Source organism: Aquila chrysaetos, chromosome 7 (genome assembly GCF_900496995.4).
Source record: "Aquila chrysaetos chrysaetos chromosome 7, bAquChr1.4, whole genome shotgun sequence".
NCBI lineage: Eukaryota > Metazoa > Chordata > Aves > Accipitriformes > Accipitridae > Aquila > Aquila chrysaetos.
Genome location: NC_044010.1, coordinates 22,764,640 through 22,908,818, shown reverse-complemented (window position 1 = coordinate 22,908,818; position 144,179 = coordinate 22,764,640). Strand labels below are relative to the sequence as shown.

The window sequence follows — 144,179 nt, the reverse complement described above, 5'->3', positions numbered from 1 at the left end:
CACCTCACCAATTAAACTGCTGTGAGCAAAACCTGTACGTAAAAGCAGCTTCTTGTCCACATCTGAACAAGAGCTGGATTTCAGCAAATTCTTTTCCTCTTGAGCTGTGCTATATAATTTTAACAGGGTTTATTGATGTAGCAAAGTTGGTAATTATCACCCAGTTTTGAAGATAGTTGCAGGACAAACAGTGTCCCCCTTCCAGTTTGTTCAAATGAACTGGCTTGTCTGAAAACCTAACTGTGACAGTTACAAGTGGACCAAAGCCTAAAATGTTTCTGGAATAGAACCTTGAACGGTGTAAAGAAGCACAGTACCTCCCTTGTCTACAGCAGACTTACACATACTCGCATCTGCACAGGATCTGCTTTGTTGCTAATGTGGATGGTGAAATTCTTTGGGGGAAAAAATCAGGTTACCAGTTAAACAGCACAAACGTGCTGCTGGGCAAAAGCTAGAGACTGTGGTTAAGTTAGAAATATTTTAAAATGTCACCTCGTTGGTGTTTTATTAAAAGGTCATCTGGCATGTTAGATAATGGGTGATTTCTAAAGGCAGTATGTGGAGATGAAATGGATAGTGGACATAGACTTGTTCATGGTATGGAACATGCTCACCTAAAGTGTTATCTTATTTTCCTGGATGGAAACATTATAGTATTTGTGAAATGAATATTCTCCCCAGGTTTTTATAATCTTCTGTAAATTTGCCCAGGTGAATTCCTAATCAAGCTTTTTATGATAAATAAGTGGTTTTCTTGGCCTGCTCAGGAAAGACAAGATGCCAAAAGTATCCCTGTCAGAGTTGTAGATCTGCACCTTTTCAAACCAGCAGCCCAGGTATCTACACTAGACTGACAAAAGATTTCTGAACTGTTCAGAGGCTGATGGTGATCTTAAAAAGTGACTGCCTGAGCTACTTTCTTGTTTCAATTTCTGTAATAAGTTTCTGATTTTAATTTGGCAGAAGGATAAAATTCAGTACACTGATGGAGCATGTCTAAGACTCTTGACACAGACATCTTCTTTATCTCCCTCAGTTTTGGAGTTGTTAATTTCCTCCTCAGAATTACAAGCCCTCCTTCCAGAAGGGGTCTTGAAAAAGGCAATAAGTGTTATCAAAGATTTACCTGAAGAATAATATACTATTCTGGCCTTAATTAGAGAATGGGCATCAGTTTAGTTCTCTTCAGATGAAGCATTTCTTCCATCCTTACTTAAGAATGGGAATAAAATCGCTGTTTCATCTCCCTCGTGGTATTGTGATATATAAGACATCTCGAAGGAAATTTACATCAGCCTGTTATGACTTTATACCTCCCCCATCAAATAGTGGCCTTGAGCATGGAACAGAGACCTGAGGGAAATATGACAGAGAAGGAAGAGAGCCAAGCAATTAATAATATTTATAATACTTCCTACATGCAATAACCTATGATAAGGTTAGTTCCTTTTTTTTCTTCATTGTATCTTTGTATGAAAGTTGCTGCATGAAGTCAGTACAAATATGTGTCTGAAAGAAGTATGGAAAAGACTCCTTTTTTCAGTGTGTGTGTTCTGATTAGAAGTTTAAGGGTGTTTCTGGAGTATAGGAAGAAATAAAATCAATTTAATTTATACTGTACACTATGAATACCCAGGGAATCCTTGTGCTCAGGATTCTAGGTCTTGCATAGCTATTAGTACACAACAGAAAACTTGGGTATTTTACTGACAGCAGGCACATTTGCTTAAATAAGCTCAAAGAATTGAAAGAGAGATATAATTACTACAAAATTTATGTATGACAAAAAGAACTGTGTGAAAAAATATTTTTTGTGTTTGTTCAGGTGTAATTTGCTCAGGTGTAATTAGTGCATTACCAGACCATCACATACATAATACTGAAGGAAAGAGATTGTAGGAAAAGCAAGAAGGATCACTTGAGAAGAACATGCACAATGGATAGTGCCTTACTCTTTACTTGATTTAAAGGAGGTGCTACTTGGCATAGTGAGGCCAGACACTGGCTTAGAGGACATAGCTGCTGATGTAAAAAGTCAACATGTCAAGTTACAGTACTAAGTAGAGCTGATTTTACGGTGGGCTTTTCACACAGGTGAGATTACCTAGTTTTTAATTACTGCAGACAGAACGTCTTAACATAGATTCACTGGAGGACATATCAGTTGTCATTTTGTTGGTTTCAGTAAGTGCTCCTAGGTCCCAGTTGTTGCTGTCTGTGAAACATGCATTGTAAATCTTATCCTATGTGAATATCCTTGGTTATTGATTCTTCTGTGAACTTGGCAGCCTTGTCAATAAAGTGGAAAAAAAAAATAAAAGAAAATCAGTGTCCTTGCCTTATGCAGTAAGCTGAACAGTTCTTGGGAAAGAGTCCAGTACAGGCACAGTAGCACGGTTAATTAAAGCAGTAACATCGTTAGTATACTAATTCAGTAGTCTGTTGATGTTGGGTCCATGTATATCAGAAAGACATTGCAATTGTTGCCCTTCTGTTGCTTGGTTTATATTTTTCTGGAATTATGTACAAGCTGGGGTAAAAATAGGAATGCTAAACCAATACCTGAATTAAAAGCCATATAATTTTTAGGGAAGACTTTTTGTACTGTCAGAAAGAGCACAATATTATGAGGTTATTTGGGCACTACAAACCTGAGGAAGCTGTTCTGAGAAGGCTCAGGTATGGGTTTGGACTTCTGTCAAGGAGCCATTGGGATCCATAACAGGGCAGAGGATTTTGAAAACTCTTGTTCTCCTGGATCCACACAGTGTATGGGTCAGGCTTCTCTCTAGTCTGACACTGCACCCTGGTTTATTACTTTACATTGTAATTCCAACAGGGCAGTGCCATGCCTGACTGAATGCTCTCGTCTGTTGCAAACTGGGAACGTTATGGAGGAAAAGATTTTATTTCCCCTCCCCCCCTTCATTCAGATTTCATTAGTTAATTGGATGCACGAGATACTGCACAGAGCTACAGAACAATGCTGAACCTCTGCTCCCGTCTCTGTCCTAATCTGTATGGAGCAAGATTCTCCCAGTGTTTCTACTCAGAGGTTGCAGAAAAAAAATATGGTGCTGACTGAGAAACATGACACTCCTTTTTGAACACTATTAAAAATTGGAATAATGAAAATTTCAACACCTCACCCACTGCTAGGGTAAATAAAATGTCATGCACTGTCTCACACTAAGTAAGTTTAAGAGAAGAATTTGAACTGTAATGTGTACATTAAAAAAAATGTGCCCTCACATGCATACACTGACTGTGCTGAAAGACTCACAACCGAATTAGAATGAATTTTGGCCCCCTTTAAATCACAGTAGAACTTAAGACACTGCCTGCAAGAATTCAAAGCAGTGCAATCAGAAAATTGCTATCTTACTTGGGTTTGGAAAAGTGAACCATCAAGACTGTAGCCTCATGTTTGTGATCCATGACTTAATAAGCATTTTATCACTCAGGACAGTATTGTTGTGGTTCGTCCATGGAGAACATAAAAATAGCTATTGACACTGTAAACCTAGCATGAGCTCGCCTTACTGCGTCAAGAATTTATATTCATTGCAGGCTTATGGAGGGAAATGAACTTTTGGATTTTCTCATGAAAATGTTGGAAAAATACCAATTAAAGCAAAATCCTAAGTGCATTGGCACTTTACCTTTCAGGACTGAGACTGACTTAGGAGTTCTGCTGATCTGGAAACAAAGAAGCACCCAGAGCCTCTTGAAGAGACTAGTAGCGTGCTGTCTGAAGTAGTGATCCATGCCAATGAGAACTGACAGAGTAACGCCTTTATTTGACCTTTATTTTAGGTTTCTCAGAGGTGCTATCCAGCCCCATACACCTCATAGGCTATCCTCAGAACAGGCCCTCTGAGTCCTGATATCTTGCATATGGATACAGGGACATGCAAGAACTACCCCTGCCTTGGTCAGGGATTTGCCCCATGTTTTCTTTACATCAAAAAGCAACAGCTGAGAACACTTTTCATATTTATTTCTCTTCAGAGGATCTCTGCTGCTTAGAAATTCATGTTACTTCCCTCGCAGAGAAGCAGCCGTTACTGCTTATTACTCCTTACTAGTAATGGAAACCTGATGGGGCAGCTCTGTAAGAAAATGTATTTCCTAGCTGTTCTTTATATACGTATTTCCACTGGAAAGCCTCCAGTGTTTGGGACTGACCCTGCCTGACATTAAAGTGTTTCTGATGAAACTAAGTAGTGTGAAGCAAACGTTTTACAAGGTATTTGTCTAAGTTTTCTACTTACTTATTTTGGTTACGCTTTAGAGGTCACCTTTTGGAGTCAAAGTGCAGAGCTGCGGCAGGACAGCAGAGGGAGATAGTGCTCAAAGGAGGAAGAAAGGCATAGGCTTCCTCCACGGCACCCATCACCAGTAATAACCCAGTGAATAATGTTCAGACCAGTAGTAGCTCTCCATTAGAAGAAATAATAACTACATGCAAATTAATCTGATCTCCTGTGGATGAACACTGGTGTGGATAAGTGGCAGCACGTTGCCTCCCTGCACTTCTCTGCTGGCCAACAGCCACAGTGGCCTCCTGAAACGACCCTGGTAACTTTGCTGGTTGTCCTGGCAATAAGCCAGTCGCCTTGTTGGTGATTCCTCTCAGGTAGTGACCTTGCAGGGTTACAGAAGCATGCTGTACTGACTCTATTAAGGCATGACCTTTATTGAGAGTGTGTTTAGTGCATGTGTTGGGTCTATAATTAAAATGCTAAAATATGGTTCCAGGAGAAAGTTTAACAGATTATTATCTTTCCTGCACAGAAGGAAGAGAGTGCTAGGACATATCTGTTTAAAGTGACTGTGCAACTGACATTTTGATGTTCCATATTTATAGTATTCTCCACCAGTAACTTGCATATTAAGGGCTAGATTATACCAGCCCTGCCCCAGAACAAGATCAGAGACTGAACCTTAGTCACGACCACTCTGTCTGGCCACCTAGCCTTCCTCCTCCCCTGCTTGCCGTGGCTGGGGTGGCATTTTGATCAGGATAACATCAAAGCCTTATACTTCCATGCTGGCCTATTCGCCCGTGGCAGTGCAGCTCTTAGCCCCTGCTTTTCAGGTAAGCCAGAGAAGGATCGATAATGTCTCATCTGAAACACAAGCTCTAGTTATTACTCATCTGCTCCAATACGAATTGCATTGGGGCATGTTGTTAATGATGTGAAGACCGCCCCCTGCTCCCTCCCACTGCAGCATCTGACACTGTTGGGAGTAGTAAGCTCTTGCGTTTGTCAGCAGAACAAATTTGAGTCTCGCTGAAGAATTTGTTCTGTTTTGCTTTTTGCCTTTTTTAGCTTCCTTATGGAGATTTTCAGAAAAAAAAGTAAAATCAAAGAGCTCCTGTAAGTTTTAATCCAAGTGCAATTACAGACTGCCAGTCAACTGACTGGTCAGAAGGGGGCTGTGGCAGGGTACTGATGGTGCAAAATGTCCAACTGTCTTTCTGAAGCTGTCTTTGTTGGTGGCAGCTCTAATGACTTTTAGCCCATGGGCATCCCCACCGCGGGCCACGGAGCGGGAGCCCTGTGCTGCAGTGTTGGCATGTGTGCTGCCATGCTTGGTGCAAGGGGGACACGGGACTTAGGAAGGTTTTACTGAGGATTACAAAGTCCTGGTGGGGATGGACACCACTGGCGCCAAGGTAAGAGCTGCCCCTGGTACTCGTGTTACCAAAACTTTAAAAGTCAGAGTGCTAGACATAAAAAATGCAACCGGCTTTGGCAGTTGCCTAACAATCCCTCGGCAATGCTTTTTTTTTCCTTTTTTTTCCCCAGTCAGATAAACATTGCAAAAGCAGTCTTGCCCTATTGTATTGTCATAGCTTTTGGTATAAAATATCCATTTGATAATAAGTTACGCCCCGTGCTAGGATCCTGCTGTCAGGGCCCTGGCGGTGTTCCCTCGCGGGGGCTCAAGGCCAGCTCAGAGCATGCCGCAGCGGGCAGGCCCGTTCCCCTGGGGCCATGGGGAGCGTGGCCAGGCAGCCTTGCGCTGCGAGCAGGGCAGCAGGGCGTGGGGAGGGCTTTCAGCTGAGCGTGGACCAGGCCTGACCTCCAGCCTGGACGCATCCCTGCCCCGGCCCCGTCCAGCCCGAGGGGCTGCCTTCTCAGCTGAGCCTGGGGCCTGTGGTGGTGCCTCGGGGTGGCTGGGCTGCGGCCAACCCTGGCTACCGCCCCGTGCCTGGTCGAGCTGGCCTGGCGGAGCTGCGGGATGGAGCTGGTTGGCCTCAGAGGGAGGGCACTGCACTGCCCTGACAGCCCTGCCCCCCCGGCCCCCCCCCAGATGCACTGCGCCCTGAGAGTGAGCTCAGGCACTTTCAGCCCCTGAGCCGGCCCTGCGGGGCCTGGGGCCTGGGGCCTGGGGCCTGGGCTGTGCGTGACCTTCCCCCCCGCCGCGGGCTGTGTGCCGTGGGGGCCCCAAGGCTCCGGAGCTGCCCTGGCTCCCAGGAGGAGCTCCGCGGGTGGTGGGACGAGGCCGCCCTAGCTCCAAGCTGGCCCTGAGCCCTGGTGGGGGACAGGGCGATACCCTCAGGCCCCTGCCACGCACGACAGGACAGCTCCCCAAATTATGAACGCCTTCGTAAGTTTGGGCTTTCCCAGGTTTTCCATGAGCTTAAATATTTGGGTTTAACGAATCCAATGTACCTGGCCGAAGCCAAGTCAGAACCTGTGGCAGGCTCAGACCCATAAACCTTATAAGCTTATCAGGAAAGTCAGTAATGAAAAAAAAAATTGAGTCAAATAAAAAAATACTTCTTTTTATTCCCTTGCCGTGTGGAGCTTCTGACAACATGCATTTGTTGTCCTCTGTCATCTTCCTTTGATACTGTTACTCAAGCATCAGCTTAACTGGAGCTGTGGCGGTTGGGGGAATCTCTGGCTTGCAGCATGATGTCCAGCTGGGCTCAGGGTGGCAAGTCAGAGCCAAAAAATGTTAATTTACAAGCAGATTCCTTTAGGAAACAGCCGCGGGGGGAGTCTTTTAATGAACACTATATTTTTGCCCTGTTTCTCTTTCTCACTTGGAAAAAAGTGTTTTCAGGTATAAAGTTCCTAATCCCTGAGCAAAAGTGTATTGCACCAATGTTCAGTCTCAAATGACTAGCCCTCTGCCTCGTGCTTTGGGAAACACTGGGCCCTGTCCGGAAAGGCTACAAAAGGGATTTTGTTCCTTGGATGAATCTCCAGAATTTTAGACCTATGCCACCAGCAGCACAGGGTTCTTCTGCCGGGTTGTTGGTTATGAGAACAAATAAAAAAAAAAAAAAAATAAAGGGAACAACACCCTTATGTACCGGTGAGTTGCATCATCACTAAGATGCTAGTCAAAGTATCTTTGAAACATTTTCTGACTGTTTCAGGTTTAGCATAGTTCATGCAATTTTTAACCAGAAAGGACATTTTAAAATTTGAAGACTGCTTTTGACTTTAACACCCAATTTGATTGTAAATTTTAAATTCTTACTAAAATGAGATACTAAGTCTTCAGTGATTTCACCAGAAGAACAAATTTTCTTCCCTGTTTTCTCACAGAATGTGTCTGCACTGGCTGGAAAGAAAAATGTGGAAGATAAGTTAGAAACTAGGTGGCAATAAGGCAGCAATTAGGGAGCAATAAGATACGACTTTAATAGCTAAATTGCTAAATGCTGTGGTTATTATATACTCCTCAACATTAGTAAGAGCTCCACCTTCCTATGCCTCTGACATACTTTGGTTTATTAAAACTTCAGAAAGTGAGTTTCTACTAGGAATTTTTGCATGTATTTCTACAGCAGAAAAAACCAGCTGACCTCTGTTTAAAAATCAAATTGACTTACAGTTGAGAAAGGTTTAATACTCCAATCTTTCGTTGAATAATACTGGATCATTTATCTTTGTTGAAATCTTATCTCTATCTGTTGGGGTTTTTTTAGTGGAAATATTTATTTGAAGAGGTCAGTAAGGGCATTATTGGGAGCTGTCGGGAAAGGTTGTTTTAGTGGGGCTCCTGCTTTGGTTAACAACCTTTAGATGCGAATGCTTGTCTGAACACACAACTTCTGGGAGTTCATTCAGCCCTGGATAATTATTCAATGGGACACATCTGGTTCTTACAGAGTCAGCACTCCCACCAACTTCACTGGGATTAATACCACAGGATTCAGCCCCACATGAGCTAAATAAAGAAGCAGCTGTTTTGCTGAGGCAGACAACAATCATTGACAAAATAAATCCACTGAAGGAAGGAAAAAAATACTACTGCAGCATTATGTTAACCTTTGGGAAACTACTGTAAGGTATTTAGCCATTGCAAATGAGGGAGACCTTCAGAAGCAGCTAAGATACGTGGGACACACAGAATTCCTTGGGTATTTTTATCATTTAGTGGTGGGTGGTTGTGTTTTGGGGTTTTTTTGGGGGGTGGGGTGGGTTTTTTTAATGTATCTAAGTAAGCAGGGATTTGTCTGCTTTATTTTCATATTTTTGCTGGTGTGACCTGTGTTTCATTTGGTGTTTGTTGGGACAACTTTCTCCAAGGACAGCTATATCCAAAAAAAGTAAAAAAAAGTGAGGAAGAGAGAGAATACTTTTAGATCATAGGACAAGGAACAGGAGTGAAAGCTTCTCTAATGTCAAAAGGAATGTGAAAACATGCTTGGCTCTACAGCTGAGATATTACATCTGAAGAAAAATGTAAAAGTGATGCATGCTTCAGAATATTACTTTTCATTGGAAACAGTGTTGTTGAATAGAGCTGAGGTCACTGAATCACGAATGGTAGAGGTAAATTAAAGGTTTCTTACAGACTATACCAATACCATACCATACCATCCATTAAAAAACCCTGGAATTGCAGAAGACAGCAGGGCTATAAAGGAGTGTTTCAAGACAACTGGTAATTTCAAAGATGACTACGGAGGAAAAAAGATGAAGAACAATTCAGAGGAGAAATAGTTCTAGATGGGTGAAGAGAGCATCTGCTGGGTGCAAACAGTCTGGGAAGAGGAAATAGAGGTTATTGAAAATACGGATAAAGTGAAAGAAACTGAAGCTCATATGTTGAAGAAGCTCATGAAGGAAGAAAATACATGTGAAAATTTACAGCAGCTCATGGTACTTGATGGGGGAGGGGGGAAGACATGGGAGCAGGGAGAAAGATGAGCCTTGAGTGTGAGGAAAGCTGACAGTGGCCTAAAGCATGCCTGGCAAAGCTGAAAGCTAGTGCTGGAGAGGGCTTTCAGTGAGAAATGGAACTGCTGAGGGCAGGATGAGAAGGGAAGGATGCAGATTATAGAACAAACCAGGGGTGAGGCTAATGGAAGGAGCCAGGGGAAATAAGATAAAATGATAAAGGGATTTGGAGAAGAAAAAGATTATCTGAAAAGTCAGAAAATGTGGGAGAGCTTTAAGGAGATAGTGTCCTTAATTTTCATCCTACAACCCTGCAGCAAGTATTACAAAGGGGACATACCAGAAATCTTTATTCATTGGTAATCTCTAGCTGTCATAATAGCCCCTTGGAAGTTTTTGCAGACTCTGAGATACACTGACATGAAAAAACCTCAACATAGCTTCAAGAGATCCTAAAACTGCTCTAGCTCAATGAGGAGTCTTCACCTGCAGCTTGGGGTCTGGAGCTCAGCTTTGTATTTTGGTTTCTCCAAGCAGCTCCTGGTTGTATAACCTGTTAATCCAGTGATCCTCTTCCCTGAACAATATCACCAAAGGTGATGCTGGAGGGAAAGAAACCAAGGCACTACTTTGAGAAGTGAGTTTCAGTAACTGCTGCCAGACCTATGGACAGTGGGCTCACCATCTCTTGATGTTTTAGTGCTTTTCTGGCAGTTATGTGAATATGTAATTGAGGGGGGGTGGTGGGGTCAGGGCTTAAGACATGGATAGCTTAATGACCATGAGTAGTTATCTGGCCTAAATAGGGGGTTCCTTCCTCAGCGTAATGGCTCTTTCTGGCTTCACCATTTATGAACATGAAGGTCTAGTCCTCTGGTACCTGTGGCTTCTTTGGGCCTACAGGTTTGTAGGACAAGCTGTTTTCAGAGACTCCAAGTGATGGATTATTCTCCCAAGAGAGTTAGATAAAAGTCCTGTCTCTCATAGTGATGTTTATTAGGAGGTTTTATGCATCTTAAATGAGAAGGAAGGGCATCAAGTGTTGCAGGTGAAATACATCTTGAGCTCAGCTGACTGCAGCTGGCAGCATTTTGTAGTTTTGAGCCCAGGCTGCTGTGTGCTCTTCAGGTGGCAACAGTGCTGTGCGTCTGAATGATATATGCTGGCAGATAGTGTCAGTAGGCACGATGGGAAGGGGGCATCTATTTCATGAATGTTGTGTGTGCCATACTCTCTGGGAAGTGAAAGAAAGTCCTGCAAGGAGCACTGATGCTATGAGTGAGTGACTTACATGTATTTATCAGCTGTCCAGAGATACAGAGACATGGCAAGGTGAGTCATGATTTTCAGAGTATGCCACAGTTTGGGTATATTGAGATATCCACAGAGCTCAAGGCCTCAAATTAAATATGTAGGACTCAAAGGATCCTTTTTCTCCTAGGTTCTAGGTGAATCTAAATGCTTCCACACACAGAGCTGCCATCAGTCAGGAGGGCTAGTTATAGAGCAAAAGGAGAAAAAGGAAGGACAAACAGCTGGTTATGGCTATTTAGAATATGCTTGTGCAGTATGCAACTCCTTTTCCATACCCTTTTTTGGGGGGGAAAAAAAAAAAGAAAGTCTGTAACTAAAGTCACATCAGAAGTCTGACTCAGAGAGCCTAATCATGTAACCTTCACTTACCCTGGTGAATAATTCAGTGGGATTGTGTATGTGAGTTAACAAATTCTTCATGCAAGTAGAGGAAGAAAAAAGGGAGAGAAGTAGAACTGGAGATAGGTCCTTGGCTGGTGTAAATCACATAACTCAGTTGAAGTCAGTGAGAGATACCTATTTGCACTGGTTGCAAATCTGACAACATTTCTGAAGAACATAGGAGATAAAAACATTAAACAAGAAGAAAACATGTGGTTGTGGTTATGGCATGTACCTCACTGGCAGTGGATGGACAGAAGAGAGAGCTGGATGGGTAATTATTCATGAATAATGTAAATTATGGATGTGTCTGCTCATTTCTTCATAAACTGTCTGTAGAAGAGGTTGCAGTTTTCTCAACTGTTCCTTACTTTAAATTATTTGTCAAAATTTTCCAGCAAAAAAATCACCTTTAACTCATCTGCAAGGAGCATAGTAGAAGACTTCGGAATGGGTGTGTGGGTCTTTTGGGGTCTGTGAATTGTCTTTCCTTCTCTCACATTGACTTCACAGGGATTAGGTCACCAGCATGAATGATGGATGCACATCAAAAAATTAGGATTTAATAGCCATGAGATACACCTGCTTTTTGATTTTCATAGAAACAGATACAGTTCCAGTGGGAAATGTCAGGTCCTGAAAGGCAAAAGTTTTTTCAAGAGGGCTCTGATAGCCCTTGTCCCACCTGGGTTCACTGAAGTGTTAATGAAGCAAGGAGGGACAGAAGAATGTTCTTGTCTCTCTAAGAGAGGTGGTTCTCAATAACCAGCTTTTAGTGCCAGAACCACTTTTACTGCAGTCAGTGGTATTTGCTGAGATCAATAGTAAATTCAGAGGCACAGAAAGGATTGTGTCATTGCTAGTTTTCCATCTCACTTTAATATATGGAACTGAGCCACTTCAAATGGTCTGGGGCTGGTTTTCACCCACTGAAGTTACAGGTAAACCAAGTTGCTGACATAGATTTGATACATGTTCCCAAACTGGGAGCATCTTTAAAAGTCTGCATGTGGCATGTTTACAGCACTGAAGCCTCTGGTTGTAGCAGGTCAGAGCCTTCCCTTTCAACAAAACCAGCTAAATCTAGAGGGTATAATAAAAGCACTGGCAGTTTCTTTGAGCCAAAAGAGGGTAGTTTAAAACTGCTTAAAATTTGTAGCGTATGCTTATCAGCCCTACTCCCACATGGAATTCACTGTGTCTCATTATAATATTTCTAGTTCTGTCCTGTCTAGCTAGTTACGTCAGCAGGGAAAACACCATGTGAGGCGGCACTGGAACATGTTGTAATGTTGACCAGGAACAGAAACACAGGCACTCTGTGCCTCTGGAAAGTGATGACCTGATATTTTTCCACTGTGAAATTATTGGTTAAACATATAAATGAAAGATTTATAACACCTTTATTTGAATTCTTACGGCTTTTACCATCACAAGTGGGGATGATGTCACAAATGATGCAGCTACCAAATGTGTTTTGACAAACCAGCCTTTAACAAGTGAAGATTAATGAGCTATTCCAGAACTGAGCTTTTATATGTGCTGTTTATACAAAAGGAGTATTAAAATGAATAAAATGGGCTGTCTGCCAAAGTACTGATGACATACAGAATATTGAAATAAATAGCTGATGATGCAAAAAAATGCTGAGAGAGAAGTTTATTCAAGCAGTGCATCATTACGTGCTTGTATCATTGCTTTGGAACTGTTGTCATGCCTCTTCTCAGCTGCCTATACACTCTCCATGACTGATTCTTGCCACTGTTACTCTGGGGCTGTTAGTCCTGACTCCAGTGTATATACAAGATAAGAGGAGTTTTTCTGTCATGGTAACAGAATATTAATTGAGAACAACAACTTCTGTATGTTTTAATTGTGAAAAGAATAATATGTTCACCCACCTGAGTACTTAATAATTACTTTCTAAATGTCTTCAGCAGGACTCATTCCCAAGATGCCTGCTGTAGCCTAGCATTGGGAAGTATCTCTAAAATTAATATTAAAATAATTACTTCAAAAAACCTCCACACCATAATAAACCAATAAAGAAAACATAAAACATGAAAACCTCAACATTTGTATATCTTCTACCCAAAGATCTCAAAACCCTTGCTAAATGTGGTCATTCTAAACATCCTTCATTTGTATTTTTAGATACTTCATTTTCTTTGAATGCTAAGCAGGAGAATTGTTCAGATTCACTACTGTGTTTATATTGCAACAGATACTTAAGCATCACTATCCTCTGATCTGTATATATTTTTTTTCTCCTTCCAACACAGAAATTCCTGTACTTTGGAGGTTAATAGTTGCTACTATTGAAAAATATTCAGCATAATCTCAGGACAGCTTGGAACACGACATGAGATAGAAATCCACTGTTGGTGAAATAAGGATATAGTGAGGTGATATACAGTTACATGAGCAGGGATTCTCTAAGGATATTTTGATGAAGTCCTCTATTGCTGTGAAAAGCTGCAAAAGATTATTAATTATCTCAAGTGGTCAGAATGTTTTGCGTGGTCAGAAATAGGATAAAAATAACACACAACATTTTTATTTTAACAGTGTGCTAGTATGGAAACATGCTTTGTATTACAGTGCCATCCTTATTGGAATAGATCAGAAGTCTATTGATCTATTGATTCTGCTACAAGCGAGTGAACTACAAACATATGGGGAACAGTGCACCCATCACTCTGAGCTTGAGAAGCAAGGTTTTATGATGCTCTTGAATATACTTAAAAGTAAGAACAGGAGCTTTCTGAGGGGAAACAATCACAGTTCTCCATAGAGACTGGAGGGTGTGTGATAATAAGAATGTCCTCAGAATAAGAAGGGAAAGCCGGAAAGGGGAATCACATTCTTGTTGGTGTGGTATTTTCCTAATCACATGCTCTTAATGAAAATTATGTGGCAGGGTCACTGAAAATCAGGCTAACCATATGGCAAGCATAGTGGTTGCTTCGTAATGCACGGGCTTGCTAAGGATTAGAAATCTATTAGAGAACAGATTTAGAATTCCATTGAAGAAAGTAATGAACTGCATTTCAGTGGAGAGAAAGTAATCTCAGATAAGCAGAAAGCACAGTCAGTTTGACAGCGTGTTGAAGAGGTTCAAGAGGTGAAGTAAAAGTCATGCAAAACCACTGAGGAGATACACTGAGGTGAAGTTCTTTTATTTGTTTATTGTGCTGTAGATTTCTTGAGGAAGAGTTCTGCAGATGAAGTGCATGCAAGATCAGACCTACTAAAATCAACTCTCAAAATTCTGAACACACAGGGCTAAAGAAGTACTTAGCTAAGAAGCGGATAAAAGTCTCAAAGATCCTTCAAATAAAAAATAAGAAGCTAGTGAATTATGTTGTTTCTAAATGTTCAGTAAACTATCAGTAGATCAAAATTATACCTGAAGTGACTCCACAGGGTACACAGAATCTATAAAAATAGATTAGGAGATATTTTAAATCTCCAAAATCTGAAAGGAGAACAAGAAGCATATCCATAACTTTTATTTTACAAACAGAATCCAAAACCCTAGAAGGCATCACTCCCCAGCTATAGAATGAGCTGTTAACAAACTAGTCACTCTGTCTGGATTTCCTCATTTATTTGAATATGACACCTATGCTCCCAGTGAAACTGCATAAATATGTTTTTTAGAAACAAAAAGCAGTACCACAGAAATCCGTATGCAAAGTGTGTTGCTTCAGTATCACTACCAGGCTGCCCTGGATTCCAGACTTGATGTGTCATAAGAATTTATTCTCTCTGCATAGCATGTATATTGGGCCTAAATTAGCTGTCGGCATAGGTAGATACTTCATGAGTAGTGAATTTTTACCTTTTGTTTCTCTGTGCTATGGGAAGCATTAAAATCTATGATGTGATGGGGCATAGTTTGCTTTCCTCTCTGCCCACCTATTAGCAGATAAAAAAATGAGCCATTTCTGAGTGTGCCTTTGTTTCTGCCATTTCAGAGTTCATGGTGAATACAGAAAACTGAGAAAGGCAAAGTATTTTGAGACATAATCTGCTGTCAAGTTGAGTAGCATCTTAATTAAGATGCCCTTCCATTAGTAGACCTACACTGGGAAAAGACAGAGAGGCTCTGCAGAGAGTAGGGGGATGTCAGACTTCTGTCTGTACCAGCCAACAGGCAGTTATTAGCTCACAAACTGTCTGACTTGGGATTCAGAGGTCTTAGGGTCAATGTTTGGCTCTGATTTCTGTGTCACCTCACACAAATAATTTAATCATTACACATTCCTGTTCTGCATCAATAGAATTGATCTGAAGTGTGGAATTTCTCCGCGCTGGAGAACACATGGTAAGAAAGTACTTATTCTCAAGATACTGAGGTCAGTGTCACCCACAGGCCTTCTTGCTTGATCTTTTTCCCCATCGTTTCTTACAGGCAATAGCAGATAACTTCTCATCCACTCCCAGGCTTTTTTCTGGCTTGGGGGGGAGGTGCATTTTGGGGAGGGGGGTGTGGGTCCGGTTTGTTGGTTGGGGTTTTTTGACTTGTACATTGAAGCGTTTTCTTTCCATTCTCTTTTACCATTAGTTCTTTCAATGTGTCCTCTAAGTGCATGGTCTGCCCCACTAAGCTGCAACTCGGAATCACTTTCAGTGTTCAACTTCCTGCACTTGTGCTTATACACTGCAGTGTTTCCATGGATGCTGCTTCTCCATGCCTGTCTACCCCCACTGCAAAAGAATTTCTCTTCTATCTCCATTCTACAGTCTTCCTGACTAAACAGTTTTTCTCTTCCAGTTCAGCTGAACCCCATGCCTACAACCTCAGTCACATTTTTCCCACCTTGCAACCCCTTTTGAAAACTTCTACACCCCTACTCTTGACTTCTGTGCACGTGTTGACAGCAATTTATTCCAGTGAAAACTCTATATGCCTTTCTCCCATGAGATGACCATTTGACCTCCCTGCCCTATCCCAGATTGCCTTACAGTGATTGTAATTGTTCTGCAAGTGTCATCTTCTCCCCTGATTCAGGTGCAAGTTCCTGAGTCGTGCTCCTTGTCTAATCACCTCCAGTTGCCTCAATACCATCCTATTTTTTCCTCAGTCTGTCTTGTATCTGTGTATTTTCCCTCCTTTAGCCTGTCCTTTTACTATGCTCGAGCTTTTCTCTTCACAGTACAATCATACTTCAGTCCTTCAATACAAATTGTATATGTACCCTTAGCTTCATGTGCCTTTACAAGTATGCTCTCCATTTTTTTCTCTTCTTCATTTCTGTGTAATTGGAAGTACTGTTTAGAACACTGAAGATCTACTTTTCCAGTTATATCCTCACTTTTCTTCCCCTCTTGCTCCATCAGACCTCTCCCACTGGACTTACTAAAACCTTTTCTCTAGGAAGTGCCCAGCACTGTTACTCAGGGTTCATTCTTCTTGACACATCAATTACATTCATATCAAGTGTCAAACATATCAAACCTTTCTCATGATGGCCTTCATTCTTGGGCAATGATCCCAATAAATATCTGGAAAATTATCATGTTTATTTGCCTTAAAACTCTCCTTGTCAATGAAGGCATTGGTGATCCAACTCCCTTCTGTCACGCTGATCAGCACTGTTTCACATTTTTCCTTGTGTAGATCCATGTTAATTATTAATGTCTCTCATATTGTTCTTGTGTCAGTAACTGTCTTTTACTCCAGATCTGTGTAGCCTATAGCCCAGTCAGGCCTTGCTCCATAATTGCCACTTTAAGTATGTGGTGGTTTGACCCTGGCTGGATGCCAGGTGCCCACCAAAGGCGCTCTATCACTACCCCTCCTCAGCTGGACAGGGGAGAGAAAATATAATGAAAGGCTTGTGCGTCGAGATAAGGACAGGGAGAGATCACACACCAATTAGTCATGGGCAAAACAGACTCGGCTTGGGGAAATTAGTTTAATTTATTGTCAATCAAATCAGAGTAGTATAATGAGAAATAAAACCAAATCTTAAAAACACCTTCCCCCACCCCTCTCTTCTTCCTGTGTTTAACCTTACTTCTGAATCCTCTACCTCCTCCCATGAGTGGTGCAGGGGGACAGGGAATGGGGGTTGGGGTCAGTTCATCACACATTGTTTCTGCCGCTCCTTCCTCCTCAGGGGCAGGACTCCTCACTCTTCTCCTGCTCCAGCGTGGGATCCCTCCCACGGGAGGCAGTCCTCCACAAACTTCTCCAGTGTGGTTCCTTCCCATGGGCTGCAGTTCTTCACAAACTGCTCCAGTGTGGGTCCCTTCCACAGGGTGCAGTCCTTCAGGCACAGCGTGGGTCCCCCACAGGGTCACAAGTCCTGCCAGAAAACCTGCTCCAGTGTGGGCTCCTCTCTCCACAGGGCCACAGGTCCTGCCAGGAGCCTGCTCCAGCGCGGGCTTCCCATGGGGTCACAGCCTCCTTCGGGCACCCACCTGCTCTGGCGAGGGGTCCTCCACAGGCTGCAGGTGGGTATCTGCTCCACCGTGGACCTCTATGGGCTGCAGGGGGACAGCCTGCCTCACCATGGTCTTCACCACGGGCTGCAGGAGAATCTCTGCTCTGGCACCTGGAGCATCTCCTCCCCCTCCTTCTTCATCAACCTGGATGTCTGCAGGGTTGGTTCTCTCACATTTTCTCACTCCTCTCTCTGGCTGAAGTTGCCCTTTTGCAGGTTTTTTTCCCCCCTTCTTAAATTATCCCAGAGGCACTACCACCATTGCTGATGCGCTCGGCCTTGGCCAGTGGTAGGTCCGTCTTAGAGCCGGCTGGCATTGGCTCTGTTGGACATAGGGGAAGCTTCCAGCAGCTTCTCACAGAAGCCACCCTTGTAGCCCCCCCGCTACCAAAACCTTGCCATGCAAACCCAATACAAAGTACTACAGGAATAATAATATTAATAGTAGACAGAATCCTATTGACTTTCAGTGCTGTAATCAGCACCTTCAAAAATGCTTATAAATAATACAGAGAAATTATTGGCAGGGAGGTCACACGTTTCCTAGGTTGTTTAAAAAAACACAAAACAAAGTTAAAGTCCTCTTAATGAGCATGGTTTGAGTCTGATTTTCTTGGATTAAATCAGATTAACCCACTAAACATCATTCATAGCTTCAGATCCTGATTCAGTTATTTCTTTTTCTGAAGCTAAAAGATGTTTAAGTCCTTCTTGTATTGATTCAGCCTTTTTCACCACTGTGACAAACAAGGATTGAAGAGAACAGTTTGGCAAAGAAGGAGTTAGAGGGCAGGTTGCAGCTACCTGATCTGAGTGTTCAATCAGAAGGATAATCAGCTATGGTGAGCTGACTCTCCTTTTTATATTAATAGAAGGGGTTGTGGGCTGAACTGTTAAAAATGGAGGAGTCTTTCAAAAGAGGACTCCCAAGAGACAAGGATAAAAATGAGGGTTTCTCTGGAGTGTGGCCAAATATTTTACTGTGAATATTGGATTATGCAAGCTGTTTTTTCTGTGTGGCAGCGGAACAATCAGGACCTCCCTTACATTAACATTTTTTCTGCTGTTGCATAAAGCTAATAACACTTGTATATCTCTCAAAAGGTATTTAAGTCTTGCATGTATGTGCAGCATCCTCTCCATCCTTGCTTTGAAGGGCTTCTTGGAACGTGCTCCACACTTCATCTAGTTTTTCACTACATCATTAAGAAAAAGTGCTCTTTCTGTCTGGCCCAGTAAAACCATTACCAAAACAGGGTTCTTAACTATATTTCTCATGCAGCTTCTTCCCTGAACCTTGCCAACTCCTAATTGGTCTTGGATACTCCCCGTTCCTTATGCAGCCATCTCCTGTTCTTTTCAGTGGTTGGTGTCTCTAGCAGTTTGTCAACAGAAGCTGTTTATTTCCCAGCTCTCAAATACTTTGCCTTTCTTAACAAGGTAGTCTCATAGACTATCTTAACATGAGCGTCAAGTTCAAATGTGATCAACTCTTCGTCAAACTTCTAATTTGCAAAACCTGACCCATTATGTTTGTATTTGTGGAGTTAATCTTCTATGTCTCCCTATTATCATCTATGTGTGTATTCAGCGTACATTTTTGCTCTCTAAGGTACAGCAGAACACAAATTTAGGGATGACTGGTGTGTTTGCATGGTTATTTCCGCTTTCTTCTTTATAGCTATTATTGTGTATTGATTATCAGAACATAATGGTGATGGAGTTTTGGTAAATTAAAAATTTCTCTGTAGACCCAGATCTCAGTGTGAGTAGAAAACACAGGGGATATCGCCCTTGTAACAAGTGAAAGTCAGGGAGAAATTCTTCCTTGAAAGGTTTCCACTATCAAATCTCCCAAAACATATTTGCCTTGCATTTTGCCAGGCAGTCAAATTTTCCCTTCCCCAAATTTTTCTGAAGCTCATGCGAGAGTCACAGGGAAACTCAAAGGACTTGAAGTTAACCTCACCTAGGGGGCTTAAATATCCCTCCTGGCCTTTCATATCCATCTGGTTTTGCTTTCAGGAAGGGTACAGGCCAAAGAAATCTTCTTTTGTAAGAAAGGACTGATACATTTGTACCCTTACACGTGCATTCTTCTGGTGGCCTGCATTTCCCACATACTCTTTGTTCCCTCAGTATAGGGAAGTTGTAGCTTTCAGCATGCTTCACTGCCAGCCAGACGCCTCCAATAAAGGCTTTGCCTTATCCATACATCCTTCAAAAATACAGGTTTTGAGCTAAATGGCAAAAGGATAATCACAGTCGTATAAGTAGTCACTAAAAAAACCCTTGAATTTCTACAAAGCATTTTCTGCAGAGAAGGCTGTGACTCAAGGTTTGTAGTATTTCTTGGTATGAAATTTTTGAAATTTTTAAAGTCACATAAACATGAAGTGGTGCAAATGTGAAGACCTGACAGAAGGAAGGATGCCATTTCTGTGCAAAGCATCTTGCTACTAAGACAGGACTATCTGGGGATTTACAGTTCTTCATACACTGAAAATGCACTTCAGTCTCTAATATCCATTGTTGGGTCTCCATCTCTAATGAACAGTACCTTCAGGCAATATTTAATTGGGTAATACAGTAATTTTGTGATCAAGATATAAATTCATTACAGACTAGATTGCAACTGACAAACTCATTTCACCTATGACCTAAACTGAATATGAACTCAACTCTTCTCAGGTAGGAAGCTGATGTATAAAATCATTTTCAACTCATTGCCAGGGGATTTAGAGTGCACGTTTTTAGTGGTTTAATCTGGGATTTAAACCTGAAGCCAGTTACTTGAAGAGCTGGCCAAAACCAAGATATACAGATAAAGCATATATTTTTTCAAAATGGGATCACTTCACAGGACTTTAGTGTTACCAAAATAGTGCTTTGGATGGGGAAAGACAAAATGCTTTATTTTTCTTTTAGCATTGGAATACATGGATGTAATATTTATCAGAAATATGTCTATATGCTATGTTATTGACTATACATTAAAATTACAAAAGCTGAATAAATGTTACAGTGCTGCCAACAATTTTGGTTTTGTATGTTTCACTGATGATGACAAATTTGGCACGGTTTTAAAAGATACTTTCCATAAAATGGAATACAGACAGCCCTAATGGCAGATGTTGGTCAATATTTTTTTAAAACAGACCCCTAAAAATTTGCCACAAGTGGAGAGTCCAGCTGGAAGGGAAGAGAATGGCTATCTCAGACATTTTAATATGTTGGAATTGAGCAAAGCAAAAACTACATTTATGCTGTGCAATTAATAACTTTTAATAATCATTAAAAGTCTGTCTTCTCAACAGAAATGAAGGACTTGCTAGCTTCATGCCTGGGTGAACAAAGACCTTTCAAGAACATTTCACTACTATTCTGTAAGTTTATTGTCTTAATAGATATCCCATTGACCACTGTTTGCTTTACATTTTTTCACTACATATTTAAAAATGACATATATTTGAATACTTACCATTATATGGTCAGTGGAGCTATTCATTTAATAGGTCAAATAATCATTATATTTCACTAGGATGCTGGGGTTTAATTCATTTAACATTTTAATCTTCCATCAGTTTTTCCTTTAAGAGGATTTCAGTGCATATACAGGATTTGTATAAATCTGTGCAATAAATTTATTCTTCTAACAGTTTTATTCTTTCATCAGAAATTCATTTAAATGGATTCTACTATATATCACATTCCCTGCCAGTGTGGCTTTAGGTCAGGCTGTAATTGATGCAAAAGCAATGAGGTATTAAAAGAGAAAGGAAATATCTGAAATTGGAAAGGGTTCAAAAAGTGTGCCATTGTAAGGCCATGACATTCTTCAGATATGATGGGGGTGGGGGATGGACCACTAATAAACCATTTTGGTCCAAAGCCTGGTATAGTTGCTAATTTCAAGTTTTACTAAAATCAGAATCAGTGCTAAGAGGATGGTTGCCTTTGAAGCTTGAAGGGGCATATCAACTCAAGGATCACCTATCAGGGTATAAACATGTTCCTCTATATTGTGATAAATAAGTCTAGAATTATCAAAACAGAAAAAATGTAGAGAAAATGCTTTCTTCTTTTTCAGTTTGTTCATGCAATGCATTTGACATACTCAGCTTTTTTGTTTTGACGATGTAGGTTGCTCTGTTGGTATGGGATATGCAGAGCAGTAACTGTAAGACATGCCTTTTTCCAAGCTTTGAGGTAGATTGGTAATAACAAAGAATAACAGAAAAAAATGAAGCTAAAACTAGTAAGGGTTTTCATGTATGTGTGCATGAACAGAGAGAAAGGAAGTACAGGAAAAAGGAGAATGGATGTGGATGACATAAATATGCTAAGATTTCCTACATACAGGAAGATAGTAGGAAAAATTTAATTTCTAAATTTCTACATGTCATCTACTACCATTTAATATGTGCAGCATAAGGATATACTTTTTTAAATGTTAAGCAAAGTTAATTTAACTGTGACCTTTTGATGAGATAGCTAAGGTGTTTCACTGCAGAGCTGGATATGTGAGTTCATACCTTGTTCCAGATTCAGCCCCAAAGCTGTCTATTGCTAACCTTACTGACAATAGCTTCTTGGTCATGTGCATGGGGAAGTCAAAGTCAAACAGAAATGCAGCTTGCTTATATGATACCTTCAATGCTATTTGCTGCGACAGCTGGTGTAACTTTACTCCTCTGGAAACAAAGCGTCCAGGATATATGGGGTAGCCTATGGACCTCTAATAGTATTGGTGCATTCAAACAGTTAACTTGCATGCCCTCAAAATAAATAGAAGAAAATAATGTTTTAAAACTGACAATACACAGAAAATAAAAAAAATAAAATAAAATTTTTTAAAAGATTGCAAAATAGCTGAGGAAAATTAAGAAAACCTGAGGAAATGTGCTGGGGGCTAGAGTCTATAATATTTGTGTGTGTGTGTAAGAAAGACTACGTGTCTTTATGCAGTCAAATAGTGTCATTAATTTTAAATTTCCAATAAAACCAATTTATTATTACATCTCTATTTTTTTAAGGAATAATATAAACATGGATCCTTTGTTTTATTTTAAATGTATAGCCCATACAGTATATCCTTCTCAATTTAAAAATTGTTCTTTTGCTAGAGTTGCCAATGGCTGGAAGGAAGTTTGGAATATAAGTAGGGTTTCAGTTCTGATGAGGAATGGTTGATTAGATCAATGAAGAAAGATACAATGAAGGGTCTGTTGAACATGTACTGTGCTTCTTATTTTAATTCAGCAAATAATTAGCTATAAAAATCAATGATTTACATGTAAAACAAAAATGGAATCTTAGTTGGCAATTACAGTAGTTACACATAATTTTCTTTGTTTTTCATAGAGACTTTTTAGATGGTGTTGTGTAGAGTAAGAGATAGAAAGCAGTCCTGGAGGAAAGCCCAGCCCAAGCCTAAGCTTAGGGGAGAGGTTAGGAGAGAGGCAAAGTTCAGTGCTGGAGTAGGGCTGCAAAGTGGATGCCAAGGAAAGTGGCGGGCTACAGAATGAGTATTCTACTGAACAATTTTTCACCTGGACTATGGCTGGGGATCCTTCAGTAAGGCTCATCCCACCCCTTGTGTTGAAGCCACAGTTAGGTGAGAGAGAAACCCAAGAGCTCCCATGGGAGCAGGGTGGGAAAAGGGCTCCCAAAAGAAGGGGTGGGCTGCAGAAAGACTTCTTTCCTGACTGCACTTTCATATGGATGGTGCCTGGGAGTCCTGATCTAAGGCTGAGCCCTCTATGATGGTGAGCATTAGGGTTAGAAGAGAGCCAAAATCTAGAGCTGCTTTTGGACTGGAGCAGCAAAGGACTAGCAAAGAAGTAGCAGGCTACAAAAAGACTAATTCCCTGACAACTTTTTCATCTAGGTCCTGCCCGGGGGTCCTTGCCTGAGGCTCAGCCAAGGTCAAGACATAGGGTTGGGGATAGATAGGGTGAGAATTAGGAGGGAGAGAAAGCCTAGAGCTCCTATAGGAATGGGACTGGAAAGGGTCTGCCAAGGTAAATGGTAGGCTACAGAAAGGTTTCTCCCCTGAATGTTTTTTCATTAGGGCTGTTCCTGGGGGGTCAAGGGGTAAGATTCAGACCCTGCTTAGTGTTGGAGATAGTTTGAGTCAGGAGAGATACAAAGCCCACTTTTCTTTGGACTGTGTCTGCAAAGGGGCTTCCAAGGGAACTGGTAGGTTATGAAAAGATTATTACCCTGACAACTTTATCATCCAGGCCATGCCGGTGAATCCTGGTGTAAGGCCAAACTCTCTGTGATGCTTAGAATTAGGGTTAGGCTTACGGGAGATAAAGTGCGGAGCTCTTGTTGGAGTTGGCTGGAAAGACACTGTCAAGAGAAGATGTGGGCTACAAAAATATTACTTGCCTGACAACTTTTTCATCTGGACCATGCCTGAGAGTCCTGGGGTAAGGCCAAGCTCTCTGTGACGGTTATTGTCAGGGTGAGGAGAGAGACAAAGCCTGGCGCTCCAGATAGAGTGGGGTTGGAAACGGTCTGCCAGTCAAAGTGGTGGGCTAGAAAAGTATTACTCTACTTAACTTTTTTTTAATTTGGGCTTTGCCCAGGGGCATGAGGCAAGCCTGAACTTTCTAAAATGAACTTTCCCAGTAGTTAGTGCTGGGAGAGAGACAAAGGCTAGTGGGGTTGCAAAGTAGGTGCCAAGGCATGTGGTGGGCTACAAAAACCTTACTCCCCTGACTTTTTAGTTCTGTCCATGACCAGAGTTGCCACATCAGTGCTGAGCAAAGGCCAGCCCTTAAGGTTAAGGTTAGCATTAGGACAGAGAGAAAGCCTAGGACTCTTGTTGGAGTCAAACCACAAAGGGCCTGCCAAAGGGGGTGGTGGGCTATAAGAATATTAACCTCCTGACTTTTTTATCTGGCCATGCACGGGGCCATCCTTAACTAAGGTTCAGCAAAGGCCAAGTAATAAGGTTGAGGTTAGGGTTGGGTTTGAGGTTAGGGTTGGGTTTAAGGTTAGGGTTGAGTTTAGAGAGAAAGCCTAGAGCACTTGTTGGAGTGGATGTGCAAAAGCTATACCAGGGAATGAGGTAGGCTACAAAAAAATTTCTACCCTGATTACTTTTTAATCTGTAACATGTCTGGGGGTCTTGGGGTTGTGCCAAGCTAAGGCCAAGCTAAACAGTTGGGGTAATGTTTAGTTTTAGAGAGAGGCAGAATCTTGATCTCCTGTTGCAAAGTGGCTGGAAAGGAGCTACCAAGGGCAGGGGTGAGTGAGCACCATGATGCTGACTAGCTTTTGGGTTAGGATTAGGAGAGTGACAAAGCATTGAGCTTTCATTGAAGTGTGACTGCAAAGAGAATGCTGAAGGTGGGATTAGGCTGCTACATTTTTCTCTCTTGACACCATTTTCATCTGGGCCATGGCTGGTATCCTGCATTAAGGCTTAGCTCATCCTTCACTTTAGAGTTAGGGTTAAAGTTAGGAGAGACACAAAGCCTATATGCCCCATTGCAGTATGGCTGCAGAGAAGTTGCTAAGGGAAGGGTTAGGTTGCCAAAATATTTCTTTTCTGGGCCACTGCTGTTCATCCTTAGCTGAAGCTTAGGCCATATCCACCATTAGGATTAACTTTATAATTAGGCAAAGGGTTAGGAAAGAGACAAATCTTGGGACTCTGGGTGAAGTGAGGTTGCATGGGGGCTGCCAAGGGAAGGGGTAGGCTACAATAAGATTTCTTCTGTAATAACCCCAGCCATGGCTGGGGTTCCCAGGCTATGGCTCAGAGCACAACACATTTTAGGCTTATGGTTAAAAGTACAGTGAAGATTAGGTTTAGTGTTAGGAGAGAGACAATGCCTAGATCTCCAGCTGTAGTGGGGCTGCAAAAATGCTGGCAAGAGGAACGTTATCCTGCAGAACAATTTCTCTCCTGGCAGTTTTTTTATCTGGGTGATGGCTTCTGAGTGTGGGCCAAGTATCAGCCCATCCCGGTTGTTAGGGTTAAGGTTAGGAGAGAGGAAGTTTGGACTTTCTTCACTTAACCCGGTAATCAGTTTTTCATTTTCCTTTCTAAGAGAGCTCTGTATTTATAGGATATCCTTCCATCATACTTGAAGTTACACCCTTAGGCTGGTGTGATGGCCTGTATGTCAGGTAGTTCCTTCAGCTTGCTGCAGTCAATTTACTTTTGACAACCAAGAAATTTGATTTTTATAATGAGGTGTAAATCACAGGAAAGGGTTGTCTATAATGGACTTCAGCAGAGTTAGGAGCAAGAGTGCAGTAGTTCATATCAACAGGATTTTATAATAGAGAGCTGCACAGTAAAGGACATACTCTTCATGGAGAACGAGAATTTAGAGAAATTTGGGACAGCTAGGTAATAGTTACACAGCTTGGAGGTTTAAAAGCTGTTGTTGTCTTGTTATGGTCCATTGCTGTTCTGGTGTGGTACTTGGTTTGATATATAAGAATACCACTAAGCCAGGAGGCTGGCTGAAAACAGAAAGATGGGGTGAAGTGCAGCATGCATGAAACAGCTGCAGTATGTCTCACTGCTCAGTACACTGAGCTGCATGTTTGTTAAATTGAATTATACCTTTAAATTAATTCAATTGAATGTGAGGTGAATGAATTATAATAATACTCGGTGAGGCTATAAATATGGCTTGATAGAACCTACCACCACAAATAGGAAAAGCCTATAAAAATGTATTTGCATGTTTACATATCACTCCCCTGTGGCAGATTAGCAAGCAGAAAAAGAAGTCTAAAACCACAGGGGGAAGGTTTAAATAGGATGATGCAGACATTAGTGACTGATTAACAGTAATTTCACAAAGGTGGAGGGTAAGCTGCTCATTTTGCAGAATCTCACAAATGTGTTTTGAACGATTAACTAAATTTGCTCCGCAAAAGTTTAATTAAGGCCGCCAGTGATTAACCACAATTATTTAACTCAGTGTATAGACTAGCTATACACGCTATGTGGAAAGCACAGCATTAACCAACATGAAGGTGCTCAACGGTTCTTGGGTCTGTCTGGGGTAGCTACCCCTTTGACACCTCATCTCCGAAGAACAAGGGGAGTCATACAGAGAACATTACACAGTTCTCCTGAAAGCCTGCTGGAAGCCTCTGGCAGAGTCTTCTTAACAGAGTGCATATACATATACAGTGTACATACGCAGCCAGCTCTGTGGGCCAATGCATGAGTGAATAGGGTCAAATCCCTGTCGCCTTTGGTGAAATGATGGATGCTGCTTTCAACACTCTTGACATTTCTACAAAGCTGCAAAAAACAGATTGGGGCTTATGTCTGCAAGTGAACTCAAGGCAGGGAATGAATGGAGCTCTCTTGTATCCTTCTTTGCTCCTGCTTCCTCTAACACCCTGATCCTTCCCTTCTTTCTTGTTCCTGTTGTTCTTTATGAGCCTGAATGTAATCTGTCTCTGTCTGGTTACACTAATATTTTCAAATGCTGCTTACTGTCTTTTACAGGTAATACTATTTTGGCACAGTTGGACACACTCATGAGAACAAGTGACAACTCTGTAATTTAATTGCTTTTTTCCTTGTCAAGGGGAGAAAAAAAGACTAGTACCCTTAATAATAACTTATGATTAGAGCTGATTAGGAAATAAGTATTTCCTGGAAAGCATTTTGAGAGGGAGCACAAATTTTCCCTTAAAAAAAGAAGAAAGAATTCTTTTCATAGTTTTATCAAAACCTTCTTACCTGTCATTTTACTCTACTGTTAAACATTCTCCCAGCTTTTCATGTCATACATTCTGGTTTCACAAAGAGACTCTGGTTGTCTGTATCCCAAGCTCCAGCAAAGAGGTGTTGATTGTCAGATAATGGTAGGCCAGGTAAATCTCTCTGATGGCTGTTGAATGCAGCTCCTCCTTCTAAACAGTTCCATGAATGTTATTAAAAACTTAGCAGGAAATGTGGTACACTTGCATAGTAGACATAGGGACACATAAGTTAAACACTGTTTATTATTAATGTTATTTACTATTAAGAAGACCCCTACATCCCAGTCAGGATTTCTGTGGCTTCACAAGACTTGGCAAAGATGTCTTATGGAAACAGATCCTCCTGTGACTGAACACCCTGCTGCTTTTATGCCTGATTCACGCAGTTTACTTATGTTCCATCTATTGGCTTGATGTTCCACAATATATTTTGAAAATACTTTGAATACTTAATATTTTGGATATACTTAGTATTTTATTTACATCCCTCCTATATTATAGTGTTTACAGAGTCATAGTGTTATTCAAGCAGTAACTTTGCATGTCTGAGAAATCCCAGCATTACTTCATTAGCAGTTTATATGAATGCTCAGTTCCAAAATATCTCAGTTAGTTACCTTGTTTACAAAGATTTCCAACCTAACACATAAATTCACTAAAAGGCTAACTTTACTGTTCCGTTAAGAAAACCATGTGTCTTGCTCTATATTTGTATCTAAGGTCGAAACTTAACTTCTACTATACCAAGTATAGTATTTCTATTCTTTTATCAGCAAGTTATAAAAACTAGCTAAGTTTTAGCTAGCCATTTCAAAAGCCTGCTTGCTTTCTGTTTGTATACTTCTAAATCATTATTGCATACAGCAGTACAATAAACAACACATAGTCAAGTAGTATCATAGCCACAAAAAGTAAAAAAAAATAAAAAGTCAGGAATGGAAACCATGAATTATCTTTGGATCAGCTTATTAAGAGTGTTCATATCAGTCTGCTTACATGGTTTGTTTGTCCTAATAGCACTTTGAATATTCATAAATAATTAGTTCATCTTCTTCTATCAGTGTCTTAAATAAAGGACTAATGATGTCAGGACAGCTTGCTTTGGCATTTATGAAACATGCTGTGATCTCCCTGTAACTGATTGTAGAGGTAGCTGGAGGAACATATTTTTAGACTGCTTCATTTTCTGTTATCAGAAAATATGTCAACCTTAGATGGAAGGCTTTAGCAGTTTCCCTGCTTCAAGGAGGCCTCTACAATGTGTCATGCCCTTGAGAAGCATCTGTTGTTTAATTTTATGAAATGATGTTCAGGTTAAACTGCAGAAGAGTAGCTAGGTCCTCCTCCTCCTCCTCCTTTTTTTGTTTCCCCCTCCTGTTCTTCAGAGTCCCCGGGGGCGCACGGGAACCGAATGCTGTCTCTGGGGAGCAGGCCTGTGCGGGAGGCAGAGCCCTGCAGCTGCCGTCCGGGTTCCTGGGGAGGTGCTGGGGCAGGGGTGAGGAGGGAAGCAGGGGGGAGGCAGGCCTTTGCCAGCAGTTCCTCCTGTTCTCTGACCTTCTCCGGCTCAAGCTAACTCATTCTCTTGCCTCCTGGGGCACCAGCTTTGATGTGAGCTTTCCTTTTCTCCCAGAGGCAGGGTTTAGACCCCCTCCCTGCTTCTCCTACATGATCCCTTGGATTACTGTCAATATTGATAATATCACACTAGGTACCCAAAGGGGCAAACTTAAAACCACACGAACACCTTGTATTCAGGTATTTCTGTTTTTTCAAGAGCTTTCTGAAACTTCCATCTTTACAGTAGCATAGCTGTGCCACTTCACTATTCTTTCAACAATATGCAACTATAATTTAGCCACGATGGCTAGTTTTCCATCACTACCAAGCTGTCTTCAACTCGATGTGTCACTTCTCCCGCTGGTGAGCACAAATCCACATTTGCCTACTAGGTGCTCTTTGCCCACCACCCACCCCACACTGCACTGGAGGAGCAGATGCATTGGGTAGGGTGGTAAAGATGAAGCCTGTTCCTTAGCAATCCTGGCAGCCGGTGTGTGGCAATGAAGACCTAGAGAAAATAAAATGAAGAGGAGGAGTTTCTTATTGGCATACACAGTGTGAAGCAGCTGTGTTTCAATGTCAGCAGGCTATCCTCTGCAGACCTGGGTTACCTGCCCCGCCCCCGCCCGAAAAATCCACAGACCCTTTTTCTCCATCCTGATTTCAGAAGGTTCAACTCAGGTTTGACAATTCAGTAGTCTTAGAAGCAATTGTCAAGTCTCAGAGAAAGTGCTGGATTGCCGTAATCTGTCTGTGAGGTGACAGCCGTTTGCTTAGCTGGGTTTAGGTCATCAGATGTGATGCGCTATATTCTTCAAGTTAGTCCCAGGACATAAGATAGGTAAGTAAGTGAGATGTCATTTTGACATTCAAAGAAACAAAGTGTTACAGAGGAACTTTTTCTCTGTCAGAGTGTTTTGATGATTTGTGGCTGTCCGTCTTAGATGCCGTACTGTGGGTGCAGATTCTTCAAAGTATCTGCTGCTTCCTGTAAGTATAATCTCAGTTTTGTGAGGGTTTAACATTAACCAGCTGTTCCACAACCATATGGTGACCTGAGCAACACACTGGACTGACTGGATTTCTGTGGTATTATTGAATGTAGGTTTTTATGTGGATGCAGAAAAATGCAAGGTAGAGAAGTTTATTAAATCAGTCTCTCTCTCTCTCTGTATTCACTTCTACTCTTGGAGCAGCTGCTTACACTCAGCCTCTGAAATGAGTCAGTCAATTTACTTCAATAGATACTAAATCAGTCCCTTTATCCATAATGATTAGACAGCAGCAAAATGCACATCTGATAAAATGTGGAGAAATCCAATGCAAAACTTAAGCTTCCCTCACAGAGGAAGAAATGAGCCCTAACTGTGACTGAACAGGTTAATGGCAAAACTGTACCAAGTAAATTCATTCTGCAATATGAAAGCAGAATCAAAGACATTAGGCATAGGCAATAGCATATTTTAGGTACAATAGAAAGAGTGCCTCAAGCTATATTTGTCAGCAAGGATGTCTTGTATAAGGAATGTCTTATAATTAACAAAAGATTACAATTGAGTTAAATCTTAACACTTTGCATTCTGTAAACAAAGTGATTAGTTTGGCTTAATTCTGTGTTCCAAACAGTCTTTAGGAAAGGTCTACTTCACTGAAAACTACCATCCGTCTCTTAAATTCAACAGTTTTATTTGACCTGGCTTCCTTAAACATTTTACTTTTTTTACAAAGATTAAAAAAATAGACTGTGGAGTAAAATTATCTCAGCTTTGAAAATATGAAGTTGCATCTGAAGCAGTGCTTCAGTATGTAGTAATCTACTATGGTAGCTCTAAAGCACAGATGGGAGAGTATAGAAAGAGGATTAAACTCCTTTCCATATCCTAAACTTTATCAGGGATAACACAGAAAACTGTGTCATTCATTACTGCCTGGGGAGTTCTTAAGTGTTAACAATTTACCTAGCTGATACATTAGAAAAGCTAGGAAGTATTTTTTTTTCATTAGCAATAACAGACTGCAACTAAAATGAAAGTCAAAGTTGCATTGCAGGAGTTTTATTCACATGCTAAACAGAGGAAATTAATTGCTTCACCTGGAAATATTGATCATAGTACATCTAAGCCAAAATTTAAGTGCATGGACCCAAGAAATGCACTGCTGAAAAACTTATTTTCCTGAATCTTCATTTCTAAAAAGGCTATTTTTGCTGTGTTACAAATAAAGAATAATGAGACACTATTTGTGATACTTTGTCATACGAGGTTTGTGTTCATACACTGTGCTTCACATCTCAAAACCAAAATGTTTTAGGATTAAGTTCAGAACCTATTAAAATCAAAAGAAATACCCTCATTAACATTTAGCAGACTTTGGATCAGGCCTATCCAAAGATTCAGCTGATAATACCAATACATGCAAGAGATTACAACCAAAGTCTCATTATCCCTTGTAATTATGTGCCCCTCATGTTTGTTTTCACTTGTATGCTTTGGTATTTTTTCTAGACACTTCTGCTTAAGCTGTGCACTTAGATTTAGCAGAGCTTTATGACTGCATTAGTTTTTCAATGATTTCTGGGTTTCTATAAATCCAGAGTTATAATGCTCAAGTGGCAAGTTTACTGTGATTTTCTGTAAAACAGATGATGTCCCAGAGTTCTTGTTCAGTTTGTAAATAAACCCATTAATATAACATGGATTTTAGTAAGAAAGAGAGCAGCAGATCTATACTTGCAGGTTTTCTAGATGTTATTTTAAACCAGTTTATGGAATTGAATATTTATATATACACATATACTTCTCCGCATCAAGAGTATACATTTCATCCTGAAAGTGGTAAGTTGATTTAAAAATTTTCCATAAGATTTCTCTGTCAAATTCAGCAGGACTTCTGTGTGAAAGCCTGGACCTCTCATAGACAGCTGCACTGAATCTCTCTGTTATGTGGTACTTTTGTCTCAGTTTCCACTGCAAATGTTTGCTACGGATCTGTTTCTCATCTCCTAGCTTTTGTTCTATTCATCTTTGCTCCCACTGGCTTTTTGTAGGCTGGACTCTAGCTTATCTTCCGCTACTAGGATTCATATAAAATCAGCAGGTAACATGCAAGGATACCTTTTGAAAATGGGAAAACATCTCTGGAGTACTTAAGACCACATGAGCAGACATGCTGCTCAGTATACTGAGATGTTTGGACAAGAACAGATGAGTATCCCATCTCCAACAGTGACTGAAATTGTTATTAGTCATATTGAGAAAAATAATTCCAGCCCTCGTATTGTGCTTTTTCTTTTTGACTACCTAATCCCTTAATAATATATTATGCCTCAGTTGCTGTATGTGAGATAAATAGTATGTTGTCTTTAAGTGTAAACTAACACCCAGCAAAGCTATGGCTGGGGCTAAAACCACTCGTAGTAGCAGTAGGAGTTTCCAGTTCCGGGCTAGGACATAGCTGGAATTTATCCTCTCCTATTCAGTTTTCACATAGTATCATCATTTTCTCCTAAATACGATTCCCTGTATCCACTCAATCCGACTGGTTTTTACAGCAAAGCGCTGTTGACAAAACGGTCTGACTTCCCTGTGGTTAATGCTACACACAGCAGCAAGCTACTAGTAATCAGCTCATTGCATTTGGCTTTCCCGCTGCCTTTATGAAATGGTTCCTTCCTCACCCTGACAGTTTCTCTCCTGTAAGTTCCCAGAGACTGGAGGAAGGAGGTAAGCAGTGAGCAGAGGGAGCTGACAGAGTAAGATGCATGCCATCCTTTGTCCCTCCAGAGGTCATGCATTAGAAATAATAAAGAAAATTAGAGACTGGCAACTGTCCTACATATACTGCACAGTTTACAAACTAGCTGGAGAATTAAACTGTTTCCAGCTTCGTTCTGAGGACAAGCAAGTATCTTCATTGGGTGCTCAGGACAGAAGTCTACAACTCTGGAGTGCAGTTCAGATTTCTGTCTTCTGCAAACTTCTTGCCTGAGCACCTATAGCCAGTCCTCCAAAATATTTTATTTTACTTGCTGCAACAATTTTCTTTTCTGCTCCAGTGAACTAAATGAATATTTAATGTTTATTGAAGCTGGGCCTGGGGAATCCAATTGTATTCCCTGTCAAGTGACTGGTCTAGCAACCAGGCCAGAGAATCATGTGCAAACATATGCACCACCTGCCACCACCCCCACTCCTTAGCTCAATCAGTATACAATTAGTCTGTATAAAGTAGAGCAGCCAATTCATGATTCTGGAGAAGGAGAAAGTGTCTCACCTGGTGAGTGAAGAAATCACACAGGAAAGGAAAACAGAAACCGCGAAGAGAATTTGAACCCTAATTCCCATAATGAGAAAGGATGCTGCAATTGCTGGGCTGCAATCACTGGGCTTCAGTTACCGGCTGCTGGGTAGGAGGCAGCAGGAAGGGCAAGTCCTATCCACTCCTTTACCCTTATTCTCTACAAAATTACACATTCATGTTATGATTTAACTTAAATGTAGGGTAGCTGTCTAGCTGCTCTATAGGGTCAGGAATTCTGCAGTATCTGGATTTCTTCACAGACAGACTTTACATTTCTAAGTATGTTTAAGCACCTGAAGAATGAGGGAGCAACTTAAACTACAGATGTGAAAATCAGCATTTTGGGTTCAGACATCCCATCAGCGGTGACCGCTAGATGGCATGTATATGATTGTGCTTTTTAGGGATCCAGACAATAGGCTCAGCTGTGTGATAACATGGGGATAATACCACTTTTCCTGTCATAGGGATGTTCAAAGGATAACTGTGCTAAAGATTGTTATGTTTTAGATCTGATAATAATGGTACCATGTGAGTGCCTACAATGAAGGTGGGAATGTATGTCTGGCAGAGCCATTTTTGAAGTCTTACTTACTGAAGACACTCTACTGGATAAAACTCCTTCTAGCAGTTTGTGACACTAAACCAATATGTGTGCGATTCACTAAGCTATTCCTGATGGACGTTTAGAGCTTATTCGTGGACCTTACTTTCTGCATACAGCAGTGTTTTCTTTTGTGTGTTATTAGGGTAACAGGTTGTTGAACCACATCTGGATTCAATAGAGTAAATCTTGGCTGTTCCATGGTTATCCAGGATAAAAAGGTCATCTATTCTGTTGAATCCTACTTTGAAGAATTTGAGAGAAATAAGAGTGAAAAAAAGGGAGAGTAACAGGAGGGTGGGTCGGCCTTTGATGTACAGCTCTTTGAACTGTAACTGTATCTGTTGTCTGTACCCTTTTTGCAGATCTTGGGATGCCAGTCGTCTTCAAGAACTGTCCTGATTGTTCCTTTTTCTCATAAGTCAAAAGAAATTAGGCTGTCTGGGTAGAAGTTCCTATGCAAATACAGAAATACTGCTGTGCAGTTTCCCCTCTGTCTCCCCTCTCAATCCATCTACATTCATTAGGATATTAATTCTCCTGTTGAAAGACTCTGCTCTTCCTAAAGCAGAACAACACTGAAATTTCCTCAGCAGTGGGTTGGTTGGGTTTTTTCCCTCTCTACTGTTTTTTTCATGTATGTTCCAGTTTTTAAGTTATCCATTATAGGCTTTTGGTTAGTTGCCTGAGGTAATCATGTTCTGCTAAATCAGGCAGGGGGGCGAGAAAGGTTACCTACTCAACCTTTAATAAAGTTTCAGGAACTGCCAACTCCAAGCATCTTGTTTTTCGAGGATGGATTTAAATGAGTGATAATATCCAGTTACTAGCTCTGAGACAGTTTGGCAGTCTGAGGTACCATGAGGACTCATCTACAGCAAGCAAGGCTGTTCTCCACAGAAATGAATATGTGCTGGTATGCTGCCAAGGTTATTCTAGGGCTGCAGATGGCACCTACAGTTCCCACTTGTATAAGCCTGCGTTTAATGCGACTGGTGTAGACAGCGTGCAGCTGATGCAATTTTTTACTGGCATGTGACAATCAAATTTAAATTTTGTCTTCCCTAAATATTGTAGAACACACTGATATACTATGTGTTGTTCCTGCAACATGTCCTGACAGCAGTGTACAGACTTCTTCCCCTTAACATCAGCCTCTTTGCATATTTGATTACCTTAATAAAAGCCAGTAACAGTGGGTACAGATGAGGCAGATTTTGCAGGTACATAAAGGCATGAGTTCCAATAGGGCATGAGGAATGCCACTTTTTTTAAAGGGGCCCTAAGAGGCAAATACAGTTCGTCTCTCACATGGCATGGTATGTTTGCAGAAGTGAAGGAAAGTGCTATAACACATGAAGAGGCAGTAAGACAGTATAGCAGGGTCATGGATAGTCAAAAACGAGGACACTACAAGCTGGAGGCTCTGCAATCACATGCACAGGGATGTAAACAGCTCCAACTGCCACTGCGGCAGTTGATGTATCCTTGCCTCTAAAAAATAACACTGTCGCAAAAATTAGCTACACGGGTGTAACTGTTTGGTGACACTGGCATAACTCAGATGAAAAATACGAAGCTTTGCTAATATCTACCAACGAAGGGTCTATCCAGAGTAACTTCCAAAGAATATAGAGGATCTGTCCAAACAGCGTGGAGCTGTTAAGCTATGTAAAACAGTAAGGTGGGAAGAAGTGCTCTGTTTAGCCCCATGTATTTCTTGCTGCAGCATGAACTATTTTATGTGATTGATTCCAGCTTATGGCTATATTTGCAGCCCTAAAGTGTTTAGACCATTGTCTTTTAAGCAAATCCAGCACTTCCTGGATGCGTTGGTACTCACACTTCAGATCTGGTCCAGAACATTAGGTTTTATCACTGTATTTTACTAAGTACAGATTGAAACCTAAGTTGCAGAGTGTTAGAGAAGAGCTTTATATAACACAACAGCAACTGTATAGCCTTTAATGTATAACTGATATGGATTGCTGGTCTTCTCTGGTTGTATAAAGGAGTTGCTTTTTTATCAGGAAGATGGTTTTGAAAAGCCACTGAGTCCAACTTAGAATTAGTGTGGTCAAAATGTCATGCTTGTACAGCAGAATTTATTTGGAATGATTTGTAAAAGAACAGGCTATGGTCAGCAGGTACATATCTAAATCAGCTAAGGATCCATGAGATATATGAAAACTGAACGGGGAATTTCTGAGTCCCTAATTTTGATTTCCAAAAAGGTGAGACTCACACAAACCTGATAAGAAAATTAAAACATAAGCCAGGAGCTCACCAATGTAATTGTTAGGTGTTAGTTTTTCTATTCGGAATGCTGCTGTGGCTTCGCTGTCTTCCAGTGAGTTACTCCTGATTTGTATGAGAGTGAGAACAGAGACAGGACCCAAGAGTCTCACTGTAGACTCCTGAAGGACAGAAGAATATTTTAAATCTGGTCTTGTGTCTACAAATATAGGCAGATGCAAGTCTGAATTGGCTGGCTGGGAACCAGCTCCAGCCCAGAAAACTGCAGGTAAGATGGTGGTGTGGACAAAATAGTACATTCTGCTCAGAGGCTACTCAACTAGGTTGGGGGGGCCGTGTGGGCCAGCTGGCTCTTTTTGTTTCACTTGGAGCCTGGTGCTGTCAGCAGCCATCTGTGGGTATCTCCCGGAGGTAAGGCGGTGCATGGGAACAGGATTGGGTGCCTATGGCCACAGGCAGTGTGCGCAAGTTATGTTAGAAAGACTGTCCTCAGGCTGTATCCAACTTAACTTATAAATTGGTAGAGGAACTCTGAATTAAGAAGTGCCAGAAGTGCTCTGATCAATAGATGGATTCCTTTTGGCTTCATTTAGCTTTGGATCAGGCTCTCAAGCAAGAAATAGATGATTAAAGTCCTTAACGTGAATTCTCATAGGCAAAAGTGGAGAGGCAATCTTTCTTGCAGAGTGGATTGGAAAACCTCTGCTGGCCTTTTGAAGTTCTGTTCTTAAATGCTCACATAAGGGCTGGGTGGCTACAAGCTTAGAGGGCAGCGTTGATTGTTTGGACTTGTTTCAGGCAGGGTGTGCTTAATAAGACTGTCATTTTCATATTAAAAAAAAGCCATCAAAGTAAAAGAGAAGTGGGGTGATGGGAAGCTAAATGTTTGCAAAACAGGCTGGTCCTTTGAATGTCCCAATCCATTACATAACAAAAATGCATGAACTGTGTGATTAAGAATACTAAGCAGTAAGTACAGAAATCAATTCTGTTTAGTGAGGATTCAAATCCCCTTGAGGCTTTAAAATGTTTTTTAAAGTCTAAGGATGTGGGGGTGGGGGTGGGGGTGGGGTGGGGTGACATCTTTTCTATAAATGCATAGAATTACTAAGCACAGGGGATTTATTTAACCAGGAAACTTACATTATTGAGATTAGACATCTCGTTTTCAAGGTGCTCCTGGAAGATAATGACTCCTATACCCATAATTCACTGTAGACATCAGTTTTGTCTGATAATACATAAATTGGCCTGACGATAGAAGTTAGCGGTTTTCACTCTAAATTGCAGTATAGTACTAGATAGCAATAAAGAATGTGTGGGCCAGATTCATTGAGTTTCAGTAAAATTATAGAGCAGAGGGTTTGCCCCTCCCATTTAGGAAATACACATTTCCTCTCTAGAACAGAGATGCAGTTTTTCCTTTGATTAAAGTATAACTGCTCGGAAAAAAAATGTAAATCTTCTGGGGCAAGGGAAGAACAATGTGATTATTTATCTTAGAAGGAATGTTAGCTTCAAGGCATGGCTGAATGTTACAATGAATTGTATGGGAAACACCACGTGCTTTTATGATGTTGTGCTTAAACGTGATCAGTTAGCAGGAGAAGGTGCATGAAATTCTGATTGTGCTGAATTTGATGGGAATTTTGCCAGTCACTTTAATAGGCACCGACCTTCCCTGGGATTCTGGAAATTGTGAAAGCATTTCACTTCCCTGTTTGATTTTGAGTTATAGAATATTGGCTCTTCATGTCTTTATTTGCTTGATTTTCTGGGCTGAAGTAAATGTTATGGCTATTTATGCTAAGCGAGCTTAAAATAATCTTTAACTGAGCTAAACTCTATTGCAAATCCTTGGTGCAAATGTGTAAAAGCTGCTGTGTTGAATTGATCATTGCATCTGTAAAACTGTCTTTTAAAAGGAGGAATGGAATACTGCAATTTGGCAGGGGTAAGGGCAGTTGTGAAGCTTTTTCCTTACCAATTTTTAATTAGCTGCTGAATGTGAAAGGAGGAAATAAAGAAGCTGTCTCTAAATTGAAGGAGATTCTAAAAGGAAAAAAAAAAATCAATAACGTTTAAAGAATCAGATTTTTAGTTAGTACTTCATGGGTCCTTTCCAAACTATTAAGTAGATGTAATTTACAGCCAATGATTGGAACATTTGATTCAGGAATATCAAATGTTAGTAGCTCTACCTTAGAGACACTATCGTGTTTGTGGTCTGAAACAGAGCTTTAGACCATTTGGAGTATCTTCAGGGGATGTTCATGATAGAAAATGTTAAACTTGTTTAATAATAGCAGTTTCCTAGGTTCAGACAGTGGCTTCTCATAGAGCACTCGGTCATGAGTTGTGGGTCAACAAGGAAAGCGTTCTGCACAGAACTGCTTTGTCATCTGCCTATTGTAAGTGAACAGAAGGAGGTGAAATGAGGCAGGGGTTTTATCCAGTGTGCCACCTACATGCTTGCCTTCACATGTTAGAGAATATGTGGTGTATTGAGTAGGGACTTGCTGAAAGTAGACACACAGTCTCTTTCCAAAGAAATGGGAGAGCCAAGAGGAAGCCTCTAACTGACTTGATTTCTGAATCTCCCCTTTCCACCAGGACAGCCTGTGACCATAGTAGCAACGCACTATTTTTAACTTAAGCTGATGATAAAGTAATAATTCAGCCTTTTATGTGGAGTGAATAGAGAAATGTGACCACTTAGCATATGATTAGTTATATGTTTAATATTCATACCATATCAGGCAGTAGCATTGTTGCTCTTAGTTTTAAATCTGTATGAAGATGCTCAGATGACAAATAGATGATGATCAAAGGAGAAGTAGATATGCATTTTCATTAAGGATAGATATGGTGCGTGAGGAAAAAAAGAAGGGAGAAGAAAACAGGGGTAAATATTAGTAACAGATTTACTTAAATGTGTCCAGGTTAACAACTACTAATACCTGGAGTGGTATTAGCCTGGAGCCAAGGTTGAATTGTGAGTACCTGAATCATGGCTTGACCTTAACTGCTTGTATGCCAGGCTAGATTATGGGTTACTACTTACTGTGAATGCACAGCTGAAATCCTGAAATCCTGAAAAGGCCAAGGATGTCTAGAGATCTCAGCTATGAAATCTATTCATTGTGCAGGAATAGAAACCTCAATGTATGAAAGCCTCGATTTGTGGGCATTTTTTCTTTTTTAATGTGTTTGAACTACTTGCAAGGATGTAAAGCCCAAGCATGTAGAAATCATGTAGCAGTGAAGAAGGAGAATTAAATGCTAACAGTAGTGCAAGATCAGAGCTGGGAAGGGAAGGTTCAAGTGTTTTCTGTTTGGTAAAACTGATTTCTGTACCCTCATTTTGGTGTGGGTTTGGTGTTCTGGTATGCTACTGCTGCTGTAAATTGCTCTATTTATACCAGGTAAAAATGTACATAGATGTCACACATTGATGTTACCTTAAAATTTGTTCTACTTAGTTACTGTTTTTTAAATTCTTTTCAAAGCTCAAATTCTTTACACAGACAGCTGTGGTATCAAGTGGCATTAAGAATATATTTTGTTTATATTATTCATCCTGATCAATCAATCATAAGCTCTGGCATCTTAATTTATTTACTAGAGTAGCTGTTTCCTCACAGTTTGTAATTTATCCATTAGTCTAGGACTGGAACCTGATGGGTAATGTCATCTATACTTTAGGCCTATCAACAAACTTGACCCTTAGAGATGGCTATATCAGTGAATTAGTAGAGGTCTAAAATGTTACCTTTTCATAAGAGGAGTCTTAACACTGTAAGTACTCAAAAACATGTAAAAACAAATTTGCAGTCTTTAATCTTAAGGTCTTAGTGGCTTGCTTCCAGAATATCTGCAGCAGTGCTTTGGGATGCCACTTGAAGTCTTCACTAAAGGCTATGCCTTGTAAAGTTATTAGCCCAGCAGAATGGAAATCAGAAGGGGTTAAATTTCTCTGTTTCTCAAGTGGGATATTTGAACTGAATATTTTAAACCTGACTTGAATAACTTTCACCCAGTACTGTCACCATAATGCCTTTGGTATAGATATATGCAGAGAGCTGATACAGCTGGAAACAAAAGGATGAATGCACCAGGATATGAAATGAGAGCAATTGAATGCTGGAGGTCTGCCTTTTGGAGAATGAAGGAAGTCAAACAAGCCATGTGGGACATGTACTCAGGAGGCATGTCCACAGAGTCTAAACCAGTATGACTCCCAGTTTCAATCTCTAGCTCTGTATTTGCAAAAAGCCTGCCTCTGGTTTTCATATTTTACTTCAATGGAATAGTGCCTAGCTCATGAGATTTCAAGCCTGATGTGATGAATTGCACCTGTCCAAATGGTGAAGCAGGAACAACTGAAACAAGAGTTGGCCCAATGCCCTCGAAAGTTTCCAGATGAGCATTTATCTCTCTTCACAAAAGGTTGTCTTGTACAGCTCTGCATTTTTGCCTTCCTACATAGTTGCTTGCCATATATGTGTATGTCTGTAAATGTAGATACAGGCTGCTTTTTATCTTTTAATTTGTTGTTCTTCTTAAATTATTCTCTTTTCTGCATGTCTACAAATATAAGCAAAACAAAAACTGAATAGCTCAGCATGAAATCTGTGCTTTCTTAGCTACTCTTACCTTGAGGATCAGTGGTATAAAATTAAGAAACTTCCTCCTAAAGGTTTCACAGTAAATATGCATAGAACCCCCCCCTCAAAAGCCACAACCCAAAATCAAGAGATTAAATCAGTCTGAATGAAAAACACATCCCCCAAGTTACTTAGGTATTGGTTCCTTATTATATCTTGTCATTTTACTAGCTCTTCAGTCTTTCTGGAATTTTCCAGACAGCTATGACTGTAAATAGGCATTAAAAAAAAAAAAAAAAAAGTAATTCTCCATAGCTGGGACAGGGAGGTTTTGACCATTACTTTCATAGTACTTTGCTTATGAGGTTTGTGCTGTTATTTCAGTTTTTCCAGCTGAAGAACCTGAGACACAGGAAGGATAAGAACTTGCTCCCTCATGAGGGGGCTAGCAAGTAAGCCACAAAGCAAATGCAACCCCATCTGCAGCAAGCTAGGCCTCTCAGATGTCTATTTTTGTATAATCACATTAGGAAAGTGTCACTAGGTGGTAATTGACAAAATCTGTTAGTGTTCCTCAGGTTTGTAGGAGGAGTAAATGAGAAGTGTCTTGTTAATTGGCTTCTAAACCATAACATTTTTCATGAAGCTCTTCATAGCCAACCCTACTTTTCTAATACGTTAAACCAATCTGAAATTATAACTGAAAAGGAGGCCAGGGAAAAGCCTTCAAAAAAGACGTTTATATACTTCACAGTAAATAGGAAAAGTACGAACTAAAGATCTTTTATTTTTCCACCACCTGTGAGGGTGGTGAGGCACTGGAACAGGTTGCCCAGAGAAGCTGTGGATGTCCCATCCCTGGAAGTGTTCAAGGCCAGGTTGGATGGGGCTTTGAGCAACCTGGTCTAGTGGAAGGTGTCCCTGGACAGGGGGACATGGCAGGGGGGGGTTGGAACTAGATGATCTTTAAGGTCCCTTCCAACCCAAACCATTCTATGATTCTATGATTTAAAATCTTGAATCTTATCTGTCCTTTGGTGTTTGTCGGTGTGCCTTTGTGTGAGCCTTGTTTGGGTTTTGTTCAGGGTAGAAACTAACTTATGTTAAAATGTATTTATCCTGCCAAAATATGGACATTTCAAATTCACTGGGGCACAGGGTCAAATGCAAAATTACTAGAATAAACTGAAATAGACAGAAGTACGAGCAATGAAAGAGATGCTTGACATTTACAAATATGAAGCTCTGGGCCAAAAGAAAGGAAATCAAGATCTTGGTCACAAAGTGACACTACCTGTCCATTTGTGGTGAATTTCAGCTTATCTCTTTGGTACCAACTGCTGCTTGTTCATGTAACCAAATATCATAGCATTCACATAAGAGCTATGGGAAATTAATTGTGGGTTAGGGGGCAGTATTATTCCAAACCCAGTCTAATTTCAGGTATTTCATAACCTGAAACAATTAGACACTCACAGTGCTTTCAGCATTATTTGTTCCTCAGACTCTTCTAGTCCACTACAGGTGATGAAATTTTGTTGATTTATACCAGTTAGTGACAGGCTACTGTTTTTCTTTACAATTTCTTATCCCTCATCTGCCTGTCCATATACACTATGATACCTCTCATTATAACCCATTGATCAGCTTTGAATACTCCCAATTTTTTAATTTCCAGATTTGCCATGTTTTCTAATAGCAAAATTGGTTTAGTCCTAATCTGCACCATCAAGCAGTCAACATGTCAGACACCAGTTTGGTAATTATTCTTTAGTGTACAGACCCAGAGTGTGAGGTTTTTGTTTGGGTTTTTTTGTTTGTTTTTGGTTTTGTTATTTTTTTAATAATTTGACTGTGGCTCACAGGTTTCTTTTCCAAGGTCCCTAAGTAAAATACTTCCATTCAAAATGTAGTCAACAATAATTACTGAATTTTGTAAATTGATTCATCTGTATAGAAAATCAGCATTTTCCAAGAATTTCTGTGTGTCTTGATAATCTGAGTAAACTGAGAAGATTTGCCTTGGAGTTAGCTGTATGTTCCAGTGGTCTTAGGCAGAAAGTTTTATTTCTATTCAATGATATGCTAAGTGGAAACAACAGACTGCAAGAGAGCATTTCCCAAGTCCATCATAATCATTCAGACAATGCTTTTGTTTTGTTGGTAAACATTGTTCTTTAATTCAGAAAACAGTTTGTACTGGCCTGGGGAAGCCTATCTCATTTGATAATGGGCTCTGAATCCAGTGGATTATTGCAGGGATTTTATCTTGCAGTAATCTCCAGGGAGAAATGTACAAACAGCTGGGAGAGCAAGGAGGAGCTGCATTGTGCGGCGGGAGTTTGTGGAGCAGAATTTTGGGGTGCTGGAGTGGATCTCAATACCAACATGAATCTTTTCTGTTTTTCTCTGGTAAGTGTACATACACATGTTTTTATTTAGTGGGTCAATGAGTTGATAAACTGAACTGGTGGGTGTGTTTGGATGGAAAAAAATCAAGGTGTTATATCACAAACTGTGCAAGGGTTGTGTAACAACAGCGAGTCTCTCTAGCATAGACAAAAGAGTTTATGTATGAGAAATTATACATAGCAAAATATGATTCAGTAAAAATAAGATGAAGCAAAAAGCATATAATAAATGTACTGCACACTATCTCTGGCTATTACAAAAACATGCAGATTTAAACATGAGGCATTTGACCCCAACACAGTAGAACACCTCATATGTATGTTAAAATTACTAAATATATGTAAGCTATAATTTGCTTTAAGCTAAGAGGGTTTTGAGGTAATAGTATCTGTTTTCCTTCTTAAGTAGTTTGGGAGAACTGCTAGAACTTTTCAAGCTTTAGTTTTCTATTAGCCAAGCATGAATACATAATCATCAGGGCTGATCCAGTCATATGGCAATATTTACTCACAGTCAGAGGAATTGATTTAAGATGCTCTTCAGGTTTTTTTTTTTTTACTTTCTCTTTTTTTCCCCCCCTCTTTCCTTGCCCCAAGACAACTGGTCAGAATGAACAGGTAAATCAGGATAGGAAATCCATGGAAACTGTTTATGTTTTCAAAGCTTAACCATCTGTCAATACTAATGCTCAGTATTAGTAATGGTAACTAGATGAGTATATTTGCTGTATTTACACAGCACAGTAGATCTGTTTGCCCATTTTTCATCTTTTGTCCAGATGTTTACTATATCTTCCCCAAATGTTTAGAAAGAACAATAAAAATCAATATTCAAATTGCACTGACACAAATTCAAACAGGGGAGCTGCTTTGTGTAAACCATTGTTCCTGATTGCTAATGCTATCTTAGTGCAGAGGACTGGTGTTCTCCAGATCATAAGGATTAAAAGATGTTTTGGAGTATTTAAAGTAAAATGCAGTGGTATTTTAGGATTCTGTCACAAAAGTCACTCATAAAAAATAATTGCCCTGGAATTCAATGACACTTTTGGTCATAGTTTAATGTGAATACCTGTGTATTTGTTCAAAGTTAACAATGGCTTTGTGACACAATCTGTAACATCTTGAAAATACTCATTTCTGAAGTTTGGGACAGAACTGTTCTAACAATATTGTACTGTTCCATCAGGGCAGCTTCTTTCTTTCTATGTTGTTCACTTTTTTAAAAGGTGTTGAGCCTTGTATCAGTTGAGAAATCAGCATTTAGACAAAATGTGAGGAAGATTGTGTGGATGAGAGTAGGTCAAGTTGCAGATTCTCCGTTAAACTGGGTATGCAGCAACTGGAGTTTCTGAGAGAGAGATAATGACTGCAGTAATAATGGATGTTTCAGACAAGTGAAAGCTAGTGCCATGATAGTTTCTGTAATGAAATAATTAGTTCTGTTTAAAGATTGCTGTTAAGAAGATGATAACCTCCGTTCTTTACAAGCTTTCCATGTGAGCCATTCTGTCTGCTTTGGTAATCTTTAGAGCACGTAGCAAAACATGTCACAGGTTATCAAGATCTAAAGATAATTCATAGGTCAGTAATGTATTTCATAAAACTCAGAGCTCTGTGCAGTCCTCCCTATGCATGCGGCATGGTGCAGTTGCTTTCCGTAATCAGATTGTCTACCTTGGAAATGAGCTAGTGAGCCAAGTATGTACACTAGCTACTTTTACTCTGTTGGCCTGTGACTGTGAAAAGGCTCGCAACAAAGTGGTTGAACTATCAATATAAGGGTATTTTTCTCTTCAAGAGAGTCGAGTCAGAAATAATGCACAGCAACAAAATAATTAGGCTTTAAAGACAACTTTTAAAGACACTAGAGGACCCAGTTCCTTAGCAGATGCAAATAGCCACTGATGAATAGAAATCACTGCTCATTTACATCAAGTGAACGTCTGGAGTAACTGCTAAACCTGAAACCATATAACAGAAGTTTAGACTACCAGCAGACAGAACAAAAAGAGCTGTCAAAAAAAATAGTATTCTCATGGAAGTATTTTCCTCACTTTGACTGACTGACAAGATTTCAGACTGCAACGAGTGTGTGCTTGTGTGTACATATGCATATATTTTTAAAATACATTGTTTTATAGCTCAGACAATAGTTTTCTACCCTGTAGAGTATAGTTGTTGAAGTAAGCTACAACCTGAGGGAATGACAAGAATATTCTGTTTAAAAACAGAGTAGAACCAAACTTCTGGCTGATCCAAAGTGGTGGAACACTACACTAGTTAAAGGAACATCAGTTTATGCTGTCAGATTTGACTCTCTGTGGGTTTGCTTTCATATCTGTCCATAATACTGAGATGTATTTTTATAATGAGAGACACAGTGTTATGGTGTTATGGGCCAGTCTAGCAAGTGGTGATGTGGAGGCTGAAGACGCTCAAGAATCACAAGATGGTTGTAAAGGCTTTGGAGCCTGGACTGGACTCTGTCTTTCCCAGGGAGGCAGACAGAAATTACTCCAATCTGTTGCCACCTGGGAGCCCTTTGATATCCTAGTATGAGTCTTCCAGCATGGGGTGTTTCCCCAGCAGTACTTTGTGTCCTGAGTTGACTTCAGAATGATTTGGTTTTTCAACTGAGATTAATTTTGCATCAGACTCATTGCCTTGGTCTCAAAGGATTTGCAGGCAAATTAGATTTGCCTTCAAAACCTTGTGTCCCTTTTTCATTTACAAAATGATATAAAGGATAAATGTCCCTTCTTTTGTAGATATTTTATGTTAAAAGGTCAACCTTAGACCCTGAATTTGCAGTGTCTTTTCCGTCTTATGGTGCTTAGCATGTAAGACAATTAAATCAGAACAATACTGTTTGTATTATGGACAATATACAGAGACGTGCCCAAATCAAGCACCGATTCTGTATGATTTACAAGAAATTATGTCACCAAACCATCTGTTTTGATACCCTGCCTAATAAATGGCAGCATCCTACAAATCTGAGAAATAAAAGACACTATTGATCATCAAGTCCTTTGGTTAAGGTAGAATATTTTTCTTACATTATTTTCCTGAATCAATTCTCCAATATCGAGGCTATACACACTGGGGTTATCACCAATTCACCTGCAACACTACCGGTTAAACCTGTCCTGAGTTATTCTGTTTTCTGACAGGGTGTATTTTTACTGGTTTGGCAGCATTTACTCCTGGAAGCAGCAGAAGTGTCTCCTTAGCTGGGGCCATCTTTGACCATGGTTGTACACTTAGCCCAAATAACAGGTTTTTCAGATTTCTTTACAGAAGGGCCAATTAATAAAATACACATGTCCAGGAAGGTGTCCAGGCATTGAGCCTCCCTGGCACACAAGCACCTGTGTCTGTTGTATCAGACCCTCCAAAACAAGGTAGCTGCATGCAACCTGCCTGTCAAGTGTAGTTTTGATGGTGTTTTAACAACTGTGCCAATGAATCATTTGGATGTCTGTTAGTTGACATAAAACAAGCGAGGGCCAGCGTCCTGGTTTCAGCTAGGATAGAGTTAATTGTCTTCCTAGTACAGTGCTGGTACGGTGCTATGTTTTGAGTTCAGTATGTGAAGAATGTTGATAACGCTGATGTTTTCAGTTGTGGCTAAGTAGTGTTTAGTCTAAAGTCAAGGATTTTTCAGCTTCTCATGCCCAGCCAGCGAGAAAGCTGGAGGGGCACAAGAAGTTGGCACAGGACACAGCCAGGGCAGCTGACCCAAACTGGCCAACGGGGTATTCCATACCATGGGACGTCCCATCTAGTATAGGAACTGGGGAGAGTGGGGGTGGGGAATCACCGCTCGGGGACTAGCTGGGTGTCGGTCGGCGGGTGGTGAGCAATTGCACTGCGCATCATTTGTACATTCCAATCCTTTCATTATTGCTGTTGTCATTTTATTAGTGTTATCGTTATCATTATTAGTTTCTTCTTTTCTGTTCTATTAAACCATTCTTATCTCAACACACGAGTTTAACTTCTTTTCCCGATTTTCTCCCCCATCCCACTGCGGGAGGGTGGAGTGAGTGAGCGGCTGCGTGGTGCTTAGTTGCTGGCTGAGGTTAAACCATGACAGGGTGCACCAGTGCAGATGATCATGTTACAGTACCCTGGTTCATTCCTGTCCATCTTGTCATTTACTAAGAGAGATGCAGCCAGGTGTATTTCTGTTTCAAAGAAAAACTGAATTTCAGTAAAGTTTCCATAAAAAAGTGGATGTGAGGAGCATGAAAGACTTCCTTACACAAAGCAATACTTAAAGACCAGATCCTACCTTCTTTGGCAGTGAACAGTGGCATTAGTAATGGAAGTAATGAAGACAGGGAAGAATTTCAGATACTTAAGAGGTGCTGACATCTTGTATATCAGAAACCTGTGTAAGAAGGGCAGTAGAGAAAGGATACAACACTTCTAATCACAGGGTTGCTCAGATCAGTTATTCAAGTTGAGCACTGATCTTGGGGTTTAAGACAAATAAGATCCCTTGCATTTGTCTGTTTCTCTTCCATATGGTAGCTTGCTAACCACCACTTTTGCTAGTAAAACATAAAGTTAAGTATCAAGTGAAAGTGTAATTGTCTTAGTGATTTTCAGTAGCATTGAACTAGTTACATATTTTATTTTGATGGTTGGTTTAAAGATGGGCTGAGAGCACAATGTAAAATATATTACATCTAATGTTGTAAACTGAAACAGCCCTTGGTACTAAAAACTAATCTTTCCATGGTGCGAGACGCAGAGAAAATAAGTATTAATAAAAGTGGTATAATAGAAAAATTATTAATTAGATGGAGCCTCCACATGTTAAAGAAACCATAGAGTAAATAGAAAGAAGCTAATGCTGCTATGGCTATTGGGATGTGATGTTACTTAGAAATGGATTTGACTTAAAAATACTGTTTTAACAATTACCTGAATGTGGAAAGACCATCCTCTAAAGTGTAGCATGAGTAGGAGATCTGAGTGGTTGAGGTTTGTAGTGCTTTCCCTGTAATCATCTTCATATACTCCTTGTTCATTTTAGCTGGATTGCTATCATCCCACCATACACAGGAGTTCACATATAAACACTGAGCTAGTGAATGACCTGACTGCATTACTAAATGCTCCTCTCTCCACCTTATGATCGATCTAGTCTCTGTATGCCATGATATTCATATCATGCAAAGAAAAGAGCTACAGACAATTATTTTCTTCTAGATCTGAACGAGGGTCTTTTCTCCTGTAAAATTCCTGATGCAAAGGGCCTCAAAAGGCTTTCTCATCCCATGTAGGAGAAAGGAAATGTACTAACTACTCCAGCACTAAGTTCATATTTTCTTCTGCTCTCTCATATTGTTCTGTGATCTTTAGTGCTCAGGACTACTAAAAGAGTAGATGTGTGAAATGGAAAACTTTACTGACATTGCATTTTTTGGTATAAAAGTAGACCTAACTTTAAAAAAAAAAAAAAATTAAAAAGGAAGGAAGAAAATTTCAATTTCAGTTAAATACTTTGGGTTGCCCTGAAAGAAAGTTATTTCTTTCAGTATTTCCCTCCTACAAAGTATAAAGCCAGTCAGCAAAGAAAACTTTTGTAAACTGAAGGCATGGTCTCTCTTTGTTGGGTGCTCTCTTTCTCACTCTTTTGTGCTTTCTCATTCACGTTTCCTTTCTTACACTTGCTGTCTTGGCTGTCCTCTCTCACACCCACTCTCTTTTGTGTGTGCTCACTTCTTCTTTGTGCCTTCTCCTACTTGAGCCCGCTCTCTCATGCACCCTCACTCTTTCTTGTTCCCTTGTTCTTTCCCACACCTTTGCCCTTTCTTGAGCCCACCCTTTCTTGCACCCTTGCACTCACTCTTTGTATTGCTCAAGTGCTCTTATTCTCATGCTCTCTTTTTGTTGTCGCTCTTTGTCTTGCAATCTTTCTCAGGTGCTCTTTCTTATGACCCTTCTCAGTCTCTCTCTTTCACTTTCACTCTGACTTTCTATCACTCTTTCTTTCTCTCTAGTTCTCACACACACTGCCTTTCTCATGCTTTAGCTCTTTCTCACATATTTTATTGCACACACTTGCTCTCTTGCATGTGCTCATGCCTTCATGCGCCCACACCTTTTCTCCTGCCCAATGTTTCTCCAACCTTCACACACGCTGTTTCTCACATGTGCTTTATCTCTCTCTCCCTTGCATGCTCACTCTTTCTCTCTCACCTTCTATCTCATTCTCATTCTCTCTCACATGAACTTGCTTTTTCTCCTGTGCTTGCTTTTTCTTGCACATGGTCACAATCTTTCTAATGCCCACTCCTCCTTCTCATTACCTCGCTCTCTTTCTCACACCCCTTCTTGCACCTTTCTCATGCCCGTATGCACTTTCTCACACCACTTTCTTGTTCCTTTGCACCCTTTCTTGTGACTTGGTTCTCACTCTTTATCACACACTCACTTTATTGCACATGCTTTCTTTTTCTCCTGCCATGTCTTTCTTTCCCGCACACTCTTATTCACATGCTGTCTTTCCCTTTCTCCTTCTCTTTTCCTCTCTCTTCCCCTTCTCCCCTTCCCTCTCTCTTCCTTCTTTCCCTCCTTCTATCCCTCTTTCAATTGTCCTTTCTCTAATGAACATGCTCACTCTTTCTCACATGCTGGTGCACCTGCTCCATGTCTCATGCCCTTGCTGTCCTCACAACTTGACACCCTTTCTTGTAACCCTGTGCTCTTTCTCACATACCTGTGCTTGGATTCTTGCAGGAGCTTTTTCTTGCGCTTTCTCGCTTCTTTTGTGCCATGTCTATCTTTTTTCCACACACTATCGATCTCTCTCTCCCTTTCTTGAGTGCTATCTTTCTTGAAAGCTCTCCCCACCCCCGCTCTTTATCTAGCTCTTTCTTTTTCTTGCTCTTGCTCTCTCACACTGTCTCTCATTCTCACAGGCAATCACACTGTCGTGGTTTAACCCCAGCCAGCAACTAAGCACCACGCAGCCGCTCACTCACTTCCCCCTACACCCAGTGGGATGGGGGAGAGAATTGGGAAAAAAAGTAAAACTCATGGGTTGAGATAAGAACAGTCGAATAGAACAGAAAAGAAGAAACTAATAATGATAATGATAACATTAATAAAATGACAATAGTAATAATAAAAGGATTGGAATATACAAGTGATGCACAATGCAGTTGCTCACCACCCACTGACTGATGCCCAGTTAGTCCCTGAGTGGCGATCCCCCCACCCCCGCTCACCCCAGTTTATATACTAGATGTGACGTCACGTGGTACGGAATACCCCTTCGGCCAGTTTGGGTCAGCTGTCCCGGCTGTGTCCCCTCCCAACTTGTGCCCCTCCAGCCTTCTTGCTTGCTGGGCATGAGAAGCTGAAAAATCCTTGACTTTAGACTGAACACTACTTAGCAACAACTGAAAACATCAGTGTGTTATCAACATTCTTCTCATACCAAACTCAAAAACATAGCACTGTACCAGCTACTAGGAAGACAATTAACTCCATCCTAGCTGAAACTATGACACACTCTCATGTGCTTGCTCTTTCTCAGTCATTCTTTCTTGCACCCGCTCCCTTTCTCGCACCCTTAGTCCCTTTCTTATGCCCTTTCTCATGCCCCCACCCTATTTCTTGCAACCTCATGCCCTTTCTTGTGACATTGTTCTTGTGCTTTTTCATATCCTTGCATGCAAATTTTCATGCCACCTCTCTCCTCATGCAATCTCTTTCCAGCACAGTCTCTTTATTCATATGCTCTCTCCCCCTCTTTCTTGAGCGCTTGCTTTCTCACTCGCTCCTTATCTCTCTCTTTCCCTCTCTTCTTTCTCTCTTATGCTCACCTTCTCGTGCCTGCTCCTTTTCTCACATCTTCACATCCCTTCTTGCAGCCTCATGCCCTTTCTCACAACCTAGCACCCTAACAACCTCAAATCCTTTCTTTCAAACTCACATTCATACAAAACTCACAACACATCCTTTCTCACAACCTCATGCTTGCTTTCTCAGGCACACAGCATTTCTTGCACCATGCCCCTCTCTTTCTTTCCACCTCTCTCTCATGCTCTCTATTCCTTGCTTACTCCCTCCTTCCTTTTCTTGCTTGCTCATGCCCTCACTCTCTTTCTACTGTGCCCCCTTTCTTCTATACACTCATGCTTTCTTGTGCACTCACTTTCTAAAGTGCTTTCATTTTCTCTTGCTCTTGCTTTCTCATGTGCTCACTCTTTCTTCTGCACTTGCTTTTTCTCACATATTCACACACACTGCACCCTTGACCCTGCTTTCTCTTGTGTCCACCCTTTCCCCCACCTTCATCCTCAGTCTAGTGCTCTCTCTCTCCATTTCTCCTTCCTGCTTTCCCTCTTCTCTCTTTCTGTCTCCTACTGTCTCCTCTCTCTCCTCCTCCCTGTTTTCATCAGGTGCACTCTTTCCTGTGCATGCTTGCTTTTTCTCATGTGTGCTTGTTCTCATGCCCTCATGTCCTTTCTTTTGACTCTGCAAGATTTCATAGAATCATAGAATCACAGAATCATTTAGGTTGGAAAAGACCCTCAAGATCATCGAGTCCAACTATAAACTTAACACTGCCAAGTCCACCAATAAACGATGTCCCTAAGTAAGTGCCGCACCTATACATCTTTTGAATCCCTCCAGGGATGGTGACTCAACCACTTCCCTGGGCAGCCTGCTCCAGTGCTTGATAACCCTCTCAGTGAAGAAATTTTTCCTAATATCCAATCTAAACCTCCCCTGGTGCAACTTGAGGCCAATTCCTCTCATCCTATCACTTGTTACCTGGGAGAAGAGACCGACCCCCACCTCGCTACAATCTCCTTTCAGGTACTTGTAGAGAGCAATAAGGTGTCCCCTCAACATCCTTTTCTCCAGACTAAACAACCCCAGTTCCCTCAGCTGCTCCTCATAAGACCTGTGCTCTCGAACCTTCACCAGCTTCATTGCTCTTCTTCGGACACACTCTAGTACCTCAGTGTCTTTCTTGTAGTGAGGGGCCCAAAACTGAACACAGTATTCAAGATGCAGCCTCAACAGTGCCGAGTACAGGAGACAATCACTTCCCTAGTCCTGCTGGCTACACAATTTCTGATACAAGCCATTGTGCCCGTTCTTGCAAACTCATGCTTGCTCTTTCTTACCCACTCACCCTAGCTTTCTCGCATGCACTCCCTTGTGCCATCTCTCTACTTCACATACTCTCCCTGTTTCTTGCTCTCTCCCCCCCTTCCTTCGTGCACGCTCTCTTACTCTCTCCCTTTCCCTTTATCTTTCTTCTTTGTGCACCCTTGTTTTTTATTGCAAGTGATCATGTTCTTTCTTGTGGCCACTCTCTCACATCCATGCTTTTCTTCACACCCTATCTTGCACCTTCATGCCCTTTCTTGCGACCTCACTCTCATTCTTCCGCATGCCCTTGCACTCACTCTCTCATGTGCACGTTCTCTCTCCCGTCCACAATCTCTGTTTCTTGCACACATGCTCTCTCTTTCTTGAGTTCTCTCTTTCTCTAACTCCTTTCTCTTCCCTCCTCACTTGTTTTCTCTTTCATTTTCTATATTCTTGTCTCCTCCTCTCTATCGTCCTCTCTTTTTGTCTCTTTGCATCTCTGTCTCTTCTGTTTCTTGCTTTACCCCTCTCTCTCACTCCTTAGCTCTTTCTCTCTGATGTGTGCACACATACTCTCTCATGTACACTTGCTCTTTATCACACATGATTGTGCTTTTCTGTGCTCGCTCACTCTCTTATGCCCTTGCTCTTTCTTGCACCAATGCACCCCTTTTCATGCCCTTGTGCTCTCTCATGGCCATGCCTCCATTCCTGTAATGTTACCCTCTTTCTCGTGACCTTGCACCCTTTCTTGCAACCTTGTCCTTTCTTTCTTATACCCTTGTGCTTTCTCACACCACCTATCTTTCCTAAATAGCTCGTCTTATTAGTGCGCTCTGTCTCCCTCGCAAACCCTACCTCACTCATTCACACTCCCTCATTGTCTGTCTCGCTCTTTCCCCCCTTTCCATCTTATGTCTTCTCTCTCTCCCTCTTTTTCCTCTCCCTCTCATTCTCACGCCAACTTTTTCTTTCTTTCCCTCTCTCCCCTCTAATTCCCCTCTCCTTTTTTGTCTCTCCCTCTTTACCACTCTTTAATGTGCTCACGCTTTAACTCCCTTTCTTATGTCTGTCATTATTATTTTTTGTGCCCTTCCTCGTTCTCACAACCTTGTTCTTTCTTGCATGCTTGCTCTCCCTTGTTTCTTGTGTGCTGGCTCTTTTTCTTGTTCCATCACACTCATCCTTTCTCATGCTTACTCTTTCTCATGCAAACTTTCTCCCTCTCTTTCTTGAGAGCTTTCTTTCTTGGGGGCCCTTTCTCTCTCCCCCCTCTATCTAGTTCTCTTTCTCTCACCTGCAGTTGCTCTTTCTCGCAGTAGATAACATTCTTTCTTGTGCTTGTTCCCTTTCTCTCAACCTGTTCTCTTTCTTGTGTCCCTTTCTGACAACTCCCATTGTCATGACCTCACCCCCTTCCTTGTGACCTCACACCCTTTCTCTCAATCTCATCCTTGTTCTTTCTTATGCTCTCACGCTCATTTTCTCGTGCCTGCTTTCTCTCCTGCCGTACTGTCACTTGGATCTTGGTGTGGTCCCTCTCTCTATCTCTTTTTGAGCTTTATCTCTCCCTCTGCTCTGTATCTCCGTCTTTCTTCCTCTTCCCACTTGTTCTTCCTCATTCTTGCTCTCTTTCAGACACTATCTCTTTCTTGCCACCTCCCTCACACACTCAAACTTTCTTGCGCACTTGCTCTTTCACCCACTTGCTCTCCTTTGCATGACCTCACTCTCTTTATTTCACCCTCATGCCCTTTCTCATGCCCTTGCTCCCTTTCTTGAGACTTCACTGTCACTCATTTTTATGCCCTCATGCTCACTTTCTTGCACTCCCTCTCCCTCTTTCTTGAGAGCTGCCTTTCTCACAGGTGCTCCCTGTCTACCTTGCACACACTCACTATTTCTCACATGCACACTCTTTCTCACAAGTTGTCCTGCTCTTTCTTGTGCTTGCTCCATTTCTCACATCCTCTCTGTCTCATGGCCTTACACCTGCTCTTACACCCTCTCCCCCATTCTCATGACCTCATGCCCTTTCTCACAACCTCACTCTCACTGTTTCTCATGCCCTCATGCTCACTTTCTTGCACACACTTTCTATTTCTTGCAAAATTGCTCTTTCATGCACCATCTTTTCCTCACACACTCTCTCTGTACTATTCATGTGATCTCTCTCTCCTTTCTAATACCATGGTGCCCTTTCCTGCACCCTCACACTCTGTTTTTCTCACTCCCTCATGCTTGCTTTCTCATGCATGCTTTTTCTTCCCCCTCCCATCTTTTTCCAGCACTCTCTCTCTCTTTCTTACATTCTCTCTTCCCCCCTCTTTCTTGCACTTTCTCTTCTTTGTATGTGCACTTTCTTGCACCTTTGCTCATGCATGATTGCACTCGTTTTTTGCACACTCCCTTTTTCAAACACTCGCCCTCTCTCATGCTCTTGCTTTTCTTGTGCTCATGCTTTTCTCTGTGTGCTTGCTTTCTTGTGCCCTCATGCTCTCTTGCTCTCAACCCTGCCCCTTCTTGCACTCACCCTTTCCTGTGTCCTCATGCTCGCTCTTTCTCACATGAGCTTTCTCTTTTTTGGTGAGCATTCTTTCTGACGTCCACTCTCTCCCTCACGTGTACTTTTTCATTCTCCCTCGTGCATTTTCTTTCTCACATGCTCACACTCTTGCATGCAGGCTTCTTTTCTCATGATCTTTCCTTTTCTCATGCCCTTGATTTTTCTCCCATACTTACTTTCTTGTGCCCTCACACCCTTTCTCAAAACCTTGTGCTAGATCCTTTTCACACCCTCATGCTTGCTTTCTCACACATGTATTCTTTCTCAGTCCACCTCTCTCTTTCGCCCTGCATCCCTTCTCTCTCCTTTTTGTGCTGCCTCCCTCTTTATTCCTTGTGCATTACCTTTCTGGAGTGCTCCCACTTTCTTGTGGCCTTGCTTTTTTGGTCCTCTCCTTTTTTGCACACTCATTCTTCCTTGCACATGCTTGCTGTTTCTCATGCAACCACACTCTCACATGCTTAGGTACTTTATCCCACCCTTGTGCCTTCCTTTCTTCTGCTCACCCCTTCTCATGCCTTCACACTCATTGTTTTTCACATGGGCTTTCTTTCTCATCTAATCTGTCACACACACTCTTTCTCTCCCTCATTCTTTAGCACTCTTTCTCACATGCTCTCTCTTTTGATCTTGCCCTCCCTCTTTCTCTTTCACTATTCCTTGCTTTATTTAACTTTTGGGTTTTTTTGCTTTCTCACTCTTTCTCTCTCACCCCCTCTCTCTTTCTGTCTTTTCCCATCATGCTCACACTATTTTCTCATTCACATTCATGCTGACTTTTTCTTGCACACTTGCTCTTTCTGGATATTGGTACACTCTTTCTCATGCCCACTCCTCTTCTCATGTCCTCACTCTCTTTCTCATGCCTAGTCTCTTTGTTGCACCTTCACTTTCTTTTTCACAACCTTGCACCCTTCCTTGCTACCTTGTGACCTTACCTGCAACCATGCACTTGCTCTTTCCCATGCCCTCATGGCTCACTTTCTTCCTCATGCCATCTCTTTCTTGCACCTTTCCACACATTCTCTTTCTTACACACCATTTCCCTCTTTCTTGTGTGCTCTTTCTCACACACTTGTGTGCATGCACTCACTCGTTCTCATGCCTTTGCTCTCTTGCTCACTTTCTTGTTCATGCTCACACTCTTTCTGTGCATCCTCTTTCTTGAATGCCCTCCCTTTCTCACACCCTTTCCCCTTTCCATGTCCTTGCTCTTTTTGGTGCACTCCTTTCTAGTGCCCTCACTCTTTCTCATTCCCCGGCTCTCCTCACGTGCACTTGCTATTTCTCATGCACTTACTCCCTCTCACACACACTCACATGCTTCCTCATGTATTCACACCCTTTCCCATGCCCTTATGCTCACTCTTCCTCAGGCAAGCTTTCTCTTTCTCGCTTGAGATCTTTCTCATGCTGTCTTTCTTGACCTCTCTCACTCTCATTCACTCTCTCTCTCTCAGTTTCTCTCACTTGCTCTCATGCATTCTTTCTCTTCCCTTTCCTATCTTGTATCTTTATTCTCTTCTTCACCTGCTCTCTCTTCTGTGTGCTTGCTCTTCCTGTGCACTTGCTTTTTCTTCTCTCATGTGCACTCCTGCTTTCTCGTGTGCTCCACCTCTTGCATGCATCCTTTCTCATGCCCTCACTCTTTTTCATGTGCTGCCTATTACTCATGCTCTCGCTTTCTCATGTGCACTTGCTCTTTTTCTGCATACTTGCTTTTTCTTATACACCTGCTCTTCCTCACACCCTTGTGCTCCATCTTTCTCACATAAGCTTTCTCTCTTCTTTGAGCTTTCTCACACTCTCCCTCTCTCTTAAGCACTCATTCTCATGTGCTCCCCCTTATGCTCTCACTTTCTCTCTCATTGTCTTCTATCTTTTTCTCTCCCCATCTCTTCCCCCTCTCTCATTCTTGCTCTTCCCTCCCTTCTCTCTTTCACATTGTTTTCCTTCTCTGTCTTCTTTTTCTCTCTCTTTTTTACCCTTCTCCTCTCTCTCCTTTCACCTTGCCCTTGCCCTCTCTTTTCCCTCTTCTTTTCTCCCTCTAACGCTCTCTCTTTCACACAAGCTCTCTTTTATGCTTCCATCTCTAATTAAATACTCTCTTCACCAAAATTTTGTAGTATTCCCTATTGAGGGAGAAGTATATGGTTACATTTTACATTGCAGAATCCTGGAAGTGTGTAACAAGGTTTTAAACTCATCATTTTTGTCTAGAAATGCTCAATCCACAACTTCAGACTGTGAGCCTGAACCATCACTGCTACATGGCAACATACTTACAGTAAGAAAAAATAATATTCTTATGAAAAAACACAGTTGCTGTCAAAACCCAGGCTCAGCTGGCTGTTAGGAGCAAAAGCCACGTGTAGTGTGCTTCATAAGCCATGCACCACTTTCCCAGGAAGCATTAACTCATTAGTTCCTAGAATAAATTCCAGTATATAACTCGAGTATTTTCAAGAGGTTCAACTTGTAATATTTCTCCCACAACATTTATCTTGGCATATCAAGACTCTAGTAGACAGAAGCAAATAAAGATCCATAGATAAACTTTGTGGTTGCAAAAATTAGTCATGTCTTTGAACTGCTGTTCCACCAGTCAATAACATTGCCTGTAAAGCTTTACGTATTAACAATATAACTTCAAATATATGTCTGTGTTTATCTTCTGTACTAGAGGAACAAATGCTTTTAAATAATAATATACCATGTTAATTTCAATGGTGTTGCTCTGCTGTAAGTCACACTGCTATAAATTTGATTTATTCCTTAATTAATGCAGTTAAAAGCAGTAATCAAAATTCATTGGAAAAATATTCAGTGCAGATCAAAGTGGCAACATCTAAAATCTAGGATCATTAGTTAGAGTGTCTTTAGTTTTACCATCTGCTTTCATTTGGCTCTTGAATTATGGAATGGTGGTGTGTATATGTAATCCTGGCTCTTGGAGTTGTGGGATAAATGTGAAAATCTTAGTTTCTGTTACAATGTTTATATTCTTGGTGGTTGGAGAAAAAGAACCCTTACATGTGCATTGTAACATAGAGTTCAAAAATTTGAATGCAAATAGCATTTATTTTTAATTCTATCCGTTCTCATTATTTTGGGGGCCTAAATCATGACTCTCAAATTCTGGGAGCTGGCTGCATTGTTTCGATTTACTTCTAAGGAATAAGGTTACCTTTCTGCATCAAATTAGCTTTTTTCCATAGAGAAGAAGTACTAGGTATAAAACATTTTTATAATTTATATAGGAATTTTAATGGTTTATAGTTTTCATAGTTTTCACAGGAATTTTCATGTAGTGTTCAGGTGGAGATATACACCTGATTTTATGCCTTCTGAGCAGATAATGTTCATTTTTTGCTGTACCCTCAGCTTTACCCGTGTCAATCTGTGGAATCTAAGCCATGATACTGTGAAGTCCAGCATTTGGGTACTTATAATCTATTCCTATATGCTTTTTTAGAGAAAGAATTAAATAAAGGATTTCAAAAGACAGGTGAGGAAAATCACTCTATTTTGTAAATTGCAGAAACTGCTTGCTTTTATAATTACTATTATTTTAATGTGTTTACAAGTGTTCATCTTTGAAAACCTGATTAAATGTATTTTAGGAGGGCTCAATGGACAGCTTGTATGAGCCTGTCCCAGAACATCAAGAACCCAAGGATACAATTACTATTGACAGCCAAGCTAGCACTCCAGTGAGCATGCATGTAAACTGTGGACCACCTGATAGGTCTACATCTTTGGTAAGTAAAATTTAATTGCAAAGTATGCAATGTATTTTGCAAAAAAACTATTACTCTGTATGTGGGCACATGTGTGTTCAGCTGGCTTAACTGCCAGTTTGAACTGTTTAGGCCCTTTAAGGCCACTGTTCAAATCTCTTCTCTGTAGCCAATGACCTGATTTCTGTCCAGTCTTAACAAGCACGCTTGAAAACCAGGTCATGAGTTTCTGTACAGCAGGCAGCAAAGTGAGATTAGTGCGGCTTCACTGTACGAGGGAATTTCTCTTTGCAAGTAATAGCATGTGAAAATGCTGGATACAGATATTAGTAAAGTTTGTCTCTACAGGATATACTATTGATGTCTTTGGTTGTCCTTTTTATTAATAAAAAAGTGTATCTGTAAAGTGTGAGTTGTATGAATTTTGTAACTGATGGCCTCTGGAATAACCTTTACATTTTACAAGACTTCATTAGGCAAACATGTGAAGGAGGTTTTCTTCTAGGTTTTTTTCTTTCTAAATAATGTTACCCTACTTAATCCTTTATTATTGGTATGTTATCGGTATAATATATCATTGAGGCTTTGACAAATACTTTAACATAGTATATTAAATTTCATAATCTTTTTCATTTCATAATCTCTGTTCTTTGCTCCTTCATTTATAATTACTATCTCTACCTATAGCAACATATGATGCAGCCTGGTGAAGGAATAAAGAGAAGGCAGGATGTTCGTTATTCAAAGAAGAGAGACTGCCCTCCCTTCAGAATTATGCCAAGCTTTACCCATGTGCAATCTGGGTTAGGTACCGTGTACCTATGAGACTGGTGGGCCTATGGTATTGCAATATCACAAAGCAGGTTTGCACACAGGACTTGTGTGGAGAAAGTGCTGGAGCTGGTGGGATAGGAGAATGCCTGGGGAACTGTGGCGTGCACTTCTTGAATTCCTAAAGGAATGGAAATAACTTGCTCTTCTCAGACCCTTCTGCTGCAACCATCTTACTCTGTGCATGTCCCTCTTTTCCAGATAATCTCCTTGGTGCTTTATATAATGGCCCTGGTTTTGAGAGCGTAGCAGTGCAGAGATCTGAAGATGATTCCTCATAGCATCAGCACAGATCTATAAGCCTGGGCTTTGAAATGTGCCTACATTATAATTTTACTGCAGTAGGTGGTAGATGCTCTCCTGTGTGACAGGTTTCTCCCCATTATCAGGTTGTGACCTTGTTACTATAAGAATAAGCCACTTCTACACTGTTCCAGCTAAGTGTGTTTAATCACGATTATGAAATATGGCTGTAACCTGATCCTAGCATGCTTGCAGTATTTCAGTTGTGTGAAGCTCTAGCTATTTGACTAGGGCTGGGTTACAAAACTGTATCGAAACATGCCATTCTACTAACAAAGCTGGACATTATAGTTCAGCTCCTACATACACTGTCTTTTTCCCCTTTGCTGTGACTACAAACCAGCTTAATAGTTAATGACAACTACACTAATATTTCCTTGTCCAATAGATGTTTATCTGCTAGGAACAGTATTTAGACAAAGTAAAATGAAAATTAAAAGCAGATTCTTTTTTTGGTTTGCACCCAGCATGTGACATATGACGTCCCAATATACTTTGCAATAGATAACTACTAAAAATTATCCTTTACCTTGTCAAGGAGTGGTAAAGACACATCCATAGCACTGTGCTTTGCTATGGTTTTCACAGTGTGTAAGACTAAGAATTAAAACTACAGTGATCATTTACGTCAGGCTTTTTGTTTCTTGCTTTTTCTTGTTTTGCTCTGTTTTCTGATTTGACAACATTACTTCAGACTCTTAAATATATTAGTATAGAGTTAAGCTTCATAAATATTTTGGCTAAATAAGAGCAATCAACCTATCCAATACAGAATTTTATTTTCATTGAGCCATCTTAGAGAAGCAGATTTGCTACTAGTGTAGGATTAGAAAATCCTGTACATTAATCTGAACAAATTGTAGCAAAACATTTTTCACATTGGTCAGTGCTGTTTTTGTGGGATGGCCCTGCATAGTCCATGAAGATACATGTACAGCAGTGAATAGAAGAATCCAGCACTTTGGTTTCTGCTAACTCTTATCATACATTTCTGTTTTCCTAAAGAGGATATTTTAGTGATGGCACATTTATTCATCACTAAATTTAAATGTCATCATCAGTAAAAGCAATGCTAAATGGGTAAGCAAACTGTTGGCTCACTAGATATTAACAAGAAGCTTCCTAAAACTGGCTATGAGTTTTATTTTGTTCTGTTTGGGAGAATATTCAGCTCGGCACTTAACTAAAAATAACGGCTGGATGCTGTGTCACTGTGCTGGCTGTAGAATCAACATGATTATTTATAAAATGCTCTCTAGAAATGGAAAACAAGATTAGTGATGACGTGTCAGCAGGAAGACCTATGGAAAAATGTCACTAAGGCCAAAGGACTGTGTGTAATCTTATCTGCTATTTCTAGCATGTGAGTTATTAGACCTACACCTTGGATGAAGCCGTTAAGCTTATTAACTGAGCCCATTTGTACTTCTCTCCCATTTTTAATTCCGTCACTTGGTTCCAGACTGCAGGGCGGCCCCCACAGCATGATAAATTCAGAACATTATTGGCTCCCTCAGGCCCTGATTTAGCCATCTATCATTATTCAGTAATGCACATACTTAAGTGCACTGCAAAGTAGGTGTGGGCTCGAGTGTATGTTTAAATGGTTGGCTGAACCATGGCCATGCAGGTTCCAAAGAGCTATTAAATCTCCTGAGGGTGGAGCAGCCTGGCACGGCACATTTCCTCCTTAAGAGGCTTTGCCCCCTTTCTTTTTTCTATACAATGTCAGAAATCAACAGGGCAGGCGTTCAAGGTCTGCTCCCCTCAACTTAAAAAAGGGAGGCTAGGGCTAGCAGAATTTTTTCCTTATACTGCAGCAAGGTAGTTATTTTCTTGCAGTTATCTTGTCTGTTGTGATTTGTCCTAATCATACCTGGGCTGTGACATTCTTCTGGAGACGTGGGAAATATAGGGTATTGTGGTCACTGAAGCTGTGCAGGACATAATTCAGTGAACATACTCTTTGGGCACCTTTTTGGACCATGGTTATTTTTGCTCCTGGCCAAATATCTGTCCAAATGACACATCCTGGATGAAGAAGAATCTCTCTTTCATGTGCAGTGTTCTTCTCCTTCACATAACTTAGAAGACCTGTTTAGTACACGAAATGTTTTGCTTGCGAGGTTCCCCCTCCAGGTTCCTGTGGTATTTCTTGTGCTTGTTATACACACTTGCCTTTTGATTTTAATCCTCTCAGGGAATTGGCCTGTTAACTTTTTCGTTACTTCGTCTGTTGCTTAGCTTCAGTAATATGCTCAGACAGAAAGGAAAAAATAGATTTATGGAGTTGTTTTTGAACCTTATGCATAGCAAAGCTGAATTGGACCTTCTTCAGAAAGAAGTTGGTAGACAACAGTATGTAATGAATCATATGGGTACTCTTTGCCTGTAACTATGCTATTAACTGAGAAAATGAATTTCTACCTCTTGTAGCTTGGTGTTTCAGTCTTCTACCTCATGAGCTGTCTTAAGCTTCTCAAGGAAAGAGTCTTCAGTATTAAAACTATTTTCATATATTTCCTGTCAGATTGCAATCACCAAATATCATGAGATCCACATATTTTTTCAACTGCCGACCGTGATATGATCGACTACCCTGTATATCAGAAAAGTGACAAATAATTCATCAGTCTTTCTAAGTTATTGCCAGGAAAATCACAATCATGATACCTGCTTTAATCTGCAGTGTTATAATTGGCATTTGATTCTGGTGAGGGAAAGAAGAGGGCTAGTTATCTGAAATTATCATTTCCCTGTTTGCAAGACTTAACAGACACAGGAGCTCTAGCTTTCTCAGCCAACTTGTAAACACCAAAGAGACTCATTCAATTATTTAATTCAGAGTTATTTGACAAAAGCAGGGAGGAAAGGACTTTATTAATAATTTCATAATGCTGAGTTTCCACATGTGCAGTTTGTTTCTAGGAAACAGAACGCTCATATTTGGGATAGGGAAGGAACAAATTGTTCTCATAAACAAGGTAATTATGCACTTCAGAAAATGTGGAAGGTAGAGTCTACAATAACCTTAATTTACATTCTAAGATAAAACATGTTTTTAAAACTGCTTAGTTTCTAATTTCAGATTAAAGTTACATACAATTTTAAGAGTAGCCAAATACTGAAAAGATACTTAACAAAAAAAAGAGAAACAAAAGTAATTTATTCTTGTACCCCAATTTAGCTAGCTGATTCAGACATAGCAGAAAGAGATGTGTCGAATAAAAGGTGCCATTTTTAAATAGCCATTTAAACCCACTGTCATATTTCATTGTGGCACTGCATCCCATGATATCCAGTGAACTCACATCAGTATCACCTCAATGTATGATGTCATGCCATACGTGCAATTTTTGCTGGATTTTAAGAAACCGATACTGAAGCATTAGTTTCAAATCGTGGAGCAAAAGATTAAACCTACAATTCTATGTTTCCTGTTCCAAACCAGGTGTTTGGCATGTGAAGATATGAATTAACAGTCTTCCCAGGTATATGGCCACACTGAGGTTTAGAGAGGGCCCTGTCTCCAATTTGTTCCCTGGATCGTATACAGATTCTAACTTACAGTATCTTTTGGTCTCTGACCTCCATGCATAATGCTTCCATTAACAAGCCTCTTTGAAATCGAATATTTGATATTTTTTTAATGAGATGTTGCCACTACCATTTTAAAAGAGCCTTAAAATCACTTTTTCAACTTCTCTGTGTGCCTGTACACCTCATCTAGTAATTTCTTTAGAGCTATTGAAAAGATTTGTCCCAAGACTAAAATGCTGATTGTTTTTTCAGCAAGAAATTTATCTTAAATTGCTTGCAGTATTTCAAAGTAGGTGATAAAATCTGTATACTCCTTTGATTTGCACACAACATCTGTGAACAAATATACACATGCAAAAAAAAAAAATTCTGTGGACTGCATACAATAATTAGCATTCACAAATGTTCAGGTGCTAACAGGACCTCCTACACTCAGTTAAAATAATGTCAGTGCAGTAAAACAGCCTTTTCTTCATGCACTCTCCTGAAGAAGCTTAAAAAAAATCTATGATGGGTTTTACCGAGAGGAGGGGAAAAATATAAAATGCTCAATTATGCACTTACATCATTTTATGTAGTACATGTTTTGGCTTTTCATCATGCAACCTGGATGACATTTTTAAATTACTGTGGTCAGACCCATGCAGATATAGATAGTATTACACAAAGGAAATAAATTAAACATAAGAATATGAGAAATAGGTCCATACACTGAAGTTTTCATATTTATAAAATAATGAATGGCTATTTTTTTTTTTAATGTCTCTTGTTGCAGAGCAGATTGAAGTGACATTCATCATGGACATTTTTATCCCAGTTTCTGCCTTCCAGGCTGGAAGAAATAGATATGAAAGTGATACAGTGCTCTGATATTCTGTCTCAGGAGATATCAAAATAGTATAGGGATCAGAGATCTCTTCTGTCCTAGCATGACATCCTCAGGTTTTCTTAAAGTTAAAATTAACTTCACTTCCCAGGGTAACTGCAACAGCAAAGATGCAGTGAGATGTTTTGGCATTCCTTGCAGAGTGAGGCACCCTTTTGTTCACCCTTTCAACACCCACATAACTTCTCTTCCTTCTCACATCTTGTCAGGGTACATATCATCTGGGCCCTGGGGCCTGTGTGATCTTGCCTTCAGGCCAGTGCTTGATTCTGATTTGGTACCCCTCAGAGCTTTGCCAGGTTGACTTGCACAACTTTCAATTTTACTTGCAGAGTTTCCTGCTCTCTTCCACATTCCTCTGCATGTAATGGGGTCAGAGTCTGAGTCCTTCTGCGTCCCCCAGAAAGCCACATCCCATTGTAACATGTGGGTATTTTATCCTCATAAAATTTAAAAGAATCATACTATGGAAGAAATATGATATTAATTCTTGGGGTAAGAGTATTGTTCTTTGGTTTTTCAAGGGTATTACAGTTGTCAGCTTCTTGGGACCCATGGATATTGAAGCCTCCTAAAATCAGGACACATAACTACAAATATTGTCTGCTGAACTGTCCCCTCCATAGCTTCAGCTGTTGGAAAAAGAAAGACTGGAAATGTTAGTGAATATTAAAAACATGCATCAAAAGTACATCATTCAGTGGCTTTCCAGTGAGGAAAATATTATATTTTGATTAAACATTTTTGATTTTCATAGACTTTTTTTCTCTGTCTTTTTAAAAGGAATTTCCTGACTTTGAGAACACAGTGACCAAAAAAAGAAAGTAAGTTAAGACCAGTTCGAGGTCTACACAGTGTCACTACATTTGTCTGTATCTTTCATCCTTGTTGTTTTATTAATATTTGCCAATGTTGCTTTAATTCTCATAGAGTACATGTATTAATGTTGCAGTTGGAAAGCAAGTAACAAGCTTGTAATGCATTACTAAAGCTCTTTTGCCATGATTTTTTCATATACATAAAGCTTTCTTCCAAAACATCAGAACCAGGACAGCTAAAATCAAATGGCGTTAATCTGAGCTTGGTTTAACCATATGTCTGCTTTTCTGAAAGACTGAAGTGGTAACCTATTTTATAGCATGTTTGCACCATTGACCTGATAATCTCCTGAAGGGTTTTTTGTTTGTGTTTTTAATCCAAGTAGAAAATTAGTTTGAAAAATGATTCAGATAAAGCAGGTCAGACTGTATTTTATCAAGTATATTTGTGACAGCAGCATGCTCTGCATCCATTTGTTAAGACACAATGCTATGGTTTAGGCTAATGATTAATATGTATTAGTAAGCACAGGAATTCTTTTTTGGCTTCATTGCATTACTGAAGTGGTCCCCTTTAGATGAAATCTGAAATCCTGCCTAATGGAATGATAGAGGCAGATCTTACCTGTTTGGCTGTGACAGACATGAAAATCCCTGGACATTGGGGTTTTTTAATTTTATTTTTAGGTGGGATTCCACTAAATTCAGAACATCAATATTACCTATGTCTATTGCTGAGAAATTTCAAAATAGATGAAGACTTCAAAGAAAATCAAGAGCTCCTTTGTCTTAAGTAACAGTTTAAATCTATTTCTGGTCATCTGATAAAAACAGTAGTAACTTATCAACTGCAAACACAGAGATATATGCACTCAGAGCTGTGAGATCTCAGTTATCTGTGACCAGCTAGGGCCCTGTGAAAATGCTCCCAAAACTGCATTAATTAAAGTATAGACATAACTCTATTATTCACTGGTTTCTCATCATTCTTTAACACTTCTAAGGAAGCCAGACTACTGTGTAGGCCTTACCCAAGGTTTACCCTACCAAGCTCTACCAAATATGAGGCAATCACATAGCTGCCTAAGAGTCTCCTGCTTAGATCAGAATGAAGTCTGTCCCAGGAATAGAAATAGTAGTCTATAGCTACAGAGTCAAATCTTACAACGCCAATAAAACTATTCTATTCTAAAACTAATCCTATTCTAAATGAATTATCAGAATTTAGAAGGGTTGTCTAGATCATTTGACTAATCAATATAAAAAATGAGTGAGCTGGATGAAAATAATTTCACTCAACAAGAAAAGATTTTGTAATGAAAATTGTTTTATTGTGAGTGTCCAGCCATCACTATCCTGGCATGATACCCCCACTGATAATTCAGAAATTTTCACATTGGCCTTTTCTGTAGATATGGAGAAAGTGAATGAGGAATTATCATTCTCTTTTTCTTACAATTGGGCAACAAGGAAGCACCAAATGAAATAGAGTAGCAGAAATAAAATAAACAGAAGCATGCCTTGTTTAGACAGTAAGAATTAAATTGTGGAACTCTGGAAACAAAAGAAGTCCAAGTGGTTTCAAGTAGAACTAGTGCTTACAGACCCGTTCCTTAAAAAAACAATAGTTCAGTTGCAACCTCTTGCTCAGGAAACCCTTCAGCACCTACGTGTCCGAAGCTGGGAGATGAATCTCAATTTTTGTGCTCTTTCCCTTCTGCTGATCATTGTCACAGATTAGAGAGTCTCTGGTCTCATCTAGTATAATCTTCTGGCTTCATCCTCTAGCTCATAAATTAATCTCCATAGGGCTTTTTATGGATAAAGTGAAACAAATTAATTTACAAGGTAAATCTTTGTTAATTCAAAGATTTCTTTTTCTTCTGTTAAGTTAGTATATTCTTTAAGTCATCATCTATAAACCATTGACCACAGATGGAAGCATGAGTTAGGACTATTCCTTGATGTAAATGTTCAAAAAGCTCAAGGTTTATTTGGGCAATAAAATGTCACTCAAGTTCGTAGTGATGGCATGTTCATATGTAGCTCTTCGTTTCAATCCATTATTATGTCTCCGAACTTCAGACACTAATTTCTAACAGTTGTAGGACACTTCAGATCATGTCTAAAGAAAAGTATCTCTTATTTTCTTCCTGATGGGCTCCCTGATTCAGTCATGAACTCTCCATTCCAAAAAGAAACTTGAATAACAGATTTTTACAGAATGAAAACTCAGAAGCTTTCAGAGCTTTGTGTGGCATGTGGGAGTAGATGATTGGGTGAATGAGAAAAGCCAAGTAACTCCAATTAAAGCCAGTGGGAATTGCACAGATAAATCCCTGTGCCCTGCTTTGAAGAATTAGTTTGAAAATATCCATATTTGATTAAATGTGCTTTTGTTTTTCATTCTGACTTTCAGCTAATGGTAAATTCTTTTAATTCTTTTAGATCCATCCAGAAGTCCATGTCTGAAAATGAAGCATTTGGTTAGTAACTGCTTAAATAATTTACTGTGTACTTGCTAATCTCACAGAGCCAACTTTAATTAAGGGTCTGATTTGCTTTACAGCTGTTGGAACAAATGCAAAGGAAAGGAAAAAATACAGTTAAGCTATCAATATATTCCCCCCCTCCCCGCTTTCCACAGACACATTTGTAGGTACATATTGAAAACAAACTAGTTAAACATAGATACCAAAAAAAATTAAAGAACCTATTATGGGACTACAAAAGAAATACTCAGCATGGCCAGTATTTATTTTAATCATTTCAATAAAAAATTGAAATATCTCTGATCTAATCAAATTCAGGTCCCTGCCCTTTCCCGTGTTAAACTACTTTGCTTCAGGTTTCACAAACAAGTTCAACAAAGAAGAAATTCAGGGCTTTTTTTCAACCCGTCCTGACACTGCATAATAATATGCAGTCCACAGCTGTGATTCAATGGGTTCGATTTTGTAAATCCTCTGTGGGAAATAATCACCAGTTTCTTAAAAAGTAAAAATTCCTATTTTTTTTCAGTGAGAGTTTCCTGTTAACATTCTACTATTTATTCTTTGGAGTTTGGGTTTAGTTGTTGTATCTAGTCCTTACTGAGTAAAAACATTATTATATCTGCCTGTAACAATGCAGCTATATTTCATAACAATGAGTCTCAGATAGATGAAAGTTCCTGTATGTTAAGACTTCATTCTGTAGCCCTGCACTGGGAAGACATTCATGCAGAACAGTATCATTTGGTCTACAGCATCCAGGCTGTAATGAATACCCAGCACTTGACAGAATCGGCAAGTGCTTTCATAAAGAAAATTTTCTGACGTGGTCAGAGTTAAACCCAACATTAAAAAAAAAACCAACAAAAAAAAAACCAAAAAACAAAACCAGGAAGTGTAAAAACTTAATGGTTATCAATATGCTGTGAAGCATGACCGCTTTGAAGTTCACTGAGGGAACAGGAGAATGGCCATCTTGTTCTCAAAGCCAACCTAGTTTGTCCCATTCAAGCTGAGACAGTACTGGCCTTGGAGCATGTGTGGCGTAGATGTGGGCATCTTTGATGCTATTTCTTGCTAACACACTAGCTTGTTAACTGTAAAATTAAAGAATATTTATATAATTCCTGGAAGCAAAATAAAGGCACAGATGTTCTGTGGGCTCCTAGGTCTTAAAACCAGGGTTAAGATAACAATCATTCTGATCAGGTTTTAACAGTGTTAAATGAGGTATTAGACAGCAGCAAAAGATGATAAAACTTGAAGTCTGCCCACAATACCATCCATCCATCCATCCATCAAATTTCCTGTATTGCAAAATCATCAATTCATTTCCATGTTTGAGCAGATACTACAATGTTCTGCAAGGTTGTTTGATTTGCATTCTAATGCTATTTTTATAGACTTTCCTGTTATTTCACAGGTTTGCTATGAATTCAGGTGACTGCTCTTTATGCTTTTACTTTAGACAGGAAAAATGTGAATGGCACACTTTGGCAGGGTTCCAGGAAGCTGGAGAATGATTCGTACATCAGAAGGCACTGTCAGCTTGAAGGTAATTGCTAAACATATTTCAGCTGATTTTGCATTTTCCACAAAGTATTTAAAAGGGCACCTAGGAAAATTTCTCATTTTTCACCAATAATCTGGCTAAATAATTTGTCAAGTCCTTTTGAGATTTATCTTGTCCTCAAGGGGGAAAAATTAAAAAAAAGTAGTTAAAATAAAGCTTACCTTAAAACTGGGAAGCTAAGAACACACTCTGTGACCAATTCTCTCTAGTCCACAGGCCAAAGAAGACTTCCACTACAGCAAATTGCCATAGTCATGTTGTACAGGGCTTGCCAACCGTAATATGAGCCTGTAATAGGAATCGATGTTCCCATATACTTTATGCTACTCCAGGTATCCAACAGGGAAACAGTATAACTTTTCCCAGAAAAAAACTTGTGAGAGGTGCAAAAGAGAGTTGGCAAAACTTTGTAGGCAACTGTTTTGTCTATTTCCCTTTCTAAACCTGTTTTGACCAACTTTATTGAAACAACCTTACAGCTAATATAAGGGAAGTTGCTACTGACACTGTTTAAGAGTTGACCAGTATAAATTCATTAAAATAACTATGAGAAATAACAAGTAAGCAGTCATCTTGTCTATTTAAAAACAAACTGGACTTCTAAAAAATCAAAATGCTTTGATAATCTGCTTAATGTTGCTTTCAGGAATGGAATTTGTGCTTGTACTTTTTGAAGTCAAGGTAGATCCATTACAGTTGCCTAATCAGACCAAACCATACAAGGTTCAGCAGAAACAGAAACCAAGATATGTGAGACTAAAGTGGATGAGCGTTTTGTTCTCTACTTAAGCCAACAAAGTGGGAAGATAGCTATTGCCATAATAGCAATATCTCCTATATTGCTTTTTTAATTTTAATAATTTAATAATGATTTTAATATCTCCTATACAAATGGTGTAGCTACTATCCATTGTTAGGAGATTCCACTGTTACCTGGGTATGCTGAAGAAAGCAGAGGACAGGGCACCAGCTTTCCCTCTGAATTTCATTCACTTCACCACTTGAAGATGAACTCTTAAATGCTTGGAAAATAGATCTGGAATTGCAATACCTATTGTATTTGCCCATGTATGGGAAAATTGGGTTTCCTGGAACCAGAACCAGAAAGAAGAGATGACAAGAAGAGGTAAAGGAACTCTGCTTTTGTGATGAACTGATGAGGGGAAAAGGGACCTTCAGTGAGTCTCATTGGCGTGCAAGGGATAAGGTTGTAGGGATAGGTGAAAGGAATATTAGGCATTTCTCTCCAGACAAGTCTTACTTTTAACCAAAAACATTTTGGAATGATTCCTCAAACTACTCCAGAGGTTGTCAGTTTGAAGGTGGAAAAAGGCTGAATGAGACAGCAGAACTTTTTGACCTTCCTCCAGAGTCTTTTCTACTCAAGACTTTTTTTACCCTTTTAAATATCCAAAGCATGCAAAAGAACAGTGCACATTTTAAAAGCTGACAAGTGTTATAATTGAAGGGCAGGGGCCCAGAGGGAACAGGAAGCAAAGCTGGCAGCTAAATAGAAATCTCCCTTTCCCCTACTGCAGTAAAATTATTTCAAGGGAAGTCCCCTTCACACAGTGGTGAAAACCATTGCAAGGAGATTTACAGTGTATCACTATTGATCTAGATAATTTGTCACTATTGATCAAACCTTTCTCTTAACAGAGATAATCCTTCAAGGTCTGCAGGTCTATTGCATAATATGAATTTCTGTTAGATGTAATAGGCCATGCGTGGTGGCCAGCATAGACTTCTCTGCTTACTTCAGAGCTGTATTCAGAGACCTGACCCAAATCTCACTGAAATCAATGAAAAGAAGACATCCATTGATGCTGGTAGCCTTTGGATTAGGTTCTTAATGCCTCTGTGTGTATTACCTCTACAAAATTCAGTTTTCCAGACTGATAAGGCAGTAAAAACATATATATCCCACAGACACAATAGTGGGAATACCTGTCTTTGCTCACAAGCCCAAACCCAAATCACCAGTACCACATTTGCCAGCCTAAAAGCATCATTGTTAAAAAAGTTGACTATACAAGTTCACAGTCATTGGGCTTCCATGAAAGAGTATTACGGAGACAAACAGAAAAGAGCTGACACCGCTCAGAGTCAGCAGACATAATTCTCCACTGCTCCACTCCACAGTAAAGTGACTGGTACCCATGGCCAGACTAGGAAGAAAAGAACACTGCAGCTTACATATATCTTTTGCATATTGGGTTTTTTGTTGTTTGATTTTTTTTTACCCAAATACCCTATTCCATATTTCACTGGATTGGAGACCTGATTTAAGCAAGCTTTAAGAGTACTGTGGATGCATGTTATTATGGCTAGCGAAGAGATCATGGTTGGGGGGGACCACTAAGGTTTGCTTTAATAACTTGCTATTGTTCATTTGGTTTTGAACGAAATTATGTTAAAAGCAGTGTCACTGTATGTAGTCTTTCAGGCTAAGGTCATTATATGTTGCCCCATGGTTCTTTGTGATTCAGCTGCAAACAGCTACCAAATAATACTATTTTGGACTAGACTGTAAAAGGACTTGTGGGCACAGGACTGAACACTGCAGGACTTAACTTTTAGAGTAAGCTTACAGAGCACAAGGCTACAGTATGCAGAGATGCCTGCAGGAGATGGAAACAAATTAGCCTGAGGACCAGAAATAACCCAGTTATGTTAATCTGGTGTTGCATAAGCAGTGCTTGACATGAGTTATGCTGCTTCTAGAAGTCCAGCTAGCTCTGTATTTAAATAAACAACTGGATTGTCAGACAACTGCCCCTTAGTAGCTTCAAGGAGATTTGTAGGTGCTTGAGACAACTTAAAATCTGGTCAGTCAGGTTAGATTTTGGAACGTAACATACTTTTTGGAAAAGCTTTTGATTTATTGTAACCATCAAGCCTGTAGGAGAAAGACAATGTCTTATTATCATAGAAGCTCTTACAGAAGCCTCTAAAGGCAAATTCATGCAATAAAATTTTCTGTGACTCATATTTTCTCTTCCTGTTGATGCACATGGCAAATAAAGTAAATTGTTTGATGGAGTTTTCTGTGCAGCTGACTGATGGTTTCAAGGTGGAACTAGGATGTGAAAAGACTCTTGCTCTTTTTTGTCCGATGCCCAGAGTGTAATTTGTGAATTTTAACCCAGTCTTACAACATCCAAGTTGCAAAACTATGAGGAAGATTATTTCTTATTGTGTTACAATTTTTGTTTGGAGAGGATTTTCTTTTAGGAAAAATAACAATCCTAAAAATCTCTCTTGATTGAGAATTTGCTTTAAAAATAACATATGAAAATATATGTGCTAACTTGCCTGTACAGTGGCACTTTAATTGTTTCACTCACATGAGTTTAGGGGCTTTCTTGTCTAGCTTTATACATGTTGTAGTCTCATTTAATTCCAACATAAACATAGGCATTCTGAGGACTGGGATCTTACTTATCTCTTTGAATATAAATTTTCATGATTGTGTTCAAACACTTTTTTTCATGTGATAACTGAAGAATCTCAGTCACTTGGAATTATTCACTGAACTAATCTTTCTTTTTCTGTTGTAGAGAAAACAATGCAATCAGTCTCACCTTTGTAAATCTATATGTTAAGTTAGCTGTCATTTTGCAAAAGGGAGTATTACTGATGTTGTAAGGTATTCCTCAGCAGCAATAAGGATGCCAAGTTAGGATTCATGAGAAAAAAAGACCCAACATGTTCCTACTGGTTTCTAGTAACTTTGCAAAAATAGGATAGCACTTTGTGCTGTGATTAACAGGTATTTTTTGTTCTGGTTTTTCCTGCAGAATAACTGAGTGCCTCTGATATCTATGTTGATGGAATCTAGTCACTAGGGCCTTTCTACAGTACTACAATGGTGTATGCTTTGCCTTAAGATTGGGAGTAAAAGTAGATCTTTCAAAGTAGACTTACTAAAAGTAAACTTTTCAGAGTTGTTTGACCTATTATTGCTCATTGTTCTAATGAAGGTAAATACCCTTCCCATGCAAAGCATTAATTTCTTGAAAGAAATGGGAGGATGTTCATTCTTTGAAAGCAATTTCTAACCTAATCTAAGCTACACAGATCTCAATTGCAAAGATCATTTTTGCCCTTCATTTTTTATATTAATATTCTACACTTTGCTGCTGCAAATTAGCAGGGCAAGAGGAAATGCTTGGTGGGGTTCTGGGTTAGCAAACTGAGACTAAGTACAGATGAAGAAGTAAGCATGAATGAGTTTTCTTTATGTGAGTCAGTTTGCCAATTTGTTCTGTAGTCTTACTTCAAAGCAGTTTGAGATAAAATGCATGCTTAAATGATACAAGATTAACTTCAGAGAGTCAAAATGTCAGTGCAAAACATCAAGTGCAATTCAAATGATATTCCTCAGAAAAACTTAAAACAGGATATTTTAAAGCATGTTTTCTTTTTTTTTTTTGGTCATAATTCACAGAAGATAATATTATTGGTGATGGGATACATATGCTGCAAGGAAAGAAGATAGAGGAAACAACATGCCAGGTGAAAGAACTACTCTTTTTTTTAGAATCTAAAATTTAATTCAATAAAATGCATATTTCTTGCTTCCACTCAGTATTTCCCTAGCCTAACCTTCATACTTAGTATGCCTGTGTGTTTTACAAGTTGAGTTTAAAAGACGACTCTGGTGACTACCTAAGTTGCGCTCCATTTTCATTATGCATATGGGTTTTAATACTTAGAAAACTTTTTCTTTCCCTGAGTGAATACATTTCCATTATATTAATGGTCTGGAATTGTGTCTAGGAAAATCTATATTAAATGTTTGGATCAGTCTTGCGTGATCCATATTGGCATATGTATCCTAATGCTTTCTGAAATTCTATAAACATATACCATATCTCCTCTTCATAATACTACATCAGTTAGCCGACTAGCATGAGCGATTAAGGAATTCTGACCCTTGGGTTTGCATAATAATAATAATAATAACATAAAAGTAGGTAAGAACCCATCAGTGGTGAGCAGCAGAGAGGTGAGGAGAAAGACTTGTAGCTCTGGAATTAGAATGACTGGCATTTGGTTTTTATCTCACTTCCAGTCCAATGTTTGCCCTGATACTATGTTATTTAAAGGGCCAGTTCATGTCTGTTGCAAATCAGCTTAGCTCTGCTGATTTCACATGACATAACAGTTTACCCTGTTTGGGAATCTGACTAAAAGTTTATAACACACACCTACATGTGCGCGTGTGTCTAAATGAGGAATTAATACAATAAATTATTTAAAAGCTGAAAATCTGGTAAATTTTCCTTTACAGAAGGTGAGCATTAAACTTTATAAAAAGCTCCAAGCTGAGTTTCCTCTGCTGTTTCTATACAATGTCAGGAGTCCTTTTGGACGTTTAAGTTAAAAGCAAGAAAAAACTATACAGGCATCACTCTGAAAACTTCTGAGATAAGACAGAGAGCTGTGCAGACCCAGACTTTAGGCAGTGCTCAGCTCCAGTGTAGGGCAGAGATGCGGTCTGGCTTGAAAAGAAGAGTCAAATGATCTGTGTATCAGGGGACAGATGACTGTATTGGAAACTGGTGCCTTGAAAACCAGTATGTTCCAGTTTTCTCCTGCTTTCTCTCAGGGTTTTATCTGTCTCTGTACTGTTAGTTTGTTCCCATGATTACCTCCTCTTCCCGCTGCCAAAAAGTAAGTGAGAAGGAAGAAAAGGAGAAAAGACCTCTTTTCACTTCTGCATCTCTCATTCTCTTTCTCTATTCTCTTCCTCTCGCCTTCTAAGTATTATGAAGACAGGTTATGCTTTGATTTCCCACAGCAGTTCTTCCCTCAGTGTGAGGGATCTCTGGCTCTGTCCCTATCCTGCCATGGCAGCCTCTGGGCTGATTCCTGCTTAACGTCCTGGAGGCCATTCCCCAGATGTGATAGAATAGGGAGGGAAAAGGGGAAGAAGAAATAACAGGGAAGAAAGCCAATGTTTGCTTTATGTATAAGTTTCCTTAAAAACCCTTAAAGCATCTCCCCATGAACACTTTATCCCATTTTAAAAGCAAAGTTCTATTTTTGACTTCTCTAATTTTTTGAAGATGCTAACGAGCTGTAGAGACTTGGATACCTCCAAGCTTTGGTACCAATTTAAGACCTATTGAACTTGCTTTTTAAAATTTCATTTTTTATTACATTATTTTGAGTTTTAGTGATTATTACCTCTGGCCTTCATTATCATCAAGATAACATTGATATAATGCCCTTTTAAGCTTCCAGAATAGTCTGATTATGTCTGTTTTCATTTGCTGTACTGTATTATGCACACAAATAAGGAAATGCTGAGAGAAGAGCATTATGGGGAAGCTCTCACACTTTTTCTGCAAAATCAGCACAAATGAGTGTCCTTATGAAGGCCCTGTATGCTGATGCACACAGCACGGGGAACAAACAGGAAGAATTAGAGGTTTGCATGCAGTTGCAAGGCTGTGATTTCATTAGGATCACAGAAATGCAGTGGGATAGCTCACAAAACTGGAGTGTAAACTGCCATGGATGTCACTCCTATCTTCAAGAGGGCCAGAAAGAAGATCCAGGGAACTACAGGCCAGTCAGTCTTACCTCGATCCCTAGGAAAGTGATGGAGCAAATCCTCCTGGAAACTACTGCCAAACATATGAAGGACAAGAAGGTGATTGGGGTAGTCAGCATGAATTTATGAAATGGAAATCATGCCTGACCAGCCTAAGGGCCTTCTACAATGAAATGAGTAGCTTGGTGGAAGAGGAGAAAACAGTGAATGTTGTTTATCTTGACATTACTAGGGCTTTCAACACTGTCCCCATAACATCCTCATGAACAAACTAATGCAATAGGGACTAGAAAAACGGACAGTGAGCTGGGTTGAAAACAGATTGAACTGCTGCGCTCAAATAATGTGATTAAACACTCAAAGTCCCACTGGCGACCAGTCCCTAGTGGTCTACCCCAGGGGTTGATCCTGGGTCCAGTACTGTTTATCATCTTCCTGGATGATGGGACAGAGTGCACCTTCAGCAAATTTGCAGTCAGTGCAAAAATGAGAGGAGTGGCTGATGCACCAGAGAGTTGTGCTTGCCCGTCTGAAGGCCTTCAACAGACTGAAGATACGGCTAAACAGGAACCTCATGAAGTTCAATAAAAGGAAGTGCAAAGTCCTGAACCTGGGGAGGAACAAACCCTTCCACCAATGCAGGCTAGGGACCAACTGGCTGGAAAGCAGCTTTGCAGAAAAGGTCCTGGGGGTCCTGGTGGACACCAGGTTGACCATGAGCAAGCAATGTGCCCTTGGAGCAAAGAAGGCCAACAACCTCTTAGGCTGCATTAAGCAGAGCATTGCCAACAGGTTGAGGGAGGTGATCCTTCCCCTCTGCTCAGCAGTGGCAAGCTGGCCTACCACATATGGGTGCTGGGTCCAGTTTTAGTCTCTCCAGTACGAGACAAACAAGGAAAATACTGGAATAAATCCAATGAAGGGCCATCAAGATCATTAAGGGACTGGAGCATGTCATACGAGAAGAGGCTGAGAGAGCTGGGAGTGTTCAGCCTGGAGCAAAAAAGGCTCAGGGAGATCTGATACATGTGTACAAACACCTGATGGGGTGAGTAAAGAAGACAGAGTCAGACTCTTCTCAGTGGTGCCCAGTGACAGGACAAGAGGCAACAGGCACAAACTGAAATGCAGGAAATTTCATTTAACTTAAAGAAAGCACTTTTCTACGGTGAGGAGAAGTCAAATACTGGAAGAGGCTTCCCAGAGAGGCTTTGTAAAGTCCATCTTTGGAGTTACTTAAAAGCTGTCAGGACACAGACCTATGCAACTTGCTCTGGTGACCTGCTCTGAGCAGGGAGTTAGACCAGGCAATCCCCAGAGGTGCATTCCTGCCTCAGCTGGTCTGTGTGAGTCTGTGATTCTATGAGACATGGAAGAGCCAAATTTACAAGCAAGAGTAAATAGAACAGATGAACATATTAGGTTTTTCTCACTCTCACTCAAAACAAAAAAAAAAAAAAAAAAAAAAGAAAAAAGAAAGCAAATAAGTTCCCTGAGTGCTTCACAAAAACTAATCCCTCTCCATTTCCTAAATAGATGCTCAATTCATTCCATTCATTCTATAAGTGCTGGAAAATGGGGGCTTGGAACAGAAGTACAGGTTGAGAGACACAGCATAAGCAACACTGTAATAGTTGTACCTTACCATAAAAAATAGCTTTACATTCTGCATTTATTTTTCATACTTTTGTTCTTGTTTGTTCATGTCTAGCAGGGCTCCCTTGATGGCTCAAACCCTTTGTAGCATATTGGGAAGGACATAAAAAATGAAGTAATACAGTCTTTGGTCTAATACATTTTCAAAAATGTTTCATGGCTCATTTCTCACGTAAATTCTTAGGTTGCATTCAGCCTTCAAAGTGTCATTCATATTCATGAAGAAAAAAGGCTAGTGTTCATTACTTTCACTGATAAGCTATAAGCACTGTCAGGCTTGCCCACTAGGGACTGCATCAGTGCCCCAGGGAAAGTGTAGTCTCATGGCATTCCTATCATGAGGACATTGTGACCAAGAAATGGATTATGGGCAGATGATGAAAGTGTATATAGTCTTGTCTTTGCTTCATTCTGCAGATCCTCCCATTTTCTCTGCATTGTTAATCCAATTCAGACTCACACCCTTGGGGCTCAACATCCCAGGCAAAATGAGGCGAACTGAACAAGACCCTTTTTAGAAATGCGTCAGTGACACTTGCTCCTCAGCTGGGGGGTTGCTGCCGAGGAAAGTCTTCTGTGGCTTTCCTTGCTCATTGAGAAAGGAGACCCAAGATCTAGGACAAGACCCAAGCATCCCATGATATAATGCATGGCTCTGCTGCTGTACCACATACACCGTGATGTCTCCGAGATGGTACTGAGTCCCAGATAACTAAGGAAATTAGAACAGCTCAATATCAAACTGATTTCAACAGGTATCAGCTGGTGTATGTCAACCATTGCTTTTATATGCACACAGTACTGGGTTGAAAGACTGCTGAGCTCTCGATCTGTATTCAGTGACGCAATACTAAGAATGTTTATTCATCTTATTTATGTTGGCTTTCCTAATTTTACTTTTCTTACCATCTAGGTGATAAACTATGAGCAGTGGATTCCGCCACGAGTTCACAATACAAGTGTGGCTGGTAACAGAGAAATGGTGAGTTGCCATGAAAATTGTTCATTTTTTTTTCATCAGCAGCTAGCAGCCTGGAAGAACATGCTGTTTTAGTAGGATTTCCTTTGCTGTATGTTGCTTCCCCAAAAGTTGAAAGATCTTTATCCATATCCATGTTATTAATCATGATATCTCTTTCTCTTTTAAAGAATACCTTATTATTGCTCTGTTATTAATCATGATATTTCTTTATCTTTTATAGAACACCTTATGATTGCTCTGTGATTCCCAGGAGAAAATCTGCCTATAATTGTAGCCTGCTTAGTTTGACTCTGCAGTCATTTTTGAGTAGTTGGAGTACCAGACTAAAATAATGGGAATATCTAAAGGTCAGATATGTATGGGCAGGAGCACACAAAAGAAGTTTGTACAGTGCTTGTCTATACATTGCTTGACCATGGCTTTACTGACATTTTTTAACATAAAATTTATCCAAATTCATTGCATTTTACAGAACTAACTCTTTGTATAAATAGAGCAGAAAGTTCTCTATCATCATGTACTATTTTAATATTCAGTATGTGCAGTAAGGGTATTACTGAAACTTTCCAAAAAGTTCTATGGTACAATAATGATAGCACCATTGACACAGTAAACGTATAGTAATTTTCGTCTTCTCACTATTACACTGTACTCTGAATTTAAGTGCATAGGTAATCATGAATAAATCATTGCAGTTCTTTGGGAAAGGCAAGCCAGTTGAGGAAAAATCACAGAGATTAGACTCTGCCATGACTAAATTCTTTATGCTGAGAAGTGACATGCTGTGCAAGTACTTTTATTGAAATTAATGCAGTTATACCCAGGAAAGAGAGTGCTCAACAGGACTGAGATTGCTGGAATCTGACCAACAGTGTTTTACACTTAGCCTCCAAATTGCTTTATTTCTGTCACCAGGTTAATCCTCATAACATCTCAGTGAGCAAAGATTTCTAAGGTGTTTAGAATATCTTAGGTTAAACTGGAAACAGTTTATCAGACACCATTTAGGTCTTTTTTTCTGTAATACATTTTTATAAGTGCATTTTTAAAATGTGTATTTTTTGTCCATAAGTATTCATACACACTTCATGCAAATTATTTGCAGCTAAAGGGCAGCCTGTGATTTATTTTTTTACACAATTCATTTTTATTTGTGGTGTGACATGATTTTTCATGACTAAAACCCGATAAGCAGGTTATATAGCAGAAATAAAGAATGTTCTTCATGAGGGAATTCTTTCCTTATAGAGAACTTTGCTTATAGATTGGGCAAAACACAAGCACAGCTATAATATTCAAGTGAGCAAATGCTCTGACCGTAGAAAATGGCGGGGGGGACACGCAATTTAAAAGTCTTTAAATGTGTTTTAAATGAACAGCTTTTTATGAGTGGAGACTTACTCCTCTGTGCACTGATCTTCAATATTCCCCATAGTTCCCTTTGGAACATCCTTCCCCTTCCACAGAGAAGGAAGGTACTGGAAACTAGCATACTCCAAATTAGTATACGTCACTGGTCCAACCAGTAGCTGAAACCAGAGCATAACATTTAATGGGTTTTTCTCACTTTTACACATGCTTTCACTAAGCTGTGGCTGAGGGTTGCCAGGACAATACAACAAAACTGTGAGACCAGGATGGTCAGTTCACCTGATTGTCTAGTTTCTATATCAAAGGAAGTTTTACCTCTGTTTGGACAGGCAGCTAAACTTCTGGCTTTGAATGCTTAAGTAAATCAAAACAAAATACTGTACATTTAAAAGCTGTCCCATCACTAGCTGATACTGCATGAGCTTTTTCTCCATAAAAGGGGCTTACGGTATTTATTATTTAAGCACTTAGGACATTTCACTAACAATAGACTCTACGAAATGAGTGCTTTAAGGTAAAGAGGATTAGAGTTTGCCATTAATAAAATTATCTGAATAATTATCTTCCATGTATCTTGATGTCTCCATGATGGAAATCCCAGATCATAACTCAAAGTCATCATGTTGCTTTTGTGTCATTACTTATAAGTGAACAAATGATTATTACTACAAGAAATCTTACATCAGAGAAATATTAGCATTTTACACCCACTGTGATTTATTTTGCAAAGCCATCTCACAATGAGAGGCTGAAAAATGACACCTCAGTTTCTCTCTTTAGCTAAGCTAAAACTGCAGTCCTACTATCTAGAATTTGGAAGAGGGGAGAGGGGGCTTGAAATACAAATCAGAACATGAGTAATCTAAGGATGCTTGGATTTGGCCCACAGTGGATGATGAATACTCAGATACAAGCTGTAAAAGGTCTCTAAGTTGACTAGAGCTTTAAGGTGAATTGGCTGAGACCTTATCCTCCAGTGAAGATGCTCAAGAAGACCTAAAGAGTTTTAAACTCAAAAATGCTAGGTTTTATTAGTCTACAAAATAAAATAATTAATTATTCAAATGGCAGACACTGGAAGCACCTAGGTTTTGTCTATATTAGTGACTAGCACAGAGTAATATGTGAGTATCAGCACAGTGGAACAGTTGGTGCTGATGAACTGATGTCCACACTACATGCATTATGGGAGATCTACCTGTGTTCAAATCCTCTCTGTTGGACATTCAATAGTAGCTGGAGTTCATCAGTTGAACTTCTGGAAAGTATCCTTCATCTTAGTTTCATCTGCAATAAATTCAGTTTGTGGCACTTTGAGACCAAAACGCTGCTTACTGGGATAGCTGTGAACTTCAAATCTAATTCACTGATCAAAACTAAAATACTAATGTAGCCACAACTTACAAAAGACACTGAACACATGAAAAGGTGTTTACGTTCAACTCTCTGGCTTCCGCTATGTTCCTGTTGTTGAATCCCAGTTCCCAGGAGAGTCTGCAGACTTCAAGGAATGTAACATGCTGCTGAGAAAAAGGGAGTCTAAACTCAAGTGCTATCCACCATGGGAACTTCTGCATTACTCACTGTGTTTAGCAAGAGGAGGACTCCTAAGGTCCTATCCTTAAGCAAAGAAGTTAGCATAGCTCCATTAGCATGAGTGGAATCGTACTAATTTATATCAGCCATGAAGGAAGCCATTAAAGGTGTATCTAGAGATAGACTACTAATAATAAGGTTTTACATAGCTAGGAATATTTCATCAGAACAGTGCCTGAAAGAATAAAACAGTTTCAGATTTTTTTGTGTGTAACTTTACACACGTGGGTATATGTTTATTTCACTAAGTCATGCTTGGTTCAAGACAATTTCTAATATTCTGTTAGTCCATTGGTCTTACATGAAGAGGATATAGCAGATTCTGTAGGCTATTAAATCCCCATGCCAATTTACAGCTGGACCAAGACAAACTGGTGGTACAAATCATTTGGTACAAACCCATTCAAGGTTTGAAATCGTATGCCTGAATATACAGGGGAACATCTCATCTATTTTCACTTAACTTTCACTAACTCTCTGCTTCAACTTATTATAATTTCAACACAATTGTCTATTGAGACAAAACTAACTAAATGCACATAAAAATGTCCCTTGCCTGAGCAGAGAAATCTTGGACTTCTATTTCTGCTTACAGAAACTCATGTCTTCATAGAAAAATATCCGAACCTTTAGCACTTGACGCACAGCCATCTTTATAAGCAGTTACCTGTCAAGTGAACGGTGGTCTTTTTTTAAATCTGAAATCAACATACACCCTGTTTCTTATCATTGCTACAGGGGTTGGATATACCTTGTAATATGTGAATGGTAGGGCTTCAGACGTGCTTCATGCTAAGACTTTGCAAAAAGCCTTTAACCCCAATGAAAGATGAGGAGTTCAGAATCTCTTGAGACCCATCCCTAAGCAACCCTCCCACTATACATTAGACTGTGCTGGCAAACTCCATGATTACTTTGTCTCAAAGGATTATTGTCATGGTTTAACCCCAGCCAGCAACTAAGCACCACGCAGCCGCTCACTCAGTTCCCCCCACACCCAGTGGGATGGGGGAGAAAATCGGGAAAAGAAGTTAAACTCGTGTGTTGAGATGAGAACGGTTTAATAGAACAGAAAAGAAGAAACTAATAATGATAACGATAACAATAATAAAATGACAACAGCAATAATAAAAGGATTGGAATGTACAAATGATGCGCAGTGCAATTGCTCACCACCTGCCGATCGACACCCAGTTAGTCCCCGAGCGGTGATCCCCCTGGCCCCACTCTCCCCAGTTCCTATACTGGATGTGACGTCCCATGGTATGGAATACCCTGTTGGCCAGTTTGGGTCAGCTGCCCTGGCTGTGTCCTGTGCCAACCTCTTCTGCCCCTCCAGCCTTCTTGCTGGCTGGGCATGAGAAGCTGAAAAATCCTTGACTTTAGACTAAACACTATGTAGCAACAACTGAAAACATCAGTGTGTTAACATTCTTCTCATACCTAACTCAAAAACATAGCACTGTACCAGCTACTTGGAAGACAGTTAACTCTCTCCCAGCTGAAACCAGAACAATTATGCATATGAGGAAGCAGAAAGGATCTATGATGTGTGACCTAATTGTTGGGGACAGTGCAATAAAGTTCTCTGCATTTCTACCTTCTGATATATCAGCGCTAGTACTTAATCCCTTGTAATATCACCAAAGATGCATTGCCACAATAGGCCAAATTCGTTATCAGTGTAAAGAGCTGAACATCCATAGAAGCCAGACAGCATTGTTCCAAAAAGTAGCCATCAGTGAATTAAGGATTTACTAATTTCTAATATAATTACTTCTTTTGGTTTCTAATGAAAAGCAGATATCCTATCTGAAACACAGCATATGACTATGGAAGAGAGGTTATTTTTGTCAGAGTATGAAACTTCTCTCTGAAGCTCACAGAGAAGTTCAGAGTCAGATGGGAAGAGCACTCAAGTGTTTCTGGACTGATTTGCAAGATAGCAGCTGGTTTAACATAAGTGAAAGCATGTGAGATGGCTGCATGTTCACAAAGTTCCTGCTCAAGGAGCCTGTAGTACCCAAACCTTCTCCAGTAGGACGTTGTTGGAATGTACAATAACAGATTTGAATTGTCATTTACATTATTGTCATTTAATCTAGGAAAGGAAATATTGCCTTGAATAAAGGAAGACATCAGTATTTCGAAACACACTCACATACACATTTAAATGCAGTAGCTCACTACATCTGGGATTTCTGTGCACACCTAAAATGATTCTGGTTAATGTGGTGGATGCATATATTAAAATGTTTTCTGGAACTAACCTGGAATTAAGTAATACTGGGGTATTAAAGAAAAGTAATATGTAAACAGCAATATGAACACTGACCTAAGTTTGATGCCTCTTGTGGCTTGCGTTTTTCCTTTTTGTATGTATTTGTCCCAAGCAAGGAAGTGCCTAACTTTTAAAGCATTGTGTAGATGATTAATTATTTGAATCTGAGACTTTCTCATTCTCAAAACAAGCACCATGTTACCCTTAGTTTTTATTCGTAGGGTTTGAATACTTTTAACATCTTTGGGTTTTTGCCAGGGTGCAGAACCAGATGATAAAGTGGAGTCCATGGGAACATTAAAACGATTGCAGAAATTGGTCCGAACCAAAAAAACAAGTACACAAAGCTTGGAGGATGTCAAACATGTTTTGCTCCCCCTCAGTAAGTAAAGCATCATATCAGCATTCTTTCCAACATTTGGCAAATGACACTGGATTGAACATAACTGTAAACAATCCTATCCTGGTCTGTCATTCACCACCCACGATTTTCAAACCCCAACTGAGTTGTTACTGTGATACCACTTTAGTGCTGACTTCCTCATAGTGTGAAAACCTGTTTCCTGTCACACTAGCTTGAGTTTTGTAACAGTATATCTTGCAAGCGGGGATTTTAGCTAAATAGAATTGTATAACAGTGGGGCCTTTGTGCAGGGGATAATTTGGTTTTAGAGTAGTTCCTAGATTTGTATCACATTTCAGATCAGAGAGGCAAAACTCACAAATGCAAAGATAACTTTCAGTGTTAATCCATGAGTCAGTAGCAGCTGGGAGCGCAAGAAGGACTGCGCTATGATAAGCAAGTCAGCCTCTCATCATACCTGATAGCCTAGGGCTATAAATGCAAGAATTCTAAACTGATACTGAGCTCAGGTTATTTTCTGGAGTCTCCTATAGACCACTGATCTGACTGTGCAGAAGTTCTTCATCTGAACTTGTTTTGCCAACATTAATTTAACAGTGCATGCATTTGTTGTACAATGCATTTGTGTATATGGTTATTTTTAAACCAATACTAGCAAAATAAGTTTAAACTTTCCGAGGAACTACTGCTCCAGCGAAATCATTGCTTGCGCTGAAGTACATGAGGAAATTGAGATTTCAGCAACTAGTTTGTAACTACAACATACATACTAGGAGGGGTTGAGAGAGGAATTATCCAGAAAAGCTTTCCAAACTTTTCCAGTATTTAAGCTGAAGTCATGCTTTCTGTAACTATGCAGAAATACGCCATTCAGTTAGCAAATTTTCATGTTCAGTGCAGAACCAGTACAATTTTCCAGGCTTTTGTGGGAACAAATGGAGAATAAATCTTGCTTTTGGCTCAGATGTCTGACCCAGTACAAGATCCTTTCCATCTCCCTAATTATCATTGTTATTTGTTTTTTATGGAGTCCTGGGCTTTTTCATTACATAGAATGCAACAGACAGCATTTAAGAAAAAAAGTGTGCTATTTTCTTTATGAATTGCAACATATTATACCAGAAGTATTTGCATTTTTAAAGATACATTAGAAGATGCTTATCTCTCTGAAGAGGATGAAGAAGCACTAACTTCTTGCATGAAACTGACAAAACCTCAGGAAAAGAAGACCTGGAAAGACAACGTGAGGAGAAAAGAAGAGACTGAGACTAGGGCAGATTTTATTTCTGCATCTCTTGGCCGCTCATACACTTCCAGACTTAATAACTTAGGAACTATTTCAATCCATTCGGAAACCGAATTTCACTTGTGGAGAGACTGGAAGCCTTTTCCTGATAACCAGCTCTGTCCTTGTGACTTCTTGATTTCAAAAATAGAAGAATGGGAAAACTGTACTTGCTCTTCTCATCAGCCACATCTCACATACTCCCTAACTGATATGGATCTACAGTACTCCTGGGTAAGTGGAAGTGGTTTCTTTTCTGCTGATATGCATAAAAATTGGAAACTTTTTGCTCTGATTCAGCATGAAAGAGATGCTATCATCTTCCATGTGGTTATGAAATGCAATAAACCAAATTTAGATTTCAGGTAAATGGATGTGAATGCATTGTTCAGGCTAACACCAGGGGTTCATATAGCTCTAGGTAGTTCAGTTTTAACCATGCAGACATCAGCAGCATTGAGATGGAAGGCTTTAGGCTATTCTGTTTCTCATCAAACACACTGGTTTTTTCATCTGTACATTAAATACTCATCCTTCCAGGCTTATAAAACTTTCTGGAAGTCTGGGATAAGTGAGTAAGGGACAATGAAGCCAGTGGGCTTGGATCAGGCCCCTAGAGGTCACTGCAATACTAGTAAACGTCATTTATTATTATTATTTATTATTATTATTATTTAGTTATTTAGACAAATGTCAGAGGTTGAAGAGGTATTGGTGTTTCTGCCTTCTTGGATCGGCTCAGCTGGTGGAACCTATGTCTGCAATTACCTTTGTGGTAGCAAGAAATTTTTAGGGCCAGATACAAAGGAGCAGAGTTTAATCTTGATCTGAAATTATCTTTCTGGATAGCTACCTGGAGGAGGCTTTTCTATTTTAATTGCTGGCTTTTTTTAAAGGGCTGTTTAAAACTTGAAAAACAAAACCAAGAAAAACTTTAGTTGGTGAGATATAAAAAATATGGACACTGCGATGAGGCTTTTCTCCCTCTCCTCACTGGGCACAGCAGGTCTTCTGGCACTCCACATAGTGGTAAGCACATGGAGGGTGACTGGTTGACTGAAATATATCAGGGAAGTAGTAAAGAGTAGCCTCTTTTCCCTTTATGCCCGTTCCCTCTACAGTGCTCCAGGGACAGAGCTGCTTCTCACTGTGCAATAAGGCCAGCTCCCAGGAAAGTGCATCTGAACCATCTATACCTGCTGAAACCTGCCAGCTGAGTGTTCACATGGAGACCTGAACAACCATAACCTTAGATCAGAGAGTGTCCTGCTGAAAAGAGCATTTTCTGCAACGTGTGCTCATATATCATTAGGAAAGGTCCACACACATAGATGTGTGGGTCAATATAGCAACCATACTTCTGAATACATGGAGGTAGTCATTCAGTTTCTTTTCAATGACACAGTAGCTGACATAACAACAGGCAGTACCTGAAACATGGGATTTATCTAGCTGAATGTAGCTTAGAAGATTTTCCTGGGATCTGACATAGAAAACAGAAAGGCTAAAGCTTTGATTGATGGAACTGTAATTAGAAGAGAGAGAAAGCAAACTACTCCTAAAAAAGGCTGAGAAAGGTACAGAAGTGAAACCCCAGACATCCTCAGCACTGCAAACTCCTAGGGAGAGCCCCTGGAGGCAGACCTTCGGGGCAGAGCGTTGGCAGAAATAGGCTGGGAGCTGTGAACAAAGACTGTGCTCTGCCGGGTGAGTCCTCCTGTCTGCCAGTAAATAGGACTCTGTAGAAACCGAATTGTGTCAGGGATGCTAGGCTCCATCATATGCCTGCTCCTAATGAAAGCAACTTTCAGCATCCCAAGCTAAGGCTGAAGTCCCAGGGCAAAATAGTAATAATAGATGTGTCGGTCAGATTTATGAGAGCATAAGTGTCAATTCAAATCATTTTATTTCATTTTGTCACAAACAGGCTGTTAAGGTTCTCTACCCTGGTGAGATTTGTCCTACCCATGTTACTATTAACTGCCAGCAAGAGGTTTAGTGCTTTTTTTTTCTGCATTATTGTTTATTTTGCCATCTGCTTTCCTGATGGGTGCCCTGACTTTAATGTATCTCTGTGGGCTTAGTGTCTTTAGATTTAGATTACAGGCAATGGCAAGACATCTCATTCTTTGCATTTGCATTCTGCCAACTGGCTCAATTGAATATTATAAAGACTGGATTTTCAGTTTTGCTTTTTAAGAATCAAAAAAGCCGACACTGGTGGTTTTGCTATGATGGGATCAGACACTGGGGATGACGCAGATTTTCTTTCTGATGTTGATTTACTTATAAACCAATATATTCCGTAATACTCTTTTTGGTTCTGTGAGTAAAGTATCATTTCATTTTCTTGGCTTGGCTACTACTCTATTGTCTTTGCTGCAGCATGATGTGGAGGAGATAGCCTGAGATGTACTGCTGAAATGCTAGTTGGTATGCCCTGAATTGAGGCAGACAGGCAAAACTGGTAGAGGCAAGACTAAGATTCAAGACTCTGCTATTCCATCAGCAAACTGTGGCTGATCTTGTTTAGGCAACAGACAAATATCTAGGTTGGACACATATTATCGAGACTCATCTCAGCAACATACACAAAGCTGATTGAGCCTAGCCTGAATTAAAGCTTGAATTACAGATAGTAAATTAAGTAGTGCTCTCCGGTAATCACGAGGAAAAAGACCTGGATCTCTTCATGATAGATTGCTGTTCAGGGAGACAAAATATGAGCGATCCTAATTCCCTTCCTCCAGTTTCTTCCTTTGACACCTTTCTTCCTCCTCAGCACTTTACATGGCCTCCCTTGTGGTGTTTCATATTGGCATTGTTTGTTTCACCTAAAACAATAAAAAGGCTGGCAGAGATCATCCAAGCTGGTCACCTAAACAAGAACTGTGAGCACACACTGCAAATGTTACATCAGTCTTCAGCTAGAACAGGCTCACCAAACTCCTCCAGCTACTCTTCCTTCAGCCTCCCGCAGTTAAGCGCACAATAAACACCTGTGTTAGCTGACTGCCTCCGGCACAGGGACATTGGAGACAACTCAAATCTCATCCATCCTGCCCACCTTCATGTATTATGAAAACATTTTAGAAATCTGTATTTCTGTCCTTTAATTAAATACAGAACTGTGTGCTGTGTTACCATTTTATAGCTACGGTGCCACCGTTAGCAACTTTGTGCAAAATGAACTTAGACATAGGTATTTTTTTTTCTGCATTGTTCGGCTGTTTACAATATAATTAGTGGCTGGTCAAAATTTTGCTAGGGGCAACACAGAGCATTGCTTTTTTTGGTGTGTCAAGATTGCCATGTGAAATTATTGTTACTGATATTCTTCCTAAGAAGATGTAATTTGCAGATAGTTCTTCCTTAGAAAGTAAAGAATATATTTAAGAAAATACTGAATACTTCAGCAAAAAAAGAAAAAAAAATGCCTGGATAAAAAAAACTACTATGCTGCATATTTTCATATTACCACAAATTATATTGGGCATAGAAATTGTAATGTTATGAATCAGCTGAAAGTCAGGCGGAGGATGGAAGAAAAGATTGTCCAGACACCACTTTAACAACCACTTGACCTTAATGTGAAAGGTTATTGGTTTTTATACTTCTTTTTATTCCTCAAGCTTAGCCCTGCAGAAAACAGTTCAGCTGTCTGTTTCAGACTTTTTTCTTTTTTTTTTAAATTGTGGTTACTAGAAGCTTCCCTTCTGTTATTCCTATGCTAAGATCTTCACTACCCTAACAAAGTAGTATACTTGGCAGTGCCATGTCCATATGACTTTTATACAAGCCATTTCTGCCTTCTATTGCTTTTTCTCAATCTGTGCAATTTCATAAGACTTTTGCAACCTCATGTAAGGCATGGAAAATCTAGAGTCAGAAGTTTGGAAAGTACAGGAGCTTGATGGGCTTGACTGGCCCTGAAACAAGCACAGAGTGGAGCACATAGTGGGGTCACAACTGAGGGGTTCTCTTCACAAAAGGGTTCCTAGACTGTCTTGGACAGCCTGAGACAGAGAGAGAAAAGCTGAGTCCCTTTCTCCCTCAATACTTTAACATGCTACTTCACTGGCTGACCCATCCACTCTCCCAATAACTGTGCAATATGGAAGCTGTGTTTATAGGATGACACAGGCATCCTTACAGGAAAGGGAGAGAAGACAACATCTCCTGTTGGAGACAAATCAGCAGAGAGCTACTGGAAGCGCGTTTCTCTTCCTGCAGTATCTTAGAAGCACGGTTAGGTTTAACAGAAGAAGGATTTAGTCATTAATATCATAAGAATATGTATCTGTTGCAACCTGTGTTTGGTATTCAGTGAGAATGAAAAGACGAGGGTCATTTCCCAAGACTAGAGAAGACCTGGGGTTTTGGTGAGGAGAAAATAAAAAACCTAAGGGTGCTGCAGAGCAAGATACCTTTTCTTTCCCATTTTCAGCTTAAGAGGAGAGTAGAAAGATTCAAAGGATTGGTTTCTATCTGATATGAATGCATTACATTGTGGTGGGATGAAAAATAAGTTTGGGGAAACTGCAAGTGACTTTATGCCAAAGCCTGTGTTCATACTCTCTATATTCCTCTCAGGAATGTGTTATGGTCTTATCATGGTTATGTTAGCCCTGCTATTACGGTCATGGTTCTCTGTCATTTCAGTGACTTTGTGACTTTTTGCTTTCCTCCTGGTCTGGCTTGCTTTCTTGCCAGACAAACTATTTCTCAGCATCTCCCTTTGACCCTTCGTAAACATGTCTAGTTTGATGCTCATTTGTTTCTTGAAGAAACACTCTGCTTCTCAGCTCTATTTTGGGGCATTTTCTTGTCCTAACTTTTCCTGACATATTCTCCTTAATAGGTTCTGGTTCCTGCTTGCCCCATAATGGCCTTGCTTCCTTGCTTGCTGTGATTGCTCTTATCCTGCACTCTGTACTGCCTCAGCTGCTCGTGATCATCTCGGTTCTCAAAGACGTGCTGTATACTGCCTTGAGGTTTACACAGGTTACTAGATCTCTTGTGATATCAGTGACTGATCATTGTTCTCTAGGTTAGTGGAGCAGGGAGGAAGAGTATGGACAGCCAGTAATGAACAAACACAACAGAGTGCTCTTCTCTAGCAAAATGTGCTTCAGACCTGAAGACTACATTTGACCATTTGCAGAGTCCAGAAAATGGCTGTGGGAAGATTTCTACTTCATTTCAGCCGGCAGTTTCTCCTGCACACTTGAATGCTGTGGACTTTAATGGACTTTCTGGCTGCTCAATTTTCTTAAGCAATTTGACTGTTTTCTCCATTTTTTTTCTTTCTTGACCTAATGTCTTTCTGTTGAGAGACACCTGAACGTGCCTTAGAAGAGCTTTCTCAATTACATTTTGAATCCTCATTTGGCACAAATATAGCACTGTCATGGTTTAACCCCAGCCAGCAACTAAGCACCACGCAGCCGCTCACTCATTCCCCCCCCACCCAGTGGGATGGGGGAGAAAATCGGGAAAAGAAGGAAAACTCGTGGGTTGAGATGAGAACGGTTTAATAGGACAGAAAAGAAGAAACTAATAATGATAACGATAACACTAATAAAATGACAACAGCAATAATAAAGAGATTGGAATGTACAAATGATGCGCAGTGCAATTGCTCATCACCTGCCGACCAGCACCCAGATAGTCCCCGAGCGGCGATTCCCCGCCCCCACTTCCCAGTTGCTATACTGGATGTGACGTCCCATGGTATGGAATACCCTGTTGGCCAGTTTGGGTCAGCTGCCCTGGCTGTGTCCTGTGCCAACTTCTTGTGCCCCTCCAGCCTTCTCGCTGGCTGGGCTTGAGAAGCTGAAAAATCCTTGACTTTAGTCTAAACACTACTTAGCAACAACTGAAAACATCAGCGTTATCAACTTTTTTCGCATACTGAACTCAAAACATAGCACCGTACCAGCTACTAGGAAGACAGTTAACTCTATCCCAGCTGAAACCAGGACAAGCACTAAAAAGAATGCCTGGAAATCCCCATATTGCTTTTCTGAGACACCAATTTTCAACTGCTCTGGTCACTCTAGCTGCTTCAGTGTCAGTAATAAGTGGTCCTTTTAAAAGCTGTAGGTCTTGCTTGTTCCTATTTCAGTGACAAGGTAGGAAGCCAGATCCTCACCAAGTATAAATCTGTTTTCTACTGATGTTAGGAAGTCCTGCTCAGCTGTACCCAAGCTGAGGACCAAAGTCTTTGCCCAGGGAAGAGATGAAGAGCAGCTGAAAGGGTGGCAGTAAACAAAGCAGTCAAGACCATGATTGATGGGTGTTCAGGTGATAATCTGTGGCTGAGACATGAAAACAGGATTTGTTTTCTAAGACATAAAACTGTCCCCAGCTGCTTTTCTTTCATCTTATCATATCTTCATTTACAAGCCCCCCGACAGTTTTCCTGTTGCTTTTTATAACATTCTAGCTAATTTCACCTTTTACCCTGCTCTCCCCATCAGGCCAGCAGCTCAGCCCTTCACCCTGTGTACTCAGCACCTCTCTTGCAGGGTAAAGAGATAGCTAACCCCCCAACTCCATGCCCCCAGATTGCCGAGTCTTCGAAGATACATAAACTGATAGACAAAAAGGAACAGTGCTACAGCTGAATCTAGCACATGGTTAAATTCAAAAGCACTCACTATTTCCCAGTTCAAACCCTGTCCCAGAAGCTTGTGTAAGCTTATTTTGAATTTTAAGCCTTGTGAAGGTGTGGTGATTGAGAAATGTTTATGCATGTTTGTTGTAGTCAAATGCTGGTGAAATTTGAATAGCTTTGATTTTAAAACTGGGGAAAAGTCAAGATCCATGTCTGAATTTTCAGTGTTTGCTTTTCCTGGAAATACCAAGCAAAATATGGACTCAGCCAAAAAGATACAAATGCTAGTGAACTTAAGAGTATTCATTTTCTTCATGCTTCAGTGTCTGTAGAGTCTTACTTTGTCTCCTGTCACAGGGAGCTTTATTTAAGAAACTATTACATCAGGAAGTTGGTAAATATCGTATGGCTTGCTTCAGTTAAATACAAAAAGTGAGACAAAATCACCTCTTAAAGCGCAAGGCTTCATCTCTCAAGCTTTGTGCTTGGAAGAGAGGAGCCTAGGAGGGTGTCCAGCCTCACTGTAGCTGCACCATTGCACTGTGCTGAGAGCAAATATCTGTCACTGCCACTCTGAATCCTGCAATGATTTTTGCTACTACCTGCATAGTAGTGTGAAAAATTTAGAAATTTAGTGTCTTCATCTGTGCTGACTTTGACCATGCAGTCTCAAAGCAGGTTTTAAAAAATATGAAAAATCTGATGCTGCTGCTCTTCACTATGGTAACTCTTGTCCTATTTTATATTTTTAATACCTTACTAGAATTTTCATAGCTATATAGGGAATTATGTCACACTTTCCATTAATCTTAGAGGTACATATACCTAACTCTACTAAAAAGCTTAACAGTTCCAAACTTTTCCCTCCAAACATTGCTGGACTGTTCTGTAAAGTTGGATTGCTAGTACTTGCTAGTATATATAAGGCAGAATGATAATTAAGTGAATTTATTTGCAGTATGTCCTGGTTAAGATATTTTTAAATATCTTAAAGATATTTTTAAATACCACAACATCCTTAATATGGTTACAGATAACTAGAGACGAACATTTCAATTCATCTCAGCAGATTTCATGTGTTTGCTTTTAACATAGCTGTTAGGCACTGCAGAGCTACAGCTAGAGAAAGAAATGAAAGGTTATTTCGGATTACTGTCATGAATGTAGTATGAAGGGGAATATAATTGCTGAAAGTGCCGGGAAAATTATGCATTTCATATACTTATTCTTTGTAAATGGCATATGAATTCTTAATAAAAAAAAGTAATGCTACCTGCTTCATGAAACATGATTAAGAGTCAAAATATAATTAAACTAACTGCAGTTGTTGATAACAAACTGTCTGATGAAAGGATGACTTCCTGTTAGCATCCTTTAGAATTGCCAGAATAATGCACTTTTGCATACTGAAAGAAATAGATTGTATTGAGGCTAAGGCTTCAGTAAGGAAGCCACAATCTAAGATGACCTAAGGATCCTTACCACCCTTAAGTTACAAGAATACATAGGTGGTAGGTAGCAGTGCATACAACAATGCCTCGTCTTCTTCCCTAGATAATTCAAATGACTTTTCTTTTAGTGAACATTAATTTTCTGGAAGTTCTGAGCTGGCTCAGGAGCTGATTATGTTTGCTTGCTTGTTTTGTGAGTGTAGATTGAGCCAGTTATTCTCTTCCATAAGTCATTTTTGTATGCTTTAAAGTGTTCCTGTAAAGCCTATTTGTGAAATAAGCCTTTCATAAATCAGAAGAAATTAGTTCTGTTTTCATCTCCCTCACACAGAAATGTAGGAAAAGTCACGGGATATCAATGCTCAGCAATGGCATAAATGGAAGAGTGAGGATTTTCAGTGCCAGAAAGGCATTAAGATTTCCAGGGCTGCCGCATTATTATAATGAATGTGTTTCAAAGCCCAGTAAAATAAGTACTTCTGTCATGACATTCTCCAAAAGCAGGGTATGTCTTGCATAATTTCAAACTAGTTTTTAGAAACTGAAAATTTAATTTGAATACTGGGTTTTCATCCCACTTTGAAAAAATAATTGTGGGTAAAATGAACAAGAATAGGGCCTGAAAAATAAGATTGGAAGTGAAACAATGGACACACAGCAGACACACCTCTAATTCTGCTATTTAAATACTTCCAGGTATATGCACAGATCATTAGATAACAAAGACCAGGGCTTTTCAGAAAGAACTGGACAATGATTTGTATCTGAGTATTCTCTTTTATTTTCAAAGGAATTCACCTATGGTAACGAAATTTCTGGACTGACTTTCTGTAGACATTTAATTGATTGAAGAATTTCACCTTCCCTAATACATAAGCAAAGCAAACTGGAAACTTGAACATAACATAATTCTTGCTGGAAGTGTTTACACTCCAATCCATTTGAAGAAATCTGGCTGAATATTTTTTGTGAAAGGACCAAATGAATTAGGTTAAATCACATGAAACTTCTCATTGACTTCTGCCTACAACTTACGTTTGATAGCATACTACAAGAAATGACGACAAACAGCGCGTGGGAAGTGGGAAAATCGAGTTCAGATAGTTTAAGATCATGAGACAGAAACTTTTACAGATATTTTGAGGGTTTCTATATTTAGTTCTGGATTGTGTAGGTGGTTTAATACCTAGATTTCCTTCCTCACAGATCATCCTTGCTTCCACATAACTCCCCTAAAAATTAATCAGCGTGGCAGTACAGCAATACATGTTATGACAGGGGACTAGTGTGTTAGCTGCCGTGCTAGCTCACAAGACAGTTCTTCTTCTCAGATAAATACAGATGGCAGCTCACATTCTACAGCAAGATGTGTACAGGTGGAAAAGGGCAAAATCAGTTAATTCTGGTGACCATTTTAAGATAGGCAGGATATTATTCAGATTTTTCAGCCTGAAAGCCTTGAAGTCAAACTCCCCAAACTTAGCTTGCAGCTGCATTCCCTCAAATTTTCTGCACATCTGACCACAGGGTCAAAACCTGAGGATTATGTGCAGTCAATGATCAACTGCAAAGTGAATAAGTTTTAACATAATTTCTTAACATTTCACTGAACTATAATAACAAAAGAAATCCTTATTCCAGTTCTTCATAGCAGCATAGCTTCCTTAACTCTGTGAATCACGATCCAGTGATTAAGCATGTAGATAATGCAGATTCAATTCCCTGCACTTCTACAGACCTCTTGTGTGATATTAGACAAATCACTTAACTTGTCTGCCTCAGGCTTCATTTGCAAAATAGGGATAGTATGTGATTTTACACATCAGACAATTGTTGCATGAGCAAGAATACACATACCAGCTTGTGCACCAAAAGGGCAGGAGTTCAAACAGTTTATTTGCAGGCTCTGACACATCCGTTCGGATTCATCCTTTGCACTGAGACAGACATTCAGTAGAGAAAAAGTGGTAAATATTGAAGTTGCATCATTAAGACTGCATCACAAAACATACATGCATGGGGGTAAGATTCAGGTATCACAGATAACATTAATTCTGCCTTCCCTTGGCTTTAAAACTTTGTTTTCTTAATGTAATGAGTTTCTGTGTGTGGTACATGAGGGTGCTATTTTTTTAGGGGTTTAGGTATTATTATTTAGGTTTATAGGGGTGTTTGAACCCAAAGATGTTTCAAAGATTTTTGTGAACTTGCATCTCCCAAACAAGAGGAGCATAATATTAACATTTCTCTTCACCAGTTTGTACATATATTAAAAAAATTACTTGCTGTAAACTATCAGGCCTTTATCTAGCTTTCAGAGTTTTGCTGCTCCTGGAGTGAGACTCCTCTCCAGTTTGCTGTCTGTAGCTCAGTAGAACTTTTAGCAGATCATGGATGGAGCCATTGGAGGGAAAAGTTTTGTTGCCTTTTCATCAGCCTCTGCTTTCTGTGGCAGCAGCAAGGTGAAGGAGACAGAAAACACACAGGATAACACATGTGAAAGAAGTAAAAACTATCAGATAAGTGAGAGTACGAGGTAAAAAATATTTCTCTAGAGAAGTGGTATGCAAGGTGTGAATCAAAAGCTCATATACTTTGTGGGGAAGTGAGAGGGGAAGGACTTTGATAATACGATGAAAAAAGATCAAGATTGGTGGAGGGAATCCAGAAGAAAAGCGGGGTATTTGTGAAGAGGCAAAGCATCCATCTCTCTTTCCACAGATCACAGTTTCAGAGACAGCCTCCCCTTTCCATTCCCTTCTCTCCCCAAAGACAAGTTGCTGACATGTAAGTAATTACTTTATACCTACTGAGTACCATGACTGTCCCTGTGAGTGCTTTTAGTCCACAGCCTGAGGTGAAGTATGTTACCTTAAATCCTTAATGAAATAAATTTATGTGACTGTGCTTCACTTCATCTTGTTGATGGACTAAGAGCAAGTTCCTACCCCGTTAGTGAGGCTCAGCTGACCTGGGGCAACTTACTCAGTTGTGACCGTTCAATTCAGCCACAGCCCAAAGCGTCCCATGAATCTCCAAGTAAGGCAAGCAGGGCACTAACAGTGACCAGCACAGGGTGCAGCAATCGCCTGGCCAGTCCTCCTCAGCGAGGAACTCGGTGCCGAACGCCAGCAGGAAAAGTGCCTCCTCTTCTTTATGGGGGAGCTCAGCATGGCTGCAGCTTGCCTACCCTCTGTCACCCACTGGAGCAAGTGGCTGATGGATCAGGGTAGTCACCCACACCTGCCAGACAGACGTGCAGGAGCCAGACCTCCCTGCAGTGAGGTTCAGGCCTGGAAGTGAGCATGGGAGCAAATCGACTGCTCAGGTCTCATTCCCAGTATGTGTGATTTGGCAGGTCTGTTGATGGAGCTAGCCTGAGCCACATCCTGCTTAATTTTGAAGGTATTGCCGTTAATGTTAGCACCTGAATCAAGTGTTGCAACAGATAAGCCCACAGGTCTGGTACAGAGTGTTGTAAGGAAAGAAAATGAAATGTAAGATTGAAACTGATCACCTATCCTTGAAGATGAAGATTTTTTGTGTTTCTGCTGGCTATCAATCAGCTATCATATCAGTTAGATGGGTAGAAAGTAAGTTTTAAAAACAATTACAAATAAAGCCATCTTGTCCCTCTCTGTCACTTCCAAATTATGAACTTCACCGACATGAAACTATGTTCAAGCAGAAAGGAAGAATAGCATTTTCCTCTAGAAGCAAAATGAAATTGAAGCCCTGCAAGTGAATATGTAGTGTACTGTACTTTATTCCTTTCCATGTTAGCATTTGCACGGCAGTACTAACGCTGTGATGACACAGCGACTTAACACTCTGACATTGGTGAAGAAATTCAGCAGGAGGTGTTTACTGGTAAAAGATAGTTCAAACTACAAAGAGTTTCCTGACAGCAGGCTGCACATTAGAGTTAATCAAAATTTACTTCTGTTCATCTTGATTCTAATCAGAGATAGGCTGGCAGACATCATGTACATACCTTGAAAAAATCCCCTGCTGCACTTCCAGTGCTTGTGCATTAAGTTGGTCTTCTAAATGCTGAACGAAGCATGTCATGTTTTGTGTATGAGATTAAAACAGAGAGCCTAAATTTATTTTTATACCAGTTCTCTTTATCAAAAATCTCATATTTGAGCTTTCTGAATAGATGTGCAAGGCAATTGTCACTCTATCTGTAAATGCATTTCTGGGAGTCTGAGCTTCAGCTGGATGACTATGAAACAAGTCATATAAATCTGCAAATAACGTGGTATAAAATGCCTTTGTAGCTTAATAGTAATCTCAGTGTTCACTAACAAAATCCATCGAGATGTTCTAGGCATGAACATCGCGATGTAGCTTTGAGCTACATTTTAACATTCACTCTGAGAAACAGCATGGTGTTCACTTACATGCTTGAACCCACAGCAGCATCGTCCTGCCAGTTACTTTCTGTTATCCATCACAGACAGTAACGTGCATTCTTCTTACAATAAATTGTACAGGAAAACCACCAGTGACGTACATATTTCTGTTCGAAATTATTACACAGATGCTGGATAAGCCTGTGGCTGTGCTTTACAAGATACCAACCTTGCTGACTTTGAGTTTTCCCAACAGGAATACCTAGAAGATATAGATACAACTTTGGCTCTTACTCTTCAAGGTAATAAGAAAGGGATTTGTTCAATAGGTGAAAGCCAATCTCCTTGAGAATCCTTCTGTCACAATAGTATAGATTTTTATTAGTGTTAGTGCTAACCTGACATAGTGTAGGTATGACTGATCTGTTCATCTACTGCTAATGCAGGAGAATGTGTTGGGATCAAAGTTTGAGATAAGTTCTTGGTACTTCATTTTCCCTTTAGGCCAGGCAGTGTTGGGAGCATGCCAAGGACACAGTCTGAGGGCCTGGCAATGAGACACTTTTTCATACTCACAGAGTAGCAACCGCTTTTTGTACCAGACACATCTTTAAATTCAGTAGGAGCTCTGGTAGTGATAGGCTGTCCCTGCCATATTTCTTTGTGACTCCATTGACCTTAGTGGCAAAGGATTAGCATAAGAGAAGGAAGAATCACAAAAATATTTTTTCAGGAAGAGAAGGAAGCCTAACAGTTTGAGAAAGGCTGAATTCACAGTTCCCGGGACTTGGCATAATGAGGGTATTCCTGCTGCTCTGCAACCTGACAGGTGCTTAAACAAGCTTAGACTCTGCTCTGTTGTTGTTCCCACATGCTGTTTCAGTGGATGTGTGGCATTAAAAATTCCCCCAATGTAAATTATTTAGCAGAGATCAAGTTTTTGAAGCTAACTTCAGATTATTAGCTTTGCTGAATAGGCAGTTTCTGCAGGCTTCATAAGAATTATACTTTGTGTGGGATAGGAGTCTTCTTGATATAGTGTCAACCCTCTGCCAAATCAAGGGTGTAAACTTAAAATATTCTTTAATCCCATCTTGTTTCTCAAAGACTCCGAGTTTCTGTAGCTTCTTCTTTTTTTATTCCTGATGAAAAGCACATAGGACCCCATTCAACAGGAAATTAAACACCCTGTTGCATGAAGCCCCTAAGCATTTTGGACAAATTTTCAGTACTAAGTTCTGGATGCTCTCAGTGATGAGTTTGCAGTGAGTGTGGGAGTTTCAAAGATGGGACCTTAAGCAGCCAGCTCCATTCCCCAGCATCGCAATGGAAAATCACAGCCTCAATCTTTGGAGTTAAAATTAAAAGTGAGTGTTTAGTTTAAATAGTTATAAAGACAGCCCAGCCTTACAACATCTGGCTTCTTTCATGGGTTTTTGGCAGGGGAGAGAGGGCTTAACTTCACTTTTTCACACTTCTTCCTTTTAGTTTCCATAGAGTCTTTGCCGTGGTAGATTATGGAGAGATCTCTGCTGAGGAGTAGCAGTGACTGTAACTGTGGCTGGCCCTGGCTCAGATTAGACCAGGAAAGGGAAGTATCTAGCTATGTTCTGGCCCATAATTAATACATATGAGGAAATTGTCTTCTGCTCATGAACATTCCTTGAGGAAATAAAGATTAAATTTGTTAAGTAAATTATTCACTGCAAATTATTCACTCAGCTTCACTCGCTATTCTGAGATTTCTGCAACATCTGAGGGAGCTAGATCATACCAGGAGAGGCAGGGCCGTAAAAGCAGAGGCTGAAGGCATGATTCCTTTCTTGTACAAAATACAAGTCTTATTTTACTTAAAATAAACAGACTAACACACTCTGGGATTGCTTAGCATTAGGGAAAGCAATATACAGCCCCAAGATATGTCTGAGCCTCTGGTTGAACTTGGACCAGATTTGTCTGATGGACAACGAAATATGTGTTTCTAATATGAAAAATGTCTCATTTCATTTTCTTTTTGACAGGTGGCCAGTATGCTAAACCCTTCAATCTACTTTGCACTCTACTTTTTAGTTCTATCAGAATAATCAAGTATTGAAAGGATAAGTTTACACTTGCAGTTCAGACTGGAAGTGATCTCTCCTTTCAGGGCAAGGTAACTGTTGCGCCACTTGATATCATGTGGGAGGGCAGCAAATAAAGCACTTGAATATCCAGGACCATTCATCATGGTCCATTCATTAAAACTGAATAATGATAATAAGCTATAAAGTATGTTGCCTTTTATAAATATAAAGGCAGTGGTAATCATTCTCATGGGGTCATCTTAATTATTTTTAAGTGGATAGCCTTTTTCCCAGTCCGACTTCCCAGAGAGAAGAGTGACATTGCCTTGGTATTTCAGGATGGAGGAGTCAATCCAAGCCCCATAAAATTCACCCTAAAAAACTTCTATTGATTTCACTGAGGTTTGGATCAGGTTCAAAGACCAGCAAGGAAATGGAATAAGTTACCTGCAGTCATGTCCAACAGAAAACTAAGTATGAGAATTTTTCTTTTAATTTTACATAGATGCTCATTCCCCTTTGAAAAATTAGCTTCAAATACAGAGGATATAAGCACTGAGCTTATTATTTTTTTTTTAATTCAAAAGAGCTCCTTTTGTAACATATCGGTTAACTAAATTAAATTAACTTAGTGTTATAAATGTTTGATTTTCTTCACTTTGTTACTTTTTAAAACTAGTGTGGGTCAACCTTCCAAGGGCAAGAGCATAATCAGGTCAGCTTTCAAGCTGCTATAATTTTTCTGATATGTGGATGAGGAAAGGAAATAGATATGGGTGGGTACTATATCTCTTGAAATGGCCTCTTTCTTCCTGTTTAACAATAAATATTCTACAGAAAGGAAGCTCATATATTACTCTTCAGATGAGTTCCCATTTTATTAATCATGAAGATTTTAACAGTGGCCTGAGACAGGAAATCACAGTCTAATGATCAGCAGAGTCTGATTTAATCCTCATGTTTGGATCAGATTACAAAGAAAAACAATGTACTGCAATGTACATCTATGTAGATAAATAGCCAGGTTTAATTACTATTAAACATACATACAGCTTTTATAACAATATATGGCCCTACTGAATTACTAAGACTGACTAAATATCCATGGTAAAACCTCCTTATGGTTAGAAACTTAAATGGACTTTTCGGGTGTTGTTATCAGATACATGAAAGAAACATATCTCTCAGAGTTCACCATTATTATTAATTAACTATTGGTTATTAATAGTAACAATGACTATGAACTTTGATAGATATGTTATTATTAATAACAACAACAATAATAAATTCAGCTGTCTTCTAAATGAGTGTAGTTCTGATTAAAATGTGAAGTGAAACGTCTTGGTTAATAGGTTGAAGTTCAACATATACTCCACTGCAATCCAATAACACAGAGAACAAACTTGCATTATATTTGCCAGAATTTCAGCACCTTAACCCCCGTTCCTCCTCCTCTTCTTACCAACCCGGTTCTTAGAAGGTCTGGAAAGGAAAACCTCATTATACCATTAACATATAATAATTATTATTTCATCAGTTGCCCATCCATCAGAGTCCAAGAAGGCCTCCAAAACTTTTCTGAAACATTTAAATAGAAGTCCAAATAGCAAACTGAAGTGGGAATTCATCTAACCAGCAGTGTCTTATCCCTCCCTGGAGTATTCATATGATAGAGAAAGAATGGAGCAATTCAGCTAAGAGACTACCTGCCTATCTAGCATTGTCTCCTCATAGATGCTTCAAAAACTTAGAAGTGTTTATGGGACTGGGAAAGGCGATTCTAAGAAATAAGACCTGTGCATTTCTTACCAGCTTTCAACCATCAGTTCTTTTCATTTTCAGTTTGGATGGTTTCTTGGTTCAACTTTCCTTGAAATTTGAGTTCAACCATATTAAAAGAATGACATTGAGAAAGTTCATTCTGTGCACTGAGTATTTGGATTGACAAGGACTTCTGAATTTTTATTTGGTGCAGGAGACCTCCACAGTGACTTGCTTTTTTAAAAGAGCTTTTATCTATGCAAAACTTATGAGTAAAAATTGCTTAGAATAGATTTTCTTGGAAAAAAAAATACTTTTGAAAAAATGTTATAAACATTTTGAAAAAAAAGAAAAGTATTTTTACCAAAATTTTTTCTTCACACTTACTCTTGAACCTTTTTCTTGCAATTTAGCTAGAAATAGATTTCTTTTTCATTTGCAGTAATGTTGAATTAAGATTTAATTCAAGCTCTGTGGTTGGCCCAAAAGTTTGGGGGTTGAAACTGAGAATTTTCCTCCATCTTTCAGCAAAAAGTTGGGAATTTTTCATGGTTTCAGGTTTTGTGGCCTATGATTCACAACAAATAAGTTTTACTTAGGATGCTCAAGACTTTTATTTGTTTGACTTTGGCAAATAATATCAAGCAAAATGAAGCAGAAATTCAAAGCTATCGTAATACTTCCACTTTCATTTAGCCTCTGGGCTGTTTTTCAAGAGGGCATAAAAGACCTTTGCCATTCTCCTCTGTCTCTTTGTTGTAAACCTTCTGTTAGACTTGCTTTTTCTCCTTGTGACTTTGTCACGAAATCAAGGACAATGGAGGACTGAAAAGTGCTATTTCAGGGAGTCCAAATTCTGTGATGAATGGCAAAAAAATATTCCACCATGCAGAAGAAAAAGATGGCTTTAGAAAACTTCCCTTCTTTGCCAAACAGTGACCTTCAATCTCATTGGTTTTATTGCATTACTGTAGAGCTAAGAGGGAAAGGGAGACATTAGGGACCAGCTAGACCATGTACTACAGAACAGTGTGAACGTGCTGGGGAATAATATCCCTTGATCCTCAGAACAGCAGCATACGTTCTTCACATTCAAGTCCCAGCAGAAGTGGAAATGAAGGGTGCAGTTAGTGCCACAAGACTGAGTGGGGAAAAATGAGAGAGGAAAAGAGGTTGATTTTCTTGAGGTTGTCCAAAGCCTTACTGAGGCCTGATGGTGAAATAGGAGATAAGTCTTAAAGCATTTCTCACTCTGAACCCTTTCCTTATTTTCAACTCATCTCCTTAGTGCACCTCTCTCTTTTCCCGTCACTGCCTCCTCTCCTTCCTCACTCCTTCCCCAGAGAAAGATTTCAGGTCACTCACCCATGCCACAAACCAGCTGTGTGAAGTCACATCCTGACAGAATAAGGAACTGTGTAACTGATGTACACTTGTGCAGTATGCTTTGCTGTACTTAGTTTAGTTACAAGCTAGCAGCAGTTGCAACATCAGCTGGATAAACCTGAAATAAAAATGTTGAAGAGAAAACCATCTAACGTGTCTGATAAGGAGAAAAGTCAAAAGCCAAAGGTAAGAATGTTTCATTTTTGATGTCAAAGAATAATAACAGGAATTCTTAATGATTTTTAAAAGGAGGATTTCCTTCTAAATCCTAGCTTCAGGATTTCCTGATGTGCTAGCAAGTGCCACAGTGGTATAATCTCAGGAAGCTATTTGTATATACTCACTTTATAAAAGTAATGATCCAATTCAAGGAATCACCATTGTGAAGCTGCTATAGCTGTGCTGAAGAGTCCTGGTACCGGACTTTGTTTATTGTTATATGCTCTGCATCAGTCTTTTAACAGAGGGGCTCACAAAAATCCCCTCTCTTCCTTTCATGTATGATAAACTGATGATGTCCCATGAAAGAGTGTGAGAATCAGTGAAGAATTAGAAAAGCTATTAAATTTGGTTCTTATTTTAATAGATTTTCTTTTGGATCATCATAACCAAAGGAGGAGAGGGTACCTGGCAATCAGTGTTTGTCATCTTCACTTTTCTGCGAATTATTATACTTTCAGCCTGAAATAAATACTCTGAATAAATTGATAATATGCTACACTGGACACTTTCCACAATCTGCAATTGCAAGAAAGAAAGTGAGAATTTTGCAAGATGCATAAGGATGTGTCCTGTGCTGTGCTAGAAATTTATTTTCAGTCCCTGGACTGGGTGCAGGATGACCTTTGCAAGTGTATTGTAAGCCTGAAGAGAAATGGCTACTGCTAGACCTGAGCGCATCAGTATCCATTTCTATTTCAGTTTGCCAGTGCTGAAAATTTAAATAAGAGATTAGAAAAGCCTTTTAGTATATCTCTGCTCTCAGTAACTCACTGTCTCCTAGTTTACAGACCCATCTTCTTATTGGTTGGGAATACACCTCACTTTGTGATTTCTGGCTCCTAAATATTTATCGCAGACACTACTTCAGCAGGAATGTCTTCTGGTTTTACTCAGTGTTGGCTTTTGTGTACTGCACTTGCAGTTTTAGACTATGACTCATTAATAATTAAAATTAATGTTTTTTCCATGGATTTGAAACAATTCTGAATCCATTTTCCCATGGATTTGAATGGGGTTTTAAGCATTTCACTGGTTGGTATGGTATGTACTTTGTTCTGTTCAATCATCATACTGTTTTTTAAAGACAGGGCAGAAGTATAATTAATATCTAATTACACTATAGGTTAAGCAAGAAATGACCATGAGACACGCTGTGGATGGGCTTTGTTTTTCTGTCTGTTAAATAATTTCAAAACCAAATTTTGGTCACTCCCTTCTTCCAAAATAATACATTCCTTAACAACAGTCTGATATTTTTTTTTTTTTCCAACACAGTTAGTTAGTCATTCGTGAATGCACTCCATGCTATTAAAATGCTGGTATTGTGGCTTCTCAAAAATATACATATATATCATGGTTATGGATTTGATTCACCATATGTGTAAAGCAGGGGTGAAAAGAGTCTAACCACTTGACTGAGTGTCAAACCTGCTGACTTTGTCTTATTGTAAATGTTTACAAAAATGGAAAGGTCTTGGTGAAGTGGCTCAGGATGTCTTTCTGCCTCAGTAGTGTGCTTTGAAATACTTCACCTACTGTAGTCCCACTTTTGCACAGAAATGAGTGAACTTTCCGCGATGAGAATGTTTTTGTTGAATGTGCTATTCACAAAAAGGGCATGGGAGGAGACAGCCCCATGTTGCACGGAATAGAAATCTTAGCTTGTTGTAGCATGTTTCAAAACATGCCCAGTGGAAGCAACGCAAATACTAAAGTTGCTTAATATTGAATTGGGTAACGTGGGGCGCAGGTTCTTACCTCCCGACAAAAGTTACAGGGTTTCACAACTGACTTCCCTAGATCACTTCCTGCCTGCCCCTGCTCTGCGCAGGCAACATTTGGTATCTCCTCATACTCTCAGGGCAGGATGCTGTTGTCACTGTGGAGGTCTTGGACTACCTCACCTTGCCTTTAGGCAGCTTAGATGTCCCAGTGTCTCCAACACATTCACACGGGGCTGACACAAGACCTGTGGGAGAGCCATAAGGTCTGGAGTCTTAAGTGAAAATCAGGTTTGCTACCTTAGGCCCTCAAAGAGGACATCAAAATGATCTTTTTATGTAACTGAATCTTAACCATGGTGACCAGTTGTCTTCATCACAGTTGTATGAACTTCTGTGCATTAATTCAAGTGTTTCACCAAGATTTTCTTTTTAATCCTTTTGATTTTATTACTTTCTAATGTGAAGAATATCAGCATCCAGTTATGCCTTTTGATAAAGATGAAGGAATACCGTGCAAGGCTGGTGCTAAAACCCTTCTTCAGGCAATTTGCTGTTGCTATATAAAGCCTCTAGCGGGGGTGGGCAAGTCAATGACCAATGCAGGACTAATACAGATTTTCAGTATCTAACTGCCAGTTCACTATGTGAAATGCATTTACTTTATTTATTACTGTGGTGTTTAAGGGACTTCTGCAGACACATTAGGTGTTACATAGGCAAAAAGTAGCATCTTACAACTCTCAGTGTCTGCTATGAAAAGGTTGATACTATGCCATGAAATAGTAGTGTTGCAGTTTTTTTCGTTATACAGCAGGATTTCTGTAGTGCTGCCGTCATGCTAATAACTTCTTTGCATATCTGGCAGATTTTGCATATGCATGGATACACATATAACTACTGAATGCATTGTATGTAAACTATATAAATAAACATTCATTGTTAGGCAAAAAAAATCTACACCCAGTGTCATCCCAGAGAAGTTTGGGAGAGAAATGGGAGAGAAATGTTTTCAAAAGAGATACTGGAAGGATTCCCATCTTTTGCCAATGTTTATCATTGTAGCTACACGTACTGCCATGGAACTGTACATTTATACCTTGTACATCAGCTGAGGACCCAAGTAGCTGAACTATAAAGGAAAAGTCCCAAGGCTTAAAAATACCCTGCTTAATATTGAAGAAATTCAACCAATTGAAGGGCTAAACTCTCTATTTCAAGCCCGTCCAATCTAACCTATCTGTCTATCCAGCACCTTTCTGGTGACTTTCTATCACAACAGAGCCTGTGCACCTCCCGTCAGGGCATCTACCAAGAGGCAGCTCTCTCTCAGCACTTCCTTTCAGTCCTCAGCTGCCTCCCTTTCTTTTCTGTCAGGTGAGACATGGCTTGGTTTATATGGCATAGCTGTTCTGAGCCGTGGTATTATTTGTGGGCAGGTGAGGTCAAACAATCTAGTTCTTGCACCCAGCCCTGAGGTTCATGGTCATGCTCATGGCCAGAGTCAGCCTTAGCTCCGTCAGCTCACTGTAGCAGAGCACGTCTCCTACATTGCTGGAGTTTTAGCTGCAGAGCGGGAAAGTACTATACCAAGTAGGGGGAAGTATGCTTTTACTAGATGTGTTTCAGGTATGCGTTTGTGCAGTCTGTCCCACCACCCCTTAGAGAGCTGGGGAGGAGGACAGCAGTTGACGTAGAAGATGAAAGACCGACCCCTAAAATGACCTGGATTTTAGCCTCTTTGGCCCTTATGACGTTACAGATGTCAGTGTATCTGGGGAGTGGCATGAAGCAGATTTAGAAAGATGGTAAGAAAAAACATTCTAAGAAATTATACAGGATCTAGTCTTCTCTTTTATATATGCTTCAGGCCACACCATATCCTGGCACCATACAAATAAAACAGGGTTAAAGCATTTCACAGCTACTCTGCATTCCACTTTGCACTGTTTTGCACATTTGACCAGGTGCAAATGACAATGGAAGGTGCAAATAATCTGTAAACTATCCCTGCATGGTCTTGCCCACTTCACAGGATGTAATGTGCTGGGCAGAGCCTATTTCTTTCTCTGTCTCTCTCAAATTCTTACAGACACAGCAAACTTGAGGACTGCCTGATGATTCTTGGCTTTACTTCAAGCTGAAGCAAAGACGACTTTGTGCCATTTTTTTTCTGGCTTGACTGAAGGAAGTCTTGTGTCTTTATTCTACATGACAGTTGATCTATGTTTATGCTAAAGGTTTGAGACGTTTTTGTTTCCTCATTCTGCTTCCAAATGTGCTTGGTGCTTGAAACTCAGCTTACTTCTGGTGTGTAAGACAATCCAGGGTCAATGCCTGTGCATTTTGTTTAGGCAAAAATATGTCCAAGCTTCTAATTAAATCGATATTCGCTTACTTAGGTGATAAATTATTATTTGTTTTCAGGGTTAAGAGAAAATAGTGGCAAAACCAATGGGAGGAAATATTTTCATGTGCAACTTTGTTCCCTAGTACTATTTCATACCAATAATTTTCCTTTTTATAAGCTTTAAATGAAACCCTGCCTCCACAGAAATAAATGCACATTTTTGCCATAGACTTGAAGCCAGGATTTCCCCTTTTTATATATTCTTCACAGAAGGCCTGACTGTCATGGTTTAACCCCAGCCAGCAACTAAGCACCACGCAGCCGCTCACTCACTCCCCCCTCCCGCAGTGGGATGGGGGAGAAAATCGGGAAAAGAAGTAAAACTCATGGGTTGAGATAAGAACAGTTTAATAGAACAGAAAAGAAGAAATGAATAATGATAATGATAACACTAATAAAATGACAACAGCAATAATAAAAGGATTGGAATGTACAAATGATGCGCAGTGCAATTGCTCACCACCCGCCGACCGACACCCAGTTAGTCCCCGAGCGGCGATTCCCCGCCCCCACTTCCCAGTTCCTATACTGGATGGGACGTCCCATGGTATGGAATACCCTGTTGGCCAGTTTGGGTCAGCTGCCCTGGCTGTGTCCTGTGCCAACTTCTTGTGCCCCTCCAGCTTTCTCACTGGCTGGGCATGAGAAGCTGAAAAATCCTTGACTTTAGACTAAACACTACTTAGCAACAACTGAAAACATCAGCGTTATCAACATTCTTCGGATACTGAACTCAAAACATAGCACCATACCAGCTACTAGGAAGACAGTTAACTCTATCCCAGCTGAAACTAGGACACTGATCCTGATTCTGAAAACACTTAAATGAATGCATTAGCTGTGATCCCATTGATTTCAATGGGATTTGTCATCTGAGTAAAGGTTATCACTTGCCTAAGTGTTTGGAGCCTGTAGTGCAGACAGATGCTATAAGCAAGTTTTTTGGTGCTGCTTTTTTCTTAGACAGTGGCTTGTGACCCTCCAATGGGGAATACTTATTAAAGAAAAGAAAACAGAAAATAGGTACAGCAAACCTAACAACCTAAAATAATCCAAGACATAATTAGATCTTCTCTAGGACAAGATCTGCAGTGAAGAGATTGCTCAGTGTTAATGAATATTAACTAGGATTTATCCTTGAGTGTGGAAAGCTGGGGGTTTTAATTTTTTTTCAAAGGTAAAGACTGGTAGAGTTCTGAAAATAGCAAGTTTTATATTCTTTTCTTTCCCCCTGAAATTTTGAGTGCATAATAAAAGAGTCACTGCTAATGTCACAGATGCTAATTTTCACAACCATGACTGAAGTGATGTTCGTTTCCATTTGCATTTCATTCTTACAATGATAAGAGGTGATGAGTTGATGATAAGCTGTTTTCACTGTACTGCCCGCTGTGCAAATTTATGCTTATAGGCAAAGATGACACACAGTTCTGTCATTAAAGGTCTTTACTGCATTGCCTCTTGAAGAAAGACTGTTTGTCAAAATCCATTTGAACTCTGTTAAATAAGCAGCAATGGGTGACAACATCTGGGAAGTAGTTTTAAGAACCTGGTTTATGGGGAAATAACCTGTGGGCCTTTATCAGGGAGGGTTCAGAGAAAGAAAAAATGATACTCTTAATAACCATGTATGTGTAGATGGGGAAAAAAGGGATTGCAGGTGACACTTCAGAAGGTGTTTCCTGTCTCCCTCAGGCTTCATAAAAAATTAGAACAAGGTTAGAGTTAACCTTGGATTATTTTTCTTGTGTGAGTGGAAGGCTCTACAATCATATTACTGCCCCTCTTACCTCTGGTATTTTTAATTCATTTACATTATCATTTTGCTTCTTGATCATCAGCCAATGTTTGGGGTTTTTTTCAACAGCAGTTTCAGAAAGTTGTTTGTGTCTTAACATATATGTTAGCATATCTCTTCTAGTAAGGTCTTGACATTTGAGGAATTTTGTTTTCTCACCAGAAAGTTAGGGTCCAGTCTTTGTGGAGAAAGAACAGCCGTCTCTCTCCTGTCCCTTGCCCCCTCCACATTTTGATGCTTAGATCAACACACAGGCTCATTGAGGGCTCACACAACCCTTGACTAGCTTGTGTGCCAAAGGAAAAAAAAATGACATCTGTGGCCTGGTCCAGTCCTGGGCTTTTTTGTGTGTTCCCTTGATTACAGCACCTTTTATATTTTCACCAACTTTGCACAAAATTCGGATAATTTCTTATTTCTTCCCTGTCTTGGTTTTCCTTCACTAGCCAGGCTTAAGTCCTTAATAGCAGAGTATTTTAAAACAAGTGAGAGCAAATTTCCTGAAGGGAATATTTTCAAATTAATATTCATTTTGCTTAGAGTAAAAAATCCAGTTCAGTTCTTTGTTTCCTAAGCAAGCAAGAGCATTTCAAGAAGTATGTCTGAACCACTTTCTCCAGCCATTTTTAGAAACCAGACAATCAATCACATCATTTATAACTGTACTCTCTGATAAATACTGTAGCACAGCTACCAAGGTGACATAAATCAGCAGTAGTTGCCATCTAATTCTTTAATTAGCTTTATAGAGCAGTTGACTTATTTCAATATTGTGTTTCTAGGAAACCCCAAATACCCCAAATTAAACATTGCCCAGGATATCTGTCATTGCTGGAAAAAAGCAGCCACTATGTACGGGGAGGACAGGCAGAGGATGTGGCCTACAGTTTTCTGTAGGTTTCAACACTCTTCTAGTAATTTGTGTCATAGCATAAATCCAGACTGAAGTTGTTATAATGCCATCGCTGGCCAGCTTGTATAAGCAATTTGTGGGTGGCTACAAACACTTCAGCCAGAAGAATCAAGCCCTTGATGTGTGGGCAGAAACCCCTGGCAATACTCCAGAGAAGGAAAAAAGTCTTCTCGGCCTCTGTAATCACAATATCCCTTAACCTTTATCTTCTGAAAGCTTGCAACAGAGACAGCAGTTACTTCTGTTGTTAGAAACAGTTATACTCTCCTCCACAAATTAGCAATGTCATTTTTTTTGCTAGAGATATTGCTGCTTGGCACCAGGCTACAGATTATATATGCACTGAATATTTAGCTAGTCATATGTCCTTTAAACCATCCTAATGGAAAACTTTGTTTTGTGCATCAGATGAAGGTATCTTGTATGTGTGTTGATATTCCACAGGAAGTTGAATGACCACCTACTTTTTTCACAAGTGAATCTCTCCTGTATACCTGCTTACTCTTACCTTTCTAGCTTTTTATATCTTATTCCACTTACAGTGTACCCAAGAGCATGTTCTTACTTTTTCTCTTCTTCCCAAACTTGAGGCTGAAATTCCAGCCTAGGGAAAAGCTTGGAAATCTTTGACTGCTTCAGAGAAGTTTCTTCTTTGACTATACATATTATATACCGTACTGCCACTTTTTTCCCCATACCTCTTCGGTTTATTCCATGGATACACAGAAAGCTGGATAAAGACTTCACCTGAACACAGTCTTCAGGCTGCTTAATTGCCAGTCATAACATCTCCTGGCATCTTTCTGGTAAACTGAATGTCAACAGCAAAGGGTCTGTCATCTCTAACCATCATCCAGCACTGAGCCTGACAAGCTTTCTCTGGGAAGAAGATCCAGTGATCCACCTACTGTTTTGCACCATTATGTCTTCTGGATGGAGTTTTAGTCCCTTTCCTACCCTTTTATGTCTTCATCCCTTTCATCATCTTCACAAGAACAACCAAGTAACCTCACACTCCTGTACTAGATTTCCATGGGCTGCTGAATGGTTATTTCCTTGAGAACTGTAGGAAGTTGTAAGTTCCTCTACTTGGTCATGCTGACCTCATTCAGAAGGGTAGGTTTGCTGTTCTTTCAGGTATGTTGAAAGGCAAGTGAGACATGAGGCTACTGGAATACTTGAGTACTTGGCTTTAGGTTTTCCTGCAGTGTTTCTCATGGGTTCTTTGGGAAGAAGAGAAGCACTAGAGGAGTGCTGTTCAACCAGAAAACATGGAAAAGCTATGGTGCAGTTTCATGCCTTCCCTCTACCATTATGTTTGAGATAGAGATGGAGCCATTGACCATGCTGTTGTCATTGACAGCCTGCAGCCGTGAGATAAAGAAATCGGCTTCACTTAGCAACAGCACAGCCAAAAGCAGATGTGTGAAGATGAGATGACAAAGTGGCCGAGACAGCTGAATGAGCTCACGCAGCTTGACTCTCTGCTGCCTTCACCTGTGCAAAGCGGATGCCGAGCTTTACCACTCATGAATTGCTTTCACTTGCCACAGCTGTGCTGTATTTCTCTTATACTTCTGTCTGTCTGCCTGCCTCCTTTTTTAAGATCAGATATTAAGCCCAAAAACCGCTTCACAGAGCTGGAAAGGGGACATGGTTCACTGATGGATGAGCAGCTCAGAGCCTGTCGAGAGGGTGCATGAAATGACTGATGATGGTAGAGCAGGCAGTCAGCTCTAGTCACAAGTACATGGCAAGGCTCTTCTGATATTGTCTGTTGGGGTGTTTCCATGATTTTCTTCCTGTCTCTATAATGGAGCTTATATTTGCTTGATTAATAACTTTTGGTAATTGTGGTAAAATGTTTGGAAACTATGTGTTTGGGATTTTAGTTAGTATCTGAAGAAATCGCAAGAGGCAACATGTTCCTACCCATTCATGAAAGCTTAAAGCCTTGTACCTGGCACAATCGCCTTTGCAGTGATAGGCCAGATTTGGGTAGGATTTGGAGTATGGCTTTGAATTTGGGGTTCAAAGAACACCTCAAAGCCCTCACTGCTGCCTGTGCCTCAGTAACATTATCTCATTGGTGAGTGTCTCTCAACTACGTGTGGTTTTCATGGAGGCTGTGGGAGCAGGGGAGGGCTGAAAAGCTCAGTCTCAATTTTGTCATGTGTCAGAATGAAAACACACTTCAAGCACCTGGTACATTTGTTTTTCATGAGGTGAAACCGCAGTTTTCCACTGAGCTGTGATCTCAATAACCCTGTGCCACACAGATAATCGAATGGAGAGAAGGGAACTGATGTGCCCATACTAGACTAGTACCATTTGCTGTGCCTAGTACCCCCAGTGAGCTGTTGATTGTATTCATTCCTTTCTGGTATAAGAGTGACCTGAACAGAATCAGCATGCTATCTTGTCTTCAGACAACTAGATTTTTTTCCTGGGATTGCAGTTACAGAACTTATGCTACAAAGAAAACCCAGAATTTAACACATCATAACTTCTGCACTAAGTATTCTTATGCAGTGCTAAATCACGAGGAAACGCTGAGCTGGAAACCTTCTTTCAGCTTCCATACTGGTCCAAAACCAAAAGCTTATTGAATTTATTTTATGAGTTCAAATTTCCAAGGAGCATATTTTAGATTCCTAGGCATATGTTGTGCAAGCATGTCCAGTTTTTTAAGCCTGCGAGGCTGCAATGAAGTGCCATGTGTGCTTTCTTCAACTAGACAATAAGGATAACTTTTGTCCGTGGATGGCAATAAGCCAACATTGGAACTCAGCCTTCTGACAAGGGAGGATACATGAAGGGGAAAAAATGGTCATCATTTTAAAGGAGTCAAAAGTTAACCCACTGTAATGAGTATTGTCTTTTGGTTTAGTTTGGTTCTGTTTTCCAAGATAAAAATAATGTAAATAAATGGACATATAGATCTGGTGAAACACTAAAAGTCACAGTGCCTGATGATAGATACTGCACTGAATTTTGCTTCTCTACTCTAGTGCATCTCCATTAAGGCAATTTCAGCTAATCTCACTATGGATTCATTAATCAAGTGTAGTCAGGATGTCTGAAGGAAGATAATGAGGGGGAAAAAATTGGCCTATTGTTTGGATCTTATTCTTCAGCTAGTTAGTTTGTTTATCATGTTCCATAATATTTGTATCCTGATAAATAAGTTCCAGTCACAATTAGTTATCATAGCAGATGACTAACACATCTTCATTTACTTACAAGTTCAAAATTACTCCATAAATAGATCAATTAAATTTGTGTTCTCTTTACATCACATGCCTATACAGATTTTCAGCCTTCAGTATCAGTTAACAGTGAAATGGAAACAAGGTGGACCAGCAGTATTTTAAAATTTCCTCCCTTTTAGCCAAAGGTGCAAGCTTCCATGGAGACAAATTCCCTAATCTTACATCTTTTTCTCTGAGCACTAACATCCTAAATGCATACTGCAGTATCAGCAGTCTCTTAGTGCCTTCCAAAATTTCTCCTTTAAAATGCCTAAGAAAAGATTTGTTCATTTTTTACTCATTTTTTACTCATTTAGGATTACATACTGTATATCTGCCCCACATAAAGCTGTCACTATATTACTTTAAAAAAAAAAAAAAAGTTGAGGTTCCAAAAGCCCGGTGGGGTTGGAGACTGCTGAAGTTGGGAATGTTTATAAGCTCTGCGATATTAACTGCAGCACTCAACCTCAGGTGACATAAAGCATGCAAAAAAGAACTTTCTGTCAGTTTTATTATTTCTAAAAAGGTTCCCCTTGAAAGAGAAGAGTGACCTTGCTCTGCTGAGCTGACATATGCCACTGAATTAATGGCTAAGCTTTGCTGTAGGGAAGCTTGCAGAAACATTACAACTCCAATGGCTGAGTTTGCTGTGAACATTAATCAGGTGAACCAACATGATGTATCAAACACTCATTTAAAAGTAATAAAAACTAACTCTCTTCCCCCCCCCTCCCCCAAGTTTCTTAGAATTAGCTTATTGTTGATCATTACCTGTTGTCAAGGGTAAGACTGCAGGACAGCGGTAAAACTTGTATAAGGGTTTTCTAAAGTTTGCTTACTCTTCAGAAAAACCAAATGAGCCTTTGGGATGGTCAAATTTAACTGTGACTTAGAGGTTAATTTTTAGTCCTGTTTCCCTCTGGAAGGTCATTTGAAGGAACACCTTCCACTGAAAACGTGCCTCTCCCTAGCAAGGAATGCAGAAGCTGCCTTTCATTCTCGGTGACTCCCTGGGAGCAGGACTAGGTCCCATGTCATGCACGAACGAAACGTTATGATAGGCAAGGAGGCTCTGGCTGCCATCGAAATAACCGCTGTTAAGGGTCTGGTATGGCTGTGGTGCAACGGCTGAGTCGCAGGGGCTCTGACCAAAACACCGTCATACCAGGCAGGAGTATTTTCTGCCTATCCCCTGCTGCTCTGCTCTGCTCTGGGGTGGGCAGGCGAGTGTGCTGCAGTCAGCAGCTGTGGCCGCTTCTCAGGCTTGCCGAAAGGAACAGCAAAGCCCTTGGGCATGCTGTGTCTCCCCGTGCTATTCTGCGTGCCATCTATGTATAGCCCACCGAGGCCGTAGGCTCCTTATCGCCGCTTCTGCTCTGGCATGGGAGCTTGCATGGCAGTCACATAGCCACCTCCTCTGGGGGAGTACGCTGGCTGCCCCACTCTGTGTGTGCTGGACAGGCATGGGGGTCCCTTTAAAACTGAGCCCTGGGGGGCTGCGTGCTTCTCAGCTCGTCTTTGGGCACATATATTTTCATCTTGACTTCAAGCCTGCAAACACGCATGTGAGTCATTTCTCTCGCACAAGAAATCCAGCTGAACCCTGCAAGGTCAGGACCTAGGTAATACACAGCATTAATAAAATTGTGCTGTATAAGTAAGCAGGGAAAGGACTTTAATTGAAGCAAGGTGATTCGGTTTTAAAATATGAGAATTTATCTCTGAATTCATCTGGTTCTGAGAGGAGAAAGTTTCAGGAGAGGAAAGATGTTGGTATTTAAGAGATTAAAGATCAAAGCCTGCAATTCTTACGTAGTGTTTAACCAGTCTTTACTCAGACAGCGCTCCCCTTTACTGCAGTCACAGGTCTGTGGAGGGTGGATTTTCAGGCTTGTCCCTTGATGTTTCTGCCCATGTGTAAATGAAGGGTAAAAAAGGATACTAGGGAGGTAGAAGTGCACATCATGCCAAGTCCTTAACTGTCATTTTCATAGCTCCTCTGAGTTTGTCACACATCCTTAACCTTCTTTTAAAGTCATTTTCTTTTCATGGTTTTGTGTGGCACTGAAAGTCACTTTTAATTAAATGTCATATAAATAATAAAGGCTTAATTACATAATTATTGCAAATACCTGTGTGCACACTCCCCAAATTGGACAGACTGCCAGAGGAGCACTTGGAGTGACTTTTCTCACCGGGAACTGAGAGTGCTCTGCAGCAACTGGGCAGAAACAATGGTGCTCAAAATTCAGGGTCAATGTGCATTTAAAGGAAGAGGAGTCAGATCCCTCCCCCCCCGCACATTTTGCAACACTCAGTTGCAAAAAACTTTCTTAGTGTTAAGATCGGCGTTTCTTAAATTGCTTCCTTATTTAGTTCCTCACAAACTTTTTAATCAACACAGCACATTTTTTGCCAGATGAAGTTGCCTTTTTGCTCAGACTTCCTACGTGGCTTGCCTCTTCCTGAGGAAGACTTACAGACCTTGCAAACCATCCTGCCCTTGTTTAACTTCACGAACGGTAGCTTCCCCCTTGCTCTCAGCTGCATCGGTGCCTGCCCCATGCGAGGTGCCCTTTGAAAGCACTCAAGAACTGAGTTTCTAGTGGAAATTCTGACGTGCGGGCTGGGTTATCAGCAACTACGTGTTTTGTGTCAGCATTGGTTCAGGCTTGAAAGACTGAGGCTGGTACCAGATAGAGGTACTGATAAAACAGCCACCCAGTGTTTACTTTGGAGAGAGAAGTTTGTTGACCTGGAGGAGTGTTAAGTATGATTAACTCATTACTTTATACCGCTTTTCTTTTTCAGTCATTTTCCATCATTAAAATTAGGGTGTTTGCTCTGATGCTTCATGGTAGCACTTTTGTTCAAAGACCACTTTGCTCCCCTCACTCCCCACCTCCATGCAGTTACTGAATACCAGAGCATGATAACAACCAGTCTTTTATAGAGTCATTTTTAAACCAGTTAAAAATGCCATTTCAGTCGATTGCCCTATTTGAGTTAGCAAGAACAAGCTGTATCTTTTTTATTGCTTTTGACTGGCAAAGTACAAGGTTTAGGCCATGTTTCGTGTGGGCTATAAAGTTATATTAATAGCTTGGTTAGTGGTCAGAAGTTCTACATGTGTAACTAACGTGTAAATAGGAAAAAATCCCTGACGTAGAGAAGTCTTCTCTTTTTTGCTTCTCTATTACTCTTTGGAGAGTTACTGAATTTTGTATGCAAATTCTCATTCTTCATACCGAAGTGAGGGGGTTTTGTTGTGGTGGTGGGGTTTTTTCACAGAATATCCCAAAAGATAAAAATTCCTATCTTGCCTTCTGGGAAAGTAGGAGACAATTTCTTTGATTACCTATGCAATAAGATAAGCTAGCAGAGTGGCAATATTCATCCCTACTTTGGTAACTCTTAATTTCATTCTCAGAGTAGTCTCCTCCTTCTGAAGGGACTAGGAGCATCAGAGAATAGAAGAAATGAATCAAATCCTGAGCTCCACTTATCTCCATCAATCAAAGCAGCAAGCACAGACTGTCCCCTTGGCAGCTGCTGTGGCTTCTTCTGAGGAGAGAGGGAAGAGTACAAGTGTCTGTGGCAGGCGAGAAAATTGGGCAACATGCTGAGCTCCTTTTTTGTTACTCCCAGTGACTGCATTTGCCCCTATACTGCTTACATGGTCTGGGTAGTCTAAAGATGAATGGAAGCTAAAAATGAAAATACATGGAGGAATTTGAAGAGATTTACTTGTGCGAGAGGGTCAGTGCAAAGCCATTACGTCATGCTGGACTTAAAAGCTATTTTGAATAGGACTTGAAGCAAAACATAATGGGCCAGAATTTCTCACAGCAGGGAACCAGATCTCTGAGCGGTGGGAATTGTCCAAAGGAAAATATGAGATGAATATCACCCATTATGAGTATTTAGCAGGATAACTGCTGTCAGTTTTGGCTCAAAGGTTGTCTTTAGACATGGAGAATCTCTGACTAGTTTATCATAAGAACTAACTGACTTCCTCTATGGTATGCCCTACAAGTGAAGGATGTTCTATAACGGAAAGACATGGATTGCAGAACCTCTTCTCATTGTTTTTCTATTTGTATACCATACCATTTTCTGGGGAAAATGACAGGCTATTTACAGACACACCAGCTCACCAACTGCAGACTGTCCAAATTAAAATAAACAGCAATTACATAGCACTTACCCCTTTAAAATTATTATTTAAAATTCCTGGATTTCAGAGAATTGAAGATATAGGAAAAGATGGAATAAAATACTGAAAAATATCTTTGATATTTTCTATTCTGCTAATTTTGTATACCGAAGGGGAAGGGATGAAAGTTAATGCATTGATTTGTAGAAATTATTTGATCGGTCCTTGTGTGGGAAAATAAAATTGTTTCTCCCCTGCCCATGCCTCCATTAGATTTTACTGAGCAAATTCATATTTGCTTAACGTATCCATTGCTAGCTCTTGCACGAATCCAGCCAGAAAAATCACTTAACTTTATAGGATGCTGAATCCTGGTATCAAAAGTCAATAGCATATTTTCTCCTAGTAGCTTTGCATTTACTTTAAAAGCTTCCCTTCACTTGGAAATAAGGCCTGTCCATATCTTCACAAAGTAGGTGTTCCCTGACGCTAATGCAGTGACTGACACTACTGAAAGTAATAGTCCTGTTCCCTTTGCAGCCCAGAGCTCCTAAATCTGCTTTTCGTTATCAGTATAATGGGGTTGAATACATTTTTAAAAGGTGGTAGCTATTGATTACTTAATGGAAAAAGTTAGTATAGAGAATTGCTGAAGCAGCCCTATTTAGTGCTCTCCAGTGCAACAAGACCATTATCTAGAATAGTGGAAATCATCCTGTAACCCTTATTAATATTTAATAGGGATGAAGCAACATTGAAGTACACTACAAAATAGCCAAAGGCTTCTGCACATGTAGGATATAAGGTTGTTTCAAGGGTCGAAAAAGAATAACTGATTTCCCTGTGCTCAAGCTGTTTATAGGTAAGACCAACAATAAACAATGTTTTTCCTCTTGTTCCTTTTAAAGTATTTGCAGCACATCTGCACTTTAATATACAGTTATTCCTACTAGACATCTTGAAGTGATTGAATGCAACAGAAAGGTCAGTGTATGTTTAGATCGCTGTGTGAGACTATTTTATACTTTCCTAATATTGCTGTGAATCCCAGTCTCCCTCTTTCTATTCCTCCTGCTCCGTGCTGCAGGGCACATTTGGCTGTGTTGACAAGCCAGTGAAAGGTGTTAATCCTGTCTAATAGAACCATAATCCTTGGGGCTGTGTTTTTATATCATACTATTGAGCTAACCCCTTGTCACAGGATATTGTTCATCTACTTAATAGAAAAGTTCTTTACGGGAATTTTAGATAAAATTAAAGTGTACAATCCACATTGTCCTTTTCAATTTCATAAGGTAAAAACAAACAAATAAACCACAATGTTTAGCCAACAGAGATTTTCTGAGAGATTACAATCAATTAAGAGGAGAGCTGTGTGATTTTTTCTTTTCTTTTTTTTTTTTTTTCCCCACAGTGAATAGTAAATGTCATTTTACTTGTCCAAAAATATTCACAAATCTGGGTCAGCCTCTTCAAATAACCTTTGGCTGGAAATATTTTTCAGGTTAGCTGTGCCCAGAAATGTAGTGAAAAAAATGATGTTATTTCTTTTTCTCTTAAGCTGCAGTGCTTAGAACATGGACCCAGAATGTGGGTACACTTTCCTCTTCCATCTGGCTGTGCTCAGGCCTCTCCCACTGCTATGTCCACATTCTTTTTTTTTTTTTTTTTTGGGGGGGGGGGGGGAGCAGAGCTGGTTAATAAATAAGTGTGGGAAAACAAGGAAATGAAACAGCAAGGAGCTTTTATTTTCAGTTATGTTCCAGGGGATGCTGATTTACTTCTTCTCAAATGGAGACTTTAATGCAAAGTGTTTTCATGGTTTTCCGTAGCTTTTCTTTGTCATATTTTTTTTCTTTCTGCAAACTGTTTTTAGTTTAAAAGTGACTGTGTGTAAGAGATAAAGGAGCTAATATGGATAGTGACCCTGTGATTTATGAGCAGGGACAGAATAAGATGGGGTCCTTCCTGGATGGAAACACCCAGGGGAGCATGTGTGTACTCTGCATAGCTGGTATCATTTTGATGAACTCCTTCCTTAAGATCACGGTTGCAAAGCCTGAATACCACCTCGCCACCCTGTGCGGCATCAGGATCCTGACACTGTTACCGAGAAGTCCCGCAGAGGACTAACTGCTGCCAGGAAAGGAGAGCGTAAGGAGACAGAGCAGCAAACAGCAGCTTGGTAGCTGTGGGCAGAACAGGCACGGGGCTGTACCGGCACTCAGAAACTTGCCAGCAGCTGAAACCGTTACTTAGGTCTCGGCTCAAGCAGGTCTTTGGTTTTCCAGCTTCCCAGAGGACAGCACTCCTGCAAGCATTACTAACCCTGCCGCCTGGGTAGGGAACTGGAGGATGAGCCTAGCAAGGGTGGTGTTCCCTGCAGCACTCGCTGTTTGGGCAGCTCTGCTCCCCTTACCATCAGCGAGAGATTTCTCCTTGGCTTCTCTGGAAGCAGGTTCATGTCGGCATTAAGTGTGTCTGCAACGTGAAGGCAGGCAATGGGGCGGGCTATTAAACCAGTCCTTTTCTCCTCCTCTTTTGTTGCCCAAAGGATGGTCTATATCTCAGTTGCCTCAGAGGCTACCTCATGAAAACCCTTACCTGGCAGAGAAGATTGAAAGGTGTAATCATAGAGCAGAGCCAGGAGCCCTCAGGCCCTTCTGAGGCTGGTGGCATTCCTGGATGGAGAGTGAAAGGAGGTAGCTGGAGGTGCCAGGGGAAGGGGGCACGATGGGTGCTTTAGAAACCTGGGGGGAGATGAAAAGATGGCTCATGTGGCTTGGGGGGAAGGCGGCAATGGAGCAAGGAACTGGTTTGGCTGAAATCATGTGGGCAAGGTAAATGGGTGAATAAATACAGGAAAACCTGTAACCAGCTAGTCTGAAATCTCTTATGTGTCTTTTCTCTCCAGAGGGGATTTTGAATACTCAGAAATATACTAAGATGATGTTGCATAGTATATAACAGTAAACCCTGCTTCAAGAAATCTGATACTGCGTTAAAAGACTTTCATTTACTATGGAAGAGTGAAGAACTTTAAAAAAAGGAGTCTTTCTGGATTTAGCTTTGAGTATTGGTGAAGATATAAAAACAAGCTCTTAAATACACTGTAGAGTTGAGAAATGTCCAAATTCTGGCTGTTATTAGGGCCACACTTAAAGGGGCTTCTGACTTGTCATCAATGCCAATTTGATGCAGTTTGCCACCATGGGCAGTGCAGTGTCAGACAGTTTTGCCTGGGCATGTCTGGCAGGTATTTCTGTGTGACCTCTCTTGCAAAAACCCACTGTGCCACTTCCCTCCTTACCACGTCAATTATCCACACACAGAAAGGGTGAAAATTAGAAGGAAGCAAAAGCAAGCCGTTCACGGTCTCTTAATGCACAGCTGAGGTGATGCAGTCTTTCTTATGTGTTGTGGCACAGGGAAAAATTGTACCCATGTATGTTTAAAAATCAGATTTTCAAATTGGGGGATTGGGAAGAAAACACAGGGCCTGCCTGATTATTCTGTTACTTACTCCCCCCGCAACATACGCATTTTGGAAAAAATGTATTCATAAACCTCGGACATCCTTGCTGATTCCTGTTGGCAAAGAACCATAAACAGTCTCCCCAGCTGCAAAAGTGAACTGTATAAATTGCCATAGTTGACACCACCATAACTGACTCTATAGCTCATATAATATTTATGGAAACAGCTTTTTTTCTAAGCTGACAGACAGCAATCTTACCTAGAAGTAACTCATAGATACCTGTGTATAATTAATGTGAAACTGATGTAGAAGAACTCAATCATATCCATGATCTAGTTAGTATTTGAAGCAGTATTCATTCTCTTACTCATTTTTCTGCTTCTGGCTGTACAGTCAAAATTTTTTTCCCCTATAGTCACCTCCTAGTTTTTTTCTAGCTGGATGTAGCAGTTCACAGTCCACTGATCTGGGAGGAATTTTTAACACAAACAGGTGACTTGACAGTTGTATTTAAGTCTTAATAACAGACCAAAACATCATCAGTGAGTCAAGGTTTGTCTTCTCTTTTTTTACAGCGCACAAGCAGCTTTGGAAGCTTTGACCGTTTCAGGCATCACTCGATATCAAAGGCAGATGATGCAGCTGAGGTCTGTATGACAGAGTTTTACTTTCTTCAGTTCACTTTCCCACAACAGTTATGCAAAAGCATTGGGAAACTATTGTGTAAATTTTACACTGGTGAGAACTTTGCTTGTGTACTTACATCTGTCTGGGTGACTGAGCCCTTGACAAAATGAACAAGAGAATCACACCTAAACTTTGGTACTTTGATGGGAAGATTAGAAACAATTTTTCAAAAAGACTGAAGTGCACTTCTGGTTGGTGCATGCCCAAAGTAACTGGGATGTGTATGCAACCCACAGATGTGTCTTTTTTGTTTTCAAGAACCTGCATAAATCCCCTCAATTCTTGTTTGGATTAAGGACAATAAACAATGGGAAACAACATTTTCTAGCATAAAATATATTTTCTTTCTGTTATTCACACATACGGTGGTGTGCTGCAAACCTGTTTAGGTACACGATTCCCCAGGAAAATGGCTATGATTTACTTTTGTCATCCTAAATGCATTGGTGTCCTTAATATTTTTCTGTAATTCCTATTCCACTACACTGAATTTCATTCTCATGGTGAATTGTTGCTTACTCTTCTATTTCAAATCAGATATGTGAGTTGGAGACTATAAGTGACATTGGAGATGCAGTACAAACTAAAGCAGCAAATAATGGAGGAAGTTTGGGTAAGAAGATGAGAGCCATTTCCCTTACCATGAAGAAAAAGATGGGTAAAAAGTACATCAAGGCACTCTCTGAGGAGATGGTAAATATAGCTTAAGAATCTCATGTTTGATGACAATAAATGTGAAGTAAAAATGTTAAGTGCATTTTTCCTGTTCATGGTTCAATTGTCATCAGTTACGACGATCCATAAAAACATCGTAACACATACTGAATTAGAACAGCTTTCAATATGTACCCTTTCTTTCATGTGCATGTTACTCACATATGCACATATACAATTAAAGCATCACACAGCAAGAGCCCAAGATAGGCATAGGAATTTTACATCATTGAATTTTGCCTTGTCATCAAGGAGCATTTGTATAAGCACCACAAAAAAATCTCCAAACGTGGACACAAGGGAGTATTGGACGAACCCCATCAGCAGTCTGATACTCAACTTGTACAAAATGCTTAATTAGAAGAATTTTTCTTTCAGTACAAGAATTATTTCCAAAGTCCATTTTGTAGAGGTCAGCCAGCATCCTAGAGCATGACAAGTCATATGCCTTATCTGCTTTTATCTTATTTAATCTTAGTGAACCTATCTTTATTAAACATAAAAACATATAATGTTTCACACACTTCAAACCCTGTTTTCTCACTATGTTGTGTCAGTGAGTTCCAAATTTAAAAAAAAAAAAAAAGGAAAAAGGACTTGTCATACTTAATCATCCTAAAAAATCTAGCTAGTCTGCATCCTATCTCACACATGTCAATATCAAATAAGTAGGGAAAATAAGTAAGAAACTTCACAAGTAGAAAATTGTGTTTCACAGGATGTCTTGAGATAGTTTTTGGAGGTCAAAGACAAAGATTCCTATTTCATTAGTTTAGTTTGCATTTTTTGCTAAAATTTGAGAGGTTGCAATCCATGATTTTTATATTATAAGAAAGAAAAAATCAGAATTTCAACATTTACCTTCTGCACATTTACAGCAACGATTCACATGACAGAAATTCAATGAATCATCTGATTGGACACACATGTAGCATAATCTTCATTCCTGCAGGAGATGATGACAATTAATACTGGCCCACTGATTAATCTATGGGTTATGTTGCTGACTGGTGTAATAAGCACTGTCCTTGTTGAAAACCAATATAGTCTTCCATTTCAATGCTACGCCTTATAGGTACCTGTATGGGTCTCTACTTCATACATGCACTGTCATCTTTGCTTGACTTCATCAGCCAATGGATGAATAATTAATATTTCCCCAAATATAACGTAACATCCTAAATACTGCAGGATGTTTCAGGTGCATCAGAATATCACGCACATTGACGATGTGATGAAATCTGCTGAAGAAATTCCTTCCTTTGAAAGCTCATCATTATTTCATTTAGTTGTTACATTGACCCTAGCTTACCTGTGATTGAAATATGGATCTTATTGTTTTGAATAGGCTGTGATTCCTGAGGTGTGATTTAATGTTATAAACTCAGGGGGCCAATTTCATACACCATTAGATTTTGTGAGAGAAACACACATCTGTTAATTCTGAAATGCACTAGATTTTGAGGCCAATGTGTAGGTCGGGCAATGTGGTGAGCATGGTGCTAGAACACACCGATGTCATACGTGTGTACAAGCTGTCTCCAGAACGCCCTGGATTGGGTGCCAGCCTGCCGCCAAGCACCCATGATTTTCAGAAGTTCAATGCAAAACACAGCTGCATCAGCTAGCACTTCACCATGTGCTTTCAGAATTAAACTTATATTTCCTCCTCTGAGACAATCAGAAAAAACAGCTTATCTGGGTACCTGAGAATTTCCCATTACAAGCCTTTGTCACTGCTGCGGTATACTGCAGTTTTCTGAGATGGAGAATCAGTTTAGCTGCTTGAGCAGGAGTGGAATGAAGTAAGTGGGGCAGAGAGGAGACAGGGGATTTCTCCAAGATCATGAGGTGCTAGGGGTGGTGCTGGTCATCCTTAGTACCAGGCATCAACTTCTAAAATGCTTTCTCTTGTAGAGTGGTTCTTAATAAAGTGTAATGACAAGTTCATCTCCAATGATGCTTTACAAGAAAAAAACAAGTGTTTGTTTAAAATACATCTCCTGGTAGTTAACATCTGATTTTTCTGTTAAAGAATGAAGAAGGAAAAGATGACAGTGATCCTGGTGGTGGAATACACACTGAGAAGGTCTCCCTAAAAGCCAGTGACTCTATGGAAAGTCTCTATAGTCTGAACAGTGGCCAGAGCTCATCTAGTAAGTACAAGATATCCGTACTTCTTATTCAGTCACTGGATCAATATTGTTATTGTTTAAGTCTGAGGTATCAGAGCTGGTGGTCAAAAACGTGATAGTAGAGAGCTCTTCAGTCTGGCAGACAAAAGTGTAATTTGACTAAATGGGTGGCAGCTATGGTAGATATACCTCCCTCCAGAAATCAGCTGAGTGTTAAGAGGGGAAATATTAACTGCAGTAAAAAAATAACATGGATTATAGGAGATTTTGCTGGTACATATGCCATAAATGTTTTTTGGGGTTACCACTGCTATGGTGCTGGCACCTATAGGGCTGCAATCACTGGGTACAGCCACAGAAGCATCCTCTTTGGGGGCAGTGGCTGTGAGTTCATCCTTTGCTCTGAAGATGTGAGGCAGACAAAGGGAAAGGTCTCTCCAAGATGATGGGTGATGGGGGCCTCACCTGGTGGCTTCAGGTCATGATGCAGAGACACACAGTCTGCTTCTCCACAAACCCACTGAAAATCCTCCCTCAACAGGGTAGTCTCAGTCGGAGGGCAGATGAATCTCTGATGAGAAGTGGAGTTTGCCTCCACCTCTCTATCTGCTGCTCTGCTGTGGACATCTGCTGGGCAGCAGGCCACAGCTGTCCATGATGACATTGCTGTGCCATCACTGCAGGTACCATGTGAGCCTTAAGTGGGGACTCGAGCTGCAGTCCAGACCATTTGCACTAAGTAGTTAATCTGGCCCTGAGATGGAGCTGTGCACTTTAGCAATCACCTCAAACAAAACCATTTTTATGATCATTTTCTATGATATGATTTGTGAAAATTGTATATGGGAGTTTACTTCCAACACACTGCTGCTCTTATCTAAAAACATATTTGGATGGGATATTGCAGAGCTTGCTCAAATTTGCTTGAATTACTCTGCCGATATTTTATTGCTCAACTTGGATAAAATGACAGGCAGAAATGTTGATAAGATTAAAATTTCCCTCTGCAATGCAGGTTCCTTTGATGTTTCAGCTAGCTCTGTAATGAAATAAAATAACTTCTACAGTACTTGTTTTCATTTCTCTGAATAAACAGGAGAAGTTCAGCAGAATTAATTCCCTAAATTGCACTTTTAGAGTACATTTTATTAATCTGCAGAGGTAATATTTCAAAAAGTCTGTAAGTAAAATGTGTAGTCTATTAGTATCATCACCAGAAAAAGATTACTGTAGAGAAGATGTTAATGAAAGGTGTCCTACTTATTTTCTTCAGTCTCTTGTAGTATGCCTTTTATTGAATGTATTTTTCCTGGAATGTGTCAAAATCACACAGAGTACACTCTTTTTCTAATTCTGTGCTTTTGAACACTTTCCTCTTGGCTACTGTGCAGAATTGCATGTCTGGGCATTTGGTGCAGGAGATCTCTCAACTTGACTCTCTTTAAGGTGGGGTGACCAGCTGCTCAGATGGAACGAGCAACAGGGACAGCCTCCGGTTTGATGACGAAGTCCCTTACAGTGGGCCCTTCTGCGGTCGAGCCAAAGTTCACACAGACTTCACACCAAGTCCTTATGACACCGACTCTCTAAAAATCAAGGTAAGACAACCACCAGGATTTCTTCTTTTCCACTAAGAATACCAAGGGGACTTTGTTTACATGTGAAGAGTATGTTTACTAATGCATTTTTAACCATTAAGCATGTGTAACACTCTAAGAGCAAGACCAATCTGGTTTTGCAATGGTTCTATAAGGCCTTAGTTCAGACAATGCTGCAAAGCCAACTGCCACTAAGGGCTTTTTAAGGCATAGACTGCAGGTAGGTACCTCACTGTGGTATCTACTTGGATACCACAGCTTTCCTCAGACTAAAATACATATTGCTTCTCCCATACTAGGTCTGGAGTAAGAAAAACTTGAGTCTCATGGGATATGATGTTGCCTCCCCAGCTTTTTCAGTCACAATTATGATATACCAAAAGCTCAGTGGCACCCATTGTCTTTAATGAAAAGAGTTCGCCTTTCCATTAAGTTTTCTTTAAATGTACCTTTGAACTATGAATTTTCTTTGGCCCTGACAACATGGCAGGGGTGTCCAGGCTATGTGAGAGAGAAAAAGGAGCTCCAGACATGGGCCCAGTTGAACATTACTAAAAACGCCCAGCCCATTTCTTCTTCCATGCACAAATACATTCAACATCATCATCATTCAGACTACTCATGTCTGTAATCTGGACTTCTTTCTTTTCCGTCTTTGTAAACACCTTCATATCCAGATTATATTCACACTTCAGCATCTTCTCCTCTTCTTCACAGTGTTTTCTTTTTGTCAAAATCCTGATCTGTATCTCACTGCAGTCTCCCTCTCCTCCTCTCTGGCCTACATTACAGCCATTGCTCGGCCAGTACTTGCAGTCTTCACCACTTGCCCTCCACTTCCACCCACACCTAGGGCATTTCTTTCAAAACAGTTTAACTGGTCACAAAACAGAAAATGTCTGGTGGCTCACACAGGTTTCGTTTTTAGTCACTGGGGTGGCGTATTTTAGAATTATAAACTAATACTTAATCCCCTAAATTTATCTCACAAAATTTCAGTAACCTGAATCTGAATTCAAAGTGCATCTTCAGCTTGGCTTAGAGCCACTGCCTAATCCTGATCTGCATCCACATCTGAAGTTCCTGAGCCTCCATGAGTGTGCAGAGTAATATGTGTGCTTATAGAACTTTAAACAAATGTTTGTTTAGTTTCCATTTTAAACATGCTCATAGCTCTGAGCTCCATATTCTAACAAAACCAGGTCACTGGAACACAATCAATTTCATAATTGTGTTTGTACCAAAACTAGGGTGACCACTTTACTTGCAGTTTCTTGACCAGATCAGAAAAGATTTGAAAGTCTTGGAGTTGTTCACAGATATTTTAACAAACTGAGTTGGATTTTTAACTTTGTAACAGAATGCCAAAGAAGTCTGTACCTGGGGATTTGTTGGATAACTCTTTAAAGACTCTCATAATTTTTATAAGTTCCATGGTACCTGCCCAGAAGAGAGGACTCAATTCTGAGGTCATGGGAGCAAGTTGTGTAGGGGGTATGACTTACAAGGGAGCCTTTCTACTATGAGAATTACTCAGAGTGACTGTTTTGCTGAGCTGAGACCTTGGTTCCCACAGCGTGGCTGTGAACACCTTTACCAAAAAGCCCTCTTGAAGTAGCTGTGTTGTCACTCTTTTTTTTTTGCGCTCACATTTGTGAGTGAATGCACAAGTGTGGAGAGCTGAAGCCTTTCAATCTGTCTGCCAAGGCACCTTCCACTATTTTCTCAGTCAGTTGTGTTAATAGTAGTGGGAAAATTTCTCAGTCCTTTGGGAAGGACAGACAGGAAGATATTAAGGGAGTTAAATGTTCTTTATTGCCTTTGAGAAATGTAGCCAGTGTTTTTTACTGTAAAATGGGTAAGAGTCCACCTTTCACATAGCTCAGCTATCAGTTTTTGAAGACCCTTGAGATGCTGAACAATAAGATTACTGTGTAAATGGTTTGGTACATATTTGGAAAATAACCTCACAGTGTTCCCTTGCTTTTTGCCAAAGCTATGCCCACTATCCATGGCAAAAGTTGACTGCTGATGCAACCCTATGCCTTTTCAGGGACCAAGTGGAGCACAAAAATGGTGAGCAGGACTGCTTATGCTCATGTCTCCTTCGCAAAGGTTTGGAGATAAGGACTAACTCCATTTTCTGTAATTATTTTGCTGGGATTTCATAAAAGCAAAAGAGCTAAATCTAGGTAATTTTAAAAAGTTACTTCACACTGACTAGTTAAGATCCTGTGCTGTCTGTGCTGGTTTTGGTCCATAAAGGAAAAGCTACATATAACAAACCAGATGTGTAAGCAGTGGTATGCTTTTTTTTATTGTTCTAGAAAGGAGACATTATAGATATCATCTGTAAAACCCCCATGGGCATATGGACAGGCATGTTGAACAACAAAGTAGGAAACTTCAAGTTCATTTACGTGGATATTATCTTGGAAGAGGAAGCTGCACCCAGAAAGGTAAAGCTGCACAGAGGAAGCAAAAGGACCAAGCCCAAAACACTGCAAGAGCTCCTGGATTGTGTCCACCTGCAGGTCAGTGAACGCGTTTCTCAGCTGTATTTGAAATGTTTCATTTCTGTGCGCTCGGGTTTGAATGTCATTAACAGGCAGAAGTAGAAAGGCAGGTTTCAGCAGTTTTGATGTCAGCAAAGCAAAGCAGCTTCAGGTCTGTCTTTTATCTGATGTGAGTGGCTTATAGAACTGCATTTTACCACATCATTTGGTTAGGCTAAGAGACTCCATGCAAAGAGGCACAGTGGTGACTTGTCAAGTCTCCGTAACCTGACTGCAATTGTATGCCTAAGTGTAGGAGGTGTGCGACTGTGGACACCTCAGGGACAGGACTGCAGTCAGAATCCAGTGCCAACATTTAGAATTTGGGTTTCTAATTTCTCGTGATCTTTAGGGAGCAATAGTCTTTTTGCACTATGCTCATGTTGCGCCTCTCCCTCTCTGCAACCCTAGTTCTCGACTGAGTGTCAAAGTATAATTAGGTCATGATTTACAGGTAACACTTTTAATAACGGTTATTGCTTTGGTGCTGATGCAAACACTCCTTTCCCTGGAGTATGCCCAGAGTTTCAGAGTGTGTTGACACACAGCTCAAGGGGGACCATGTGTGACACAGCATGGCTGAGGGCTCCCTCAGCTTCTCACCCTTGCTTATATTGAAGGGCTCCTTCTGTGCAAAGGCAGAGCACACCCTACCTCAGAGGCCCTCCTGGACCCAGCATGGGAGGCACTCATGGGGTGACCCACAAAATTCCAGATGCTTGGCAGATTAAATCATTTCTGGCAGAGCTCTGTCTTGGTCCAATTTGCTGCTGGACTCTGTTAACAGACAAGTTGGGCACAGATGCTGGAATGGCCAGGAGGACCCCCAGGCATCTCCGCCTCTGTTCTCTCTTGCTCTCCAGCTCTGGTTTTATGCCAAAGGCAGGTCAATCAAAGTGGAGAATGGAGCCCATTTCAACCTGACAAAAAAAGTAAAAGAGAAATTGTGCCTATTCCTCTAGTAAATGTAGTGCTTGTTTACATGAAAGGATTTGCTTGTTTCATTTTGTAGGAATATGCCTCAACCCTCTTGCTAAATGGCTATGAAACTCTAGAGGACTTAAAGGATCTACAGGAGAGCCACCTGATCGAATTAAATATTTCAAACCCAGAAGACAGAGCAAGATTGTTATCAGCAATTGAAAATCTACAGGACTATGACAGTAAGCGTTTAAGCTTTTTTGAGTCATGTGCAAGTTTTAACTGAAGAAACACATTTAAAGAAATAGCGATTCTCACACTGATCTGTTAAATTATTTTTCTTTTAAATATGAAACATGGAGTCAGATAGGTTTCTTATTTGTTCAGATAGCAAACCATACATCTCTTCTAGATATATATATGATTACTATACTAGTAACACATGAATGATTTAAAATTTCTTATTTATAGGTCCTACAACTATTGCTTAAGAACAACTCTATGGTTGGGGACCCAACCCCCAGAGAGGCTAAGTGACTTCCTAAAAGTCACAAGGTCTTTGCAAGAGCAGAAGATAAACCTCCCAAACTCTGTGCTAGTATCTTAACCAAAATAGAGCTTATTTCAACTAGCTACAGTAAAGAATTTTCTTTAAATTTTTTTAAACAACATTCTGCAGAAGAATACAGTTTTTCCTCCCCTCACTTTATTCCACACTTAAATCCTTATCCAAATCAGTTTCTTTCATAGGAAGGTTTTGTGAAAAAAAAAAAAAAGATATATATATACTAATAGCTGGTTTGCACTCTTTTCTCAGAATGAATCTGGCTGAAGTTTCTGGTGAGCTTCTGAAAGCTGATCATACAGTGCATGTATATGTACGTGTATTGGTCACCATTATGTTTTCTTCACTTGTTCCTTTCACTGGGAGTGGAAAAGCTAGGATACAGAACAGAAAATACTGTTCTCATGATATTTTAATGATATTTCCAGCCTCATTTCTAATTTTAAATAATTTATATCAAATTCGTAGAAACTACAGCTAAGCATCTACTTAATTAGAGACTCAGCCAAAACAGATGTTTTCCTCTTCATTAATACTTGTGCATACTCACCCCTATGCTAAGCATTCATTGCATCAAATGTGCACTTGCAATTGAGAAGCATCTGAAAGAAAGAAAAGGAGACCTGGAAAAGCAATGTCTTCCTGGGATATTTTTATATCAGTTCTTGTCAGGTGTCCACTTTTTATCTCCTCAGTAGGTAGGTAGCTTTCCAGTTCTCACTCCAGCACATGTACATTTGTATGCACATGCCTGCATGCACATATATACCCTATGTGCTTCAGTACACAAATATCTCTGGGTTTCTAAGCATGTCTTTGGCTACATCATCCCTTCATCTTTCCCTGCAGATGTTCTCTAATCTCCCTCTTTGTGTCTTTGCTGACCTTGTCTTTTACTGTGTGTTTGGGCTTTTTTGGGACCCCATTTGTACATTCAGTCTCTCCTGTTCTTGGTCAGCTTCCAGGGAAAGGTAAGGTTCTTGCAAACACATTGCAGAGGCATTAAAAGGGTTTTCTTTGCCCACCAGATTCAGTAGTTCTTTCTGGTCTACAGCTTTGTGAGATGACAGGCTAGCAAAGGACTCCTGAAGAGCTGTCTATGTACAACTAGTGACTGAAAGAGTGAATCCAGGAAAAAACGGGTTACATTTTCCAAGAATTGTATTGCAGGGATCTAGCTGGAAATCATTTGAAAATATGTTCATTTCCCTAGTCTGCCCTTAAACTGAGTATATGTATATCTGTGTATACCTCTTGGTAACTAGCCTTGCTGCACTTTTTGCACCGTTCATTGTATATTTTTTTCTATATCAATATTTAACACAAAAAAAAATTAATGAAAAATGCTAGATTGTAATCTTGCAGTTTTGCATTAGTGTGAAAAACAAAACCAAAAAATAATGGTTTTTAACAGACCATACAAATGTCACACTATTCTGGAGTAGCGAGGATATGGTTTGCTATTTATATTCCTTGTGTAGCAAAAAGCATAGCAAGCAGCCTTGGACGCCTAGCCTTTTTAGAAGATGACACCAAGTTTTTCTTTTTCTGAAGGTGTATTAACACTTAATATTCTACATTAACCTGTGCAAGGACCAAACCTAACAAAGTCCTTACATGTCCCATACACTGAAAATCAATACATTTACCTTAATTATCCAAATAGGGTTCTTCCTAATTGGCAGCATGGGATTAAGTCACTTTTCCAGGCAAAACAGTGTCCCTGATGTTATCTGTATGGTAGTCTAATAGTTTAAATTCTTGTAATGGTTCTGGAAATAACATTAAATCTTATAAAGTGGCCCATGCTTCAAAATCAGTGATGACACTGTAGTCTTAGATCAAGAGATGAAATGAGTATTTGCTTCGCATCCACTTCAGATAGGTATAGCCAATCTTTCTAATATTCAAATTCAATAAAATAATATTCCCAAAATTTATGAATACTCACAGGGACCGGAACCAAGACATCTTTATATACCATGCAAGCTATAAGCATTCATTTAAGTCTAGTTGAGTTTCATAAGACTCATGTATATTTTAAGGTAAGCCATGTATAAGTACTTTCCTGGTTTGCAATACTGTCTTGAATCAGGACTGAATCAAATCCTTGCCTTGTCTGGTTGCCAAAGGTTCACAGCATTTGTCACGTGACTGGTAGGGACAGAACAGAATTTAACAACCTGCTCTAAAAAGGAAGATACTAAAGACTAAAGATTGATAGAAGCTATCTGTTAAGTCATTATAACAAAAGACGGGGAGTCAAAATGATCTTGGGGATAAGCTCAGCATAAGTCTGACTTCGTCTGAATCATTTGACTTCCTTGTCCTTCTGTCAATCCAATTGGAAAATTAGGTTGAAAGAGCTGGGTGCTACTGTGAAAGTGAATTCTGCCTCTGAACTGAACTTTCCTAGGTCAATATTTTTTTTTTTCCTAAGTGGGCATGACTCAGTCCAGCATAAATGATTTTTTAATTAAAATTGATTTTCTGCATTGCTTAGAAGTGAGCAGCATAATTACCCACAGCTACAAGGTAATCTGTTTACTGGCCAAGAGTATTCTAGATATAAGTTCAGCATTTTTCCAGGTAAAAGTTCACTCTTTTTATAAGCTTTGTGAAAAAAATATACTAAGGCCATAGACCCTATATAGTGTTCTAAGTCCATCTTTCTCACAGAATTTGGAAGACTTCCATGTCTTTGCATTACATTCGTGCTTCCACGAAGCACGTGTTTGATTAATGGATGGAGTCTCAGGTATGGTCCAGAGTTGAAATGCAAGGGTTTCTGAGTTTTTGTGACTGACTCTGCTATTATTCAGAACAGGCAAGCATGCTGGAATATAGCCTCATTTTACTAGATTCTACTATAAATGTAGTAAAAAAAGATTTAATATTTCTTTAATGTGATATCTGATATTGTGAAATGTCCGGATGTTTTTACAGGGCTTTTAATTTCTTTTTCTCTCCTTGGCTTTTTCTTGACATTTACTGTATGTTATACTAAGTGATTTCTTCATGCCGCATACTTGTGACTATATAATTCATGTTGCAGAATAAATAGTTACTGAGTTTTCTAACCGGAAGACCTGCAGCAATAGTTTCCACATTATATGCTTCTTAAAGCTATCCAGAAGGTAGGATTTCTGACAGTGAGAATTGTTTCATCTTACATTTGATTTAGACCTGAATGAATTTGAAAGGAAAAACTTTACACATCTTATACCAGGAATTAAAAAGTAAGTTTTATTTAGCAAGTGCTACCACATAGTGTTTTTTAAGCAGATTTTGCTTCCTGGTACTGTGCTACCTTCATTCTACCTTTCCTGGGAGTCCAGGCCCAAATTCACCATCTTCAAGTACTTCACATAGCAAGGCTATCCTAGAACTGCAAGGCCTTGTAAGCTCCTCACAACCTCCCCCCCCTTCCCAGATCTCTTTTTAGATTTTCTATAAGTTGATCAGACCTAAATATTTGGGACAAAATGATTGGTTCCCATGAATTCATGGCTAGGGAGGAAAAAAAAAGCTCTTTTTCATAAAGTATTTCTTAATAGCTTTCCATTCTTCTCCCAGATGGCTTCTAGACAGGAGATGGATGTCTGTGCTTTTGTAGGATGCTATTTTTAAAGTGAAGGAGTTGCTGGATGGTTAATGAATAAAGTAATAAAAGAAGTCTGGAACTTTTTTCTTGACTGCTTCCCAGGACATACATTTTTGTGTGTGCAAAATAGCCTTGATTCTCTTCTCACTTAGATGATGTAAGTCAAGAGGCTCATTCCTGAAGTCCAGTAAGTTACATTACACTGAAGCAATTCTGAGTTACAGAAGAATTAGAGACTTCACTGGATATGTGCATACAGTTAATTTTATAGAAAAAAAAAGGTGCATATATGCAATTTGGGGGATAATATTTTATGCTTATCTCCCCAAATGCACTTCCTTAGCTTACTTTTCATGTATAAGTGCCCGATCATACTCTAAATCTCACTGTTAGTACCAGATAAGGTTTGTTCCTTATTTATTGTACTTGGACAGCAAGATAGTAGATAGCTGAGGACATGAATTTCAGTTCTCAGTTGCATTCCTTACATCAGGACCTAGCATCAAGAGTATCATTTTACACTGGGCAGTCCCTTTAAGTACCTGGGATTACACAATTATCATGTCAAAGTCAAATAGTGCTCAAAGACAATCTCCCTTTCTGTATTGTGGTACAACTCATTGACACGGACGTAATATTTCCAGATTTCCCAAGGAAGGTCATCCTTGCATGAGTACTAGTATTTTTCACCTTTTTTCAGGCACATCTGTTTGCTTCCAGATTTTAGAGAAAAGAAGCTTCTCATTTCTGTTTTCACCATGGACTCTCCTCTCACATCAGTTCAGTATCCCTCCCAGAAAAGCTATGCCACTGACTTCAGTGAGTTCAGTTTTTTAAGTTGCATGTCTGTAAACATCCACAAAAGATTTACTCCTTTGAGTCCCCAAAGTATAGCTTGCGTGTACAGAACCACTTCAGGTTTCTCTGCTTCTTTTTCAAGAAGTAGCACCATTTACTGCTTCAAAATGATCCTTCCTGAGTTTGATGCTTTGTGAGTTTTCATTTCATTTTAACACTTAGGTGGTCTGACTGGTACTGGCACTACAGGTTGATACATGGCCTTCATACGTACCTAGGAGGTCTAACATCAGCCTTGAAGACACACTTTGTTCTATTTAGTTATTGTATGGTGCTGCTCAGTACATCACCGCTGCACCTTCCAGGAAGGCATGCAAGTGACTCAGCCTAAAGCATTGTGCTTCTAGCCCAGTTCTCCTCCTGGGCAAAACTCATGAAGGCAGACTCTCAGAGGGCACACTCATGAAGTATGGCTTGTTGCTGGGTGACCTTCTTTTCTTCCAAGACAAAATCCAAGCCTCCTGCCACTCCTCTGGTTTAAACTGACATAACCACAGAGGAGTCAGTGTGACCTCTGTACATTCTTGAACTGAATTGCCTTAAACCCAAGCTTAAAGTGCTTTCCTAATCAGGACTTTAAACTCATTAAAAAGGGGAAAAAAGTTGGTGAAGGAAAAAAGAGATCTATTCCTGCATGTGTCATGCACATCAATGTCATTGAGTAACAAATATTAATTTCAAAGATCTAAACAGCGAGGAAGATAAGTATGCATCACACATCTATTACCAAGGCTAAAGGCCTCACATTTTTTTCAGAAGTCTGAATATAATCCCACCATTTAAAGTAGTATTAGAATATATGTGTCAAAATGATGCATATCTTGGACTCTTCTGGCCATATCATAGACAACAGTGACTGAAAGCTATTTATCTTATATGAAACTGCTTTACTGTAGAAAAATGATAGAACTTCCATTTGTTGATAAGATAGTTATTTCTGATGATTCTGCAACATCTAACGGCAGTTTAATTTTATCAATTCCTGTTCCCTGAGCATTGTATCTTTCTTCTGATGTCCAAAAGATTAAGACAGCAAACTTACCTTTACTAATGTGGAACTTGAACATGTATGTGTTAGAGGAAGGAATTAAGTAGAACTGAATGTAAGAGCCAAAATTAAAAAAAAAAAAACAACCCATCTTTTCTTGTGAAGCAACATCTAAAATTGTATGCTACATATATTTATAATACTCAGTATCCTGTTCAAGTGGTTTAGTAGTTACTGCATAATATTTAAGGCTGCTTTAAAGAGAGGGGGAAAAAAAGCACCAAAGTTTGCTTTCAGTCTTTTCTTCTTAAATGGGGTGGGGGGATGTTCTTCAACTTTATCTGCTCAGAATAAAAAATAGAAAATATTTTTACTGTCTCGAACACCTGAACATTTTTGGTTTTCAGTTTTTCTTGTAAAAAAATTCTTCTAGTGTTATGGGAAGAGACAGAATTTTTACATATCTGTATGTTTTCTAAATAGAAATTTCTTATTCTCCTAACTGACCTAAATTCAGATTTTAAAAAAAATCTGAGTTCCAGGCTTGCCTGTGTCTTTTTCCCTGAAACACACAAAGCAAAGACATTGCTGCAAAAGAATTTGGGATCTGTTTTTCACATAGGAACTACTCAGATTATCACAACTAGTTGCAGGGCACTAATACACTGACTGAAACTGCATTTTTTAATCCACTAGTTACTTGGTCTTCTTTCCATCGTAAAACAAACAAAGTGGATGGAGGTTCCTCTTTGACCTTGAAAATGTAAACAGGATTAGCACTTTTTAGGTCACTGCTTCCCAGGGCAGCAGATGATGCTACAGAAGCTGATATAAGCACCAGCAAGAAGCATTAGGCTGATGAGGGGATTACAGAGGAGGGCAGGGGAGCCCTGCCCCCAACCGCGCAGGAGGACTTCGCCCAGCCACAGGCTGAGCTCTGTCAGCCCACAGCAACCAAGACCGGGGTCATCTTGGCCCCTGTGGGATGGGTGCGAGGAGCTAATGACACAATTTAGACAAGGCTTTACTGGAGCATCTGCTGTTATTTGTGCTAAACTACTTCTGTTGCTACTAATAGCAGCAGTAATACCTTCACCAGTGTAACTCCTTTTGTAATTCCTTCCTGACTTAAATCAGAAATCAATTGGACGCTACATGCTCAAATATTTTCCCTGCAAAGAAAGATAACATTTGACATGACAAACTATGTCCTGTAAGGTGAGAAGACGATCAAACAGTTACAGATATCAATTAAATCTGATGAAAGGTGTACTCTTTCACACAAGTGCAATTAACCATTAATTTATTTGGGAACAAGGTGGGACTTCTATTCTTTGGAAAGTATTTAAAGTAATAAGAATTTTATTTTTTTTTCCAATACATAAGGTTATGCTTATAACCTATTGATGCAAAAATGACTAAGTTGAGACATTGGATTCTTTTCTCCAAAATCAGATTAGTTTATTAACTTAATTAGGCAACTGAAAGTTAGAAAATATTAAACAGAATTAATTAGTCCAAACAAATCTACAAGACTTCCATCAGGACCTAGAAATATTTCTCAATATATCAAAATGCTTTGTGAAACGAGTTCATTGAAATCTTGCACAATGAAGACAGGTTCTGACTCTCCTGCTGTTCCATTTAAATATTTTCAGAGTGAAACATTTCAATTTTTCTTTTCTAATTTATTCTTGTTATACAATATAACAGAAGATTTAAAAAAAAGAAAAAAAAAATCCAAAGTGTAAATCTTTCCCATGTTGCCAAAGCTTATAATTTCCAACAGCTGAAACAAATGTCAGTATGGAAATTTTATAATTCTGAGACTCTACCCTGGAGCTAAACTAGATTAAGATTTTGATGAAGGATAAAATCCTTCATGTACTAGGACTTCCATTCTGTCTGTACTTGAATTGAGACAGCTTAAATCTGACTAAAGATTCGAAGCTAACTATTTAACCATGGAGTAACAATTCAAGTGAAATAAGAGAACTTTCTTTGCAAAAGCAAAAAGGTACCATTTTTCTGAAGAGCTAAAATCTGGGGTAAAACGCTCTGTTTCTTGTGACATCTGTTTCTTATACTTTGTTTGGCAAGCAAGCCACAGTTTGAAGCAAAAATACAGTTACAGAAGGGAGATAAGGAAAAAGAAAAGTATGAAAGGGAAAGATTTTATATTTTATAGCTTGTTTTCTGAAGAAACTTACTGTGAGTAAACCTCATGTATCTCACAGCCAGCAAACAGGAGCACAAACTTTAACCACAAGATATATTAGATTCATGATATACAGGTATATCCTGTCTGCGAGGCACCACCTTGTTGAGCTTTTTTTGAGAGGTCTGTCAATACTCTCCCTGAGTTGCAGATTTTTGAGTTTGAATAGATTACTCGTACAGCAGCTGAACAAGGACAAGCTATTTGCAAGACAATTTGCTTCTCTTTAGTTTTAGAACAGTGTTCAAAAACCATACAGCAGGAGTTAGGCATCTTAGCTTTTTCTGAGGTCTTTGTGTTTTGGAAAATAACCTTTTGGATATTGAGCTAAGCTTAGGAAGTTTCCATCAGCCACCCACTCCCACTGAAAAGTCCAGTGCTTTAGAAAACCTGATTACCACGTCTATATGTTGAGCACTTCTGAAGACCAGCGCATTATATCTTGCTACACAGTGCACAGAGTAGGTAAAATGGTGGGGGTTACATTCAAAAGCATCTATAATGCAATGTGTTATAAACAAGGTGCAGTAGGCAACATGATTAATTGCATGAACAGGCTCTGGAATACATGAATGGGGGAAGGGAAAAGCTGCCATCTCTACTGGGGGCATGGTGACCTTGCATGATGACTGTTGCACCTGTGGACAGCCTAAAGGACCTCAGTCTAAAGGATGAGGCCAAAGTCTCTGGCATTCATCTCTAAGCAACATACTGCAGGATCAAAGCCAACCTCAACATTAGCTTAGATGTTGTTATACTCATGTAATCATATTTTTAGTTCTTTGATGCTGAGGTTTCTGTTTCTCATAGACAAAAGATACCGATCTAGTCATGTGTATATTACCAACTCTGTTTCTACAGATCTTCAACATCAGTCATGTTTCTATCTCAAAGTCTTTTCCAGGATACTTATTTTGACATTTTTTTTCTCTCTTTTCCTGTTCTTTCTAGTTGAACAACAGCAGAAAAGTGAGGGTGGTCAAGAGACGCTGAGCTTAAGCCCTCACCATGGCTTTGACAAATCACAGTTAAATGACTGCCCAAGAGATTCTGGCTGTTATATCTCATCAGAAAATTCAGATAATGGTAAAGAAGAAGTAGATCCAGAAACCCTGTCTGACATGGTGCAGTCAGTAACAATCACTGAGTCAAACTGATTCAGTCCTGCTGCTTTTCTGCAGATTTTCAGAAAAGACAATCAGATTTGCGGGTGTGACACACAGAAGCAGAAGAAAAAAACCTTCTCAACATCGAAAAGCTACTTCTGTCTGATGTATGATGCTCTAGACTGTTTAATAATAAGAATCTCTCATGCTTTTCTTTTCAATGAATCCACAGACATTTCACTGAAAAAGTTTATACGTATGTATTTATAAATATTTGTACAGCAAATGCATTTTCTATACTAATAAAGAATTGTTTTAGGTAGTGGTACATAATCTGGACATGTTCATTTATGGAACTGTCCAAAATGTAAATATTGTACATATTTATTTTAAAAAGATATGGATTAATCACACTGTCTCTATTTTCAGATGTGTTTTGCTGTATTTGTACAGAATGTATTTTCATTGATATATCATCATAATAAAAAGGTGGATACATTCACATCCTACTTTGAAAAGTACCAAGCTAATTCTCATTAATATTAAAGCTGTTTCATACCATTCTTCTCCAAAATGGGCTCTAAAGTAGACTATTGTCTCCTACACTTTATCCTCGAGGTACGAAAGAACTGTAGTGTGAACCTGAATCAAGCTCTCTGTGTTCATTATCTTTTAGAGAACATAGCCATCTGAATGGCTTATGCACAGGCAATTTCTTTACTCTTATTTTCACACCTGTTCTCATTCTTCCAAAGCATTATACAGAGAATACAAGCTTGGAGGAAAAAAAAAAAAAATCAGTATCAATGCTATGCTTTTATGATGATTTTTTTGTGAAGATCTTACCTTTTGTGCGTGGTGTAAGGTTTGTTAACACAGTATTTGTTTGTATACAAACCTGGAAGATAATGTGGTTATTGTGCACTATTGTCTTTCATATGAGATTTTATTGTCATTTCCCAGTATATTTTGCACTGAAATACACATTTTAACTGCCTGTCTTCTTTTAGAGTACTTCCTTCAAAAATAAACAGAATCATGTGTTTGAGCCCTTTAAAAATGACTTGATTTTTAATGTGGTCATTAGATTTCAAAGACTGCTCTGTCTAAGACTAACACAGTAAATGGCAACTCCACTGAGCATTTTTATCATGCATAACAATCTGTGTATCAAATCAATAGAGAAACTTTTTGCTCACCAATTAGTCATGCAATTTTCATAATTTAAGGCATTTTACATTTATGTTAAAAAGTTTCCACATATTGCTGACAGCTTAAAAGAAAATCACCTTCAGAAGAGATGAAACATGGAAAGTTCCACCCCAAAAAGAGTATTTCTGAAGAAGCTATAAACAAGTGGAAAGCTTTTCTCCCTTTTTTTATTTCCCCCCAATGGAAATGCTTTGTGTAGTTTTCATGAGCCCTCAAATCGCTACTGCTGTCAGACTCCTAATACACATATCTGCTTTGAAGGTGATAGTATAAAAATGGCAATTTTAGAAAATTGCATTAACTAGATTTCAAAGATTTGGAGTAAATAAAGTCTGTTTAGAAAAATAAACAAGAACAGCGAATGCTAAGATTTGTTTCTGGTTTTAAGTTAGTTTTTATGCTCACAACAATTGTCATCATTTAGCAGCAATGACCCTACATTTCCAGGCATGGTGGGGATGCAGAATCCCTTGAAGGGATGAAGTACGTGAGAGCTTGTATCAAGCAGCTATATTTGTTTCTTAGGGCTTTTCCAACCAGTAGTGTGTCATGACATGCAGTACTGACTTGACTTAATATGACTCTAATAACTTTTTCTGAAATAATGTAGTTAGACTGGCTTCTATCACCTCCTCATTTTAGAGGACAAAAGTCAGCCTGAACTCCTCTAAGAGGGGCTTATCTTTTGGCTTTTGCAGCAGAGGCACTTAGTCTTCAGGTTGTTTCTATCCAGACATCTGTGAAATTGCTGAACCTGTAAAAATATGTTGAGGTGAGTTTAAATATGATTATGACTGTCAAGAAACAGCTCAGTTAGCTGTGTCAAGGACTAACAACCGCTGAGACCAGAGATGTACCCCGATACAAATACTCTGAGAAATGTTTATTTGCATAGGCTTGCAAATGAAAATAGGCCTCCCTAACTAGTTACAGTGAGACAGGCAAGGCTTTCAACAGAGCAAAACACCCAACAGCTGCTATTATTTTACCAGAATCAAACCCTGCATAATTTGGGCTGATGGCAAGAGGATAAATGCATGCGGTTAACTAGGTAGTAAATATGGACACCAGCTGTAGTTTAACCACTCCTGTCTCTAATCAGTAAGGCTTTGTCCAAAGGTCTTGTTCAGAAGAATGTGTCAACTGAAAGCTTGTTCAAGACATTTGTAACTTCCTGCGAAGGCAGAGCAGATTAGATCTCAAACTGAGAAACTTCCGTTCTCTCGAGCTATTCTGAGAAAAAGAACGAGGAAACTTTGTACCACAAAGAAAGAAAATGCGTGTTTCCTACAACAAGCATACCCAACCTTCTTTCATCTCTCAGTGGTCTCGTTAATCACACTGATCATGGATTAAACTCTTTGTAATTTCACAAACAGTCCTCTGACTGGCTTTGGTGCTGGATAATATGAATAGAAGATAATTCTAGCAACTGTTGGAGAAAGTCTGGTGGAGAACTGAGCTACTTTTGAGGAATCTTTAAAATGTCCCAGAGACAGGGAAGAGAAGCAAGCAGCAGAGGGTTTGTTCCTCTCTGTCACCTGCTCAATGGTGTCATGTCCCTTTTCATTTTTATTAACCTTCCTCTACAATTAAGGAGGACTATAAGGTTTGTAAGTCTCTTATTTGGAGATAACCAAGAGTCCACTGTTCCCTGCAGCTACAAAGCGTACAAAAAGATGCAAACCCAATCAGTAATAGTAGAGGTGAAGCTAACGAGGTTAACCCTACTAGCCTTTAGCTGGTGGGGATTTCCCCTGCCGCAGAGGGCCACAGTGCAGGTGCAGCAGACTTCCCCCGGGGCTGTAGCGCTGGGCTGGCTGCCAACACGTGCGCTGCCGCCTGCCCGCCGCAGAAAGCTGGTAACTCAGAAAGACTTAGGTGACCACAGAAAAATTCAGGTGGTGGCAGGCACCCTCATGCCCAGGAAGAACCACCTCTGGTCAAAGTTAACGTTGCTTTTAGCGGCGTTGCCTCATGCTCAGTCCCGTTTGACTGCTGTTTGCAGCTGGCATTGCATTAAAGGAGGGCTGCTCTACTGTCAAAGAGGGTAGCAGAATGCCAGATCACAGCCCTGCGATCCATGTGGACTAGCCTGCAGATCCCAGGAGTCAGCATCCTGCTCTCCAGGTTTTGTAACAAAACTTCTGAAAGTCAGTGGGCATAAATGCATCAGCATAGGGGCTAGCAACAAGGAGGGTTTTGCATTCATTTTGCTGAGGTGTGAATGAGCATGTGAAGCGTAAGGCAGAACACGGGCATACCTGTGGAAATTCTGGAGGAGACAGATCTCCAAGGAACTCAACTAATTACTGGCTGCCAGCTGGACTTTGCAGCTCTCGCACAACCCTCTGAGCCCAGCAGTCCAGCCAATTTTCCACCCACCTGACTGCCCAGTTATCCATCCCATATTTCACCAATCTTACCACTGAGTGGCCAGTCTCTCCTGTGATGTGAGGAAGCCCACAGCTCACACCTGTGATATAAAAGGGGCCTTCATACCATAGTGCTTGCTCCCAGGTGGTGGCAATTAAAGTAATTTCTGGCATTGTCAGGGGATCTGCATCACACTGGTGGAGCCATTAGAAAAGAAGGCTGGTATGGAGAGCACAGGGCAATATTGAAAGAAAAAAAGGAAACCTCAGGTGCTGTGAACCAGATAGGCCAGTTTCAAGATGCCACTAGCTTCACAGGATGAGTACAACCTTCCCCTTTCCCTGGAAATTAGCTGTTCTATCAAGCCAAGGTCAGTACAGTTCTTTCTGCCCACAGATACACACATAAATCTGTGGTGTCAACAGTTAAAAGGAAGACATGCCATAGACTCTTTCATTGCGTTGGGTCACATTAGCAGCTTGGTGTCTGTCCTAAGACAGCTTCAATGGCAGTTTTGCAACTGAGTAACATGTCATCATAGATGGCTGAGCCTTCCTTCATGTCAGAGGGAAGTAGTTCCATCATGTCTAGTAACATCATGGCAAACCCTGTGCCTCTTTTTCACAGTTCAAAGCTGAGGGTTTGGGCTACATTAGCTACTGAAGAGGTTATTTGCATCATGCTTTGATGTCTGCTGGCTGTGTATGTTGTAATAGTGCTTTGTGCAATGACGCTCTTTGGTCAGTTCCAGGAATACATTACATAGGATGGTACGAGCATCTTCTTTTGGTCTAAGAGTTCCTGCACGAGGTGTTCACTTGCATCCCTGATCTTTGCTTCTTGGTAGGCAATGAGCAGATTTTTCCCTACAACTCAGGGAAGAATGTGGAAGACGCTAAAATATGGCTGTGTAGAGCATTCAGTTTGTATGTCTCCAGTGTTTGTCTTACCTGATGAACCCATCACCCTGTAGCTCCTTGTCTGTCTCTGAAGTCCTAAGGGCTGGCCAGAGGGCTGGCACTAGCTAGCTAGCATCCTTTCCACAGATGGACAACAGTGATTTTGTCAAGCTCTGTATTTTACCTGGCTCTGGAAGAAGGGCTTGTCTGTTCACTGGAAGACCAACAAAAGTGGTGTCAAATCTTCTATTTCCTCCTGTCTAGGAAAGGCCAAGAAATGCCACTACAAGCACATGGCAAAAGGGACTTGGGGATAGTAATACATTCAGGGAAACAGAACTGTTAAATGTACAGGGTCACATCACGTATGCATAATAAACAGCAGTCATTGCATGAACCTGAATTTCTTGGGAAATATGTATTCTCTAGAAGGAGGAAAGAGGTGGGAGGAGGTCCATGATAAGCTAGAGGGATCTGAGATGGTCATCTTGGTTTTTTGTGGCTAGGCAGAGTTTGGTCTGACACACCTAGCAATCTCTGCTAGGCATGAGATGTGTTTGCTGACTGCATGAGCACAGAAAAACTGCCTGTGCCAGGAAGCCAGGCACAAATGAGGGACAAGAGGGCTGAAGGTCAGGTGCTGTTCCTTAACAGTTCACATACCTTGGTTGCTTAATTTAAACCTGGCCAGTGTCCCACAATGCATGTGTTCCCTGGGTAGAGCCCACATGTCCTCACCTCCTAAGGTGCATTCCCCATGCCAACCAACTATATTAATGCCCTCCTACTTACTGGTGCTCTGATGTGGGGCTGTGGCAAACCCCGGGCTTTCTCAAATGGTCCATATTCAGAGATCTCAGATTTCAAAGTCTGGTTCTCCATGACTCCTCTGTGCTCACAGTGAGTGAGGGTTAGATGCACTCTTACTACTGTCCCATTACTTTCCCATTATAGAAGCTGTGCAACCCAGGTTTTCCAGAATACCTGTCTCTATTCCTTAGTCATGGCTTCTGGAGATGTTCCCCACATATGGGCGGCCTCTCTTGTTGTGTGCTGTACATGAGTTTTTAGGGTGGAACGTCAAAAGGGTAGACATGTTGTGTAACTCAGCATTGGGACACAGAGACAGGTCAAGAGTGTGCAGGACCACAGAGTAGTTTTGACAGACTGTGGGCAAGCTGGTTGACACTGTTTGGGTACCAGTCATGTCCCTATGGCTGAGGGAAGACGTGGGAGGGCTTCAACCTGAATCATTCCCAAGCCTTAGCTTGCCTGCAGAAGGAGCCAAACTGTGTGAATCATAGCTACCCTGACTGCAAACGATCCCAAGTCACCAAGTAACTCTTAACTAACATACAAGTGTTAAGAGTT

The 144,179-nt window shown here is 39.9% G+C and overlaps 1 protein-coding gene and 1 long non-coding RNA gene across 9 annotated transcripts; one reads left to right on the top strand and one right to left on the bottom strand.

Annotated features, from left to right (window-relative positions):
- The first annotated feature begins 42,671 nt into the window (after positions 1-42,671).
- On the top strand, positions 42,672-139,381 carry LOC115343861 (SAM domain-containing protein SAMSN-1-like). Of its 8 annotated transcripts, none has more exons than XM_030020403.2 (16): positions 42,672-42,802; positions 58,123-58,260; positions 64,583-64,623; positions 67,066-67,103; positions 68,578-68,664; positions 73,133-73,200; positions 77,817-77,885; positions 83,392-83,515; positions 84,850-85,016; positions 120,948-121,019; positions 121,597-121,752; positions 123,809-123,929; positions 125,355-125,506; positions 127,834-128,040; positions 129,074-129,224; positions 138,167-139,381. In XM_030020403.2, the coding sequence occupies exons 1-16, from the start codon at positions 42,779-42,781 to the stop codon at positions 138,370-138,372; spliced, it is 1,821 nt and encodes a 606-aa protein (XP_029876263.1). In that variant the 5' UTR covers positions 42,672-42,778; the 3' UTR covers positions 138,373-139,381. The 8 variants fall into 8 exon arrangements, with proteins under 8 accessions (XP_029876263.1, XP_029876261.1, XP_029876266.1 ...); XM_030020401.1 differs by having other exon boundaries at positions 84,640-85,016; XM_030020405.2 differs by lacking the exons at positions 42,672-42,802; positions 58,123-58,260 and adding an exon at positions 64,441-64,457 and having other exon boundaries at positions 84,640-85,016.
- Positions 101,492-121,025, bottom strand: LOC115343863. The gene is made up of 3 exons (XR_003924309.2): positions 120,946-121,025; positions 103,884-103,889; positions 101,492-102,215 (listed from the first exon to the last, which is right to left on the bottom strand). It is a non-coding gene; the product is annotated as an uncharacterized LOC115343863 (long non-coding RNA).
- Positions 139,382-144,179: the final 4,798 nt, after the last annotated feature.

Bases quoted from the DNA above. Each gene is read 5' to 3' on its own strand.
- LOC115343861 (XM_030020401.1), top strand. From the start codon at position 42,779: ATGAATCTTTTCTGTTTTTCTCTG. The intron at 42,803-58,122 runs GTAAGTGTACAT...AATGTATTTTAG, and splicing joins ATCTTTTCTGTTTTTCTCTG to GAGGGCTCAATGGACAGCTT. The intron at 58,261-64,582 runs GTAAGTAAAATT...TCTTTTTAAAAG, and splicing joins CTGATAGGTCTACATCTTTG to GAATTTCCTGACTTTGAGAA.